General features: G+C 37.5%; 10 protein-coding genes, 1 long non-coding RNA gene and 1 pseudogene across 20 annotated transcripts; 6 read left to right on the top strand and 6 right to left on the bottom strand.

Annotated features, from left to right (window-relative positions):
• Nucleotides 1–6787: 6787 nt before the first annotated feature.
• Nucleotides 6788–16896, top strand: LOC113695752 (uncharacterized). 3 transcript variants are annotated; one of them, XM_072052196.1, is made up of 18 exons: nt 6788–7329; nt 7478–7601; nt 7715–7849; nt 9835–9880; nt 9964–10133; nt 10360–10477; nt 10588–10670; nt 11560–11619; nt 11865–12122; nt 13050–13146; nt 13560–13610; nt 13988–14068; nt 14432–14503; nt 14853–14915; nt 15824–15976; nt 16059–16116; nt 16229–16281; nt 16376–16896. In XM_072052196.1, the coding sequence occupies exons 3-18, from the start codon at nt 7749–7751 to the stop codon at nt 16451–16453; spliced, it is 1542 nt and encodes a 513-aa protein (XP_071908297.1). In that variant the 5' UTR covers nt 6788–7329; nt 7478–7601; nt 7715–7748; the 3' UTR covers nt 16454–16896. The 3 variants fall into 3 exon arrangements, with proteins under 3 accessions (XP_071908297.1, XP_071908301.1, XP_071908298.1); XM_072052200.1 differs by lacking the exon at nt 13988–14068; XM_072052197.1 differs by lacking the exon at nt 7478–7601 and having other exon boundaries at nt 6810–7329.
• Nucleotides 16897–18380: 1484 nt separating this feature from the next.
• Nucleotides 18381–20373, top strand: LOC113694761 (thioredoxin-like 3-3). Its single transcript, XM_027213626.2, has 3 exons — nt 18381–18647; nt 18745–18770; nt 19873–20373. The coding sequence occupies exons 1-3, from the start codon at nt 18519–18521 to the stop codon at nt 20090–20092; spliced, it is 375 nt and encodes a 124-aa protein (XP_027069427.2). The 5' UTR covers nt 18381–18518; the 3' UTR covers nt 20093–20373.
• Nucleotides 20374–20930: 557 nt separating this feature from the next.
• On the bottom strand, nt 20931–23967 carry LOC113694926 (S-adenosylmethionine synthase 3-like). The gene is made up of 2 exons (XM_027213846.2): nt 23499–23967; nt 20931–22492 (listed from the first exon to the last, which is right to left on the bottom strand). The coding sequence occupies exon 2, from the start codon at nt 22483–22485 to the stop codon at nt 21313–21315; it is 1173 nt and encodes a 390-aa protein (XP_027069647.1). The 5' UTR covers nt 22486–22492; nt 23499–23967; the 3' UTR covers nt 20931–21312.
• A 1781-nt stretch (nt 23968–25748) lies between these two features.
• LOC113695518 (uncharacterized) lies at nt 25749–26767 on the bottom strand (annotated as a pseudogene).
• A 1266-nt stretch (nt 26768–28033) lies between these two features.
• On the bottom strand, nt 28034–37378 carry LOC113696175 (protein PTST homolog 3, chloroplastic). 7 transcript variants are annotated; one of them, XR_003449696.2, is made up of 14 exons: nt 36938–37378; nt 36696–36815; nt 35529–35671; nt 35209–35430; nt 34672–34876; nt 34156–34219; nt 33997–34047; nt 33822–33875; nt 33386–33505; nt 32212–32336; nt 31775–31826; nt 30777–30911; nt 29868–30081; nt 28034–29657 (listed from the first exon to the last, which is right to left on the bottom strand). XR_003449696.2 is itself a non-coding variant. In XM_027215550.2 (13 exons), exons 1-12 carry the CDS (start codon nt 37090–37092, stop codon nt 30813–30815), a joined length of 1410 nt encoding a protein of 469 aa, XP_027071351.2. In that variant the 5' UTR covers nt 37093–37378; the 3' UTR covers nt 29710–30081; nt 30777–30812. The 7 variants fall into 7 exon arrangements, 3 of the variants coding, with proteins under 3 accessions (XP_027071351.2, XP_071908295.1, XP_071908296.1); XR_011815676.1 differs by having other exon boundaries at nt 29868–30071; XR_011815677.1 differs by having other exon boundaries at nt 33822–33869.
• An 8169-nt stretch (nt 37379–45547) lies between these two features.
• Nucleotides 45548–47422, top strand: LOC113695279 (transcription factor RAX1). Its single transcript, XM_027214311.2, has 3 exons — nt 45548–46017; nt 46126–46255; nt 46507–47422. The coding sequence occupies exons 1-3, from the start codon at nt 45882–45884 to the stop codon at nt 47192–47194; spliced, it is 954 nt and encodes a 317-aa protein (XP_027070112.2). The 5' UTR covers nt 45548–45881; the 3' UTR covers nt 47195–47422.
• A 2826-nt stretch (nt 47423–50248) lies between these two features.
• Nucleotides 50249–54037, bottom strand: LOC113694811 (uncharacterized). 2 transcript variants are annotated; one of them, XM_027213691.2, is made up of 5 exons: nt 53568–54035; nt 52527–52627; nt 51909–52025; nt 51720–51821; nt 50249–50530 (listed from the first exon to the last, which is right to left on the bottom strand). In XM_027213691.2, exons 1-5 carry the CDS (start codon nt 53794–53796, stop codon nt 50360–50362), a joined length of 720 nt encoding a protein of 239 aa, XP_027069492.2. In that variant the 5' UTR covers nt 53797–54035; the 3' UTR covers nt 50249–50359. The 2 variants fall into 2 exon arrangements, with proteins under 2 accessions (XP_027069492.2, XP_027069494.2); XM_027213693.2 differs by lacking the exon at nt 51909–52025 and having other exon boundaries at nt 53568–54037.
• A 947-nt stretch (nt 54038–54984) lies between these two features.
• Nucleotides 54985–58681, top strand: LOC140008297 (probable CoA ligase CCL7). Its single transcript, XM_072052192.1, has 6 exons — nt 54985–56305; nt 56566–56755; nt 57587–57732; nt 58068–58135; nt 58215–58317; nt 58445–58681. Exons 1-6 carry the CDS (start codon nt 55286–55288, stop codon nt 58556–58558), a joined length of 1641 nt encoding a protein of 546 aa, XP_071908293.1. The 5' UTR covers nt 54985–55285; the 3' UTR covers nt 58559–58681.
• Nucleotides 58682–74629: 15948 nt separating this feature from the next.
• LOC113695559 (ABC transporter B family member 1) lies at nt 74630–81570 on the top strand. Its single transcript, XM_027214690.2, has 10 exons — nt 74630–75438; nt 75565–75619; nt 75734–75909; nt 76015–76215; nt 76322–76581; nt 76666–76982; nt 77200–77423; nt 78699–79072; nt 79195–79909; nt 80041–81570. Exons 1-10 carry the CDS (start codon nt 74815–74817, stop codon nt 81322–81324), a joined length of 4230 nt encoding a protein of 1409 aa, XP_027070491.2. The 5' UTR covers nt 74630–74814; the 3' UTR covers nt 81325–81570.
• A 2079-nt stretch (nt 81571–83649) lies between these two features.
• On the bottom strand, nt 83650–86265 carry LOC140008296 (uncharacterized). The gene is made up of 4 exons (XM_072052191.1): nt 86086–86265; nt 85864–85972; nt 85691–85753; nt 83650–84043 (listed from the first exon to the last, which is right to left on the bottom strand). The coding sequence occupies exons 1-4, from the start codon at nt 86168–86170 to the stop codon at nt 83941–83943; spliced, it is 360 nt and encodes a 119-aa protein (XP_071908292.1). The 5' UTR covers nt 86171–86265; the 3' UTR covers nt 83650–83940.
• A 3702-nt stretch (nt 86266–89967) lies between these two features.
• On the bottom strand, nt 89968–97670 carry LOC113696008 (uncharacterized). Its single transcript, XR_003449651.2, has 3 exons — nt 97243–97670; nt 92264–92655; nt 89968–90294 (listed from the first exon to the last, which is right to left on the bottom strand). It is a non-coding gene; the product is annotated as an uncharacterized lncRNA (long non-coding RNA).
• LOC140008295 (glucomannan 4-beta-mannosyltransferase 1-like) lies at nt 92651–96972 on the top strand. Its single transcript, XM_072052189.1, has 9 exons — nt 92651–92984; nt 94468–94566; nt 94661–94913; nt 95300–95410; nt 95515–95651; nt 95734–95847; nt 95954–96153; nt 96248–96445; nt 96587–96972. Exons 1-9 carry the CDS (start codon nt 92664–92666, stop codon nt 96744–96746), a joined length of 1593 nt encoding a protein of 530 aa, XP_071908290.1. The 5' UTR covers nt 92651–92663; the 3' UTR covers nt 96747–96972.
• Nucleotides 97671–102739: the final 5069 nt, after the last annotated feature.

Raw genomic sequence — 102739 nt, 5'->3', positions numbered from 1 at the left:
TTCTAGTATACTGAAGAACTGGGAGCATAAACAAAGGGACGTGATAATCAGACAGTACAATGATTTTCATCGCAAGTCACAACCACCTTTCCTTTCCTCCATTATGGAAGAATAGTTTAGCTTTGGTTGCAAGACGGGATAGATATAGCTTAGAAAACAAGACGAGATCCAAACATCTAAGAGAGGGGGCTGGAATGGAAGGGGAGAGGGGGGGCGCATGGGATCATGGATGACTTGAGAGGCAGGCAGATCCAATTATAAATGTGCCTTCTTCCTATGCATTCTTGTTCGTGCGTGACCCTACAGGATCTTGGCCTCCTCCTCAACTCCTCTTGCCTTTATCTGCAGTGAAAGCAACCTGCACAACTAGTATTTATTTTTTGTCTGAATATATCTTTTCATTTTTTTTGGTTTCAGATTCTTTTAGGATTGAGTAGCTGAAACTTTAAAGCTACGAATTTTAGCTTTCACCCCACTCCGCTGTAATATTTCACTCCACCCTTACCCTTCTTTAATGTGATCCGGGCCAGTCACCGCTGCGAGGGACGAATTGTCGGTCAGCTCCTGTTTTTAAGTTTTAACCCAACCCTGCCGGGTATTATGAGATTTCCTGCGCATTCAATTTTTTAAAGTTTGGTGGACCACCCATTGAAATAACTCTTTCAATAATTCCCCCGACGATCATTATTTTTTAATCTTTTCTTATATCTACGTATAGTATCTTTCTTTTTTTTTTTTTTTAATTGAAGAGCACCAATTTCTTTGAAAGTCAGGAATCGTCTTTTTTTTTTGGCTCACAAAAAGAAAAAGAGATATAGATGCTTGCCATTGATATCCGTATATACACACACACACCTATTGTCTTGGGCTTGTGAAATGGACATCCACAGTGATGATAAGAATTCTGTAGCAGGCGCGGGCGAATTGGTTGCTGTATATATAAGCAAGCAGTGGCTAGTAGTATATTAGACGATATTGATGTCAAATTTCCAAATTAAAATTAATTAGGATCCCCTCATGTTGGCCGTTGCGGTATCAATTTAAGTAAATAGTCTGTTCCACTATTCAAGTTTAACAGCAACGTCTATCTCTATCTATCTATCGTGTGGTTAAAATCAATTTTTCAATTTGATTGTACGACGGATTATCTTGAGACACATATTATTGGTGTGCATGTAAACGGGGTACTCTGCCAACTGAGTTGTAACCCTATACTTGAATGACTTAAATGTCTCCTGTTTCTTGAAAAAGTGATTTGATTGATGGGATTTGGTATGAGATTGATATGCAAGTATTTCTTTTGTGTATTTTGTGCACATCATACTAACAAATTGACCCTTAATTACGTCTCAAATTTAACATCCAATGCTAATACATGATTCCCGAAAGCTAGCGTTGGGTTTCATTTCAAGAAATCAGTTCTTGCCGTCAGGATCAAATGCATGTGTCTGTTTATCTTCTGAATAGCAAGTTGGGGAGAAGCTATTATAGAGAAACGATTTCACGATGCAGGTACATCTAACTTTGATGCGGTTGGACGAAAAAGTTTAGAAAACTATATTTCAAGAGGTGAGGACTGAGGAGTCGAAGGTGGGTATATCTCCGTGGGATCAGATGGCATATTGCCCTGATATTATCCTGAATTCTCTGCGTGAAAACGAACAATACCGTTTTCTGTCGGACTGGGGGCGCCGAATCAATCTTTTAGTATCTTGCTTTAACCATCATATTGGAGTACAAGGAAAGCCTGGCTATACATGGGTATCAGATTAAAGAGGTAAAGCCAGTAATTAGACCTAGTAAATAACCTGGTACACTGTCTCTTGTGGGTGGCCGTGAAATTTGATTGCTGCTTAGCAATGTGATAGTACTACTCTTGTTCAAATTCCTTCTTCTTTCTAAAACTGAAAAAGGTGACAAGAATCGTGTTGAAATGCTTTGAATCGAATCTTCGACCTCCGCTGAGTTGTTCGGGGATCGTATCCGTTTTAGTTTGGGTCTCGATTTTTGGGCCTAATGGTCCAGTCCGTTTTGATTATTTGATTGTATATATATACCTTATATCCATTCTGTACAAAATATATTTGATACATTCCGAACCCTAATAAAAATTTGATTTCCCCTGAAATTTATTCTTGCTTGTTCTTGTTTGTTCTTTCGTTCCGCTGCATCTGTTTTAACAAATTGCTGCAAAAACAAGCCTGCTATAAGTATAGTTCCTGATCGATAAATTGGAGGTCTATTGGCAACTACAGCGTTGATTGGACCCTGAAATTTGACGTTGAGGGTACCTCCCTAATTGGTTGGTTCTTTTGGCAGCCATGTGTGTCAAACTTTCTTTTTCTTTTAACTTTCAAACTTGAATGAATGTGTTAATTGATGGATTAACGTGTTGTCTGATTTAATAATTAAAATTTCGTATTTGGATCCGAATATGGCAGAATTGCACCATGCCTGCTAATCTTTTAAGTTTCCTCGTCTGGTTGCAAACATGATACGGGAACCAAACTTTGTGCCTACACCCAGAAACAAAAATTGTACTTAGAAGAAGTAACTGTATAAGCTCAATTATGAAAGTAGCGGTTGCAATCAATTGGAGCCAAAAAATGAATCATTGAATCCGAATACATATGCGCTAGCATGTCTTTTGACTGTCAGATATGATTAATTAAAACTGTTGAAATCCAGAGAAAATTTTAAATTTGACAATAATGAAAAAATTGTGAATACGAGAAACTAGAAATGTCCCATACAAAATCTCTTCAAACCGAACAACATTTAAAAGACATATTATTAATTATTTCTCAATAATCTGTGATGCCAGTAGTGTTTATATGCAGACAAACACTACCAGCAATCAATCTCATTCATATAAAATGGAAATGAATAACATGCCAACCAAAATCACTGTCAGTTGAACTGATAATAACAAGCCAACCTTAATTAATTCGTTCATTGGTTTAGCATAAGCTGTAATCTGTAGAGAGACCCCGAATCAAACAATAATATTATGTCGGCATCGGAAATTTCTCCCGTCTGCCTACTGTTTTTCAATTTTCTCGGGCTGGGCTAGGTTAGGCTAGGCTAGGCTATGCTGCCTCTCCCTCTCGTACTCACTCTACGAAGACTCCTCAAAGACATTGCAAAAGGGTAAGGCGGGCCCATCTACCGACAAATCAAGAAGCCGGGAGCACGCATTAATAATGCACCTCCTCCCTGTCTCTTACTGCTAAGTTTGTTTTTTTTTTTTTTAAAGCTTGGATGCTTGTGATGGCATAGTATAATAAAACGCCATGGCGTCCAAATCAGCGAGGACTAGGAGCAGGGGCGGATTTAAGGTGTGCCCCCGCTGTCCCTTAAATTCTTATAATATTTACATAATTTTAATATAATTTTAAGTGTGTTTCCAAAATTTTCTTAGAAAGGATGTAAAATAATTACATAATTTTTTAAGTTAGTTCATAAACTAAAATTCTAAAAATATACGTGGGTCACAAATTCTATTTGAAATAAAATAAAAAAAAGTCTTTTTATTTCAACTAACAAGTACGAATCATATCATTCACTTTTTTTGGACTTCACTCCCCAATTTCACTTTCCTTCTTTGGTCCCCCATTTTCCCCCCACAACTGAGAACTACTACCTTCCACAACCAAAGAGTTAGCTGCTCTTTCTCTTGATCAGTTCATCCAATCATATCATCAACTTCCCAATTTTCCTTCCCTCCACGGGTCCCCCATTTTTCCTCTACAACCGAGAGCCATTATTACTTCCACAACCAAGTTAGTTATCAAAATATAAAAACTCGCAGTGAGCATTGTAAATAGTTTAGTTTTTTTTTGAAATAAAATTATTATTACATTAATAATTTTGAACTTATCTTTTTATATTTTTCATGGAATATATGCATCATTTGTACTTGTTGGTGAATTTTTTAAAAAAAATTAGAAAAAGAGTAAGTAAAAAATTTTAATGTTACTTTTACCCCATTGAAAATTTTTTCTGACTCCGCCGGAGAACACAACAGCGACTTCCATTTTCAAAGCATTTAATAATAATAATAACTACGAAAAGAAGAAGATAGCGAGCGGGTCAGGTGTAAGGATGTTTTTGACGGTCTCCTCAGTTTTTCCTGAGCCAAATTCAATTGAGATTTTGGTGTCAACAGTAATTCTTTGGTGATCTCGTTGTCAAAGGCCTAAGACCTGCCTTGGAAATAGAGTCGAACTTTTGTTCACCACATTGTTGGAATTCAGGGTGGTATCCAAGAAGTGTGTCAGGGAAACGGTAAAATTACATGCTTGTGCGAATTTTAACCCAACAAAAGAGGGAAAAAAAAAAGAATTGGGTAATAAAATTGTTTCTTCAAAATTTCTTTTCTAGAGGGAGAGAAGTGACCTTTCAAAAGCGGGGCGGAAAATGAGAGGATTTGAAGTTAAAATCTCTAATAATTTGGGACTCAACTTTAGCTAAGGTAATAAAATTGTTGGTGTTGTATGATTTCAATTATAAGTCCCAAATATTTTACACTCAGACCCTCATAACCCAGTTTATCGTATAAATTTAATAAATAAAAATCTTAACATATTTAGACTGTTTAATAATGAAAAATTAAACATTAGAATTAATTAAATGATACTGAATTTCCTAAACAAAAATTGTTGCCAAAATTAAGTGAATTTCCTATTCACTTATTACTGAATATGAATACATGATATGAATTCAAATGTATTAAATTTAATATGTAATAATTCAATAACTTAATAAATTTAAATTTCAGATTTCAAATATCAATTTTATCAAATCCAGCCTTAGTTTAAAGGCTCAGTCACCTCCTCCCCCGGGCGACCTCCAATCAATGGTTTTATACTTTTATATTCACTTTGTCGAAAATGCTTTGTTGAGTCTCGAAATCGGGCAGTGATCTGTTGTGTCTTCGGACGGCATGGATCTATCAGACTATCACATTGCGCAATGGAGAAGGAACGACGGACTCTATTAACCCAAGCGTGGCCTCTGTCCAATTACCTCCAAATCTCCAAAGCAAAGGGCATAGTAGTCCGAATTTCTGGAAGTTTAATCGCAGGGACTCGCTTGCTCAGAGAGAAGAAGGGAAAAAAAATGGAAACAAAAAGACAATAAATTCAGCGTCCTTCATCAGACAGGTGAATAGTAGCTGTCGGAATTGGATGTGAAATTACTCCTTGGGCCCCTACTTGACTCAAACAAATTTAGATGGGCTATTCAGCTTTACCAGCCCAATCAGTTGTTTTGTCCAAGGATGTTTGTTTTGAGAGCGCGGGCAAAGGCTATGCAACAGGAAGGCCCATTGACATTGGATGTGAGATTCAGAGGAGAAGTATTCGTTTAATTCCCCTCATTTTAAAAAAACAAATTGTAATTTCATACACGAGATTTGCATTGGTGCCATGGTAGAAAATACGTGATAAAAATGTCACAAAACAATAGATCTAAAGTATATACAAATTTGAGAAAATAACATACATTATCACATTATGAATTTTCTAGTCGATTCTCCCGAGTGATATTAATCTCTTTGATTATCGACTAAATCTAAATTTCAAAACATTGCATGCTGCTCTCTCAAAATTTCCTTTTCTTTTCCCTTCGAACTCCTCTGATACTTACACAAGTTGAAATTGGCGAATCACGTTCCCACACTTGCACTTTAATGTCACGGTAATTTTGGTACAGTTAATAAATTTATTTTTTCCCGCTAATCAATATGATCCTGGATTAAAATTGACATGGGAGAATAGGCATTTTGCTCAAAAAAATGATGAAATTGTTGCTATAGTAATATGCCGAGTTCTGAAATTCTTTTTTGTTGAGATGGCACACATTGTTCAATACCAAATCCATGGAATCCGATGCTTGTAATGAAGTTCTCGCGTTTCGTCTTGAAAGAAAATCTTAGTTCTGATGAATAAAATTCTAAAGGAACTTCGGCCTTTGTTTTTGACAAGGGAAAAAAGAAAAAAGAAAATCTTCCTTTTACCTAATTACCATGACCAATAATCTTCCAAAGCCAGAGGGACTCTAGTCACAAACAGTCTTTATGCATTAATGATTGTTGAAGTTTCCATGACCAATTTATTTACCTAGAAAGAGGCTTCACATTCTTTTGCCTCATTGATGTTTCGTATACACACCTGTAAATATAATAGGTTGATGATCTATTAAAAATGTGTTCACATTGTGCCTTGCTGTAGCTGCATTGCAGTACTTAATAGCCATTCAATTCATCCAATCTTTTTACTAGCATAATACTGGTTATAATTAGAACATGCAAAGGATCAGCGAAGACGGTCATTATCTAGTCATCTTGCAATTCTTGCTGCATTTCTGGTTGTTTCTTGGTTAGTCACAATTCACGAGGTTGCACATTTTTTTCCTTTTTTTTTTTGTTGGCGCAAAATTTGAACGAGTTCAATATCGACCATCATTATAAGTCAGGGTACGACGATATGCCTTCAAGGATCGATCATAAGTTGCTTATACAAGTTTTTACGAATTGTCTATCATTACATTAGCAACAATATTCAAACACGCGTTGATAGGTCGCACGTTTTCAAAGTGCTGAAAGATTGATCCTCAATTATTACCATTAGAACAGTACTTTTCCCCTTTCTCCTTGTTTCCAGTTGGAATTGCTTTTGCATTCAAATGTGAGTCAGGTTTTGGGCTATAGAGCTTAATGGGCCAGCGTCAAAACACCAGATCTCAAGTACAAATTAGTAATATAAGCGGAGATCCAAGCGGGGTGGAATTTTTTTTTGTGATACAAAGATTTCAGCATCTACGGTCTAACTGGGGACTTTTCTTTTTTGCGTCTAATAAACGCTAGGCACAGTGGATGGGCGCAGCCGACCGAAGGAAGCAAGAAATCCTCAAATTTTGTTTTGGCTTTGAATTCAAAGCTGGGGACTGTTACCTCCTCTTTGTATTAGCATTGGGAGTTTGGGACTTGTTTTCTGCTACCATCCCATTGTTTGATGATTTGATAGAGAAAATACTAGCAGTGTTAAATGATAGTCATATATTTACTATAAAAGATATGCATAGATATACAACCTGTGGTAGTACTTAGAAAAGCACAAAAAAGAGCGCACCTTTTTTTTGTATTCTCATTTGTCCACCCCAAAATATTTGTATTTTCCCAGAAAGAACAAAATTCAATTTATCATTCATCGGCAAGAAGTTCTAACGTTTCCGGGAAACAAAAAACGCATCCGAAAGAACTACGTCGTAGCCGCCTTCTACTTGGGAGCCCTGCAGCCTCTCTGTTCTCGAGCTCTTCAATATCAGGTGATTTCCTGGGTTCAATCCTTCCATGCTACTGACTTTTCTTGAAATTGCATTTTGAGCCATTTTCTTCTTCGATGTTTCCAATTTGTCTTCATCTTCACGTGTGCTGGTTCTTCTTTTTCCTATCTTATTTTTTTCTTATTGACAGAGGTTCACGAATGTGCTGCGGTGTATATAATACAACGGTTTTCTTCAATTATTGGAAGCCCTTTTGCATGTCATCAATTAACATCTGAATTCTTGATTTTTAGGCAGACCCTTTAAGTTGTTGGGTAATCCCTTTTGTTTTTCTAAGTAGAATTTTATGCATATATGTTGCAAGTGGTTTTCTACACTTGTTAAAACATTATCTGATGAGCTTTGATTGATTGTTTCTTTCTCACAGAAGGGTTAAATACGAGAATATATAAGGAAACAAAATGGAGATCGATATAGCAGTCAGAGAAAGTGATGATCGAAGATTGAAGACCAAGTACAAAAACGCCATCTATGTCATCCAAAGAGCTTTTGCTCTCTATTCGTAAGCTCCATTTCTCTCTTTCTAGACTCAAGTATCCTCACACATTTTTTCCTTTTCGGTTAACACATGCTCATTTGTCGTCACATGAGGTTGTTTGTCAATTAGAGTCTTTCTTGAATCACATCCTTTATTGCCTTATTTCTTATGCTTTATAATGACATTTTTGGTTTTCTTAATGTGTTCTACACTGACAATGAATACATGTATGTCCTCTTTACACTTAACTTTTTTTCTTAACTGTTTCTTCCTCTGAGTAAACAGTTATTTTAGCTGTCATTGTATTCTTAATGAACTACTCGATGAATTTTATCAAAAATGATTAATGAAGATTTTCTGCACATTAATCTGATTTTAAATGCGTGCATGCCAACTCAATGACAGCTAGTATTCTGACGTGTGGTTGCCTTAGGATTTCTTAACCTTTTTAAGTGATTGACAATTGTCTTATTGTGTTATCCACGAGAGTGGGCAATTTAAAACATGCGATTTCAGGTTGTATTGTTTGTAAGACCGGTTTTTTTGTTGTCTCAACTTTTTCGGAAAAATTGAAGGTGGAAATTTCTTTGTCTAATTTTACCTAGCCAGCCTGTGTACTTTCTGTCATTGGAGGTGAAACTCATGGAATGTAGACTGGCAAAATTACCCAACATCTCAAGTTGATCGCTAGCTGACCTTACTTGATGCTAATCTCCTGTTCCTCACTCTCTTCAAAATTTAAAATTACTTCCATGTGTCATCCCGATATTATGGAAGGTGTAAAATTCAATCGCAGCCCTTCATTCCTCTTATGGGGTGGTCACACTTTGACAATGGATATCACACTTGTTATAGAGAAAGTCACTATATATTTTTTTCCAAAAAATTTTCAGCTATCTACATATTTTTTACCCTGTGACTTGCATTTAATATTCCTAATAAACAGACAAACTCTATCCTGATAAAAGGCTTTACCACATACACCTGGAAGTTATTCTTTCTATCTGCAGTAATGGTCAAATTTAGAAAACAGTATCTATCTTGGGTGCTAAAGAGTATATTTGTCTTCCACAGTTCGTGGTGCCACAGTTACAGTCTGAGGAATAGCTTCACTCCATGTAGCACAGTAGTGATATATTATTTGTGTCTTGTCCCAACTATATCTTATATATGCAGTAGCAAAAAAGTTGAGAGACCCCCCTCAACTATCTTCTACTGCATAATTTTGATAAAAGAAAACTTCAATAGCCAGAAGTTTTGGTGCATGAGGAAAATGAGTTTCTCCAGAATAAAGAGAGCATGCAAAGAATTTTATTTTTGTTTCTTTTACCCTGTCTATTAGCTCTTCTCCATATAAGATCTGATCCAACTTTTACTACCGGGAGCTGAGATGCAGGTATAGTTGTTTTGAGTTCTCTTAATTCGAGATGATGAATAAGGTTAACACTTACTGCCTTCTGCAATTAAGTGGAACATTTTATTGTTGGTGTCTTTGCTATTGAATGAAGCACCATTGAAGCACCATTGACCATGGATTGGTAGTACATACATGCACTTTTTTCTGTGAAATGCGGTTATTGAACACTGAAGTATAAGTGGTTGAATTAATTTCTTCCTGGGACCTTCTCCAATTGATAACAATTAAGAAACATATGGAAGATAGTTGTTAAAGGATGGAAGTTGGACATTTTTAATGGAATTACTCAGGGAAAATGCGTTTTGTGCTACAGGAAGGAAATTAATTGTAAAACAGTTATCATTGTTCTAATTTAATGTGTTTTATTGTTTGCTAGTGTTCCTCTTTATTCATTCTTATTAACTAACTAAAATCAACTATGGAATTGGCCACATATACTTGTATATCATGATAGTTTAATCTGTGTGGGTTGTAAGGAACTGCACATGGTTAAATGTTTACTAGAATTTTCTTGACCAGAATGCACATGATTCTGATTTTTTTGCCTTCAGATTAAAAAAATACTAAGCACTGACATTAATTTCCTGAACAGTGTTGATGAGGTTGCCTTCAGCTTCAATGGAGGGAAAGATTCAACTGTGAGTATCTAATATGTTCATCTTTCCTGTTTGAGCTCTCCATACTGTTAAAACTGGGCATATGATGGACTTGCTTTGTGTAGGTGTTGTTACACCTTCTTAGGGCAGGATATTATTTACATAAAGCAGAAAAAATTGGTTGCAATGGGGACCTTATGGATGGTGAAATTGCATATCCAATTCGAACCATATATTTTGAGAGTGCATCTGCATTCCCTGAGATCAACTCATTCACCTATGAAACTGCAAAAAGGTCTGGGATAAAGCTTTTCCCTTTCCATTTTATCTTTTTTCCTTTCTTTGTACATACTGCTGTTCTTGATTTTTCTTTTAAGGAGCATAGTATGAAGTTACCAAAATTGAGATACAGAATAACCTAGCTGATATGTTAATTGGTGTTGGTTGTGCACATTTTGCTTTTTGTTATGTTAATATTGAAGGGGAATTTTATATATTTTTTTCTGTTTCTCTCTATGCAGCTATGGCTTGCAAATGGAAATTATTCGCCTTGATTTCAAGGCTGGTTTGGAGGCGCTCCTAAAGGCAAAACCAATCAGAGCTATTTTCCTTGGTGTCCGAATCGGTGATCCCACAGCGGTATTCCGATGCCTTTCGAGTTTTTCTCTGACACCTAATACTTATTGGAAATTTGAAAAGAATTTAGTTCAGGGTTGATAGCTACATGCATATATACGGTTTTCTTGCAGGTAGGCCAGGAACAGTTCTCTCCTAGTTCACCTGGGTGGCCTCCTTTCATGAGAGTGAATCCAATTTTGGATTGGTCTTACAGGTTTGTTCAAGCATGTTAAATTCTGGACTTTTGTGTGATAAGCCACTAATTTGTTCATGCAATTGAAGTGGTGCTGTTCAGATGTTGTTGCATCGCTTAAAGTTGCTTATATTCTTTTTGATAATTGCAACATAATGTCAGAGTGAAGAAATGTACTATATGAACCTTAAAAATGACTTATATCGATGCATGCTGCATAAAATAGTGATTTGGTATATCCATTATAAGGAACCAATTTGAAACAATGTTCTATTTTTGCAAGATTTTGAAGTGCATATTTTTTGTGGGTTTGGTATTTCCTTCTCCGTGGAGATAGATATGGTCTTTTCAATCTCTCAAGTCATTTAACCTTTTCTTCGAGTGTAACTTCATATATTTGATTCCTACTTTCCATGATCGCGATACAATTGAAAGTATACTGTCAACACTTATTTTTACTTATTGCAAATTTATGGGTGTCAAGTTTCAACTGTCTGTTAAATGATTACCGTGAAAAACATCTTTGATACCAAGATCCAGAGTGTATGCTTATGATTTCTGCTAAAGTTGCTGCAGAAACTCCTCTCAGGTGATCTGGATTCTTTTTAGTTGTCTTTTAGGGATTTATCATTGTTGTTGCTGTTGATTACCTACTTCTTGGCACTCCCTTTATGTTCACCACCTTTTAGCTGTCTTTGACAATAAAAGCTTAGAAGAAATAACTGCTAGTTTGTCTCTTTCTATAAGCAAAAGAAGTGAGTCTAGTGCATTTGACAATTTTATTGCAAAAGCTACTTAATGAATATGTGTAAACTTTATTAATTTTTACTCTGTGCTTTCTCTGGATATGATGATGCTCAGAACTTTTTTCTTCTATTTACATACAAGGTTGACTTGTGTTATTTGGCAGAGATGTATGGTCATTCCTTTTGACTTGCAAGGTTCGCTACTGCAGCCTTTACGATGAAGGGTAACTCTTCACCTTTGTAGCTTGAGAATGTGTTGAAGATTTGTTATAATGCATGGTGCTTGGGATATATATTTCTTGATCCAGTTTTGTATGAAACCTTACATTCCCACTTTAATAGCCCAGAACACTTTCTATTGGTTCTTTTGTGATGTAACAAACCTCTATGAGATGATTCTTTCCAGCATGTTCAGTTATATTTTATTTTACTTATTCTTAGCTAACTTATAACTTCCATGCAACTGCAGCTATACTTCAATTGGGAGTGTTCATGACACAGTTCCAAATGGTTTATTGTGCATTAGAGACTCCAGCAACTCTGAAGGGAAATTCAGACCTGCGTATCTTCTTGCTGATGGAAGACTGGAAAGAGCAGGGAGGGTAAAGAAGAACTCTTCCCCACCTTGTGGGCAACTGGCTTCTGTTAGTAATGGTTTGAAAAGTAGAGATTTGAGCTGGCACAGCATGCTCACAGCCTCAATAATTGCTGTTGGTGATGAGATTCTGTAAGTTTGTTGTGGCTGCTGTATTTATTCCAGATAATGTTGTCATTAGCATTTAGGCCTTGTTCTTGTTTGCTTTACATTTTGCACAAGCTGATCAGAATCAGCAAAAGCTACTCTTTGGTAGATTATTGATTTTAGCTTTTTTTTACTATTAAAAAAATCTATAATCTAAGTGCAAAAGTTAACGAGAAAAAAGAAAAAAAAAAACTATCTAAAATCAGAATCTTTAATCAGCTAAAATATCAACCAAGAACAAGGCCTTACTAATAGATGGCTTTTAATAGAAACCATTGCAATTTGTCACTTCTGGACCCTCGTATTCTATGTCCTGAACTTCCTTTATCTGTGTGTTTGTTGTATCTTATGTTTCTCTATTAAATTTTTTTCTTTGCCTATGTTGTAGCTGTCCTTGAACACTTCATGCTCATGAGATGATATTCTGTCAATATTTCAGTATTATGAATCTAGTTATCTCTGCAGGAACCTGTTTCTTCACTATCATTTATTTTTACATTCATAACCTGATTTTGTACCGACGTACTTGTATAAAATAAAGGATGTTGCAAGCAATCTTACCATTTCACACGGAAATATGAATGGTTGCATGGAGTTTGGCTTTTCATCTCCAAAAATAGGATTTTGTTTTCTAGTACAGTTTTTGTGGAGCACAGTGCTGTTTGAATTGTGAACTTATACCTTCTTTAAGGATCTGTTTGGGGATTGCAGCTGTTTTGTTTGCTGGTTCTTAGAGATAGTGAAGCGCCTTCTGGTTTTGTAAGATGTTTAGCACACTTTCATTAAACATTTGTTTGAAATTGATAGTTATGTTTGTTAGTACTGTGTTTCTGTCTGACTATGAAACATAAAGTTTCTTCTGCATGTAATTACTTGTTAATCTCATATTTCTATGTTAATTCCATAGCTCAGATTTGGCACTGTTGAGGACAAGTTGGGATCTTCTCTATGCAGAAGGCTTCATTCTATAGGTTGGACAGTCTCACAGCTTGCTGTAACTCGAAATGATGTAAGTTATGACTGAAGCTGACTTCTGATATTTGTGGTACAAGAGAGGTGAAAACTTAGTGCTGTAAAGGCTGCTATGCCTTAATTGTTTACTTCAGTTTAGTCAGCACAAAGAGCATGAATCTATTTTTGGATTCAAGCCTGTTCCTAGTTGCTTATATGTATCTTATTTAAATTTGTTTTTGACATGGGGGGGAATGTGGAGGGATTAGGGAAGGGGAGGGGGAGGAAAGGCTGCTGAACATGGTCTCTTGATGATGTCCAGGTGGAGCACCTCTGCCCATCTGAAGTTGCATTGTTCAGCTGTCAATTAATGTAAATGGGTTTTTCTTGCTTCTAGCTTTTGCCAACCTGCCTGCTATTTCCTATGGCATGCTTTTGTTCAGATTCCTTATCGTATTCTTTTAAATCCAGATAGATTCTGTAGCTGATGAAGTCGTGAAACGGAAATCTACAAATGACATGGTAAATATTTGCAATCATTAATTTAGATTCTCTGCTTGTTACTTCTCTAGTAAGTGCAAAGAGTACGAACCTCTTCTGCATTCAAGCCTGTTTCCTGTTGCTTGGTGTCTTATTTTACTTTTGTTTCGACATGAAGTCTTCATTTATTTTTTTTGTATTTTTATTTATATTGGGTTGAATTCCATGAATAAGAGGAGCAAAGTTACACAAAGCAAACACAAGGAGGGAGTGAGATCTACTAATTCATGCACATTGGGCCTTACACTTTGTTACTATACCTAGTGAGAGCCTATAGTAATCAACTAATCATGGGGTGTTGATGGGTCATGCCTAACCTTTAGTTTCTCATTGCATGTTGTTGCCACTGGTTATTTCAGGTGTTCATATATGGAGGTATAGGTCCATTGCACTCAGATGTCACTTTAGCAGGAGTTGCAAAAGCATTTGGTGTTCGTACTGTGAGTTCTTGTCTCACTCTAATAATTATGGGTCTCTTGGCATTCTCAGCCTCATGAAAGCTTATCCAGCTCCACCTTTGATTATTTAAAAGTAATGTGGAGTCATACTTTCTATCAAGGGTCATTTCGCTTGTGTGATTCAGCCTGTTAATAACTAGGCCAAAGTTCAAGGATTCTGGATGATGTCAATTCTACTTAGTCCCATCTCTATAGCAGCCTTATTCACTTATACTGATATGGATTTTTTATAAAATGAGTAACTTCGTGATCTTTGCAGAGTTAGTGATAAAACGCCCTTTATTGCTGTTTGTTTTCTTAGCAGTTTGATACCACTGATTGTTTTGGCCTATGTTGTTAAATCAGGCTCCAGATGAAGAGTTTGAAGAGTATTTAAGGCATCTTATTGGTGAAAAATGCACCGGGGACAGAAATGAGGTAATGCTGTTACAAACATTGATGGGTGCAAGTATCCATTTCTTACTATAATTTTTTCTTTGAAGTATAGAAAGCCAATCTATGCTTGTGCTTGATTAACATGATAAGTTTTTTTTTTAAAGAGGATCAAGATAAGGATTTATTATCTGTATAGACTGTAATTAAAATGTATATGGACAAGAATAAAAGAACATTTGGGGTCAACTAAAAACACTAGGGCAAACGTACATTACAGGTACCAATAGTTCATCAATAAAAATTTTAATGGCAAGATCCTTGGATACTCCTATTTGAAGCATACTTCTTTGGTATCTGATCTTGTTTTATAACCTCTTCATTTTGGATACAGATGGCTCAACTGCCTGAGGGTATCACAGAATTACTGCATCATGAACAGCTGCCTGTGCCTTTGGTACGTGTATATGGTTGAGGATGCAATAATTTGGTTATTTGATTTCAGTGCAAGCTGGATGATGCCATTCCTTGTTGATATCCATAAGCTGCTGAAAGCTATTACACTCTTTCTAGGCAAGGTTTTTTTTACGTTGATAATCATATTATACATGTAAATGGAAAATCATGTAAGAGTATGATGGATGACTTATGGTATAACCCTTCTGTTCATCGCACTTGTGAACTTGGCACTCTGAAGTCCAGCATGTGATGAGTTTGCCTACTAAAGCTATATATTGTGGTATTAATCTGACTCAATTGATGGTAACCCTTATATGTTAAGCATCACAGTATTGTCACAGTGTTGTATTTAGGGGATAAGCGTCACAAACATAGCATTATTAGCAATTTTGAAGAGCATGACAACTCGAAGTTTTCTGTCTCTCTCTTTTCACAAAAAACACAATTGCTGTCCAGTACTTATCCATGTTTGTAAATGCCTCAGCGATCTGAACTGGACTCAGTTTCGTGTAGTCTAAACATACTGTTGATTGTAAGACAGAAATGCCTTATAAACAAGTCTATTGCGTTCAATAAGATGCACCTATTTTAACATGTCAAACCATTGTAATAGGGTTAGTGTTGTGTATGTTCTGCTTCACAGTCTCATCGATTATGAATTGTCAATATCCCATGATTTCTGAAGACAGATGTTTACCACTCTCAATGCTATTATCCGTCTTGTCCCTTCACCATTTCTCAATGTGCATGTGCCTTTTACTGTGTTCTTTATTATTTTTTTCCTGTCAATTTTGTATACTACTAGATAGCAGATACATAGCTTTTACATTTCCTTTTGACCAGTTTGTTATACTTATGTGCTAACTAGTACAGTAACTTGTGCTTGCTTTTTGGTTTGGTTGTTAGATCAAGTGCCACAATGTGATAATCCTATCTGCAACAAATGTTGCGGAGCTGGATCTCCAGTGGGACTGTCTACTTGATTTATCAAGTTCTAATGGGCTTCTTGTGCTGATGGAACCATTGCAATCAAAAAGATTGTGCACCAATACCTCAGATGTAAGTGTTCTGCGGTATTCATGAGTTTTGGAACCAGAATTAGATGACAATTTATAGTGTTTCGCGTCTCATGGGGTTGCAGGTGGAAGCTGCTCAACCTTTGTCAAAACTGTGTCTGGAATTTCCAGATCTTTACATTGGTAGGAGTTGAGAGTTTTTGAATTATGGTTTTATCTGGTTTACAAACAATTTTTAGTTTTTTTTTTTTTTTTTTTTTTGGTTGTAAATCTGCTTTGCTTTGGTTAAAAAAAGGGGCTTATCGGGCATCAAGAAATGGGCCACTCATAATTACTTTCCAAGGAAAGGTAAGCAATGGTTTTCTACGGATGTCAAATCTTTTGTTGACTATAGCGAGATCTAACTTACAATTTAAAACAAACCTTTGGCTATTGATGCCAGGATCAAGGGAGAATAGCAGCAGCAACTGCTGCTTTGAGCGAGAAGTTGCATACAGGACAATTCTGTGAGGTCGACTGACTGCTGAAACAGAAGAGTTACTCCTCTGGTGTTATCAAATGCCAAGAGAAGAGATACATTAAGGAGCACTTTGGTATCTGCGACTGCAAGTTTTCTCCAGTCAAGTGGCTGAAAGTCACACACTGCAAGACATAAAGAAAACTAAGAAAGTGCCGCCAGAAGAGGAAATGAACGCATAGTAGGGGTTGGCGTGAAATAGCTGTGGCGCAACCATAGTGCTCAAGTTGAAATTTTTTTTTTTTTTTTTTTTGGCTTTTGGGTAGAAAGTGAAGGTAAGATCTCATTGATTTGTCATAACATTCTGGGGCCTAGCGACTATGGCCACATGACAAACTACATTGACCTGCAATCTCGATGTTCAATGTTGCATTCAACCTATGAAGGCACAGAAATGTTTAATTTTTCCCATTAGTTCAAAAAGAAAGAAATCCTTTACATTGACAGGGTACTGGTGGCCAATTTAGGGCTATAAATTCTCATTGGCATTTGTATTTATTGTTGCCGTTATCTAAACGGTGACTGCTGCCTGATATAAACAATTAACAAGAAACCGCATCTCCCTTCCCTTGTTGGCATTGCTTTAAGCACAAAGTCATATGAGCTGCCTCAATGAGCACCACATTCCAAGTTGGCGTGACTGTGTCTTTCGTTGGCATCTCATTGATTAGTTTTGAGCACCACCGCGTTCAAGGAAGCAAATACTCGGAAACGGGCTGCTTGATGGTAGTTATAATGTATGCTAGAGGTGGCAATTTGGATTGAAATCCATTTATCCATCCATATAATCCATAATTAAATGGATTTGGATTATTCATTTATAATGTTGGTTTTAAATGGTTGATCAAAATAAAACCATTAAATTAAATGGATTTATATGGATTATCCACAAAAATCACATATATCCATTTACTTAAAAACCAAATAAAAGAAACGGACAGCAAATGACTAAAAAAGGAGCTATCCTAAAATTGAACGTTGGAATGTGAAAGAGCCGTCCCCGTGCTCCCTCTTTTTCACCGGTTTCAGTCCCTCCTTCGCCGCCACCGCCGTCACCTCCCATTCCCCTCTGTTCTAATCGCTACTTAACTAAATTCATCCTTTCTGTGGAAAATGCATTTGCTGAAGTCCTGACACAAATATACCGCATTGTGAGTAGGAAGGCAGTCGAGGCCAGTGATGAAGGTGCTCCTTCATCTGTTCCTCCTAAAGGAGAGACAATCAATATCAAAGATGAGGGATCTTCTTGGAAGAGATAGGATGCTGTTCAAGCTAGAGCTTGCATGGAAATCTTCAAGGACAATGGCTCTTGCTGCATAAGTCTTGTACATTACTTCGTTCAACCAGCAATATTGTTCATTTGATTGTTCTCTTTGTCTGGGATCATATAAGATGACAGTTACATGGAAATACTTTAGTATTCTCATGAAATTCTTACTTGGTAGGATCAGGAATGGGTATAGTTACTTGGTAATATCAAAAAAAAAAAAAAAATTAACCAAAATATATAATGGATTATAAATGGATAATTAGTTTTTATATAATCCATTTAGATCCATCCATTTAGATCCATTTATTAAATGGATCTAAATGGATTGGATAAATTTCATCCACCATCCATTAAGTCAAAATCAATTATAAACCATTTATCCATATTGCCACCTCTAATGTATGCTATGTTTAGAGAGATGGCATGCGATTGCCTCAATGAATGTTTTGACAACACTGTCCTAGATTGTTTCATCGACTAATAAATTCCCATGTATATATAGTTATATATATATATATACGTGTGTGTGTGTGTGAGCGCGCGCGCTTAATAATGTAAAATTTTACATTTGGACAAATCAAACTACGAGCTTTTAACGGATTTTTTACGTTGTGAGATTGGCTTGACTGGTGCGCTAAAAACACCTCTTTATACCACTATGAATCAAACTCGTTTACACCACTATGAATAAGGGATGGAAAGGCCCGTTTTAACAGACGATTAAGAATGGCCCTGCTTGGATACAGAGAGTAACAGACAATTACGAAAGAAACCGGGTGGGGGCTGCGCATCAAAAGAATGGAGAACGAAGGCGATAAGGAAGAGAGGCCAAATCTGGGGAGCCATTCCCATGGTAACCTAGTGGCAGCCTCCGGTGACGAAAATCTTAAGGAAATCTTTCATCATATCAGGACCTCCAGAGCCCCTGTACGTGTTAAACCTACTATTAATTGTTATTCGTGTATACCCTGCTCGACTACTACTCCTATTTTCCCTTTCACCTAACCTTGTCATGTGTTTGCAGGCAGTTATCAACTACGGTGCATCTTGGTGAGTCGTACGTGTGACTCGAGTTGCTTCCCCATTTCTTCGTTTTCACTTTTATTTTTTATTTTTGTTTCTTGAGTTGTGATTTTGGGGCGTCTCCAACTGATAATAACTATTCTGGAGTTCAAGTTTGTTTTGATTGTGAATTTGTCTGTGTTTGGATTGAGTATTTGGAGATTTTGGTAGCTGAAAGAAAAAGATGGTAACATCAGTCAGCTGTTTGATTTAAGGACCGTGTGAAAAACTAAGTATCCTTCGGTGGTAGTATTAGGCTATGGATCAGACAAGTACTTCTGGGCGATTGGTGTCTGGATACAAGAGGAGCTGATTCTGGAGTTTAACTCCATCGAGCAATCTTAATGGGAGCGAGGAACGTGCACATTTTTTCATTTCATTTGCACTATTTTCAAATCGTCAATGTGGGTTCCTTTGGAAACTGATTGATGAAGAGGAAGCACTTTGATTGACGAAGAGGGAACACTGGGAACTCATACCTACTGACTTAAGATTAACCATCTGTTTTTAACATCCATTAGCTTTGGATCTCTATTTCTGTTCGTTTGGTTCTTTTGGTCCTATTTTGGCGGAGTTCAACCCTGAGTTCCAAAACTTTAATGAAACTATCTGCCAGGAAGATATACTTTATGTTTGGTTTCGATTCCACGTAGACCATAAACAAGTCGGTCTGTTTAGAAAGTTGAATACAGCGTTTAAGCATGTGCTTCTTGTTCCTTTGGTGGAATAGAGCTAGATTTAGGAAGTGGATTTAGAAGTATGACCATAATGGTTTAGGGATTTATTATTATTTTTTATCATGGTGAACATGACTATGGAGAGCTGAGCTTGTTAGCAACAGAAAACAATGTAAGAAACACTTCAAAATGATTACCATTATGCTTATCTGTAATCCTACCGGTCATAGCACATTGTCGTTAAGCACTTGTCATTCCATATACAATGTTCGTTTTACAATTTGAAGGTATACAACGTTTTGGCTGCTCCTCCAGCAGTTTTGATATGAAAGGTGATGATGTGAGATTTGAAGATAACCTAGTTGCCTTTCTACTGGATCAGTTGCTAAGGCTTATTGATCTTTCATTTCCAGGTGTCATGTTTGCAGCCAGATATTTCCTGCATTCTGCCAGTTGAGTAACAAGTTTAACAAGCTTTCCTTTGTGTATGCTGATATTGATGAATGTCCAGATACAACAAAGCATATTCGGTATACGCCAACTTTTCATTTTTATAGAGATGGTGAAAGGGTTGATGAAATGTTTGGTGCTGGTGAAGAGCGATTGCATGACCGCCTGTGGTTGCACTCTTGAAAAACAATTCACCTTTTGCAGTAACTGAGCATGATGAAGAATATTTCATCCATCATAAGATGTGCCACCTGTCAATATCTTCATCCTGCTATGCCATCACTGCTATGCCATCACTGTAAATTATTCTGCTACACATGATCTTGTGGCTTTCACAGCTACCATCTGATTCGTCGTGTATGTAAAGATAAATTGGACGTTTACAGAGATCCTTTTCCCCCCGTCTGTGTTTAAGTAGATAAGGGCAGCCCCCCCTTGAATAAAAATCCAAATCTCTCTGCGTAGCCTGATTGTAGTTTCAAGTTTTTGATTGTTTGACAAATATTTACTGGGAATTCAAAATTTTGAAAGTTTACGAGTTACTCCGTGACTAATTTGTCAAAACATGATTGAAGAGCTCAAACTGCGACTTGAATCTTCTATATTATCAAAATCTCTATAATTTTAAGTTGTCTGGCCTCTTAAACTTTCCGTATAATTAAAATCCCTATAATTTTGAGTTGTTTGGCCTCTTAAACTTTCCCAAGTGTAGCTTAATATGGCTTAGCTTCCTGGACAATTCTCAGATGCTTGATCTGAGAGTTTACAATAATGGAAAAGACAACTTGGTTTGAGAGTTGATAATGAAAAAAGTTATGAGATATGGGTTTCGGAATAATTTTGCAACAGTCGAGTATTAATCACTTGGGTACATCGGAGAGAGCTTTTTATTTAATCCATCCAATCCTTTTCTTCTCACCTACCACTCCCATAGCAGAAAAAACATTCTTTTATACTCCAACCAAGTGCTACATAGCTAGAAAATGCAAGCCAGAAAGTTGCTAACAAGTATGAACTAAGATGGTCAATCAAATGCACGTCATGTAAAAATTTCATTACCAATAGAAGATACACTTTCACGAGGACGTGTGAATAATCAAAAATTGATCAACAACATGAATGGAGAAAGAGTGTCGCTAACGAGCAGTCAACTGAAACAATGATTATAACAAAAAAAAAAAAAAGAAACTAACTTCAAAATGAACGAATAACTAGAAGACAAGGTGACAACTCGCTCCGAGCTCATTCAATCCTCTAAAGTACATAATGCAGAGTCCCTTTTCCCGTCTCTTAGTGGAGCCCTGGAAATATGAATTCGGGTCAAGTGTATGCCAGATAGCTTTGTTTATTTGCTTGCAGCTAGAATCATTGCTACTGAAAGTAATTTGCAGACAGTTGTCAACTCAAGCTTTGGGCTTGAGAATCTTAACAGTCTCCCAAGAGAAATCAGGGTCGTCACGGCCAAAATGACCATAAGCAGCAGTCTTTTGGTACCTAAAATTGCCTCCCCTCTTCAAGTCAAGATTGATTGCGATCATCCCAGGCCTAAAATCAAAGTTCTCCTTGATCAGAGCGAGAATATCCTTGTCTGGAATCTTCCCAGTCTTGTATGTTTCAACAAACACTGAAAGAGGCTCTGCGACGCCAATGGCATAAGAAACCTGCACAAGGCAGCGACGAGCAAGCCCCGAAGCAACAACGCTCTTAGCAGCTTGCCTAACAATGTAAGCACCACTTCTGTCCACCTTAGTGGGGTCCTTGCCAGAAAAGGCACCTCCACCATGAGCACCCCATCCACCATAAGTATCGATAATAATTTTACGCCCAGTAAGTCCTGCATCACCATGTGGACCACCAATGACAAAGCGACCTGATGGGTTGAGGTGGAAGATGGTTTTCTCATCAAGGTACTGAGCTGGGATGACAGGCTTGATAACATGCTCCTTCAAATCCTGGGCAATCTGATCATTTGTAACAGTTTCATCGTGTTGGGTTGAGATGAGAACAGTGTGGACCCTAATAGGGACCATAGCACCACCCTCATTTTTGTACTCAACAGTTACTTGGGTTTTACCATCGGGTCTCAGCCATGGGCATGTCTTGTTCTTCCTAACTTCAGTAAGCTTGGCGCCGAGCTTTGTAGCAAGGACATGAGTCAGAGGCATAAGCTCTGGTGTTTCATCAGTTGCATAACCAAACATGTGTCCTTGGTCACCAGCTCCTATTTCCTCAGGTTTCTTGGTCAAATGACCATGAACTCCCTGGGCAATGTCAGGGCTCTGTTGTTCAATGTTGACAAGAACCTTGCAATTGTCAGCATCAAGGCCAACATCAGCTGATGTAAACCCGATGCCCCTGCAAGTATCACGCACAATCTTCTCATAGTTGACTGTAGCCTTGGTAGTTATTTCACCAAAGACCATAACCATGTTAGTCTTTGTGCAGGTTTCGCAGGCAACTTTGCTCTCCGGGTCTTGTTCCAGGCAAGCATCAAGAATGGCATCCGAGACTTGATCACAGAGCTTGTCAGGGTGGCCTTCATTGACGGACTCTGAGGTGAAGAGGAAGGTATCCATGTCTAGCCTGATAAGGAACAGAAGAAAAGACTGCCTCAGTTATGGTTTGTATTAAAACTTAAAGCAAATTTTCAATCCATTGACAAAGTTACTGAATCATAAGCTCCTTTTATGCACCATGATTTGACTGGTAGCAGCATTAGTAGCAGTGAGTTTCTTAGGATACTATAGCAGGCTCATTATGATATAAATGACTCATTATCCACATTACCATGCTTTCAATCTATGGCACTTTTACATGGCAAATTAAGGAATAAGTAAATAAAAGAAGGGCAAATTCGTAACAAATGGGTTATTTTTAGTATCACCAGGTAACATATACAAGTATAAAAATCCTCTAAATTTTCCACCGATCCGAGCGTCCAGCCTCAGATTTCATGGTGACCCTTGAAATACGGAGAGAGATCCCTTAGTACATTGTAGTTGTTACCGACATTAATATCAACGTGATATCTACTGCTGTTGCCACATAATTGGATAGCCCATCTTAAATAAAGGTCTATCCTTTCAACAACATTAACGATTCAATGGCGCTTAGATCCAAATGTGAAAATGAAAAGAGCGGGGGTGGGGGATGGTGCTGGATCGTCGTAACGAGAATATTCAAGTACAAAAAGCATTTGTATGACAGAACATCCAGATGGGCAACGAGATCTGCAGTAAGATCTACATACTAAATATCAGAATACAATAGCATAGAATGAAGTCATCAACAGTGGCAAGATCCGATAATTAACTGATTCATTGTAATCCCCGACGGCATAACTAATCATCAAAAATAGAACGTCAGGACCCAAATCCAGCATAGAAATTAGTCGAAACGATGAAAAGAGAAGCACGACACATAGAACGGGGCAAGGAATATTACCACTGCATTCGAGAGAAAACGCTCATGAATGGAAAAACAGAATTCATCACAATGGCAGAGATCCAGATCTCATTCAATCAAATGATAGAGTTGCCAGATCTAAACAAAATAATAAAGTAGAGAGAGTTGCAGGAGGGAAAAGAACCTGTAGATCTGCAAGCAACAAAGGAGCGGAGCGGAGCGGGCGAAGGGAGGAGGAGTGTACAGGGAAGACGAGAAGAGAGGTATTTTCGCCTTCGGTGAAGAGTAGTGAAAGAAGAGCAATGGCTGTGTATATATATAGTAGTGCGAGGAGATCCCGGTGGACTCGCTCTTTCTTTCCAGTTTCCTCTTCTCTCTTTATCCAAGCGAGGGAAAGGAAAACGAGGGAATGCTTCCAATCCAGCCAGATACCAACTACTACTACTACTACTACTTTACAATTTTACCCACACAGCTTACCTAACGCGCACGCGGGACGGGAGACACCCCCGGTCGAAATATAATATCCTCCTTCCTCTCCGATTTCTTTTTTTTTTTTTTTTTTTTCCACAAACGGAAACGGTATGGGCAAAATGGGGTTTTTGGATACCTCACCCACCAGGCACCAACCAACTCTTTCTGATAGGTCTAAATATAATAAATAAATAAATGTGCGACTATTCGGATCTTCCTCCATTTCTGTTCTGTGTACCGAATCTCGGACAATTATCATCGCCGCTATCAGTCTCAACTCCGCCTTCTAGTATTTCTTTTCTCTGCTGTCATCATAGTTTTGACCTTTTTCGTTTTCAAAATTTTCACCATACCCATGTTTTGCTTCTTTACAAGGGTCTAAATTTATGGGATTTTTCATAGCGATGGCTGATGATAATGGTAGATTGTTATTAATCTTGTTAGGTAGGATGAGTTTTACCTACCAAAAAAAGGTACTAGTATATTATTGTTATTAGTTTTGTCGTGTAGGACGAGTTTTTTCCTTTAAAAGAAATTATTTTTTTTTAAAGATAAGTTAATTAATTTGATGCGCCCACAAATTTCTTAAAACTTCACGTCATCTACCTATTAAAAACACTTTGATCTTAAGTTCATTTGTCGACGGCTTCAATATGATCTTGGTGGATTTAAAATGTTTTGATTTTGTCCCAAGATCCGGTTTAAAGTAGATTACTGGGAAAATAATTCTGGGACCCATGAGTCGACTGTCAAATTCTTTGCTTTTCCTTCCCTTTGTGCAATCTAGTGATTGGACTACATGCAGTAATGACTGTACCCGAGTTGCCATTTCATGGTTGACAATTCTGTCACTACCCCTTCGAGCATTCTTGGTAGGTTACCTCGCCTGTTTACCACCCCTTCTTCCCAAGAAAGTCGATCACAATTGTCACTCTTTTTGACTTTTCTGTGCCATCAATAGTCAATAGTGGAGTCGAGCGCATGCAAATTGCAAATTTGGCACTTGCAGCGGAATCTGGTGTGGAAGTCAAATCGGATCAGACGCGTTAATCTTAAAGGGAAGAAGAAGATAATTACAGCTAGTGGATGATATTTACGGTGTCCATCAGAGTTAGGACTGTTAATGAGTCGGGTCGGGCCAGTCCAAACTCACCCTGCTCGCCTGGAAAAAAAATCGGTTTGGAGTTACATTGAACTTGGGCCTAAATATTAGGTGTGGTTCAACCTTTAGAGTAGTTGAACATGAGGCTAGGTATTAGGTGTGAACTGAGTTTGGATTTTATTAAATTCAAATCCGATATAGGTCCAATCCTTAATATACATCTATATATATAGTTTTTTTATAATATATTTATATTTTGATATATATATATATATATATATATATATAAAGTTAATGTGTTATACTTATGAGTTATGTGTCAAATTGAGGATGTTTGAAAATGTATTGAGTGTTGATCATATTTTATTAGTATTATTTTTCATGAACTTTGAACTTATTCGATTCATTATTGTTAGAAAACTTTTAATTTATATACTTTTTAATGAATTGTTACTTATTTGTATACAGTCTTAATGATCACAACAAATACACGCAATGCAAAAGAGTATGAGCATTTGATTGGAGACCACGTGAACTAACGAGGATGTGAATATGCTTGTCAGTTTTTGATGAATGATAATTATGCAAAATTTGAATTTGAAATTTAATTTGTGTACATGAATCCAACGACAATAGTGTATACATTGTCAGTATATATCAGATTTACACATTTTAATATGTAATATACAAAGATGTGAATATGTTTGGTTGAGACTTAAACCTAACACATTAGGCAGGATTACGGATTAATTTAAAACTTTTTTTTTTTTTTTTTTTGCATCTGTGGCTTACCGGCCACGAGTTATTTTGATAGCATTGGAATATTTAGGTATTAATCCTTTTCACTGATGACATTGCTTAGGTGGAATCGCGTAATAATTTATTTCAAAAGATAAGTAGTTCCAAGATGGTCAGCATCATAGAGATCATCTCCTTATTAAGTATCACTAACCCGATTAAAGACTTGCGTATTCAGCCTAAATAGACCCACGTCACGTGTAATTCATGTTTCAAGTGATTAACTATGAATATTCATTGTACGCACACAGAAATCACATTTAACATTTTTGTCACATGAATCACAGCCCAGCTGAAGTCCAAGTGCAGCATGGACAAGAAACAATATGTCATGATTCCACTACCCAGGATTCCATGAGGATTCCTTAATCCAGGATTTCCCTGTTGATGAGAAGTTGCTGACAGTGTAAGAAAATCAAAATTTTTCCCGTGACCAAAAAGCTATAAAGCTTTTATAGAGTAGCTACCTCAAATAATGCCGGCAATATACTCTGCAGAGTCAAAAGCGCAAGCCCGATGGTACCTGTGACAGCATGAGGACTGCCAGAAACACACGTACATCGACTATAATACACTACTGTTTTAGAAAGAAAATCATACAAGATACTGGCTGTCCGGGAGAAGGTTGTGCTATTCAAATCCAAGCATACCTTTCAAAGATAGGTTTATCTGAAGTGAGTAGAGATGTTATTCCACCTGCGGCATCGAGAGCAAAGAAGATAAACATCCCTCCAAGAAGTTTAGGATGCAAGTCTTTGGTTTTGGCCTTCTCCTCCTGATAAATTTTCGAGGTGATCTTAGACTTGTCCAAACATTACAGTTGGAAGAAAAAATTTACTAGCACAAATAAGTAAGGCAGTAATTTCCTGTTCTTGCCACATCATCAGACACTCGGATTCGGAAACCAAGGTAAGTTCCATACCCACCCATAGCAAAAAGCACAACAGCCTACAAAATGGCAGGAAAAATTTCGGGACAGATGTTCATTCATCTTTAGTTACTGTTGTTGGATTCTCTGCTGGTCTAATAGATGATAAAACAATGCAGGGACGAAGCAGGAGAAAAAAGTAATGTGCCATATTACCAGGGTGACCCCAGTGCACGAGCTAGTCTGGAAGGTTCCAAGACTTAACGAGCTCAACAGAAGGTTCAAAAAGAGACCTCACGGTTGCAGCTGAGAAGAGTGAAATGAAAGAAACTTGAAAGAAAGAGTGAAATGAAAGACCACAGGGAAGGAGCTCAGAAGTGTTTTCTTTAAACCGACGGTTGTCGGGAAATTGTTATTTCACAAAATAAAAGGAAAATCGTTCAAAACGTCCCTCACATTTTACAAGATGATTTTTTTCGTCTCTCACTTTTAAAAATATAATTTTACGTCCCTTACGAATTCACATTAACCAAATTTGATCTCTACCTAGGTTTCCGACTAGGTTTTTACCGGAATTCACCACGTGACTTGTACGTGATCATTTTTTAAAGGCAAAATTGTCAAATCAAATTTTTACATAATCTGATTAATAGTCCCTCACATTTCACAAAATGAACTTTTTCATCCCTAACATTTTATAAAATGAATTGTTTTGTTCCTCACATTTCAAAAATTGAATTTTTACATTCCTCACATTTTTCAAAATGAATTTTTTCATTCCTCACATTTTTTCAAAAAATAAGGATTTAAAACTAATAATTTTGTTTGAAACCCATGTATATATTTATATGATTTCACCATTTGAACTTATTCAATATTTGTGATCTTTCTTTTTTAGTAATAATTTATTTATTGAGTTGTATAATAAGATCATCTAATTAATGGATCCTAACTCAAATTCTATAATTATGCTAATAAATTTCAGTTTAAATCTGAAATTTCTACTCGACACTTTTAAGACCAACAGTTGAATTACTTGCCTTGTGATTGTTTTAAAATTTAAAAGTGCCAAAGAAGATCACAACTTCTATTCCGTCGGATTAGTCCCATTAAACATTGATGGGATGCAGTTTTGGTTTTGCGACTATCCTAGAACACAAGAACCATAAACATTGTACACGATCACTTCCAGGCATTTTACTCAACCCTGCTGCCATTAGTCCTTGATTCGGATAAGTGTAACTGACCCTCTTGGCAAACTGTACCCCAAAGTGTTTCAGTTCTTTTGAGCAGTATTCTCTAATCTAAAACCACCTTTCCCGGCAATTGTTTGATTTATGACATAAAGAATAAACCAATCATCCGATCCTTAACCATGGGAATGATTCTTGAGAAAAGCTTACTCTATAATTTCAGATTAGAGACCTAGAGTCTCATCAACCACATCCATTTTAGGAGAAATTCAACATACCGGGGAAAAAACAAAACCACCAAAAAGGAGGTTAATCTGTATTCCAACTTTGATTTCTCAAGGACAATGTGTAATACAGTGATAACGAGAAAATTTTCAGTTCAATTAGCATTATGAGAAGAGTATAGAGCAAATTGGTGAATCAAGAAAGAAGAGAACAGCCGAGTGCCAACTACCAAGATAGTTTAGTAGCTAAAGTTGAGGATTCAGGAAGTCCTGGGTTCAAATCTCCTCTCTTAAATCTCACCCTTGCCCTGCTGGGGAAAAAAAAAATACCAAGATAGTTCTTCTACCTCTTCACAGCAGCTAGCGCATACACAGATTCAAAATGTGGAATGCCTGATCTCAGGAAGGGTAGGTAACAAAAGCATACCTCCAGGAAGAGCAGCTACAAATAGCAAAGGCAAAGGAGAAAAGGAGTAAACGACAGTCTCGGTATTGGCCTCCTCCATTTCGTAATCTTCTGTATCTTCAACTGAATCATCACTAGTTTCAGAAATCTGGTTATTGGCGGCCACATGGAGGCCAGAGAGGACCCTTTTCCTAGAAGTTACAAACGAGGAATATCTCCTTGATTCAGAGGGATATAGACAGGAAGTGGAAGATAAGGGGAAGAGGGAAAATGGAACAGAAGGCAGAAACGAAGCGGGAGATTGTGAAGATAAAGCAAGAGAAGAGGCAGCAGCATTCACCGCAGCCACTGCCATTGTGGAAAAACGAAGCACAGTTCTGAATACTATCCTAAGAGAAGGTAAAACGTGACTTATCGCTACGGGCCTACGGCATACGGGAAACTTCTATGCTGCCGGCTGGTGCTGGGTTAGTAAAAGAGCGAGGGATTGGAAAGCCATCGATGGGTTGGAGGGGGGAAAAGGGAAAATGGGTTTTGAGGAATCCGAAGGAGGAAGAAGAAGAAGAAGAAGAAGAAGAAGAAGAAGAATCAGTGAAGCAGAGGCTGAAACAACCGTAATTATGTTTTTATTTTTCTTGGTTTTGATTATATTGGTTAAAAAGATTAAGTTTCTTTGTCCGGTTAATCGATTAATTAATTTAATGTGATCCGAGTTGAATTGTCTGAGAATTTGATTTATTAAGGGACACTTGGCGAGATTCTATAGAGTGGGACAGAATGTGAGACAGGATGTGGTACAGAAAAACCGTTGCGGTTCTCAAACCATTGGCCTTTGATCCAATAGTCAAGGAAAGCTTCTTTCTCTCCCGTGTATTGTATTAGATCAAAGGTTGTGATTCCCTTTTCTTGTTTTTTAAAAATTCAGAGAGTACAGTAATGTACTTATCTCGTCTAATGATTCAGACCCAACCTTACACAAGCTTCTTTAGTCTCCTCATCTCCAATGACATCTTTAAACTCTCCTTCCCTTGTAACATTTAGCATGAAATTTAATTATCATCGAAATTTCAATCCCTACATAAGCCACTTTAGACTCCCTCTCCTCCATAACATTTAGCATGAAGTTTAATTATAATAGAAATTTCGATATCTTATTTCTCCAGCCTGCTAAGTTTAAAAATGATCCTTTGGGCATAACCTGTTCTCACGTAGTTTACAACCGATTCTTCTTTCAGGATTTCCCCAAACTTTACGGTTGATCTCCGGTCGTGTTTGCACCTACACCAGGAATATTTAGAAGCAGGACAAAAATCAAATGCTGCACAGGAAATCATACTGGCACAAGGGCCACGAAGCAAAATTTTATTCGTGCTATACAATCTCAGCCACAGAGTACCAAGAAACAGAAATTTATTCACAGAAGTTTTTTTTTTAATTTCGTGTTTAAAAAGAATAATCTCATCAGCTAGTTCTAATCCGTCTACAAACCTTAATTATAAATGTACTCTTCAGCAGCAGCAGCAGCACTAACGTAATTCAGAGCTACAGAGACATCTGAACCCCCTTCCTACGATGCAAAATCTGAATCCATCCAGTTCAGAAGTGCATCGATTTCGCATGATTACTACACGTTTAGCGGAAATCCGCTGCAGGGCAGCAGAATCTGGGTGGCAAGCGGGGGCAAAATGATACCTGACATTCTCTGAAGGTCAAAACAAACAAACAAACAAACGTTTCACCAGTAGTGCCATGCTGCATGAATTTAAAGCAACTACAGATAACAAAGTGGTAACAAGAAAAAGGAGACAAACAACTGCAACAGTTCATTCCAAATTGAAAATTACAACAAATTCCCTTTGCATTCTGAACATAGTGGTTTGACAAACAAAACCAAAACGATGATTGGCTTGGAACAACTATTTTGCAGTATCTCTTTTTCATCATATAACCAAAAAAATGAATCTAAAACAAGTTTCAAAATGTACATAATTTCAGAGAACATGAATTTCCTATACAGGTGCATGTCCTGGTGTATGATATGTACTGGTAAGTCCCAAAATTTCAGGTTGGCAGATCATGGGTCAGTTTTTCTTTCTTTCTTTCTTTTTTTTGACCTTTTTCTTCTGTTTTAGAAAAGGTTTTTGGGGATATTATTGAAAGGATCAGTCTCACAACCACCACCTTCATGCCTGCTCCCTGTGCATAATTACATATGCATACACACTTGTAAAACCCGTATGTGTGCAGGTATATTATCGTACGCCTGTCAGGCCTCATTGACGTAATGATTTGCATCTTGTAAGTAGATGCCATAAGTATGAGCTCCCAGACACATGGTCTTAATGACATTAGCCATAACACAAATCATATGCAAATTAATAACTGAAGTGATAATACCTTAGGTATGTACATCAAAAAAGTATATTGCTTTTATCATCTAACAACTCGAAGTATGTTGTTATGCAAGGTGTCCCTGGTAACTGAGTCCCTCTGAGGATCAACTGTCCAATGGCCATCCACAATGAACTTTATCTGCATGAATACTACATCATAAATAAAAGAAGAAACAAAAACGAAATCTATTACATCAAAAGAGAACTATTCGAAACAGTGTAACACACAAAACATATATCATTCAGTTAAGAAAAATTAAGCACCAATATAAACAGGAAATCTCAGTACACAAATTTAACAGCACCAAAATCCTAGAGGAACTGGAATAAGGTTTACGAAGTTGGCTGAATTTTTAGGATGTTGTTTCCGTCTTGTTTCCTCAGTGTAAAATGGCATGCACTAATTGAGTTTACCTGTCAGGAAGGACACTACAGAGTCTGGGGTAGATTAAAACTTCAGTATCACTTAGAACAGAAGATTTAATATGTTGAGTACATCATCTAAAACAACAAAAGGAAGATCTTAGGGAAGTTTTATTAGCTAATCCACCTGCGGTGCTATTCACTTTTTCTGAATTTCAAAAATTTCTCTTACTGTATTCACCCACACTGATACCATAACCACAACTACAAAAATATCTCTGAGGCAATTCCTCTCAAAGTGCTTTTTAATTGATTGCACTTATTACAGAATTGTACAACATACAGTTTGATCTACATGAAAATCAAATGTTGGAAGACAAGACAAAACCATTTAAACAACATGCCAAAGTTCAATTATGTAACAGCATTCCAAGAGGACTAAAAGAGCATTATAGCAGCAAAAAGTTCAATTAAAAATAATTAATCATTTGATCTTTCTGGGCCAAATTTTGAACGCATAGCCATTGATGGACTAGATTTCACTTCTAAATTTCAATTTAAATGCAACATTTATCCAATTTTTCACAAATGAAAAAGAAGAGAAATCTCCATTGGATACTGGAGGATATAAATCCAAACCTCATAAACCCCAGGATAAAGCCACAATACTGATCTCCAAAGTCGAGATTTCCTGCAAAATTCATTTTTATCACTTATTCTTGTTTCTGACACTACTTCAAGCAAAAAGGATATTCAAGAAGAAACCACTGTCAACCATCCATTAAGAAGATAAGAGATTCTCTTAATGCACCATGTCAGAAAGGATGTGCAAAATGTTAGAGGGCACAACACATGAAAACTTGCTAGTACTTTTTTCCCTTAATTTTTTTCTTTAAATCACAACATCTTATCACTCATTAACACATTCAGCTTTTCCTTCCATTGCCACGGTATACTCCCATAAAATGAAGTGATAGAGCAACTTTAGCATTGCATCAAATCTAGCACATAACATGATAAAAAAGTAAACATAAAACATCCAAAACCAGGTTTAGAAGCAGAAAAACTAAGTCAACCGTGATCCATTTGGGTCTGAGAGGCTGGAAGATGGCTGTGAATCCATTTTAATCTTCTGATGCCAACCATTGAAGCTACCGGCCACCTCAACAACTTCACCCTCTCCCCAGTACTGAATTTCAACCTACCAGATAAAGAAATAAAAGAATTGCACTTGATGGCAGACGAAGACTAGAAAGGGAAAAGCTTCAATGTTTAAGCTACTGCACTTTATAGGATGCTAAACGAAGCATGCACAGAAGTCAAAGTATGTCAAATTGCATAGGCCTTCACTAGCTTAAGAGAAAAAGAAGACACTGGAATTGCACTAGCAGTGAAATCAAAAAACTGCAAGCACCTTTTTTCCCATTAAAGTTCAAGTCTTTCAAATACAATGTGAAAACATACTAAAGCTTTGCAGTTCAGTCAACCAAACAAGAATGATGTAGGCAGGCAGACTGTTGTTTGAAAGTTAACATGGTTTCATTCACCCAAGATGAAATTTTGTACATTTTTCAGCTGTAAGACATAATAATAGTTATGAAAGGTGATCCTTTCCACAAACAACTCAAGCCCTTCTAGTCACCCAAACCAGACAACCCAAACTGTTCGTGCACAGCAGAAATCAGCTATAAAATGTTTTCTGCAGTCCACCATGTGTTCCACTGTCCCACCAACAAGCAGATTAATCACAAAATACCACTCTCTCAATTGAAATTGCGTGTCCTACTTTTCTTTTCTTGGCAAACCAATCATGCCCTAACTTGCCTTGATTGAAAAGTTACCACTAAACTTAAGGGCCCGCATGTATTCACTTCTCTCTTTGAACTATTATATTGCCTGAAGTCTTTCTTAATGTCCTTGACACCAATATATATTATCCATTTTGAAATGGACTATATTATAAATGCCACTAACTTTCAAAAATAGTATGACCATGTAAAACTGATGTAACCTGATACACAGCAGTAGTTTTGGGGTAAAAAAAGTGCAAATCTAGAACACAAAAATGAAGACAAGTTCCAACAACCTTCTTAATTTCAAAAAATAAATATAGTATAAAGTACCAATTGTGAAAGCCCCACCTATATCTGGGCTTCAATGTAGAGTTCATACCGGACTTCACAAACCACCAAATGACAATGACCTTAAGTATTGGGAAGACAAGCACAAGACAGGGAAAAGTGAACTTGCCTCCTTCAGTTCTGAAAGGCTCTCTTCAGCAGCCTGCAGTTCGGCATCTTTTTCCAGGATAAGTTTTTGGGCTTTAATAATCTCTTTGTCTGCCTTAGTCTGCAAAATAGACAGAGCAACCTGACAGCAAACATGAAAAGAAATTAGACCAGACAAACGTTCAGTGGATAAATTAACTCTCTAAACCACACATAATATTCATCTTTTGCAAGGCAGAAAACTCGTATTAAAGTGACCAATAATCATTCTAATTAACTTGCTTTCTCCTACCATCAACCTCTGAGTACAACCAACATTTGGTGTATCAAGAAAGAAGGTTTAGTAGTTAATCCCTTGCCAAGCAAGCAACAGAATATCAACAATTTAGACTTTTTCATCAACGAGATGCCACACTAGATTTTTTACGGAGTGATTAATTAATAGGTAAAAACATCACCTTTTCTTTCTCAATCTCTTCCTTCAACTGGGTCAGTTCCAACTCCTTCTGATGCTAACAGCAGAAAAAAATCACGCTCTACTCATTCAATTATATATACACAAGGAAAATGAAAAGGTGGAAAGCAAAGTTCAGAACTAGATAGGCAAAAACAAGGTGCAAAATAAAGTATTACCAGAATGAACTTTAGATGATTAATTTCAGCTTGATTCCCCAAGTTTTGGGCCTGGTTGAACATGAAACAAAAAGTCCAGGGAGTAAAATTAAGTAATTGCAGATATTTCACTTTTGCTATGTTAGAAAGAACTAATTTCAAGAAAAAGATAATAATGACCTCAATTTCTTGATCCTCTTTAAAGTCAATAATATTCGCCTCTTCACTTGAATGACTATCAATCCTGCTCAACAACCCAATTTCCAGGCAGTATATTATGGGCCAAAAAGAAAGAGGAAATAACAGTTTTCAAGACAACTTTTGCATTTCATTTAGCCAGCAGTTAAAGAATAAAGTTATGAAGAGTAAGCATCAAGAGTAACATGACTAAGGAAGAAACCCTAAAAGTCATGTAGAAAAAGGAAAGTAAAAGAGAGCGAGAAGAAGGTTATACATTATTTTTTCTGTATCTCTCTTATTTATGCTCAACTTTCCAGATCATGGGATTGGAGCAATTTGATGAATGGGAAAACTTAGTGCTAGAATTTTGTTACTGAAAAATATACCTAACGAACATTCATCATAAATCGTTCAAAGATAAATAACAGCAAGAACCACCAAAGATAAAATAAATTCAGCATTGAAAGAAAATAAAATGTCTATTTTTCAATTTCAAGCATCATACAAAATGCAAACCTTGAGGAACTAGTTTCCAATACTCTGTGTTCAACCTGATGAGAGGATGATGCCATGTTTCCATTCACTGTATCAGCACTATTGAGCACAGGATCATTCTGCTGCCCAAGAACTGAAATCGAGTTCGATTCAATAGCATATGGTGATTGAGCAATTGCTGTGGAATCTTGTGAAGTTCTTTCATTCAGAATGTCAAATCCACTGTCTGTCAATCAAAGTGCAAAATTACTCGAATATTCTGCTAGGCAGGATAAACAACAGTTTAGAGAACCCTCCTTCATAAGCAGAACTCAGAATGAAACTTTATCCAAGAATTTTCATATTTTGAAGATTACATTTTAATTATGTGTTGAAAAAATTACTGGGAGCAGTCACATTGGACTTAGCCTGCAACATGTACATCCACATCACCAGCACACTTTATTATTCAGCCCACATGTTTTAGTATCAAAAGAGGAATTAAGAGTTAAGAATCTCAAAAAGCAGTATATTTTTTCATGCCTTTTGGTCATTAGTCATTTGAAAGAAAAGTTTTACCTTCAACGTCATCCAATTCTCCATCCTGGATAAATTTGGCCACCTTGTCCTGCATCGATGGATAAATTGAAGATTCTGGACTACAAGAATCATCTTTGTCTGAATCGAGCCCTGTATTAGTTTGAGCATCTTCAACTAAGCTTTTTTCATGCTCTTTTATTTCGTTAGCTTCACTCAACAAGGAAGTATCCTCACATGAGTCTTTGACTTTCTCATGATGACCTTTTGAAACAGTTTCAATGTATGAGTTTGCATATCAGAACTTCGATTAGTTGACAGAATTCAATATCGAGACTATCAATATATTCCCATTGACATACCTTCACCGCCACTAGGGATATGCTGCCCTCCTGTCAATTTTTCCTCTGTGATAGAAATGTTGATTTGCATTTCTGCTGATCTTGTTAGGAGCTCTCTTATAAATTTATATCCTCTTCGTCTAACAATATTTGCAAGGTCCTGCCTAGAAAAAAAAGGGATAATGAAAGGACAAAAGCCAACATAGTCAGAAAAATCTCTTTATTTTGAAAATATATGCACTGACAATATGTTGCATACACAAAGTTTTCTCCATATTAAGCTGCTCCTGAATATCTAATTTCTGTTTATCATCAGCGAAAACATGACTTGTTCCAAACATTCTAAGCTCAGAAGACCACATCACATGATGATTCTATCATTCAAAATTCATTCATTTCTTGTCCGATTCAACTTCAAAAGAGAATATCCGGCACCCTTCTCAAATTCACAATCAGTTCAATTTTTGTGAAGACCAAGCTGAGAACTTGAAAGCAAAAACAGATTGTTATCTTGCCTTTGCTATCTAGCAGCTGTATTTCTGATATGCCACCTGTTGAAGAAGTGGAAAGAAAATTTTGTTTTAAAAAATGCAACTCTCTTGCATTCATGTCTTGCAGTTGTAAAATAGATGGTATTGTGTGGTAGCCGCTACTTTGTGTCAAATTCATTAATAACCAACGTGAAGAATTCAACCTCTTTATCACAGCTTCAATGATTTTCTAAGATCCACTCCTTAATAATAACCAACATAGCCTAAAGCTCATAATCAGCCTGACTTCAATTCCCATTTCTCCATTTTTTTTTATATAGATATTGTTGGGGCGGGGAAGGGTGCCAGGCCTGGAAGTGGATTTGCAATCCCTCAATGTTGACAGGTCTTCTTGCCATCCTTTCTTAGCAGAATCATATACAGAAATTAAAAAAATTATTCAATTGACTGTATGTGAGAACTCTATCCCAATAACATACAATAATAAGACACCCCAGAAAATGAAAATGGTAGTATGACAGCTGCCAATAAAAGAGAATCTTTAAAGAAATACACGTTAATCGCCAATGCCACGAACATGGAATGATCGAGACTTGTCTAGTAGGAAATGCTACCACGAAAAACGAAAGCAAAACTGAAGCAACTAAATATTAATAACCAAGAAAAAAGAATAGTAGTGATACAGAGAAGCATATACCTTCCATGCTCTGAGAGCTGTTTCATGGAGGGAACATGATCGTGAGGGAGGCCAACAGCGGATAAGAATTCTCTAATATCGTTGTAAAGATCCTCATTGCTTTTCACCCTTCTGCTGCCCCTAATTCACCACCAAAAAAGATTCAGATTTTTCCACACAAATAACCAATCCCAAGCACCAAAATCTGAGCAAGCACAAGAGTTCAAAAGGGTTAAATCACGGATAAAGGAAGAAAATGAAACCTGGGTTTCTTGGATACAGAGGCCCAAGTTCTCAAGCGGTTCCGGTGGGGGTAAGCGGGGAGGTAGTTGTGGTTGGGAAGGGATGAAAGTTTATAGGAAGTGAGGGAATGGAAGACTGGGGGAAAGCGGCTACACAGTGCAGACATTGCTAGCATAGAGAACCGGCAAGTGAATCCCGAAAAACGGATTTTTGCAGCATTGGAAATTGAAGCCTTTTGGGTTACCACTACTAGCACTAGTTAGGAATTAGTAGTAACATTTAAGGAATCAAGGACCCCTCTTGTCTCGTAGTAAGCTGTAGTAGGAACCAAAAGGCTATCTTTCTGCCCCTCTGGATGAATAAGCGCTACACTGGTAGAAAGCTGTAGCAGGCGGACGGGAGGGCGCTCTGCTCCCTAATCCTCGTCATGTCATGGAATCAAATCAGCTCTCTGCCTGCTTGCAAAGCCAGACTCAAATCGGTTTCTTTTCTTGATTGCATTTATTTTTTGGACCATGGGCTGAAGGGTGGAAAGGTCAGGGCCCATAATAGTTTGAAGGAGATGATGGAGCCCAGAAGCTCTCTCACCTATTTAGACCAACACTAATTTTCTTTACTTATCTGGGGTTTGGGCTATAGTGCCGTCTGCAGCAGCCTTATATCTTCAGGGTTGGCCCTTATCAGAGAGATTTGGATTTGCAGCTCATTAACTGTAGCAGTTGAGTAGCCACTAGGCCCACTACTCATTCGGCAATCGGCATTCTTAGTGGTGGTCCGATCATTTTATTTTTTTACTATTTTTTATTTTTTTTGGCAGAAAAATCACAGAAAAACGTTTAGAAGAAAATCAAAGGAAATATTACCAAAATCAACCTGATATTCGTTCCTTGCGTGCAACAAATATTCTTGACCTCGATGATATCTCTCACCGCAGCTGAACAAATGGCATCTCTTGCTTGTGCAAGTAAAATTTGCCTAAATGTATGGTTACACAAGAAAAACGGAAACTTCACCGAGCTATTTTAGTATAGTGCCATTGACCTCTTTCCCTGTTGTCGTCGTTTACATGTCATCCAAGAATTGCCCAACACCCATTTGGCTGCACTTAATTAATTGCACTAGAGCTTAAAATTTTCTCCGTTAAACTCCGTTTGGATTTCCCATATTTTGAACAACAAATTTTTCACATACAATACTACAGTAATATATAAATAAAAAATAACTCTAAAAACACTACATCTATGCAGTATATAAAAACCAACTCTAACTATATAAAATAAATTAAAAAATTAAACGTACATCATTTTCTTCTTCTATCTATTACTCCCACCAACCACCCCTTCCCTCCTCCTCTGTCTTCTCTCACTCTCTTTTTCCGCCTCTTCTCCTCTCCTCCTTCTCCTTTCCCTTCCCTTTCTCTCCACAACCTCCCGACACTTCCCCCTTCCGCTCCCCGAATTGTCCACAACTAGATCAGGGAAGGGAGGGGCGGGGTTGTGGCGGAAAAAGGAAGGAAAAGAGGAAAAGAGAGGATGAAGGAGAAGGAGGGGAGGTCCGGAGGTGGCGGTGGTGAGTGCTAATGTTAAATTTTAAAAAATATACTAAAAAGTTTTTAAATTTAAAAATATCTCAAAATATATTTCAAAAATATCGCGAAAAAATATACAGTAAAATTTTTTTATATACATTACTATAATAAAATATTTTAAAAAGATAAAAAAATATCTAATTCAAACGGAGTCCACAAACCCAACCTCCCTCCCCCCAAAAAAAAAACAAAAGCTGACAGGACCCCACAAAAGCGGGTGAGGGAATAAAAGTCAACCGAGGAAGCATTTGTAGTTGCAGATCAATTTGAAAAACATGCATAATCAAGAAATGTCGGAAAATCAAGCAAGAAGACAATTTATTAATATGGAGGAAATTGCAGTACTCAAGTCAAAGTATCATCAATAAGTAAACTACTTTTAATATATCTAGGCTTAGCCAATATGGAGTTTACGTATGTGCACACGCATTAACTGCATTGATACCGTAGAACTCGTCTGCTTCTGGAATTACATCAGGGGCTAATGCTCACTTTCAACATTCAGAAATGAGAGTGCTGAGTATGTATACGTACGAGATCGTAGTGATCTGGAATAAATTGGTAACTCTGGATCAGTATTGTAAACTGCAAATTAAGCGTTACTTTTTTTTTTTTTTTTTCAAAACGGCAACATTTCATTCATGAACTAAACCAGATTACAACTTTTGGAGCAACTGCCCCTATTATCCGCCTGAACCAATTCAAGCAACCACGCTGGGAAGTCTGACTTCCATTCAGCAGTTTCTTCCAGATTTATAGCAAACGCAAATTAAGCGTTACTTAAAAATGAAAATTTTAAGGTGCAATTTGACAATAACATTTATCAATGACTTTAGGATGTAAAATATCCCAAATAAAAGTTCAAGCCCTAGTTTGGGATTTAGGAGATTTGGGCAGAAAAGAAAGCCAGTCTTTCTTTGTTTGGCAGTTTTCGGTAGCGTAGAAAAGAAAAGAAATGGAATGGCTGGAGGGATGGATGGTACCGCCGCAGTGGGCAAAATTTTTCCGCCCAAATTAGGTGGGAAAGAAATCAGGAAAGCTGCAGGAAGCTGGCTGACTCTTTTGAAAATACCCTTCATGTTATTAATAAGCCCTTGAAGAAAAATCACAAATATCCATTCTCTTCTCCAGGCAAGAGGAGGAGGAGTAAATGTGACATATGAGGAGCTTGCACAGTGAGCGTGGGCTGTTTTCGTGTGGAATCTTCTTTCTAGGCTTTTATAATTTAGAAAGGCTGGATCTGGTTCAGTTTTCCTCATAGTTTTGCTACCTACATCTTTGAAAAGTGACTGCCCCCAGTCAAGGCACACACTTAACCATGGACTTTAATCCCTAGCTATACCTAATTGCCTATATGAAGTAAATTTGGACGGTCATCAAAGATGTATAATTGGGTAGGGACGCTCACTGTTCTGAATTACTTCCAGTTGGATAACGCAATCATATATACCCAATTAACGTAGAACTAATATATGAATAGAGCGAATAAAAATTAGGCATGCATTTTGCACGTATACGTATGAGGTGCTTGGCTGACTAAAGATCATGATTTGCATGCATGCAGGCATCCCCATCTCATCTCTTTACTATAGCTTTCACTTTGCTTGCTTGTTCACTCAATTTATGGAGGATTTGGGACACCGCCATGCACCCACCTCACTGCTCAGTATGAGCATGCAAAAGGGAGGTTTTCCTTTTCCTTCCTAACCTCTTAATTAATACCCAAGTTGTTTCCGTATATTATTACATCATTCAACAACCATGTGGTCTTGGACCAGTCCATTTCATAAATATGTTGTTTCTTCTCCTTTCTCCCCACGTGGAGCAATATCTATCTATGTGTAGGTCCTTCAAATTATTGGAATTGAGTAACAAGTTTCCTTTTCAGCTAGAACAGTTCTTTGGACCCTGATCAGTTACGCACATTTAGGGATCACACACACAGAAATTTGGACATAACAAGAATGACAATACAATTTCATCATATAGCGATAGTCCATGCAACTTTCTTTCTTTCTTTTTTTAACATATTATAGGAACCAACATCTCATGGGATAATTAAGAGGGTCCTAAGTGCTCACTTCATATGCTTAAGTATAGCCCTAGCCAGTTTGTGTGTGTGTGGTTGACTTGCAGGAAAGATTATCCGTTCCATGCAGCTGGCACAGCTATCGTGTATACCCAATTATTGAATTATATATTGATCCCACTTGGTCCCGTCTTGCTGTGAACGAGCAGATTGATGTATTGCTACACCTAAGAATATGCCAGGCTAATCGGTCTAGAGATGCTATCGAGCTCGAGTAGCACCATACTCGAGCTCGAGCTCGATCAAAATTTGTGCTACTCGAGCTCGAGCTCGAGTTCGATCGAGTAAAAAAATTTGGACTCGAGCTCGACTCGATGAAATAAAACTAAACTCGAACTCGACTCGTTTGAACTCGAGTAAGCTCGAGTAAATATCAAGCCCGAGCTACTCGAGCTCGAGCTCGAGTTTTGAAATAAATCTATAATTTTTTTAAAAATATATAATATATAGTATAATATAAATATATAATATAAATAAAATATGAAAGCTCGATCAAGCTCGACGAACACTCGAGTATTTATTTCTTGAGCTCGAATTCGACTCGTTAAATTTAATGTTGTGGATTTGAAAGAATTGGATTCTTATGCATGCACAAGGATAGAGGGTTCGACTCGTTTGTCAAAAGTTGTGCTATGTAGAAATACTTTTTCAAAAATTAAAAAATAAAAAAAGAGAGAAATCAAACTATCACTATACCAATCCGTTATCAACAAAGTTTGGTACACAATTAAACTCAAAAGGACGAATAATGTTAAGAGTAACACGCAATATAGTAGTTAGGTAAGGCAACATTAGTATGCGTGTGTCAATCGCATACCGTATTAAAATGAAGCCATGGCCATCTTAATCATTGGCAACGACTACTACATGGTGGTTAGGGAAATTCAACCACCCTATGGTAGCCTCTTCTCCTTATTCTTCTTTTTCTTGAAAAAATAAAACACTTTCTCAACGTTGATCTTTCATAAACTTCTGTTGATTGGACACGAGGAGGGGTACAGTTTGAAATGCCAATGAATTTTGGTTGGTGGTTGTTCTCCTTAAATAGAGTAATGAAAGGTCTAATTCTTTTTTCTTCTTCTTCTAAATGTCGTAATGAAGTACACGCTACAGAGCCCATCATCGTCTATCTGTAGCTCATCAATGTAGATTTGACGCAGTTGATGATCATTTATTTATGTTCAAACGTTTTAGACAAAATCAAATTGGACACCTAATTGTTCGTCGTCAAGTTAATGGAGTTTTTACAGTTTCTTGGATCAGGGCTTCAAAATCTACAATTCTTTGTGTTCGCCATCATACAAGCAGTTGATACTGCTGATCACAGCATTATCTCCCAGGTGTTAGAGTGAAAGGACAACTAACCTTGCGCACAAGACTTCAATGATCACCTACGTATACCCCGTTTTAATTAAAATATCATTACGAAGGAAAAATAATTAATAAATGTTTCTTCTTCCCGAAGCATCTTGACTGCAATTGAATCCGGTGAACTGAATTGAGTCATTGACGACAAGAGAGATTGATAACAAAACAACGTAGTACTCCCGTTTGTTGAGTCTACGCATGGACGGACGAGAAATTTTATTTGGGGCTTCCTACCAATTGCTATCAATTACTACTTGGAACGGTCGGTTCAAAACTAGTAAGAGAACTCCATTTGAGCACACAGAGTAGAATTCAATTGGATAAGTGAATCTTTGTATGTCTAAATGACATTGGATGTTCAAATAAAACTTTTTCACTGATTTTGAATTGACTACTAAACATGTCCAATAGTTTATTCGGATGGAAATAAAATTTTCTTATAAGACGTGACGTTTTAGTGCGGATGAGCTCTCTCTCTGGTTACCCAAAAAAAAAAAATAATAATATCGGGGAACCATTTTCCTCTCCTTCAAGGTTCCAAATTAAAGGTTCGCCTTTGGTGTGGTCGCAGGAAACAAGTCGAGGTCAATGGCAAACAGGAAAAGGAAGGAAAATAGTGCGCACAAGGGACCAATTCACAACCATAATGACCTTAACAAAAATATATATATGAGTATTAATTACAACAATGACCGTAGATGGGGTCTTTCTTTTGTCTTAAGTTTGCATTATCCGGGTCGTACTTTGTTAGGAATAGATGTAGACGATGACAATTGATAAAAAAAAAGGAAAGAATCGTACTTTGCTCGTAACCTATAAATGGTTTAAGATTAGTGTAGGATCACGGTCGACTTCAGAGTTTATCTAAAAGTGATTTATGCAGGCAATTATTGAGTTCTTTTGCATATAGATAAATTCTCGATTCCAAATTACCTTCTATTTCTTTACCTATTAGTCTTGTTTTATGTAAAGGTATAGAAAAATGATGGTCCATTTAAGCCTGTGAATTGGTCCTATGTCCTTTATTTTTTTTGGTAACTAATTGGTCCAGTCCATTTGTCTAGTTTGTCTGTCTACCTAATAGTTTCTTACAACTTCCTTAAAAGAAATGGAGGAAACGCTGGTGTCCCATATACAGATGACTTGCTACTTACTACACAAATATTCACTTCGTCTACATACGCTTCGTCTATTCCCATATCAAGCGCCAACCATTTCAAATATAGTGAAGTCAGATACTTACAGCTTCCAGAATTAAATTTAAAGGCATATGATTCATGCTTTTATCCAATTGGGTTGATGCTTAGCCATGAAATAGGTTGACCCATTTTAACCATTGGAATTGCCCGATTGACAAGAAAGGGATCTTAAAGTCTTCTTTGCCGTCGGGTTCAGGGTTTTAATTTTGTGTCCAACAGATGGGGTGGGAAAGGTGTAGGAAGGGGTGGAAAGGTTAAAAAATTTGACCCATTTTAATTTGAATAATTACGATTCAACTTTATTGGTTAAGTTTCTTTAGTTATGTCTTTGACCAAGAAAGGCAAATTAAGTGTGAATGTTTTTTACTACACGCTACGCGCAAAATTAGTAGCTAATGTGTTTGGCCAGTAGATTATTATTTAGAATAATTACTGTGGCCCTTTTTTTTTTTTTTTTTTGTTGCTTCTGCAGCCCAAATCTGAGCAGCGGTGGGTTCAAATACGATCTTTTTGAACCAAAATGACGTGCAAAATGTTCCAAGTCAGCTGTTTTTCCGACCAATTAAGTCATTGAGTAGAACGAACGAATATTACACTAGAACCGTTCTCTGTGGCCAACATTTCACTTTGAAACCAGAACTCGCGATCATTTCAGTTTAACACATAAAGCTCTCGAATTCTTCCCCTTTTATCAGTGCAGCACGAAAATAATAAATCAACTACATTTAACACATGCCAGGTGAAAATTTTTCTCATCAAGTTCTTCGGAGTTGGAAAAGTTTCCGGAAGCAAAAAAAAGGCAAGTGAAGCGATCAAGTTGTGAATCAAAATTTTGAGAAACATGTGATTAAATATAAGTAGGAACTTAGTTGAAACCAATTCTTTTAGCAGATTAGTGGCCGAAACCAGGTGGCTGGGTCAGATACATCACCATTTAGCAGCTAGCTGTATGCCTGTATCTGGACCTGGACGTACAAAATCCAACTTACACGAATCCTGCGATGGGAGAAAAAAGGATGGTTTGATCACCCGACTCTACCAGTGCATTAATAAGATGCAGCTACTGATGATAGCCCGAATTCTAATACTTACAAAGTACAAAAAATTTGAAAAATTTTTAGGTTTTTCTTCAACCTCGAGAGCTTCCTCATATTGTGTGATTTGATTTTTTGGGGTTGCGCCAGGCACAAAGATTTGATTACAACCTTGACACGTTATCTGGTTAATGTTCAGCTGGAATCAAATACTACTAGCATAGCAGTCAAACAATAGTATAATATTCAGGGATGTGGACGAGTTTCACAATTGTTGTGCATGAAGAGTGGAAGCATGCATATAATAAAATAGAAGGTAGGAATTGACAATTTAATTGCATCTCTTGTTTACCGGTCATTGGTCTTGGTCTGCACAGTACATCCGGTCCTCCTAATAAATATATTAATGCTACAATACGCATGTCAAATACACCAAATTATTTATAGGGCTAAATCTTCTTGAATTTAATCTTTGGTTGCGCTTTGGCCCGCCTGAAGTCGTTAAATAAGCACTTTGCCTCCTTGTTTGATATTTTAAGACAACAGTATCCTTGCTATTTTATTTTGTTTATTCATTTCTTTGTTTTTTCTTTTTTATTACTTTCTTTAATTTTTTTTCTTTTTTTTTTCTTTGTCACTGTTTTGTTTCACTTTCCTATTAGTTGTACCGCATAAACAACTAGTATATATGCCTGTCATGATCAAATAGTGTATATTACTAGCTATCTGATTGTTTAAAAGGATATTGGCAAACTAGAACTTTAAATTACTTAAAGTATCTCTCAAAAAATAAAGTAACTAATATAATGTATAGTTGATTAACCACCATGTTATTATGATTTATATTTGCTACTGTTGTTAGATCGCATGGATTTTATGATCATTATTATTACTTCTAATAACAAAAGGTCAAAAAAGATAGAAATAGATAAAGAAAAAGACAAGCACAAAAAGGGCAAAAAAAGGAGGAAAAAAAAAGAAATAAAATAATAATTAATATGGAAGGGTACTCTTGTCCTAAAACATAAAGCCGGGGCAATGTGTCTTTTAATTAAGTTATCGAGGTAAAGTGAAATTGAGAGTAAAGTTTTAAGATTTAACGCTTTTAACCTTTATTTATATTCACGCATATCTCGAAAATGTGGTAATTTCTTTATGAACCCTCTTACTAGTACTAATTGATATACATCGATCCTCTTACTTGAAGGTTTAATTTTATGAAGGCGAGCTTCTGACTTGGCCAATATACAGCCAAGTAAAACATGACGGTTGGACCAATCATTTGCGGCCGGGGGCAATTTTCGTGAATTGGGTGGCATAATAAATTGAGAAAGCAGGCCTTGGATTCTTTGGGATATAGAAATCGACGGGGGGCTTCAGTCGCTGCTGGGTGGCGTTTGTTAAATGATAGAAAGTTTTGTCCCGGCTGATGACGGAATAGCGAGCTATTATACAAAGTGATAATTGAAATCTCGAGTCTGTTGTTTGACTTCAGTATCTCCCCCCCGGGTAAATATACTAATATATATGCTGGCTGTCCAAATAAGGACATGACATCCAAAGCAAAGAAATTAATCCACACACACACACTCACACACTCAAGCATTTCAAAAGCACTCTATATCTCGAAAGAAGCCTGGATAGAGAGAAGCAGAAACAGGCACAGAGTGTAACCACCAGAGAGAGATGGGAAGAGCTCCTTGCTGTGACAAGGCGAATGTGAAGAAAGGACCTTGGTCCCCTGAAGAAGATGCAAAGCTGAAGGAGTACATAGAAAAGTCAGGGACTGGAGGGAATTGGATAGCTCTTCCACAGAAGGCTGGTAAGCCCACTTACGAATTTCCGTGTAATTACAACACTGGTATTTGTTATGGTTTGCCAGCAGTTGGTGCCAATGAATGAGTCTTCTTCTTGGCATAATTATGATCAGGGCTTAGAAGATGCGGAAAGAGTTGCAGATTGAGATGGCTTAACTACCTCAGGCCCAACATTAAACATGGAGACTTCACAGATGATGAGGATAGCATAATTTGCAGCCTCTTTGCGAGCATTGGTAGCAGGTACAATCACCAGCCTTTGCCTTGTTTTTTACTATTTTTCCTCCAGATCTTGCCCATATTCATATGTTCTGTATGATTTTAATTATTTGCCACTACCACCCAACCCCCCCCCCCCCCCCCCCAAAAATTTTTTTTTTCCCCTTTTCCTTGAACCTATGTTGTATCAATAAAAGAAGTGAAGAAGTAGGTTAAAGTTCCTGCTCGGACGGTCCTTTCCAATTTGATCCCATATTGCAAATACAATGGTGCAGGTGGTCAATAATAGCAGCTCAATTACCAGGCAGGACGGACAATGACATCAAGAACTACTGGAACACCAAGCTGAAAAAGAAAATAATGGGATCTCACAAAAAATGCCATCAACCCAGCCCCTACGCATCACCATATTCGGGGTTTGAGCCTGCATCTTTAACATCATCACCATTTTCAGCTCCATCACCATCAATATCATCGGCGTATCACAATTATCACACCACCACCCAATTTAGGTCCCTCTCACGCTATGAAACTTTTTCATCAACCCCGCCAAGTCTGTTGAACGCTAATTGTTCTTCAATAAGTACCGGTTTTCAAGAAGGTCAACATATGGGTGGTTCCATGCACAGTTACCTAGTTCAAGACAGTAGTCTCCTAAGGTTCGGAGGTGAAGCTAGCTGTAGTTCTTCAGATGGCAGCTCCACAAATCAGAACAGCTACGGCAAAGAGGTAGAGCATGATTTACAAAACTACCTCTGCAGCACTGGTGTTGATCATGAAGATCAGAAGATTATATTCAACAGTGACGTCACTATTGAATACGCTGATCATCAGAAGCCATATAGTGAAAATCCACTGGATTATAGTCTTGAAGAGATTAAACAACTGATTAGCACCAATCTCTGCAACAACTTCTTCGTTGATGAAAACAAGACAGATGAAAAGGTGGCATACTACAACTGATGCCGACTGTTGCAGGTACAGTCAGAAGGTTTTGAAGGGAAGGATCATGAATCACGGATGGTGTTGATTCGAGGTAGTCATTATTAGGCTTCTCCATTCGTGGGGGTTAGGACTTTTGTGTATTTCGATGAAAACGTACACCTTTTTTGACAGTACATAGTTAGTGATGAAAGTCCCCATGTCCATTTTGTTTTCCGGGAAATGATCGATCGACGTGTTATTGCTGTCTTTAGCTGATCCAAAGTTATTTAATTTCATGAAAACTGGAAATGGCATCATTCTTCAAGAATCAAACTACTTCGATGCTCAACATGCACAATGAATCCTTCACCGAGAGAATAATTTAATTATTGGTTTAACTTCTTTTTTTCCCCCTATAAAACTGGTCAAGCTCAGTGCGGGACTTTTTCTGGGCTTTTAGAGTTATTAATTCCAGAATCTTGTGACTAATCTCACCCCTGTCGGAAATCCTTAGTATACCTCAAAGAATCAGTTATGAGGTGATTAACAAGTCTGAGATGAATTATTGACATCCCAAGCCAACCTCGGTCAATTCACGTACCATTTTTCAAAACTAGAATTGAGAGGTTTCCCAAGAAACTCTTTTCATTGCTGTTTTTTCCTTTTTCTATGCGTACATGAAGTATACTTGTTGCCACTGATTAAGATGCCTGTTTTGTGAATGGATTAAACATGAACTAATGTAACTGGACTGCGAGGGGAAGTCGTGTAACATTAGAATTAACCAAAAGTTACAAATATTATACATGTGAGCCATGTTTCCATCATCTATTACTGTATGATTAGGACTTGTGGGGTTTAGGCTTTTTAGTGGCAACATGAAAAATCAATACGTGATAAACAAGTCCAACTTGGGCTGCCTACAAAAATGTACGATCTCCATGCATGATGGTTGATGCCTCCTGCAAAATCAATGCATTGACCTCTTCACCATATTTGTTTGCTTCTACACAGGACAAGAGTAAATTATTGGGACTGCCAGCTATAAGATATGCTTGGCTCGGCTTTGGCCACTGGGGAAAGTGGTTCTCTAGGCATGTCTTTTCTAGTGGAGTGCAAAAGGTCAAAAGGTACTACTAATAGATAAAGAAGATGATCGTGTCCTTTTGCTTGGTAATTATATGCCTTTTGCCATGTTTAACATACTCAAAGATAGAAAAAGTGATTGCAAGAACTACTGTACTTTCGATGCCTGTTTAAAAGCGGACAGCAAAACTTGAAAATGCATTGGCATGATCTTTCTCTTAGAGGGGGAAAAAGTACGAAAGTTCGGATGTTGATCAAGATACAGAGAACAGGTGAGCGACATGCTAATCCGAAAAGCAATAGTGATCACAGTACTAATTTATAATATTGTTTTGTACTGGTCACAGAAACTTCAAGTTTCCTGAAGCTACTTCCTCTGCCTTTCTGAAAACTTGAAACTGAAAAGTAAAAACATGCTATAACTTGTTATAGCTCGTTTGATTTTTATGTTTTTTTTGAACTACATGTCACAAGAAAATGCTCACTCTGTGAGTGGTGAAGCAGTGATCAATCTGATGTAGGTACGGGTGCAGAATAATCACATCACAGTTATATAATTTCTGAGGTAAGAGTGACGAAGTTTTTTCCATCGACTTTGCATGCTAGAACAAGTCAATCTTCAATACAGGGCTCCTTTTCTTTCCCCCCCCCCCCCCCCTTTTTTTTTTCCTAATTTTTAGAAGAATTCAGTACATGGCTTTGACTACTTAAAAAGAATTTGATTTCTAGAACAAGAATAAATGTTTAATAGAGTTTAACATGTCCAAGCAAGGGAAGTAAAGAATCCTCGCAAGTTCCACTCTCCCTGCCCTTTTACTGCCAAGTACCATATTTTTTTTAACTATTATGGGCTTGTTGTGTATTAGGAGGAGCAACATTAATTGATTCGTGAGATTTAGATGATATACAGCAGAATCAGACTACTAAACAAGTTGTGATATTTCCTTTTTTTATTATTGCGGGTCCTTAAATGTTCTATCCCCATCCACTGATCCAGATGACATAAAGTAATCCCGTGAAAGCAAGAGAATTTGCATGCTACGACAGGTGAAGTACGAGGGTGCAAAATTGTTTTTTTTTTTTCTAATCATTTAAATATTTTACCATGCAAGTAAATAGTACGATTTTGGGTCCAAAATCGCCTTTTTGATCAATCAATATCTCAAGACCCGAATAAAATATTCGTTTTTTTTCTGTTAGTTGTCTTGCACAAATCAAACAAAAGATAGTTAACAATACGTGTGGGTCAGTTTGATTGTTGAATCTGGATAAGGGTGAAAAAAAAAAAGCAACCCGGGGGCCAGGGACAGATGACTACTACAACACCCGTTACAGATGGTAACACCCCAAAAACACTTGGAATCCTCGGTGACATGTTTTTCTATGCCAATTCAATGCCACTTATAGTATTATGCCAAATGTTCTGTTATTATTTACACTTTAATTTTCTAATAATTCAACTTGGTTTGGTTTAACATAAGTGTAAATAATAACAGGACACTTGACACAATATTATAGGTGGTATTAGATTGGCATAGAAAACATGTCACCGAGGATCCCAAGCGAAAAACCAACAAGTTCTTGTTTGTGCAGCGCTGGTAGTAGATGCTGTTCTACATTCTGTTCCTGAGGTCGTGACTAGTTGGTACCCAAAAGAATTGGGCTTCCGCAGTGGATCAGGACTTCCCACTTTCCTGTTTTCTACAGATAGCTATTACTCTTTAGTTGGGTAGGCTGGCTGATGTACTTGGTCTTTTGACCCTGTACAACAATTTATCAGCTGATCAATTAATTTTTTTTTTTTTTACGACAAAAAACACGAGGAGGAAGAACACAAGGACTCAAGCCCTTCGCTTCATTTGCTTCCAGTTGATTTTCTTTCTTCATTTTATCTATACATGTAAATTCTTCACTAGATTAGCAATTTTCAGTTGAGCAATAAGAGTAACTTAATCATCAAGATGTGCATTGAGAAGGATTGTGGAGAAGCGCTGACAAACATAAAAATATCACTGCAAACAATGAGGGGAATCATATTGACATCAAATGTACATCTTGAATTGTCCTATACACAGAAGCAGATGATATTATGTACAACTACAAACAATGGTAATTCATCTACACAAAGTCCCACTGCCAATATACCTTCTCCACAATCCCTCCACCACTCCGAACTGCAAGGTGGAGTGTTTCTGAGGCAGGGGGAACACCCCAAAGTAGGGGTACAGCAACAGTCATGGTTAGCTTTTCATGCAGACCGCCTTTGCTTGCTTTTTCTGCGGCAACAACCTGGATGTCGCATTCGACACTATTAGAATGCGTAGAAGATGAAACTGTATTTCCATTTCAACATGTATAAAACAGACACATTTCAAAAAGATTCAAAAAAAAATTTTTTTTTTTCCATAGACATCTGGGCTTATTCCAAATATGCTAAAAAATGTGAAGTAATAGTGCTCACAGCTTATTAATGTCTAAATAATTTCCCTTGTCACTTTTTATATTCACGAGGGCACACAGAACCAAAGTGTGAAAACTACAGAAAATACAGATCTAGCATTGAGTAGGTAAAAGTAGAGCAAACAGCAAACACTATAGATCGCTTACTACACCGGACCAGTATAAGGAACCTCTGCTACATACCTTCCTTGCAGTTCTTAGAGAGGCCGATTCTAAGATACCTATTATCCCATAAGAGTGCAAACCATGGCTCAACTTACATCATCTAAGTCTCCACAAAACGTCAAAAGCACCAGTTATTATAGCTAGCAATGCCTTTTCACTATCAGATCAGATAAATGTCAACAATTAGCTTCCGTGCATCTTCAGGGATAACTCTCTCAAACATTCGTCTCACTTTGTTCACATTCAAAACCCTTAGCTTGAATAATGATGTCTAAAATCCAAGTAAATTGTCTCAAGTGCCATACTTCAGTGACTTCCATTGCTTATTTTCTCTAGGAAGTGGCTGGTCAGTGCAAAAGAACCAAACTTGCCAGAGTCTGGTGTACATTAACTTTACCCATCCAAACCCCCCCCCCCCCCCCCCCAAAATTCTTCCTTTACCCAAAAAAAAAAAAAAAAAAGGCAACCAGACAGAGCCAACAACAATCTGGGAAACCAAAAGAATAGATCAAATATTCCTGTAACCATTCCTATCCAAAGGAAACCTGGAAAAGTCACAAGACAGCTAAATATATGCACCAATCAAGTAGCTCATATTCCCATGACATATTCCACAAAAGCACAGAATTAAAATTTTAACTCATAAAATGACATATTTGTGCATACATAAGGATTGTGTGAAGTTTTCTCATCTCAAACAGAATTTTATTAGATACACAAGATAATAAAATTAAAGCTAAAATTTTTTATTTAAATGCAAAACATACAAACTTAGACTCAAGAGAGCTCCTTAAACAATATGTCACTAAAGATTGCAAACATTATGAGATATTGCAGGTGAAAAGAAAAGTACCTCTCCACCATGCTCCAACACAGTGTCTTCAACGACATCACTGAGCATCTCAACGGAACGACAGAAGCCAAAAATACAAAGCCTTCTACCCGTGTCAAGTCCCTATTATCAGCCAAATTTCAATTCCCTTAAATTCGATAACAAAAGTACCAGACAGTTGTCAAGTCAAATGTCAGGAGGACTGCATACATTTGTTGCTGCAATATCAAAGAGAGCACCCAAGCACAAGCCTTGACTAGGATCCATATAATCACTTTCTTGAAACCGTTGGATTCTTTGTAATGTTTTAATCTTTTCATACTTCTTCTGCATAGAGATAAATGTGATTAGCAAAATAATTCGATTTTCAAAAAGATTTTTTTCTCAAGCATGCATACTTGTGCTGCACAAGCACAGAGAAAGAGAGAGAGATTCCACGAACTGACTTGAAAAAAGGAGTCCAAAGTGTAATCAGTTTCTTATTAAATTTTCCATGCTTGATTTGAGTTTCCCACGTCAACATTCATGCCACAGTAGTATGCACTGTGGCATAAACCCAAATCGGCTAACAAATAAATTTAAAAAAAAAAAAAGGGGCTGCAGTTTTTTCTCAGCAGTGAGCTGATAGCCAGTACAAAGAGGCAGCTTTAGTATAATGCAACACATTCCAGAAACAGATACATCACACCAGAAAAGGAATTTCTGACAACACATTCCAGAAAAAAATACATTACACCAGAAAAGGTATTAACATGGTTTCTGACAATACCATGCACTTATTAACCAAGAAAAAAAATTAAGCAGGAAAGGCAGAAAGCATTGACATACGTCACTGGAAGTAATTCGCCGTGGCACCAGATTTCCTCCTATTTGAATAAGCCCATCAGCAGTGAATAATGTGACTCTCTCTTCGGGAACCCATTGAATGGCTGCAAATCCACAGCAAGAGCTTTACAAAATCCACAACAATTAGAAGAAACAAATCTCCCACAATTGTAACAAAATTCACAACAATCAGAAGGAACAAATGCTCCGACAGCAAATCCACAACAATCAGAAGAACAAATGTCCCCTGCAAATCCAGAATAAGAAAAGCTCCCCCCTAATGCCAAATGTCCCATAAAAATCAGAAACAAATCATGATAGAAAAGTACCTATCTACGTGCTTTGCATTATAAAAATGTAACTCCACCTAATTTGTAATATTTGTCTCTCCAATTTGCCACTGTCAAAAGTTTCTTTTTTGTCCCTCCCTGTAACTTAGTTTTTCATCTCCCATTCCTCGTATTCAAGAGCTGATAACAAGAATCCAAACAAACTAAAGAATTTATTTTTTAAAGAGTTCCATTCAACAAAGTTTACCAGAAATTGGACCTGTCCCATACCATCAAAGGGCATCAGAGCGCTGGGCCACAGAGATAACATAGTACAGTTTTCATGGTCGATGTGTTCGAGTTCTGGAGCGTAGATTGGGCACATAACCTAAATCTGATCTTACTCCAGGCACAGCAACTAGCCAAACAAATGATTCTACTTCCAACTAACTCATATGATAGATGTTACAGGCACAAAAAAATTTCACCTTTTGCCTTCATTTCTGACCAAGAAGAAACTAATTAATTGATGTATTGATAAAATCAAGAACACGCATAAAAGAAAAGAAATGGCTAATAAAAATAGATTCGAGAAATCACATTTATATTATTGCGACGACCCGCTAAGGACAACGGAACTAGCAGAAAGTGGGTTTTTATGATCCGATAAAGAATCAAACTATTCCATAATTCAAGATGAAAAGTTGCAGGGGTACAACACATTACAAAATAACAGACCGGTGGAAAAAAAATTATATATAAAAAAAGAACGTACATGAGTCGCCAGAATCAGAGGAGGATTCCCAGGGATAGTGTCCAAAGGCGTCATCGCCTAGAAAGTGGCCCGAACCTGAGGCTTTTGGGACGAAGCGGAACGACCGAAGAGGTAATTGTTTACTACTAAAAGATGGGAATTTAGAAAGAGGGGCAAGAATAGTTGTATCTTTGGGGAGACAAATTGAGGAAAGCGCGGAAAAGTAGATGACTGATGTCTCGCCGGGCATTCTGCACACTAACAAAAAACCGAGAGAGGGAAAGGAAGAGGAATCTGAGGGAAGGATTCTCCCGTCGGGAATTGAGAGATACAGAAAAACTGGGAATTTCTTGTCTGGAGGGGGAAGAAAGAGAGGGAGACGGATGAAGAATGGGAAAGGTGGGGAATTTGACGCCACATCCCATACGAGAAGCGAGGTTGCCACGTGGACCAGAAGACGGTTTTCTTTCCTCCCTTACATTGGGTGGATGTGGGAACAATTTAGAGAGCCCGGTTTAAGACGGTTGGTCCCCGTATAAGACTAAAGGGTTAATTCTAATAAACCACCGCAAAAAGTGTCTCTTTCTCACATAACCTTTTTGGAATCAATAGATCTACCGTACTATTACGAATTTCTCAATCATGCATAATTGGGTCGATAGCTCAAGTTTAGGCTGAATTTAGCGCACATGAATTGGTTAACTAACCAAATTATCCTTCCCATCATATATATATATATATATATATCCGTTTAGATTGACCTATTTTTCAAAAACAAGTTTTTTAAACACAATGTTACATTAATACACAAACAAAAACAACTAAAAAAAAAGTACTTAACCATACACCATATCAAATATTTCAAAAAACATCTATAGTAAAAATTTTTCATATATAGTAAAATATTTCATCAAAAATACTTCCAAAAATAGCTAATCTAAACGAAGCGTATAAAGGGCCAAAAGCCTTTCACATGCTATGTAAAATTTCACAATATATAGTTTTGAACAAGCTTTTAAACTAATAAAATAAATCAAAATGAATTGTGAAAATTACAGTTATAAAATTATATTATACAGTGTCCTCAAAAATTATATATGTTTTCGATACATTTTGCAATTATAAGGAAAACACCGAAAAATGTAGCCATAAGATAATATATAATAAAATAAACTTCAATTGTGATTAACGAAATTGGCCATCTCAAGTCTAAACTAATTGGGAGTCGAAGTTTGCATGATTAATTGAAGGCTGCAACGTGAAATACTTCAGCCCTCGTTATTATAATTCCTGAACAAAGAACTTCACAATTTCCTTCCCCTCTCACTGATTTAAATTCGTCCTTACGAAATGTAATAATTAGTAATGCCACCAAATTTTCTAATCCAATTTCGGATTCACATTCTCTTGTCTTTCTTTAAGTTGGAATTACTTGAATAGTTTCTTCTCCCTCGTCTTTTGTTGTTGGATCCTCTTTTACAGTTTCCAGGATCAGTCAAAGCTTGATCGGCGAAAACTAGGCAGATCATTACTATTGTTATTATTCATTTTCATCAAATCTTCTTAGTGGATACGTTGCTTGTCTTTTTAACTAAATAATTTATAACAAGAACAAAGCCGTGAAGCATTACCGATCATCATCTTCCTCTAAAGATTCAAGAATCCCAAATCACTGCCGCAATGACAACGCCATTCTACGGCAAAGATGGGATCTACAGGAATCCCAAATCACTGCCGCAATGACAACGCCATTCTACGGCAAAGATGGGATCTACAGGTCCCAAAAGCCACCCGTTGTCCTTCCAGAAGACCCCAACCTCTCTATGGTCCCATTTCTCTTCAGGAACTTCCCATCCCTTTCTCAAAGCACTGCACTAATTGATGCCGGCACTGCTGAATCCTTCACCTTCTTTGATCTCCTAACCCAAGTTTCCAAGCTCTCGCATGCCCTCCTTAAGCTCAACATCAACAAGAACGATGTTGTTCTCATTTTCTCCCCAAATTCAGTTCTTTTCCCCATATCATTCCTTGCTGTTGTCGCCATTGGTGCCATCGCCACCACTGTCAACCCACTGTATACCATCAATGAGCTATCAAACCAAGTCAATGACTCCAATCCAAAACTTATCATCACTGTCAATGAACTGCATCACAAGATCAAACACTTCAATCTACCTTGTATTCTACTAAGTCCTAAGGGATCATTTGATGCGGCTGATTCTTACAATACTCTGTTTTGTCATTACTCAGATTTGATTAATTCAACATCCCCTGCATCGTCCGATTCACTGTGGTCATCAGCTGTACAAACTGATGTTGCAGCTCTTCTGTATTCATCCGGGACAACGGGTAAAAGTAAGGGAGTTGTTTTGACACACAGAAACTTCATTGCCACAGCATCAATGGTGACACGAGATCAAGAATGTTATGGTAACTCCAAGAACGTATATTTATGCTTCCTTCCCATGTTTCATATATTTGGATTGTCTGTGGCTGTATATGCACAGCTGCAGAAAGGGAATACGGTGGTAGTGATGGAAAGGTATGAGATGGAGAAAGCATTGCATGCTGTTGAGAAGTATAAAGTGACGCACATGTATGCTGTGCCACCAGTGGTGGTAGCTCTGGGGAAGCAGAAAAAGGTGGTGAGTAAGTATGACTGCTCATCATTGAGGGAAATTGCATGTGGGGCTGCACCTTTGGGGAAAGATGTGATTGAGGAATGTGCCAAGAATTTCCCTCAAGCTGTGATTGTTCAGGTGATTTTTTAGGAGTTCGGTTCAAAGACCTTTCTAACTTGGACTCTTTTATGGGATGATCCTAAATATGAGTCACTCTGCTAACGTTTTGAACTGGCATTGAATTACTACTTACTACTCATAAGAACCAGAAATTCTAATTTCTTTGTCTCGACTCTCGAGCAATAGGTAATGATTAGTAATTCGCATGCCAAGATTCAGCAAACTTACGTATTAAGTAAGTGGACCTGAAACACGCTAGAAATGTTAACGTCTGGCAGGGCTATGGGATGACGGAAACATGTGGAATTATTTCAAGAGAGGATGTAAAGACAGGACCTCCCCATTCTGGTTCAACTGGAGTTCTCGTTCCTGGAGTGGAATGCAAAATACTGGATGTGGATACTGCAGAACCTCTTCCACCTTTCCAAAAGGGGCAGATTTTGGTTCGTGGACAGAATATGATGCAAGGTAGACTTTACATTCAAAGGTGAAACTCTGGTCACAGCAGATTATAAAAAGAATGTGTAACTCCGTTTTTGTTGTCCAGTTTGGGTATTATATTTTTGCTTGCTTAAACCATTGCAGATATTAGTTAGTGTTCTTGAACTATATGGTGTTTTTGCAAAATGGTCTTTTAACTGAGTTGTATAATGGATTTGGCATTAGATATAGCGCTTATGGCTGTCCTCCAGATATTCCTTGTTTCTGGAATGACATGCTAGTGATTGAGAATTCAGAACTGCTTTACGACAATATATAGCCTCCAGTTCACCAGATCAGACTTGCTGCAGCTATCCTCAAATTTGTAGCTTTTGTGCTCAATCTGCTGGGATTTTGTCCGTGGAACTTGTCGTTATAAGCAGAAATTAATGCTAACGATAAACAGGAAATGTTACGTATTGCTGCTCACAGATCTTCCGGATCAGTGAAATTGCTTTAACTTATTATCCAGAAAGCTAGAGGTAAAACTTGAACCAATAAGCAGTAGAACCATAAGAAAGAAGATGAAGTCCCCAAGCACTTGAAAGGTCCCAATATCCCACTCTATCAGGTCTCAGACTAAATTATTAATGGGCTAATTCTCGACAGCACTCAAACCTCACAGAAAACGATTTTAACCTATAGTATCCGCTTCTTGATTTTGCATTTGATTATAACTCCAAAAAGATTGCTGGTAGTGTAAGTGCATAACCTCGACTAAATTTAAAACATGCTTTGGGTATTTATCTCCATTTGGATTTCTTACTCCTTGTCCATGGACAGTTCAATTACTAAAGTTATTAACTTGTCTTTGCATAGGTTATTTCAAAAATCAAATAGCCACAAATGAAACCATAGATAAGCAGGGCTGGGTGCACACTGGAGATCTTGGCTATTTTGATGACAAAGGACTATTATATGTCGTGGACAGGATCAAAGAGCTTATCAAGTATAAAGGCTTCCAGGTTTATTATTTAACTCGTGTCATTAATTGGACCCATGTTTGTGTTATACTCAACTTACAATCGCCAAGGAGTATTGCTGTTAGATCATGTTTTTAGTAGTTATGAATGATGTTCTACATATAAAGCTTCAACAAAATCGGCCCAGTTCACTGACTGAAACCTTGAAATCGGCCCTCTTGAATGAATGAGTTTTTACATGCATTCTTGCAAGATCCGGAAGAAGCCTAGCAGTGGTTAATACTCAGTTGAATTCTTTGTTTCTCATTGAGACCGTTATACCGTAATTTCATCAGATTTTCCTTATAAATAATGTCCATTTGCTACGTTTTACTCAGGTGGCACCAGCAGAACTTGAAGAGCTTCTGCTAACTCACCCTGAGATATCAGATGCTGCCGTTATACCGTGAGTCTCTTCATTAAGATATATAACTTCTGAAAGATAAATGTGTTCTCTTGAGCTTACAGGCAATTCTCCTTTGCAGGCTCCCAGATGCCGAAGCTGGGGAAATCCCTGTAGCATTTGTTGTTCGTTCATCTAATAGCTCTCTAACCGAAAGGGAAGTTCAAAATTTCGTTGCAAAACAGGCAAGGCAGCTCTAGAGCATTATTAAGCTGATAACATGCCACTTTAATTTGCTCACTGGTTTGTTGCTGCATTGTAATTAAACACACCTCTAGATATTGATCAGTTACACTCTTAACACTCTTGCAGGTTACACCATATAAGAGATTGCATAGAGTGATTTTCTCTCGAAGCATTCCCAAGTCAGCCTCAGGGAAGATTCTGAGAAGAAAGCTCAGACAGAGAGCTCAGTCAAACTTGTAGATGTTTGACTGAAGGCTATATGGTTTTGTTATAAATGCTTTCTGGTATGTTGTGGTTGAATAATTGTGACTTTCTTCCCTCTTCACCAGTCTTGATGACTTAACTGCTGTTTAATTTATGTAATTTCTCTTTCTTTCTTATCATCCCCCTCCCAAAACCACGAAAAAAAAAAACAGTCTTGGTGACAAATTAGCAGAACATCCACTATAAATGCCTGTCTATCTATCTATATATATATGCAACTTTAGTTACATCATCGTGCTTCTTGTCAAGTAAATTCCACGAGAACATAATATTCAATAGCAATAACAATGCCGAAATTAAACCACTAATCCAGACTTAAGCATGATTAGGAAGAAGTTTTCGGGCAATGAGGATGCAATGCAATGCTGTCTTTTGCTTTGAAATATTCTTTTAAACATCAAGCGCAGCAGAGTCCGAGTTGGAACATGTATGTAACTTTTTAACTCTAGTCCATAAGAGACAACTACTGGAATAGAAGCCTGAGATTGTCGGGGAACTGAGACTGAAATGTTCCATGAATGAATGCCGGGGCTCCAAAGTCCAATCCTGGTAGGTAACCAAGCAGCAAGGGCGGACTAATTAGCAGAGTGTTTTTGAGTACTGAGTCTACTTGTTATTTGAATGTCTCCCCCTTTACTTAGCAACTGACACAATCAGAAGAAAATGCTTCTGCTTCTGCTCCTGCTATTCTGCAACCTTGGCCCCTCCCAACCACCACGCGCACTGGTCCGTGATGACCAAAATCTGTATCCATGAAGGCACTTTATGAAGCCCGGATCATTGACGAGTTCTTTTCCAGTACCGACCCTTTCTGCAAAGCGTAATATCATTGCCTTTCTGCCCTCATTTTGCACTTGTAGCCCACTGCTACCTCAGAAACGCATGCATCGAACCCTCGAAGTGTGGATACTGCACCTGCTCTTTGTTGATTGGGAATATTTAACTTAAAAGGGGAAAAAAAAAAAAAACTTTAAGATGGATGGTTGAAAATTGAAATGCATGACTAGTAAGTAGTAGATGAATGTTTTCGGATGACTCTGGCTGCTCCTGCTCCTGTTGATAATGTTTTGTTTATCCGAAAGTTTTTTGGGCCTTTCTTCTTCGTTTGGTTTTCACTTGATTCATGTCACATTCGAGAGTGAGAATATTTGTACATAGGTTATCTCCCTTTTTTTTTTTTTTTGTGGGTTCAAAAGAAAAAAGAAAAATCTGAGAGGAGGCAGGCAGCTAGTGGTGTGGTACAAAAGATATTTACTTTTGGGAGTTGATATAATTGATATTCGGAGGAGGAGAAAAGCGAAAAGAAACAAAGTGGTTTCGGCCCTTTTTGTTGGGATTGATTCTCGAGTCCTTCCTTTACTGGGCCCAATAGGTGTACAATTTTAGTGGAAGATTTTGACAGCAGATGCGATGCTATTTAGAGAGGGAGGCAGCTGCCAGATTCAAACACCCCAATAATGCATTTGCACATGCTGAGCCCCACCCTTACCAACCATTCAGGGAAAATAACCTCAAAATCTATCATCTATTATGTTTTCCTTATCAATCCCCCAGTCCACTCTCCCATCTCACTCCACTGTACTGTACTACTAGCTATTTTAGTCACGAGTCATATGGCTATGAAAACGAAGCCCGCCAGCCTTTTCGACTTTTACGCCTTTGGTCCCATCATTATTTGATCTTACATTTTAACTAACCCGATAATCATCATCATCATCATCCTTCTTTTTTTTTTTTTTCTTTTTTTTCGGTGGTGATTGTTACCAATGGATATGACCAATGGATACCAGATGTGATTTTGTTACATTGACAGTGAACTAATAATAAAAATGAACTAATATATTATTATACGACTGCTTGCTTGATAGTTGATACTAGTGGAGAGGTTGACGTTAGAAGTGTGATTGTTTATTGGTGGAGCACCGGCAGCGCTTTTAGACGCGGATTTCTCCTTTGAAAAGCAAAGTGGTGGTGGCGGCGGCGATCAACATCTTGAGCTACAAATACAGGGTGGTGGAGTGGTGGGTCTTCGGCTTTTAATAATATTTCATCATCGGGATTTTGAATCACCTTTTACTAGCTTGTTTTACCACTCGAGTCAATTCAATTCATATGACATAGCTGAAGAACTCGACTCGTTCTCGAGCGCCAGCAGCCATTGTACTCCATGCCTCCGATTATACGTTTGATGTAATCCGTGCCTGTGTATGTGTGAATGATTGAATATATTGGTTCAGATTAATAAAATAAAATTTTTTTTTAAAAAAAAAAAAGAAGGGGGAGGGAGAGAGAGAGAGAGAGAGAATAGATTAATTATTACTCCCTTCTCCGTCCCACTTTGACAGTCCTGTTTCTTTTTCCACACAGTTTAAGAAAAAGTAGTTAATTTTGTTGGAAAAGTAAATTTAATTTGCTATTTTCCTAAAATACCTTCACATTAAATAGAGTACAATTTTATGGGAACTTGAATTGATGGTAAAAAAACAATCAATTCTCATTAAATGGGATAAATGTATAGTGACAACAACTTACATTAAATAAGGGTATTTTAGAAAAATTAAAATATAACTGCATTCTTGAATTGGAAAGTGGATTACAATTTGGGACAGACGAAAAAGAAAAACAGGACAGGACTGTCAAAGTGGTGGTACGACAGAGGGAGTATTTGAGTTTCTCGTGTCAATCGTCAAATTTACCTTCATTGTCGCATCTTACTCGCATAATTCTGATCATTAGTCTAAAGGCAAACCACAACGATGCCAATATTTGGACAAACATATGATTCCCAGTCTCGCATCAACAAACCGCTACTTCTGTGCATGTTATGTTTTCTTGAAGAAAATCTAAAGGTCTACGAAATTGAGTAAAAACTTTAGAGCGTTATTATGCTTTTGCACATAGGATGGTAATCTGATAGTCGTAGTGATGAACTGGCGCATTATCATGCCACAAACTTTTGATTGTTGAGACTAAGATCATGCTAACGTATCTGCCCACAAAAGCAGAAATGAAAAACTTTTAGTCGTGCGACAGCAGAAACACGTAATAATTGTCCTTTCAATCTATTCGGTAATTCTGTCTGCTATATAATAATAATAATTGACGCACTGTTTTTCCACATTTAATTTTGTTCGGACAGTAGCAACTTCTTATTTCACACATCAACAAAAAAAAAAAGTGCTAATGTACTCTTTTTCATAAAATTATCCCGAATAATCTACCATCAAAACAAGCTAAATCTACTGCAACAACATGTCCACGTGAATTCCTATGTTCCAACATAAAAGGTAAATTTTGATTAAAAAAAAACCGCCAGGACTCCAAATTTGGATCTGACGTCCCAGAAAGTTTGATCGCTGGGTATGCAAGAGACACAGTGGAGAAGATGCATAGACAAACATACATGACACACGAGCAGAGCAGGCTGGCCCAACCTAAGACCAAAAAAGGCAGGAAGCAGCGCCCTACTCTCTGTTCCGTACAGGTACAATCAATCCAACTCAGAGTAATTTGACAAAAAGGAAAAGTGATTTGTACCCCCCCCCCCCCCGCGTCCCCCAAAAAAAGTAAACAAGTAAAACAAGAAGGAAAAGTGACTAATAAACCGAAACATTTTCCGTTTGTTCTTCTGAAATACTACTACTAAATGAGAAAAATGAAGGAGAGTAAAAATACAAAAGAGTAAAAGCTCAAAAAAAAGGAGCAGGGGGGGGGGGGGGGGATGGTAATACTAAAAAGAAATTATTGAAGGGGACTCGAAAAGAAAGAAAGAGCCAACGAAAAGGACAAAAAGGAAAGGGGCCAGCGAACCGAACCTAATGACCAAAAAAGGAGAGAAGGATGCGAAGCGGTCATCCACCGAAAAAAAAAAAGAAAAAGAAAAAGCCAAGGAGAACATGAACACAGGGAAACCCCACTTACTAAAACCCTCTCCCTCTCCCGTATCCCAAAAATCATCCTTCATGCCTTCAATCATCATTAATCCTCCTACACGCATGCCCACTCATTACTCACTTACTCTCCCCGTTCCCTCTTTTTGTCATTTGCCTGAAAACAAAAAAAAAATCCTCAATTTTCTTCATAGTTTATCCAACATAAATAATTAAATAGGAGTACCATCATCCATTGATTCGCGTCTACGATTACCCGATTTGATGAGGAGTGGTGGTGGGTGCCTGGCTGGGGGCCCTTGAAATATATATATATATATCAAGCTAGTTAGGCATTTGAAATACATATATATATATATATTGCTCTGTTTGAATTGATCATTTTTAGAAAAATAAATTTTTCATATACAATATTACAGTGATATACAGACAAAAACAATTTAAAAAACACAAAAAAAGGCAACCTCCAAAACACAAAAAAACAATTTCAAAAATATCAAAAACATAAAAAAAAAAAAAAAACCACCTCAAAACACAAAAAAAATTACTTAAAAAATAACCTCATCTACAGTAAAAGTCTTTCACATATATTAATTACTACAGTAAAATATTTCAAAAACATCCCAATCCAAACCGGCTATACTAGACCAAGTCTACGCAGGCTAGGCATTAGGCATTGATTGGTTATACACATTATTTATTTTGTATGAAGTAAAACATTTAAATATCTTAATATTGGTATATGACCACAATAATAATATTAGAGTAATCGAAGCTTCTTGCGGAAGATGCCTGGAGCACGTGCCCTGTTTACACTAAGTAGTAGTAGTTCCCTTGTTAATGGTCACAAGCTCCAGCTAAGAAAATCCCCCTACAAGATATGGTGGAAGCCACCGAATGAAAGGAAATAGACTTAGCAGTATCCCCATGCATTTCACTTATTGGGTGCAGGTTTGCTACCTTTAAGGATACCCATCAAGCATTTTTTTTTTTTTTTAGTGGAACTTTTTTGTTGATTCTTACTTAATTGGATTCCCACTACAACAACCGGAGTATCAACTCCATATTTTCTTTTTAAATTTTTCAAGCAAGGAAAGGGTGAGCATCAAATCAATTACTACTACACAGTAATATCCTGTTTATGTAGTACTCGCCAGTCACTCCTCTAGGTCCTTCAAACACAAGGGAAATAACCGGTTCAGTAATATGGCAAATGTCAACGTTGTTTATACTTTTTACCAGCCCAAAAAAAAATCTTTCATATTTGGAAACTTGGGATGTTGATCGGCAAGAAATTCAAACAAATCCTACCTAATATGATTGGCATATGATTGCGGTGCATTACTGGAAATTCCAGATTAGCATCTCATCTCCTTAAAGCAAAAAAAGTCTTAACTCCGGATTCTCTTGAAACAGCGAACGAACCATTTTAACTGTCTAAGAAAGAAAAGCTTGGAAAACCTGCAACATCTGGAATTGCCTGTTGATGTTGGTAACATCTCTTTCAATATGGGCTACTGCTCCATTATAGGGCCGAGCAGAACTTTAATTCCACTACCGGTTGTGCCCGATGCTAAATTGCTATTTTATATCTTTTCTTTTTCTTGATAAAAAAAAATGTAATATCTTCTATTAGAACTCCCAAAAAAAAAAAAAAAGGAAATCTTTATACTATTCTATTCTTAGGAGAAATTACTAAAATTTTCTGTCATAATTGTAGGAAACCTCCGTTCTTGTTATCCATGGGCAAAGCTAAGCACTTTGGTAACTACGGTTTTAAGAATTTAAATTTCACAAAAAAATGTCCCAATATCGCTTGAACTTCTCAATAAGAGAAAAGAAATGCAAGGTACCGAGTATGTTTGGATTGCTTCCCTGTTATCTTTTTTCTTTACATACATCAAATCGCTACGATAATTTTTTTTTTTTGCGTCTCGTTGGATGTCTGTCAATGTGCTGTAGGAAAATTCTTCTGGAAGGATTTGGCACTTCAATTTGTTCCTCAATTATTCCAGGCCAAGCCCGCATCAATTCGCTTGCTATTATGTTAGATATCCCACGACGACATCATAATATCCATACAACTTCTTTTAGTTAGCTTATCCAAAAGCAAAAGTTTAGGCAATCTCGGCTTTATTTGGATTGCATTTTTTCTGAATTTTTTGTAGAAAAATTATTATAGCGATCTGCTATATGTGAGATAAAAAAAATGATTAAAAAATATGTTCACGAAAAACGTAGCATTTTTTTTTTTTTTTTTTTGAAAATCTGCAATCCATCTTTCCATCCCAATCTCTCTTGCCAAACGGGAAAAAAAAATTTATAATTTGGCTCAAAGAAAATGAGAATGATTTATTTTGCAAGAGGAGCTAGCCAACAAAGCAGAAATAATTTTTAACTGGGCTTTATCCAATAATTGCTTGCTTTTTTGGAGAGGGAGAGGGAGAGAGACGATGGATGGTGGGAAAGCCTATAAGTAGGGAAGACAAGCCTCCTACGCTGTTAATCCTATTAGGGACATCACTTCACTTTGATTAGCGCGGTGTTTTTTGGTTAACGCTAATCAGCAGGCAACAAGTACCAACTGGGAGTGAGTCAAGTAGTCAAAGATTGAAGGAAAAAAAAAAAGAAAAAAGAAGAGTAACAGTAACGATACCTCGTTCCCATTGATGCCCAGCACACTCTACTATTAAATTAATTTGTCGTTTAGGCATTGCTTGGTTGGTTGACACGACTGCCTCCGAAAATTGTTTGATGCTTGCAAAGCGGTTGGATGGTCACCCCTTAACCCCTCTTCCGCATACTCCATCTTAATCGGCTGTGTAAAGCCATATTATAGCTTCGAGATCAAGATTACATTTCCTGATTATTTCCAAAACATAAAAAATAAAAAGGAAAAATAAAAGCACATTTATAGCCACAAGCAAGACAATGGACGGGCATAATGAGCGCCACATGCCTCACTTTTGGTGGGTATTATTAGCGGGCATTCTAGGTTTTGTTTTGTTTAATGGAATAAATTTAGAAATCAATTAAAGGGCGGGGGGGGGGGGGGGGGGGGGGGGGGGGGGGGGGTCATCCCTTTTAATAATGCTCATCATGACCACTCAATGAGAGTGAGAGAGTGTGGCCAGGCGGATGCACTCTTTTTGACTTCTCTGAGTCCTAAATCTCCATGTATGCTGCTACTAGGTTAGTAGCTGTGGCCAACCCCACCGAATTCAGCTGTTATAATCTGTGTTTACTGTAAATTAATGCGACTTCCGCTCTTTGACGGTAGGTATGTGAAGTGATAGAATGTTGGACCCACCGACTCCCATTTTTATGTTTACGCCCAAATTCAATAAGAAAAATGTATTATTGTAATTTGAACTCTAATTTTTTATCATTTCCGGTATCACTAGTTTTTTTTATCGAATAATTTAATAAATAAAATTATATGATTAAAATAATAAAGAGAGTGTGATTAACAAAAATAAAAGTACAAATAACATTTCTATTTCGGTGTTGATGATTCGCTCCTAACTACATAGTAATTACTATTATTTTTACTTTTTTTTATTCCCTTGTATGGTTGAATTCCATGCCTTACGTCATATGCCTCTGTAACAGAGGCGCATCTTGCTTTAGCTTTTAACCTAGTGAAAACCATGATTAATTCAACAAAATTTCTGAGAGATTTTAGGATCCTCCCCCCCCCCCCCCTTCCTTTATTTATTTAATTTTTTTTTCTTCTTCTCTTTTTTTTTTATTTATAACTTTTACTTTTATCCTCCGTCTTATTATGCTGAATCTGAGCCGTAAGCATGCAAGATCAATTGTAGCGGGCTAGAACAAGATGGTACCACGTTTCCAAATATATTGCTTTTAGAATTTTGTGAACGTGGATTTTGGAAGAAAAAAGAAAAACAATTTCATGGTGTTGTTCAAAAATTATTTTCAGAATACTTGACTAAAATGAGGATTAGGTCTACATCCTACAATGGCTTTGTTTGGATTGTGAATTATTTATCAAATTATATCTGCTTACATCATCATTACAATTTCCAACGTACCTTTTTATCTTTTCAATTATCTTTTTATTTCACATACATCACATCACAAAAAGTGTTACAGTAAAAATATCTCAAATAATTCACAATCCAAACAAGCCCAGTATTAAAAAGATGGACCTTTACCTTATACTCAAAGATAATGAGTTTGTTTGGATAGAGAGAATTTGGAAAAAAAAATTTTGCCTCACAAATCTCAATCATTTTTTTATCTTTCCAATCACCTTTTTATCTCACACACATCACATCACAAAAAATACTATAGTAAATATCTCAAATAAATCATCCAAATAAACTTTATCCAAACAAACTCAATGGTAGACCAATATTCCCTTTTGGCTGCCCATTATCCAATCTTAACTCTTAGCATTACCCATGTGGGTCAATGGGATGGAATATTTTGTGGTGATTAAAACAAAAAGGGCGAGGGGGGGGGGGGGGGGGGGGGGGGGGGGGGGGATCAAAGCAGGTTTTCAGTGAAGTATTGATGAGGTGGTGGTGGCAGATTTTTGGTTACTTTCCGCGACTTCGCTCTGCCTCTGCAACAGAAGATTTCCATTGTTTACGCTACTCAGGTCAGGCGTGGGTGTCTTTGACCCACAGCCACAGACCCTTCTTCTTCACAGTTGTCAGTTGATACTTGCCCTGAACCCGAGAGCCCTCCATGGCACCATCCACATTTTCTTTTCATGTAATTTTGAGCCAATTCTTCACGTCACGTATATTATTGTGTACCATTTCATTTTCAGAAATTTAAAAAAAAAAAAAAAGAATCAAATGATGCTGTTCAGTTTTGCCGAGAATAAAGTTTAGGTTATGATGATATAAAAAGGTGACATACTATGTGGGGTAAAATCAGACTCAAATTTGGTGGATTTGTCGAGAAGTAATCGAAATGTACATCGCGTGTGTGTGTGTGTTTATTTTTTTTTTATTAATAAAAGTGAGGTTGGTTAAGTAAAGAAGTGTCAGATTGCAATGTGAGATAATAAATATATAATTATGTACATTTAAATGGTTAATTGAATTTAAATTTTGTTTACTAGCTTCTGTGCCTACCGAACATCTAATAAACATATATATTTGATTAACATTTATTATTGTTTCCGAATTATTTCTCCTCCCTTTCTTGCTTCTGCATCTTCAATAATAACAATAGCCTACCAATACACTCTCTCTTTTTTTTTTTTCTCCCCTTTCTTCTGGGGGAGCCATTGCACCATTCCATACGGACAATTTAAGAGTTACCAACGAGCATTAAAGGATTTACGAGAATCAATTGCTAGTGCAGACGTAAGAATACTTGATAACTTGGTGTGGAAGTTGAAATGGTTTGAAGTAAGTCCTTTGACAAAGTCCAACATGCAACAAATAGTCACAAGGCCGTTCTTACCCTTGTTTGGATTGCTATTTTTTTAAAAAAAAAAAACTGTAACAATTTGATAGACATATAAGATAAAAAGATAATCAAAAAATATGTTCACGAAAAATATAAAAAATTTTTTTTTACAGAAAATTACAATCCAAGCAAGGTTAAGTAACTCAAATTATCCATTTAGCTATAACCATACCCACACTCTAGAGTCATGGGAACAGTTCACTATTTTATTATCAGGCCTGATTGATAAACAAGTTTTTGGTCAAGTTTATCTGTTACAAGTTTTTTAATAACTTTAGTTACAATAATCTGAGAAAACTTCTCAATGCACTTCAAAAATTTGTTCTACAACTTTTATAGTAAATTATAGTAAAATTTGAGACACACATCTAAAAACAAAAATTCATTTGTCAAAGGGACCGATTTGGAAGTTTCATAGAATGTCCTGTGTCCTTTTTTTCATCTGAAAAGGTTTTCTGGGTTGGAGTCTCGATAAAGGATTGAGGTTTTCTGTATTTCATCTGGGAAATGGGAAGGTGCTAGACTGAGGTTAAAGTAAAGTGAGTACGTTTGTACGATAGCAATCATGCTGCTGACTGATTAATTATGTGTAAAACACATGCGTAAGGTTTTGATATGTCAAAAGTATTTACCGTAATTACCCTTGTATACACATTGAGCTCTAGCAGTGGAGTATTTCTCTTTTTTTTTGGTTCCTCACTTTTGGTATTTGGAGTATGGAAAAGGGTGGATGAGAATTTTACGTAGCGACTAACCTAGGGGCTAGGAAGAATAAGCATTATCACTAATCGTTGAAAAATAAGTAAAAAATACGTGTGTATAGACAGTTTATATGTAGTTTTAGTCAGAAATACTTGAATGATTAAATGAATTGGAGTGATGAACATCACGTGATTGATCATATCAATGCTAAAACAGTTGTGTTCATTAATGCAACTTGTGTTTATATATCTAGTTTTGTAACTAGAAGATAAATTAACAATAAAAAAAAAAAACTGAAGAGAGATGAATAAGAAAAAAAAAAAGAACAATTTTGGAAGAATATGTGAAAAAAAAAAATCATTTATTGGCATACGCCATGGTTTCTGGAAGAAGAAAAAAAATATGAGCAAAAACAAAAGGAAAGTTGAAAACGAATGCATGATAAAAACTTTAAAAGAATCTTTTTAATAGTTGTTTGTGAGAACTCATTAATATAGTTAAGTTAAATCTAATTTATTATGCGCATACACACAGTTATATTAATTTATTCCACTCGATGCATTTAGACACTTTTCTAACTCAACTTCAAACCTATTTAGTGCACCAGAAAAGTGGAAACCTATTTGATCACATAAAAGTCACGGGATTCACTTTTTTTTTTTTTTTTATCTTGTGCGTAAAATCACATAGTAAATGGATCCAATTATAAACTATAATGCATACTTGTTCATTGGTGGTAATCTAGTATTTAGATAGACCCAGTCTATCACGTGTCATAAAACAATATAGCACGCATTTATCTAGAATAGAGCTGCAAACGAATCGAGTCGCTTGCGAGCGGCTCGAGTCGAAATCGAGCGCGAATTATTTTTTAAAAATAAAATTTTTATTTTTATTTTTTTCAAACTCGAACTCGAGCTCGGCCTTGGCTCGAATTGATTCGAGTCGAGCTCGAGCTTTAAATTGCCGGTTTTAACTAAATTTTATCAAGTTCGAGCTCGAGATTTAAATTGCCGACTCGTCGAGTTCGAGTTTGGTAAAATTTAGTCGAGACTCGACTCGATTAGTCCAAATCTCGACTCGACTCGTTTGTAACTCTAATCTAAAGCTAATATAACAGAAAATTCTTTACCACCTTGTGTTTCAATTGTCACCATATAATAAATCCAGTATTCCTACATAATTTCCTATTTTGAGTATAACTAAAGAACGTATGAATGTTCGAAGAAGACAAGGCTTGACATAATCCGTTATGTTCATTTTTTTCACCTTATTCTTTATTGATCTTTGGTCCTTTTTTCTATGCTCAATTTATTTTAAAGAGCTCTTCGTCTTGAATGTTTGGATAGTAGATAATTTGGGATTATTTTTTAAAAAATATTTTATAATAATTTTTTAATGTGATGTATATAAAATAAAAAGATAATTTTAAAAATATGTTGATGATATAAACAAATAAAACTTTGCAAATAATTGACAATTCAAACAAAACCACTAGGCTCTATATAAAGTTATCCTAGTTAGTAAAAAATGGGGACCCCAGCCGTGACTAAGAACCGTTAATTTTCCCACGTCTCGTTGGTATGTTTTGGAGTACAAAAACACGTTCAGTAAAAATAGCAGCAAAAAACGTGGTGGTGTCCATTAATTTTAAATGGGTGTAAATGACTGTCTAATTCAATCCATTTAATTGATGGGTAATGAGTTAATTTAGCTCACCCCATCTATATCGATTTAAAAATAATTATACATTTAAACTCAATTTTTAGTAAATATTAAACAAATAAATTTAAAATTGTTTACTAATTTAATAACAATAAAATACTGTCATTTCTCAAATAACATGCAAAAAATAAATAAAATTTTAAGTGACTCATAAATGAATAATTAAATATACTTATATCTATTTATTAAATAAATATTTATTTATTTAAATAAATATCTATTCATACTCATTTATTAAATAAATAAATATAAATAAATTGATCAAATTATATCTATTATTCAATTAAGATCCGTTCAAATTCCTCAAAGTCACTCATCTTAGTAACCCGCTGTTTGTCGTACTGTGCAGGTGGATTATGGAAACGGGAGGGTAAAATCCTAGGACGAAAGTTACTTTTGACCCGCTGTTTGTCGTACTGTGCAGGTGGATTATGGAAACGGGAGGGTAAAATCCTAGGACGAAAGTTACTTTTGACTAGTACTACTGGTCTCTTTATCGGTCGGTCTTTTTCCCCTTTCGGGTTGATAGTATGCCGCATGGTCGGTCATTCATCTCCATAGCACAGTAGTACTAGTAGCTTATTGTTTGAGCTCTGCCGGAGTCTGGACCATTGTCAGTCTGTTTTCTTTTCTTCTGTTCTGTGTACCCATTTTCAATTTCTGTACAAATTCTGCTGAAGTGATCTTGTTGCGTTGCCGGTTGCTCCGCTATTTCTGTGATCCCGCTCCACCAACAACTGATGGTGGTAATTCCGGAAAAATATATTTTGGCTCTGTTTGGATTTCTTATTTTTTGAATAACAAATTTTTTATATACAATGTTATAATAACATACAAAAAAAAAAAAAAAAAACTCCAAAAACACTACATCCTTACAATATATAAAAAATAATTTCAAATAAACAAAAAAATAAAAATAAAAATAAAATATACACCATTTTTTTCTTCCATCTATCACCATTACTCACCACTACCGTCCTTACCCACTATCGCCACTATTTCCTTCTTTTTTTTTCTCTTTCCTCTCCCTCCTCTTTCCTCTGCCTTCCCCTTCCCCTTCCCTTTTCTAGCACACCCCATCTCTCTCTTTCTCTTCTTATAATTTGGCCATAATGTCGTTACCAAAGGCCTTGATATTGCTTCGACTAGATCGGGAAGGGGGGAAAGGGGAAGGGCAAGGTGTAGCAGGGAAAGGGATGGGAAGGAGAAGGAAGGAGGGGAGGAAAGAAAAAAAGGAGGAAGATGAGAGGAGAAAAGAGATGGAGGAGGAAGAAAGAGAGAGAGAGAGTAGGAATAGGAATGGGGAGGAGTAAAAGGAATGAGAGGGAGGGGACGGTGGTGGTGGTGGTGGGTTAAAAAAATAATACAAAAATTTTTAAACTTTAAAAATATTTTAAAATATATTCCAAAATACCTCCAAAAACTTCACAAAAAACATCAACAATAAAAAATTTTTCATATACACTGTTATAATAAAATATTTCAAAAACAGCTAATTCAAACGAAAATCGATTTATTTTATCACACTAATCTTTGAAAGAAGAGGTGCCCTTTAAACTTGTTCTTACTTCTATAAATTCCATGAAAACATGCCCCCCCCCCATGTCCCAAATGTGCAAAGGAATCCTTTGTGTTTGGATTGTATTTTTTATCATTTTTTGTTGAAAAATTGCTGTAGTGATTTAATGTATGTGAGGGAAAAAGGTAATAGGGAAATATGATCACGGAAAATGACGTAATTTTCCGGCGAAAAAGGGCAATCCAAACAAGGTTAAATGAACAAAAAAAAGTATTATGAAAACGTGCTAATCTGTGTTCCAGCTATGTGATTCAACCCTCTCTCCAACTTTGGTCAAGCACAAAGTTCTACCAAAAAGCTTCATGTAAGTTGTTTGAAGAAGAAAGGAGGTGATTGAAATTAACAAAAGCATAGATGGGCATAGAGTGCAGTAGTAATATGTGGTTTTTTCCGGAACGGAAGTCAGAAAAACAACCTTAGGGATGCCAAAGAATTAGCAGGCCAGGTCAGATGCCAGCCTAGTTTACCCCAGGTTTAGATTAAATAAAGGGCTGACTCACTCAATTATTTCTTTTGAAAACTGCCATATGCCAGATTAAAGTAATTACTCCTTTTGTACGATGCCTGAATTCTCAAATTAAGTAATCCACCACCCACTGATCACCTAAGTTATTTTGCTTGACCTCACCCTGATTGAGATTGAGAAAAAACTATTTAATACTGATCTTTCTTAAACATGCTTAGAGAAAAGTATTATTGAAAGAAGCTGAAGCCAATAATGAATTTCTGTCAGTTTTCTTCCTCTTTTACGAAGAATCATTTCAGTGGGAATCTACAGAGTTTGCTTTGATCTTCAGACATGAAAAGGTAAAGAGTGTCAAAATAGTAGACTTTCTTGTAGTTGGGGGGGTGTTGTCTGACGAATTAGGAGCTTGAGGATAAAGGATTACGGACAAAATGTAGTGGACATTTGATTAGATCCAAGCTGTTTTCTCCCACAAAATTATCACCAATACCTATTATTTGTCTATTACTTCCGCGATGGAATGCTGGAGACGGCTTAAGTAGTTATGACTTTTTTTTTTAAGAAATACTCCCTCCCTTTTTTTTATAACTGACGTTTAAGGTTTTGCACACTAATTAAGAAAAGTTTTTCATTGTTTAAATCTATACACTACTTTCCTTTTGTACGCTCATTAATTGTCCAATTCACTTATATTTTCTCTCACTAGAGTATTAAATGGTACTGTTTTACTAGGCCAAAAGCAAAGAGAGAAGTAATAATTACTAGGAGTAGTAATTAAGAGCCCTGTATTGGTAAAGAGAGATAAAAGGGTAAAATTATGAAAAAATAGTTAATGCTGCATGGGATAATACAACGACAGATAAAAGTACTTAAGAGCAAATTTCTTAAACGTCAGTTATAAAAAAAGGGAGGGAGTATTATTCTATTATGAGGAGGCGTTTTGAGGAATGAGATGTTGCCGGGAGGGGGGAAGGATGCCTATTGCTGTTGTTCTTGTGGTGCCTGCCTGCTTCTCCTTGAGGACCTTGACGGACATGATGTTGGTAGAGTTCGAGATCTGATCAACACCCTAGGAGGAACTTAAAAAGGGTGTGTGTGGATTGCAGATTTTCAAAGAAAAATTGACGTGTTTTGCGTGAATATATTTTTTAACTACTTTTTTACTTTACATACATCAAATCGCTATAGTAATAGTTTTTCTATAAAAAAAAATGCAATCAAAACACACCCTAATTAACGATTTGTTGCTTTGAGGTTAAGTGGAAGGGGAAAAAAAAATCAAAGAATTGATCAAAAAAAAGTAGAAAGAGCCAAGATTAAAAAGCATATACACAAAAAATAAGGACAAGGACGTGGTCAACATTCTGTGTGATACAATAAATTGCGGTTCGTAGATTGGAGTATTAATTAATAATGACTAGAGGAATCGTATGCTGCTGGCTGGAGAGGATGAACCAATATGAACGGGCAGGGGAATTACAATGTCGTAGTCCTATGCACAAAATGCGGGTTTCCAGGAGATAGACAATACACGCTAGGTAACTGGTTGCTTCCAGTCACAGAAACCAACTAAAAATGGCTATGGTCTGAAGTCTGAATACGAATTAATTTCAGAGGACTTTCTGAAATTTGACTTGCAGTACGAGAAGCCAGAATCTGCGAGTAAACTCTCAATAATAATTGCAAGGTCAGAAAAGAGGGGAAAAAAGAAAGAAAGAGAGTGAAGTGAAGCTGTGAAGGAAGAAAAAAAAAATATACACTCCTGCGTCAGTAGTGTTTAATTAATGCAAGTACATGGACTACAAGGTGGTAACAAACAGTCTGTAGTAGTATACGGTATACTAGTATTTGAAGTAGCAAAGGCTACCGCAGGCAATTAGGCAAAGGCTTCAGATGCTGTTTTGGTCAAAAAACCCCCAATCTCAAGCTTACACACAGTATTCTTTGTCGGGTGCCGAAGACTTTCTTTCCTCTCCTTTTCTCTCTCTCTCTCTCATCACTCATATGATCTCATCTTATCAAACTGTCAATTTGCGCGGAGTCTTTTTTACAGGAGAAGCAACCGAAGAAACCACCTCCTCAACTGCCAAAAAAAAAAAAAAAAAAAATTTTTTTTTGAATGAATATACTACTAAACCACAGGGACGGACGGACGGACGTACAAGAAATTCACCAGCTCGAAAGAATTTACTTCTACTTACTACTAATATTAAACTTCTCTTATCGAGTTTTAGACTTTTAGTTGGGGGGTGAAAAACAGGAGGGAGAAATTAGATAGGAGTAATAAGAAATTCAAAAATGGAGTCTTGGAGACGAAGACAGATAGGTGTGTACTTGCAATAAAATCAAGAGAGAGTGTGTGAAAGAAAGAAACGAGTGGTGGGTTGGGTCAGTGTTGTAAAATTAAAGCAAAATCAAAATGTCACAAGAATGCGAGGAGATAAAGACGATAGAGCAGTGGAGATGGTCTGAAATGCAAGGCCTTGAACTCTTTGTCTCAGCTCCTCACCCCTCCTTTGAAACCACCAGCACCACCTCAGACCTACACAACACCACCACCTCCTCCTTTAAAGCCCCCAACGACCTTAGCTCCCTCGCTACTGCTACTGCTACTGCTACTGCTACTCCTACTACTACTACTACTACTACAATCACTTGTACTAATTCTACTTCTCATCAACCAGCAGTAACATCAACGCCGATAGTAGAAGACCCTGATTCTCAAGTAGTTTTAAGGCAACATACTCTAAATTTTGTCCAGAGTGGTATAGAGCAGGCAAGGAAGAAGAAGATGGATGGCTGTGACGGAAAGAAAGATGGTGGTGATGCAGAGAAGCCTACTTCACCACCACCCTCATCCGGGTTCGGTGAACTTTTTAGATTTGCGGATGGTTTGGATTATGTTTTGATGGGAATTGGGACGCTTGGTGCCTTTGTCCATGGCTGTTCATTGCCTCTGTTTCTTAGATTCTTTGCTGATCTTGTTAATTCTTTTGGCTCTAATGCCAGCAATGTTGATAAGATGACTCAAGAAGTCGTAAAGGTAATGATAATCCCGCTAATGCAATTTCTTGAAAACCCATAGGCTTATGCAAATTAAACTGGTCATTATTGTATCCCAAAAAGGAGAGAAAGCTGAGTGATTCTTTTCTTTGGTGGTCGTTTGCAGTATGCATTTTACTTTCTTGTAGTAGGAGCGGCAATATGGGCATCTTCCTGGGCAGGTAAAAGCCAAAAATGAACAACTTGTTCAAACCAACCTTTTTGCTACCTGGATGAATTCAACGTTTCTTGATTGAAATCAGGCTACTTATTGACGCAATGGTGGGTGGTTGCAGAGATATCGTGTTGGATGTGGACCGGAGAGAGACAATCCACTAAAATGAGAATCAAGTACCTAGAGGCTGCTTTGAATCAAGACATTCAATTCTTTGATACAGAAGTTCGGACCTCGGATGTAGTTTATGCCATTAACACTGACGCCGTCATGATCCAAGATGCCATTAGTGAGAAGGTGAAAAGGAACAGCCAGGGGAACTGATCAATTTCCTTCCAAAAAAAAAAAAAAACTTTTTTCTCTTCTATGTCTTAATTCTTTTTAGCCGTTCTCTCTGTGCAGCTGGGAAATTTCATACATTACATGGCAACATTTGTATCTGGTTTTGTGGTGGGATTTACAGCAGTTTGGCAGTTAGCTCTGGTTACTCTGGCTGTGGTTCCTCTTATAGCTATAATTGGAGGGATCCATACGACCACATTAGCCAAGCTTTCCGCCAAGAGTCAAGAAGCTCTTTCACAAGCGGGAAACATTGCAGAACAGGTGAAACTGAAATTTTACCCAACAAAAGAAAATTTTTTGTAGTTAGTGTAAGCAAAATTGCACGAGATTGTGGGAATATTACTTGCTGATTCTAGTCAAATTGCAGACAATAGTTCAAATACGGACAGTGTTGGCATATGTCGGCGAGTCAAGAGCATTGCAAGCATACTCTGCTGCTCTCAGAATTTCTCAGAGGCTGGGTTACAAGAGTGGGTTTGCAAAGGGAATGGGCTTGGGAGCTACATACTTCACAGTTTTCTGCTGTTATGCTCTTCTTCTCTGGTACGGAGGTTACTTGGTTAGGCATCACTTTACCAACGGAGGGCTTGCAATAGCCACAATGTTTGCTGTTATGATAGGTGGACTGTAAGTACTGAAAAATTACTTTGCCAGGCTTTATTGTCACGTTTTCTGGATCAAAGAAGTTAATCTGTTGTTTTAAATTGATAGAGCATTGGGACAATCTGCACCTAGCATGGCTGCATTTGCAAAGGCCAGAGTTGCTGCTGCTAAGATTTTCCGAATAATCGATCAGAAGCCGAGTGTTGACAGAAACAACGATCGGGGTTTGGAGTTGGAATCTGTTACAGGCCAGGTGGAGCTAAAAAATGTCGATTTCTGCTATCCTTCAAGGCCTGACGTTCAGATACTCAATGGTTTCTCCCTCACTGTTCCGGCCGGAAAGACCATAGCATTGGTGGGAAGCAGTGGCTCTGGCAAAAGTACTGTGGTCTCTCTCATTGAGAGATTTTATGATCCCAATTCCGGTAAGTTTACTGAAATGCAGCAACCTCTTGACGGGGCCTGGCCTAATATTATGCTTCTGTGCTTGAGATGTATTCTTGATCTAGCCAAGTGTCAACTAAAGTAAATTTTTGCATCAGAGGTCATGTCGTCCTTGTCTCTCAGTAATAATAATAATAGTAGTAAAATGTCTGGGAATGAAAATCTCTGTTAGTGAATAGTAGTAGTGTTGTTGTGCAGGACAAGTTCTTCTAGACGGGCATGACATAAAGACATTAAAGCTTAGATGGCTGAGGCAGCAGATCGGGCTGGTGAGTCAGGAGCCTGCACTGTTTGCCACTTCCATCAAAGAAAACATACTGTTGGGTAGGCCTGAGGCTAGCGTGGTTGAGATTGAAGAAGCTGCCAGAGTTGCCAATGCGCATTCATTCATCGTGAAGCTTCCTGACGGCTATGATACTCAGGTTAGTTTCAATAATGCCCTATTATTTGTCATAATTGTATAATTTTGGCAAACTTTCAATCCCTAATTGTGATGACATTAGGGATGATCGAGTAGGGTTTAGCAGGATTCATTAGCAACAACACTGCATTAATTATGTTAATTGAGTCATTATGGGAGCTACGTAATTGATGACCCCCAAAACAAAACGCATGCCTAAGAAAAATGCAATTGGATCTAAACCAGCGTAGTGCGATGGACAAAAAGCTATTGGAGCTTTATCAATGTGATGATGATAGATACTAGATAGGTCGGATGTACATTGGTCCACCACCAGTACGTCGTGGACCAGCCGTGACAGAAGGTGCCAAAAATTTGCCCCGTGCCTCTCTCCACGGTCGGAATTCCATTTCTTTCAAGAAGCAAAGCAACGGCCCGGCTCCTTATTAATAGTAAAGAGTAAAGAGTTCGGAGGGTATTATTAAATGTAACTTCAGGCTGAGGGTTAGGATGTCAATTTGTGTCCTTTCCTGTGGCTGGCTAAAGGATCTCAACATAATAATTTAGACGGTGGGCTGCATGGGTTTTGGTACTCATGTCTGCGCCAACAACGGAGGAGGTGAATGGTTCGTGGATTTGACCGTAATGGATCGAGGGCCCGTATTCAACTGCTTCATTATAATATATACAAGCCAGACGGACTTATTTTGGTCAACAAACCGACCGACCTAACTTCCGTTAAAAAGTCAAAATCAGTGTAGGTGATTGGTCCCGTCAATTTAAAAATTGTAACATGGGTTTGGTCAAACATTGCATGTGCATGTGTAAATTGAGTGTTCTTTCTTTATTCATGGCAAAACGGAGAGACTTCTAGTTTCGGAACCTTTTATACTTTTCGAGAGGCAAGAAGGAGGAAATGAGAGGTGCCCTGCACATAAGCAAAATTTCATCCTACCCTCTTAAGCTAAATGTAAATGGGCCAAATTGGATACGTTGGTGTTTTTTTTTTTTTTTTTTTTTTGTGAATAATGAAGTAAAATTTATTTCTTAATTTTTATTTTAACATTAAATATACTCAAGGATTCATATGTCTAATTGTGAAACATTACCTCATGGTTATTCATTCCACAAGAAACAATAGACAGAATGCCCTTTCCTGATTCTTTTTATTAAGATTTTTTCATGCTGCTTGATATGCATCTTCACCTAATGAAAATATTCACAACTCTATTAGAGAAATTACTGGCACTGCTCAAAATGGATCATCTGAAAATGCTGTATTGCTTCAAAATGTCAGGTAGGGGAGAGGGGATTGCAACTATCAGGAGGACAGAAGCAGAGAATTGCTATAGCAAGGGCAATGCTTAAGAATCCAGCAATTTTGCTTTTGGATGAGGCAACCAGTGCTCTGGATTCCGAATCTGAAAAGCTGGTGCAAGAGGCACTAGATAGATTCATGATTGGAAGGACAACACTTGTAATTGCTCATCGCCTCTCCACCATCCGCAAAGCTGATCTTGTTGTCGTGCTTCAGCAAGGCAGTGTGTCCGAGATCGGAACACATGATGAGCTCATTTCTAAGGGAGAAAATGGTGTCTACGCCAAGCTCATCAGAATGCAGGAAGCGGCTCATGAAGCAGCTATCAACAGTGCAAGGAAAAGTAGTGCAAGGTAATCTCTGCCCTGCTTAGTCCCTGTCAAAATTTCAAGAAAATACACTCCTAAACTTAATGTGCCTGCATGAAATGAAGCAAACAGGCAGATAAAATGTATTTGACTTGCTTCTATTGCAGGCCATCTAGTGCAAGAAACTCTGTGAGCTCACCGATTATAGCCAGAAACTCCTCTTATGGACGATCCCCATACTCGCGCCGGCTATCAGACTTCTCTACTTCTGACTTTAGCCTCTCCCTTGATGCTTCTTATCCCAATTATCGTCTTGAAAAGCTACCATTTAAAGAGCAAGCAAGTTCCTTCTGGCGTCTCGCAAAGATGAATTCTCCCGAGTGGCCTTATGCTCTAGTTGGTTCAATCGGCTCTGTAATTTGTGGATCTCTTAGTGCATTCTTTGCGTATGTCTTGAGTGCAGTTCTAAGTGTCTACTACAATCCAAACCATGCTCTCATGATCAGAGAAATTGCAAAATACTGCTATCTTTTAATTGGTCTCTCATCTGCTGCACTTATCTTCAACACACTGCAGCATTTCTTCTGGGATGTTGTGGGGGAGAACCTAACAAAGCGAGTTAGAGAAAAAATGCTGGCTGCTGTTCTGAAAAATGAAATGGCCTGGTTCGACCAAGAAGAGAATGAAAGTTCTAGAGTTGCAGCGAGGTTGGCTTTAGATGCCAACAATGTTAGGTCAGCCATTGGAGACAGGATTTCAGTGATCATGCAAAACTCAGCTCTTATGCTCGTTGCTTGTACTGCTGGATTCGTATTGCAATGGCGCCTGGCCCTAGTTCTCATTGCTGTCTTTCCTGTGGTTGTTGCAGCGACAGTATTGCAGGTTTGTCCACGGCAACTGAATCTAGGAAATAATATGTTAACGAGATATCATTAGGAGGCTTGCTTTACTACATCATCTTTTTCTTGTGCTCGAGTCACTTGTTTTGACTGTTTTTTGTGGCACTTTGACAGAAAATGTTCATGAAAGGATTCTCAGGGGACCTAGAAGCTGCACATGCCAAAGGTACACAACTAGCTGGGGAAGCTGTGGCTAATCTAAGAACCGTTGCTGCCTTCAATTCTGAGTTGAAAATTGTGAGCCTCTTTACCTCCAACCTTGAAACTCCACTGAAGCGCTGCTTCTGGAAGGGACAAATTGCTGGAAGCGGATATGGGATTGCTCAGTTCTCGCTCTATGCTTCCTATGCCCTTGGTCTTTGGTATGCCTCCTGGCTTGTCAAGCACGGGATCTCCGACTTCTCAAAGACCATCCGCGTATTCATGGTCCTCATGGTCTCAGCCAATGGCGCCGCTGAAACTCTAACTCTAGCCCCTGACTTCATCAAAGGTGGTCGAGCAATGCGTTCAGTGTTTGATCTCCTAGATCGGAAAACAGAAATCGAGCCTGATGATCCTGAAGCTACCCTAGTACCTGACAGACTTCGTGGGGAAGTAGAATTCAAGCATGTGGATTTCTCTTATCCTTCTAGGCCAGATATAGCAATCTTCCGTGATTTCAATCTCCGAGCTCGAGCTGGCAAGACTCTTGCTCTTGTAGGGCCAAGTGGTTGTGGAAAGAGCTCTGTCATTGCTCTTACAGAACGATTCTACGAGCCGTCTTCTGGGCGTATTATGATTGACGGAAAAGACATACGCAAGTATAATCTCAAGTCATTTAGACGCCACATTGCATTGGTGCCACAAGAACCATGTCTCTTTGCCACCACCATATATGAAAATATTGCGTATGGACACGAGTCAGCAACTGAAGCTGAGATAACTGAAGCAGCAACATTGGCAAATGCACACAAGTTCATAGCATCGTTGCCCGACGGCTATAAAACGTTTGTGGGAGAGAGGGGAGTTCAATTGTCAGGAGGACAAAAACAGAGGATTGCCATAGCTCGAGCATTTTTGAGGAAGGCAGACATAATGCTGCTGGATGAAGCCACAAGCGCTCTAGATGCAGAATCAGAAAGGTGCGTGCAAGAAGCCCTGGAGCGTGTTTGCTCTGGAAAAACCACAATTGTAGTGGCACACAGACTATCAACGATCAGAAATGCGCATGTCATTGCCGTCGTAGACGATGGGAAGGTAGCGGAACAAGGTTCTCACTCCCATCTGCTGAAGAACTACCCTGAGGGGATTTACGCCCGTATGATTCATTTACAAAGATTTTCGCACGGACAAGCAATTAACATTGCATCTGGCTCAAGTTCCTCTGCACGTCATAAGGAAGACCAAGATGGACAATGAGGGAAAAGGCTCTGACCCCTAGAAAGTCCATTAAAAAGAAATTACAGGAAAAGGAAAATAGATAAAGGAAAAGAAAATGGCACTGGAAACAAGAAAGGAATTACTCCTCATACCCACCGTGGTGATTTTTTTTTTTGGGTTTTTGTCCAGTTTTTGTTTCTGTTTTGGTATAGGCCATAGCATGTGTATCTCCTTATTCTAGCCTTATATATAGTGGTATAATCTGGATATTGGTCCGTGAGGTAATTTCTCCCTGTTATCTTCCCAATGTTCTACGGCGTGTCTTTTAACTTGGAACGCTAAAACAAGGAGGCAACCGGAACATTAATTAGAAAAGGGTAAGGGTGATAACAACAGCACTCGTCAGTTTGATATTGTGTAAAAGATGAGTAAATAAATTGATTTTCCATTCAATAAACATCATCATGACTTGATTTGAGGAGGGAAGTTTTTTTTTTTTTTTTTCTGGTTTTTTTCGCATTTAAATGATGAGGGACAAAAGGAAAAGGACATGAAAGCAACATCTTGATTAAGCGTGTGTTAGAATTCCATCACTTTCTGCTTTTTCACGCGGTTTGCGGAGGAGTGAGTGGCATTTGGTTAAGCAAAAGAAGAGGCTGTAGCGTACACTGAGCAGTACATCCCCGGACCATTTGTTCTGGATTTCCGACAAGATATTACATCGCAATCCTACGTAATTGACCGAAGAGTGACCAGTTTCCAGTCCGTGGGATGGATGGGTAATGGTGCTCTCGTCTTCATGTTCACGTTCCATCCCTCCGACAACGTATCTTTCTTGAAACCGAATTATTGACAAAGAGTTCACGTGGCGTTGCACATGCGATTGAGAGCGAGCCTTCTTCTGTCCAAACAATACATATATATATATATATATATATATATATATATATATCTCTATATGCATGTGTGTGTGTGTGTGTATACATGTATGTAGCAACGCCTCCCCCATGCAGCTGTTGCTATCATTTAAAATCTTAAAACAAGAAATAAATAAACTGAAAATGAACAAACCTAGAAAACCATCCTCCTCCCAACCCCATAATATTGATCTGATATACGGTGCATGATGAGCGTATAGGGCTATGGTGGCTGTACATGAACAGTTGGTGGTTGCGGCAGCGTACCTTCTAAATACACGAGGATTTGGTGGTGGTTGTGGCAGCGTACCTTCTCTTCAGTTGGTGGTGGTTGTGGTTGCATTATTTCATTGTTTTTGTTTCTTTTTCTCGCACGGAGGATGGGAACTGATCAACGAAATATACTATGGAGGCCAGTTTGAGCAGTGGCCTCGATATTGTCTGGGTTCGGGAGGGGCTCCAGATGGAGGCCGCGTCCTGCTCCGGAATGCTACGAGACACCCGCATATAAACACATCAACCCCACGGATTTGTGATGATTTAACCCGTGCATGGGTATTCAAGTCGGAAATTCAAAACTGACGAGACAAAATAGACAGGTTTTAACAACTGACAAGGAATGCTCGAAAACGTCCAGACGAAGACAGGTCTTTCATCTTCACTTCTTGCTGGCACAGTATCATAGTAAACAAAGGAAAGTCATTTTGAGTACGTTCTTAGTTAACAGGCTGTGCTGTTTGCACTTTGCACTTTGCAACCCCTCCCGCCTCCCTTCCCCCGGGGCGGATGTCTTTAATTTTACAAAATGCAGATTTTGTTTCAATTCCATTTGACAAGATCTGGAAACCGATGGATGTTTGGTGGCGTCGTAAATCATGCCAAGATCTGAAAAGGAATATGATGCAAACATCCGCCATGATTTCTGAAATCACTGTAAAGACCTGCAAAATTTTTCTGTGGTTTTTACAAACTTGAATCACAGGAACAGATGCAGTCAACAACATAGAAGAAACTCTCTGTATCTCTGCAATTTGAACTTTTTGTGCGAGTTCAAAACGCCTTTTATTTACAAATTCGAAACAAGCCATACCATATGGTTGGCCAGCGCGCGGACCAACAGATGCTAAGCTTGAGCACCACGGAGCCATCTAACGCCTTTTTCTAAAGCGAAGATAACAACGGTTTATAAGTGGCAAGTTCTCATAAATAGATTTCGTGCAAAATTTAATTTCGACTAGTCCCCTTTGGCTCAGAAATTGATATCAAGACACAAGATTCTGTATGATCTCTTGCATGCAAGCTGGCCCACGACGGTTTCCACTCACCTATACTCCAAACTACTACTTATTTGTTTTCTCCGGCTCCTTTTATTAGCTTGTATAACTGGGAATATCAGGACAGATGTCCTTTATCCACGAGAAAGCACAGAACATTTAAGAAAAAATGCTAAGCACAAGGACGAGATTAAATGAGCATTACTTACCAATGTTCATACAAATATTTGAGGGTGGTAAATGAACTAACTGCACTAAATAACAGCATATAAAATCGGGAAAAAAAAAAGTGTAAGCAAATCGATTTACAACCAGCTCAGTTGATGTAAGAGACAAGGGATACGCTTCAGGATCCAGCCTGAACCAACTTCGACCACAATGATACATCCAAACTTTGTTTCCAGCAGTGAAGACTACCCATCAGTCTAATTAACACACGTAAAGCACCAATGAAGGGGAATAGCTCAAGTTGACATAAGCTTTGGACCATTATCTGGCATGCCCATTCCAGCAGCTAGGTCAGCATCAAGTTGTGTATGTGGCGCAGGTCCCATCATCAGCTTCATACTGCATAAACAAAGGTGTCAATTTCGAGCTTCTATTACCACCACCAGAATGTCCATCAGTTCAAGCTCTATTCGGCAATATAGCTGATGACTTTTGAACTTTGCCTGCCATTTTGAATGCATTGCAAGAGACTACAAAGCCTTGAAGAACTTAAAAGCAAACAAGAAAACCTACTAAAATCTGGTTAGGTATGTAAAATGGAACGAGTAACATGAGAAAGATGCTGAATCAAGAAAGCAAAAAATGCACGAGAAAGTACATGGAACTAGACGACGAGGGAGAGACTGCAGGGGATGCTTGCCAAGCAGTTAAAATACAGGGCAAACATCTAACATCATCTTGTAGTAATAGTGCAGAAAAATATAACAGAAACTTCCAAAATTAATACTGCTCTATAGCTGCTGTTATCATAATCTTAAGGGATAAAGGCTAGATTTACAGCACTAAGCACAGCTTTCTTGAGGCCATTTTGTTCATTAAACCCACAAATTGCAACACACGAGGAGACAAGCTAATTACGGTGCTGAGGCATACATTTTGTCCAACAATATATGTGTCATTTTCTCAACCAAAAAAAAAGTGAGGCGTAAAAAGCAATTAGTGATGAGCTTTGATAACCCATTCAATCACCCATTACCCCATCTTGTTTGGTATAGGCTAAACTGTCAGTCCAAAGAAGAACAGGGATGCACTCACTCCAGATCAAGTCACAGCAAATTCCACTTTTCAGACCAATAGATCAACCCTTTCACAAAATGGTGAAAACTGGACTATCCTCCAATATCTCCTTTCCAGAGAACCTTCCATACTCTTACTCAAAGATTACTTCCACTCAAACTGCCTAGCGTGCATTTAAGAACATTACAACTTCTAAAGGACCAAATTAAACAAGTTGCTGATAACCAAGAAGACTCAAATGCCCCTGCACTTGACTTAGCTAGGTTCTGTCAGCAATGCAATATCTATGTATCATTGCTTACTCTAACTAGGGTTATGATAGGAGTCCACTATGAAATACTTGTTGGAGCCTATGACTCAAAATTGCATTGGAATTCTTTTAAACACCCCCTGCAGTATAGATTGCCTTCAGGTTCATGGAACAATTCTATTAGATGGGCTGTCAAAATAGTAGCTCGCAGATCCTCATTACATGAAATATTGAGCATTGCAGCTAACAAGTTTGTTATCCTGGGGCTTCACAAGTAGGCAAGCCAAGGGAATGGGGAGAAAACAACTTCAAGGACAAACTTTTGGCTAGGTGAATTTGAAAAAATTGCATTTGAAGAATAAGTAGGGAAAAGCTCAGCCAATTTCCTATTTATGAAAAATCAGATAAAAGAAAATAATAAGTGAAATTTCAAACTCCGTCTAGTATTCAACAGCCTCAAAGCAAGTCTCCAAGGTGACAAACCTTTGTGCCAGAACCTCAACAACTAAGTTAAATGTATGAACTGTGCTCTCGAAAGACCTTATTCTACCCCACTATTGTCCAAACTAAGGCTATTTCTAAAACTAACACCTCCGATTCCTTATTTCAGCAGTTTAGCACCAATGCTAATAACACTTGAGCACATATTCCTGCGAAAGATAAATACCAAGGCCATGTAATTGATCAAATGAACGAGGCAATTCAAGTAGAGAAATTACCGTTTCCTGTGTCGTTTGGTCTTGAAATGCTCATCCCTAACCGCTACATTCGCGAAATACCGACTAGAATGATAAACCCGACAAAATCAATTCCATGAAGGTCTTCATCGACTAGAATGATAAACAAAAATTGAAACAAAAGAATTTCGGAAAATAAAAAAGAAAATGATTACTCGCAGTGCAGGCAGTAATATTGGCCCATTCCAGGAAGGTCTTCGTCGACGGGCAAGGATTTGTTCTCGCCCACCATACAATGAAGCTCCTCGTAAACCGCATCATCACGTGGAAAAAGAAAACCCTAGTCAAGGAAGTAAATTTCTGACATTGAAGTGCAAGAATAATTCAGCTCAAATTAGAGAATCCAAAACGAAAAAAAAAGTTAAAAAAAAGGATATCTTTGACGAGAAATTTAGTGCGGCGAGCTGTTTTGTGAGAGTAGCGTCGCTTCTTGACGCTTCTATGAGGACACTTGCCTCCCATTTTTACTTTAGAATGCGAAAGCGAAATTAGGGTTCTTCGATCCGCAGGACGCTACAAAACCCTTTGCCGCAGAGAAAGAGGGTTCTATTTTGTCCAACTTGTCCCAGGGTGCCTTTATACGACAACGTTTATGAGGCGGCATGACTCGTCTGGGCCTAGCCTCTCAGGACAATTTCTACTGTATCCGTATTTTAGCTCCATCGCTGCGTTATTGAAGTGGACTTTGGCCCGGTAATTTATTGTAAAGTATTTTTTTAATAAAGTTTTGAATAAAAATATATTTAAATGTTTTTAAATATATTATTTGAATAACGTGTGACTTGAATATTTTTTAAATGTATTTTTTAATTAAATTTATAATATATGATAAAATAATTAAATTTATATTTTATTTTTTAAATCATGAAAATTATTCCAAAAGTATCAATTTGAGTTTTTATTAAAAGTATTTCTAACACTCAAATCACCATTTTTAATTTTATAGAATTAATATTCACGGGATTCCTTAAAAGTAAAATATATTTTTTATCAAAAGCACCGTAATCTTAAAATAAACCTATATATTTTACCTCCAAAACACAGTAAAAAAAAAAAAACAGAGAAAACGAGTGGACTGTATTTAACTTTTCAGGCCGTACCGGGCCCGTGAGTGGTATAATATTAAAATAAGGTTTTATTACAGCAGCAGTCAAAATGCAGTTGCTGACATATAAACATGACTTTTTTGTCTGCATGAACTCAAAAATAAATAATTTTTTATTGTGTTACGGAAAAAATATGAGTAAATATTATATATACTGACAGTGCGTACGTTATCACCGTTGGATCGATGATACATATGCAAAAATTGAATTAAAATTCAATTTTACATAGTTATCAATTATCCAATGCTGACACTGTGAGTGTAGGAAATATTAATCAAAAAATATATGATACTAGTAAATATCTTTGTCGAAAAAAATTGATTTTTTACTTATATCTCGCACCTAAACATGACAAATACGTTGTAATCGTCCTAGAAGGAAAGGATAAAAATGGCAGTACCTGCCTTCGATGATAAAAAAAACCGGGCTACTTCAATTGAGAAATTTGCAGTTTGCCAAGCTCTTCTTTTTTTGTTTTCCTTTCCACAATTATATGTCGGTTGCGGCAAAAGTAAACTAGTCAGGAAATCTTGGAGTGCTCCCAAAAGGGCTAAAAACTATTTGATGCTGTAAATTATGGTTAGGACATTTTTTCAAGCAGCTGCACTTTTGCACTCAAGCAATAACATAACCATTTCTTTAATCACGTTCCCTTCTAACTTTTAGAAAATCAATTCAACGTGAAGAAAACAAGATGATACACGGTGCTTTACAAAACGTTTGATTCACTTTGCCTGACCAAAAGAAGAAGAAGAAGAAAAAAAAATCACTACTACGAGTCCTGCAGTTACAGTGGTTATGAATTCTCATATCCTCTCACTACTAATCCAACTCAAAACAAACACATAAACAAGAGGTCTTTTCTTTTTTGAAGAAGAAAAAAACATGAATGTAAACCTACGTACGAGCAAATTAAAGCAAACACTCCAGATGAACAAAACCCCAGAATAATCAAGATGTCGTTTTGTCTGCATCAGCATCTGCACCTCAGCTGCTCTACCTTCCAATTCTACTTCTTTTTTTTTTTTTTTCCTAAAATTGTTTTTCTTTTCAAGAAAAGGAAAAAAGAGGCTGTGGAATGGAATCGGACAAGTAATATTGCATGCGAGAGAGCATGGCGCAGTGAAGAGACATCAAGTGCCAGGGTACGTAGCGATCCAGGTGCAGGTGCAAATGCAGAAAAACAATGAACACCTTGGCTTGGAGACGAAGAAGACTAGTAAAAAGGAAAGCTTGACCACGAAATAAACTGATGTCGATCCCCAACAATAATTTGTTCAGGAGTAAGCTGAAAAATGCACTTGCACTCTATAATAATGGAAGTCTAAAATGGGTAAGAAAGACGCTGCTCGCTTAGCTCAGTCAGTCCCTCCCTCAAAATTTATAACCCATGAATGAACCAATGAATGAAAGAACAAAATCCCAAGTCAAGAGCCAAATTAATTTGTGGCTTCCGAACTTGATGGTGATCTGATCCCTGTGGAAGGCCGGAAAGCAGCTCTAATGAGCAGCCACGTGATGAATGAGTCTGAAGCACGTGGGGAATATCGTCCCCTGCCTATCGTAGCCTGACATCTAATACCCTTACAAATGGATTCCCACATGAGCTGAGCTGAGCTGAGCGGAGCAGCCCGTGGGAAGCGAATCACATCAAACCATCTTTACCGTAAAAAGGCTGTAGCAAATAGTAATCTCTTATTCTGCTGCTGTGTTTTTGTTACCCCTGAAAAATGGCCAATGTCAAACGATCTTTTGCCACTTTTAAGCTGCTGCTATTAGGCATGCATGCGGTCCTACGTCACCACTGAGGCACTGATACATATTAATTAAGGTCAAAAGAAAGAAAAGGAACGCATAGGAATGACCTGAAAAACAAGACGTATCAAGAAAAATACTCTAAACAGTAGATTCTCTCCCATATTAACCTTTTTTTTTTGGTTTATTGAAAATCATAAGGTCAAGTTAAGAATCCTCTAGATCCGGTTACATCATGACGAAATCGAAAATCAAATCATCTTCTTGCTTTCACTTAGAAATCGACCCCCATGTCGATGACACACCCAATACCAACCGCCCATTTTTCTTCCCAACCAGAGTTTCTTGTCTGCATGCCTAATTGATCCTGAATTTGATGCATTTTACCTCAAATTTCTTCTTCTCAACAAACTTCTTGGAAGACCCCATTCACTACAACGTAATCCACAGCAACTGGCGACTTCATGCTTCAAATTGAAATACGTTTGGGATTTGGCATCCAAGTGTCAACCTTTCTACGGGTTGACCATCCTAGAAATCTGCCCCCACCCCACGCACTGGACTTAACCTCACTTTTTGCAAATTCTTGTTCTGGTTTGACGTGGCCTGTATATTCTTATTGGGCTTTCACAGCTTGGCCCATTGCAGAGTTCGCGTCCCAAATCTTATGGATGGGCTATTGGAAGAAAACAAAAGTCCTCAGAAAATACATGATACCGTTTGTCAAGCATATGCAGGTAACAAGTCTTGAATGCGCGGGGTCCCAAATCCTCAAATAGATTTTCACCACCAAACATGAAAAAGAAAAGCATACCCTGACCCTACAACCGCCATAAAACCGACATCATTTCTAGCTGACATACAGGAGTCAAGCAGACTCATCAGGCATTCTCAACTCTCAAGTGGCCAGGTCCGGTTTTATTTGCAACATAACATTGATCAGAAACGCGTACAGAAAAACAGAGCGATTACTGAGTACAGTATCTTTCTACCCCCTACCATCAATCACCTATCTCGGCTAGGAGTTAAAGAAGATGGCAACCGAAGCACCAAACAGTAGGCTTTGATCAAGGATGCACACTATTGAAGCTCATTGGCGTGCATTGTTACCTATCCAGACCCAATCTGAAGTTCATTTAGGAATTTGCTTGGAGTGGTCATGCTGCATTGCTGTGGTTAGTTTTACCAAGAAAATCCAAATAATGCATCAAACGGCAGCAAAGTATTCAACTACTTATAAAAATGACAAGAGGAAACTGTGAAAGGAAGAAAAACAATCTCTACTGTCGTGGCAAATCTAAGGGGTAAATGATTAGCTAAATAATTTCAGATGACCATATTGCAGAAAGACACCTTTACTGGAATTAACACATTGTACGACATAAAAGGCAAAAAGAATTTAGAGGATATCAGATTTCTTTATTGCTGCTCAACTCAAACTTACAGGAAACAAGCGAGCTTAGTTCTTTGTAGGTTAACAATTACCAACTGAAAACCTACTTGGTCTCCAAGAACATCAGCAGAATCCTCCAGACAGAATTTCTTGAAAGCAATTGGAAAGCCAAGCAAATAGAGAAATCCTCGAGACCCAATCAGCATCATTGCAGTTACATCATTAGCATCTGGCAATGCAAGTTCTTGATTCTCATAGAGGAGATCATTTGGAAATAATAAGATTCATTCATTGGTAGAAGAGACTTGGCCATTCTGAAAGTCTAGAAGGACCTGGGAATACACGCTAACTAAACAATCTCACAGCTGAATGAATTACAGACAAGCATTACACTAGATAAATATTTTGGTTTAGTATCAAAACAGTTAACCTATGATTGAACCATTGATAATTGATGGAGGCATTAAAATCTTAAGTAGTCATTTCACTATTATTTCTAAGGGAAGTCAGCATCTTTATACCTCAAATTCTTGGTTCACATACAGAAGACTGGTTTCTGAATAAGCACCGTCTACCCGTTATCAACAAAAAACCAACCATATAGCTAAATGAATTTCATAAATTGCAACATAAGTCATTATCATTAAATTCATAATCAATCAGATCAAAATAGGCCCACCAAATTAAATCATTTATAATCCTCTGAATGTTAAAAAAGGAATGGACAAGAACTTTCCCCTAAACCAAAAGTAGGGTAAGACAACCTGTAGACCGCTCAAATAAATATACATGTGTACGTGGAGTGAGTCCCAGGGGTACACATTATTAAAGCTGTAGAACTTTTTGAGGCATTTGTGTTTTGCAGATATTATTTATACATAAAAAGATTATGCAACTGTTACTTTCCATTTTCCATAATCAAGCTTAGTTCACACAGTTAATGGTCATAATTTCTCCAGTTAAATCACCGTTTCTAAAGATACTGTCCATGGTCTATATGTATGCTCGTGTGTAATAATTTTTTTTTTATATAAATAACTTAATTTTGCATGTTTTTCACTTATTTATTTAGTTTGTTATGTTATATTTTGAAGAAGTTATCGAGAGCTCTATAAGATGTTTACCGTCTTGTAATCATAAGGCAATTATAACAAGTTCCCACGCAAATCAAGAATTATGGAAGTTTAATTAGGGACATGTTTAAAGATGTTTGGAACAGACGTCCAAGAGCTTCAAAACATTATCTGCCTGATCAATGTCCAAGTTGAACACAGGCATCTTGAGAGTTTTTCAGCTTCATGGCCAAGTCTTCCAAAGCATTAATAGCAAAAACTAAATCACACAAGTGCAGCCAAGCCTACCACCTAATTTTCTGTAAATCACAATTATTAGCAATAAATCAAACCTTGCACATTTGACACTTTAGATGAGGCTGCAAAGATACAACATCAAGTTTGCATTCATGCAAAAATGTAGCTTTTCCATGTTTACATGATTCCAAAAAAGCTTATGCCCATTCTCAAGATCATGATGTGTGTGCCTATGTTTATCCAGCTTTACCAGAGTAAACCATGGTTACGCCAACTGTCTCCATTTACAACTTTTAATGGTAAAAAAATTTAAGGAAACAAAGCCTTGCTTTGGAAAATCTCTAACAGATAAGTGCCATCAGAGTAGATTCAAATTAACAGAACAATATTGCCAAATTAAACCACTCATTCTTAAGGTGAGACATTTCAAACAGAAAAGTAGTAAATGCCATGAGAAGGAAAGAAGCACAGTGTTCTTATACTGTGCCTAATGTGTGTCATGAAGAAGCTACAACTGATTGACAACTTCCTAGAGTGAGTGTAAGTTTAAGACCTTCCAAGAGTGACTATAAGATTAAGCACTCCCAAAAATGAATATTTAAGAACTTCCAAGACTGAACATCAGATTAACAACTTCCACACCCTCTCTTACAAAAATCAAAGAAAAGAAATTTAAGAGCCCCTCTTTACTAATGTTGTTGCCCCAATCAAAGTTTAGCATCATAAACTTTTCCAATCAATTTTGAAACGGCATGGACCCAATTAACTCTGTTAAAAAGTTATAGGAAAATTGTGCAAACTTCATACTTGCAAATAATGTGTAAACTTATAAAGTTAAAAATCTAAAAGCTAGATTGACTAAAGTATCCAGGGAAATAAAACAGAAAATGTAGCAACTCAACCCAAATTTGCAGAAACCATCAGTGGGTAAAAGTAAAATTGAAGTAAACCACAAGTCTTGTTGAAAAACTTAGAAGGGAAACATTAATACCTCATCTCAATTATTTGGCTTTAAACTCTCCAACTGCAATGTCGGCAGGAAAAGCCAGAATTCCAGCTAGCAAGTATATACGTTGCAGCACCTCCACCTGCATGTACACCGTGTGTCTACTATCCCAGTGAAGAATTTTGTTTTTATGGATTACTTATAAGGATAACATTCTTCCACCGAAGTCGCATCCATGTCCTCATCTTCACCTCCTCTTGGCCTTATTGCTATTTAAAGCAAACACTTGGATGAATAAACAAATTGCAGATGCAGATGAACTCTCTGTGTCTGCTCATTGCCCTCAGCTCCTAAGGGCTCTATCATTTTGGCTTCAAGTTCAAGTTCTTCTTCACCTTCAAAAAAGCATTTCGTTGCTTCACTTCCACAATCATAGCCTGATAAAATGAGAAACTCAGTTTTTCTAGAGCCCGAGCCAGAGGTAAATTTATATGATGATACTGGCAGAAGTCTCAGCCAAGCATGGGACCGTATACGAGTTCCTATAATTGTGCCAATTCTGCGGTTTGCTTTATATGTATGCATAGCAATGTCTGTTATGCTTTTCATTGAACGGGTGTACATGGCGATTGTGATTGGATGTGTCAAGTGCTTGGGAAGGAAACGATATACCAAGTATAATCTTGATGCCATAAAAGAAGACCTAGAGCAAAACAGAAACTATCCTATGGTGCTGGTCCAAATACCCATGTTTAACGAAAAAGAGGTACAATGTGCTTTTTCTGTTTTTTTATTTTTGGAACAATTGAACCATCTAGATGGTTTAAATATGCATAACTCTCTTTAGGATGATATAAATGCCAGTAGTACTGGGAAAACCATTTGCATTAATTACACCTTAATCTTAAAACCGAAATGTTTCAGACAAATTAGTAAAATATGTATTAAGTTCCCAACTTGCCCATGGTCTTTACTTGAATCAACACTACAGTAAAGGTCCATCTTGTGCACAAACATATATGCATGTATGCATAGAACACACTGAAAATACAATCAGTAACATTTCTAATCAGGATGGCATCCTTGAAGGTTTGAATGGCTTTTTCAGCTGTGCATCAAAACATCTTCCAGTTCACCCCAACACACAAGCAGTGTAAACTGGAAATAAAGTCATATAATAACAATTAAAGACCAAACATCTTCCAATTCTGATCTGATTTTAACTGCCGTTAGAATCTCAATACTAATACAAGTGGCTTGTGGTAAACTCCAAAGCTAAACACCAACAATATTAGAGTTATTGATAACATGTTCACCTAACTTGATGCAACTCCTACTCCTTTAAGTTCTATTCTTTTTTTGTTCTAGATATTTTGTCATAGGTAACTTTTGCCTCCTCAATTACCAATTTTAACTGCAGTGAAGACATATTGGTTGTTAAAAGAATCATAAGGGCAGACTTATTGAGCTTTAAAGAAAAGAAATTAGAAAAATTTTCCTTCTTTTGCTAAGCATAATATTCAAAATATGAGCTAATCTTTCAAACTTGAGGAAAAAAATGCATTCTAGATACTGTAGCTCATGTCGTTTGGTAAGTTGTGCATATGATTTTAAACACTCAATACAAAGGATATTTTGCGGGTCCATTATAACCACAAAAGAAAGTTAAGAGGAAATTGGATAATATAGGAGAACAATTAGGCAGATAAAGTGGATAAAGTCCATGAAATGTAACTATCATTTTAAAAAAAAATTAGCATTACTAATACTGTTAAAAAACTAATAGGAAAAGGAGCACTAAAAGTGTACGTGTCACGTTTTCATCCATAACAGTCTAAAATTCTTTATCCAGGCTAGCAGACAAAAAGCAGTATGTGTGCTGTCGGTGTATTTGCGTCAATATCGTCCATTTATTATGCAATGCATGTGTAAGCTTCGGTGCATCATTATCCAGCACAATTTCAACTTAGGCGAACCTGTGTACTAAAGTAGGAGAGCGTCTCAAAGGCATAAAAGGATGTCTAAATCTGGCAGACACATATGCATACACATACACAGTCATAGTAAGAAACACATTACTTCAGTGTACTAGTCCAAGTAAGACATATACCATTAATGTCATCTAGTAAAGACCAAATACGCTGCTACCTCAAGAATTCAGAAATCAGCACTAGACCTAAGTTATTGTTGCTATTCAAGAAAAGCAAGGTAGACATACAAGGAAATAATCCACTATCTCTGTTGTTCAGGTCTATAAACTCTCAATTGGAGCTGCATGTGGGCTTTCATGGCCATCAGATAGATTAATAGTTCAGGTTCTTGATGACTCCACGAATGAAGTCCTGCGGGTATTTCTTTTAACCCTCAATATAGTCTCAGAAAACAACACTTGTAACAAGATGGAATTTTGCCTTGCTGACACGAAAACATGTATATATGCAGGCATTGGTGGAGTTGGAGTGTCAAAGATGGATAGAGAAAGGGGTGAATGTGAAGTATGAAACAAGGAACAACAGGAATGGTTATAAAGCAGGTGCACTTCGGGATGGTCTAAAAAAGCCATATGTTGAAGATTGTGAGTTTGTCGTCATTTTTGATGCAGACTTCCAGCCTGAGGAGGACTTTCTGTGGAGAACAGTGCCTTATCTTCTTGAAAACCCAGAGCTGGCTTTGGTTCAAGCCCGATGGAAATTTGGTAAGGCTATTACAGTATTTTGTTCATGGAAAAACTGATAAAACCCAGTAAATCCTATGAACCACAAAGAACAATAGTATGGAGAATATTACCAGGGAAGGATACAATACACAACTGGAATTCAACAAAACTTATAGGAAATTTTGGTCCATAAATGTGTTCATGATGCCAAGGGACTAAATTACATTATACAGAAAACATAAAAACATTCAGTTGTATACATTTCAGCAAAAGATTGAATTTTGAATGACTTTTGTAACATTGGTTTAACACATCTTTATCAAAATTACAAATATCCACCTCTTTCTCTTCCCCCTGAGGATGTACAAAAGCATTATTTGTACAATTGACCTTAATCTAATGAATTCAACATTCAATTTCTACAGTAAATGCAAATGAATGTTTAATGACGCGGCTTCAGGAGATGTCACTAGACTATCACTTCAGTGTGGAGCAAGAAGTAGGCTCGTCAACATGTTCATTCTTTGGGTTTAATGGTAACTTCATAGACATTTCTGCTACATGTTAATTAGTTTGCTATAGCAACTTCCATGAAGACACTTTCAGCCAATATCATCAACACTTTTCGCTTGCATCAAAGGAACTGCCGGTGTATGGAGGATCCAAGCAGTAAGTGATGCTGGTGGATGGAAAGATAGGACCACGGTTGAGGATATGGACCTTGCAGTAAGGGCTAGCCTTAAGGGTTGGAAATTCATCTTTGTGGGAGATTTATCTGTGAGTCTTTGCATTAATGACTGATTATACTTGTTATAGGCATTTCTAAAAGTTACACCAGGCTAACGAACATTTGCTTTAGGTCAAAAATGAACTTCCAAGCACTTTCAAGGCTTATAGATTTCAGCAGCATCGATGGTCGTGTGGCCCAGCCAATCTCTTCAGAAAAATGTTCAAAGAAATTCTCCTTTGTGAGGTCAGGACTTTAATTTCCTCTTAATAAAGACCATAGCCTAGTACTCTGGCATCGGAATAATCAGTGCATAGAGGAAACTAAAAAAGAAGCTCTCTATCTAATGCAGCGTGTGTCCATCTGGAAGAAATTCCATGTCATCTATGCCTTCTTCTTTGTGAGGAAGATAGTTGCACACTGGGTTACTTTTTTCTTCTACTGCATTGTGATCCCAGCAACTATCTTAGTTCCTGAAGTGCATCTTCCAAAGCCAATAGCAGTTTATCTGCCAGCAACCATTACACTTCTTAATGCAGCTAGCACTCCAAGGTATGCAAACCGACAGATAATTCTTTGGTTTCATTTCTAACGGCTCTTAGAACTGAATGACCAAAGACTGGCTCTCACTAAACTAAATACACAGGTCCTTGCATCTACTCGTGTTCTGGATACTGTTTGAGAATGTCATGTCCCTCCATCGATCCAAAGCAGCAATTATAGGACTTTTAGAAGCCAGCCGAGTTAACGAGTGGATTGTGACGGAAAAGCTTGGAAACGCATTGAAGCAAAAGTACAGCATCCCCAAAGTATCTAAGAGACCAAGATCACGAATTGCAGAAAGGTAGTGTTTCCTAAGCTAATAAATTTTTCCATGTTCGAATCAGGACACGTAAAGTCCAGAATCACACTTTTGTTATTGTACATAGCAGCATCTTAGCAGAATACGTAACCAGTACCTAACCAAATACATTTTTACTAGCAGGATCCACTTTTTGGAGCTGATAATGGGAATGTATATGCTGCACTGTGCTTTCTACAACATGATCTTTGCAAACGATCATTTCTTCATATACCTGTTACTTCAAGCAGGGGCTTTCTTCACAATAGGGCTTGGTTACATTGGAACAATTGTCCCTACTTAAGAAGCTAGGCATACCGAAAATAAAGCCTCCAAAAGGACAAGCAGGCTGCTGGAAGCTACTGTCATTTGGTATATCCATCTAGTAGCATACTACTAAGTCATGGTATTATTTTTCAATGTTCTTTATACTGTGTGTCCTCAAGGGTCTCTGCACTTCGGGCCCCCCTTAATATAGACGAGTACAGCAAGTCAACTTGGTTCTTGAATAAAAATGTAATTCACTGGTACCATGTTTTAAATTTGATGTAGATGGCTTTCTTCTACTTTTGGATCCAACAACTGCTTTGATTATTACTCAATCAGAACCACATTCTTAAACATCCTCAGGCATATTTTTATTAACATAAGCACATCGGGTCCATCCAAGATTCCCGATATATTTTGCGCAAAATTAACAAGGGAATCAACACAGGCAGCAATAAAAGAAAAAAAAAATAACAGAACCATCAGAAGGATCAAATGCCAAGTAAGTGCTGAAACAGAGGTGAAACTCTTACCTTTGGGATAGCGACGCTGTCGTCATCGCCGACCAACGCGTGGCTGAACAGTACCTCGACACCCTTGAGGCGTATGGGATTCCTATATCAGAACAGAAATACTGATCTCATAGCACCTATCGGCGCGGCGGAGTTTGCTGAACGCTTTCTTTGCCCAGTATTGCCGAAGAAGTCACGGAATTTCTCACAACCTCGACAGCTTTCATTATCATCTACCTCCAACTTCCAAATTTACGGATTCTCCGAAACAGGACCCGTTTATAGATTTATTATTTGTTCTGGTCGCAGGGGACTAAACAAGGAATGTGATGAATTTGTTTAGCAATGCTTCTTCTTTAATTGCCGTTTTCACTTTCTACAATCAGAGAGGAAGGACCCGGCAAGAGAAACTAAAAGTCGCCCGAGTGCAAGCAACGCCTTGTAGTAATATTTTCGGGTCAGGTAAAGAAACAGCGCCTTCTACCGTCAAAAGAAGGAATAGCGGATCCTGCTGTACGAGGTTCGACTTACCTACGGACAGCCCAATGTTGACAACTTCTGTGCACTGGCCCAGGTGATTAGTCCAAATCTTCAATTCTTCCTATTTATTACGAGTGGACGGAGTCCAACAACCATCCCTGAGTTTCAGGTAATCCGTGCACAATAACTAATGCTCCGGTTCGATTGCCCTAATTTTCACAAATAAATTTTTCAAATATAATATCACAGTAATATATATATATATAAATAAAAATAACTTAAAAAATATCACATCCATATAATATATCAAAAACAACTCATAAATATACACAAAAAATTTAAAAAATAAATTCTACAATATTTTTCATCCATCACCGTCACTACCACCACCCTCATCTGTTACCGCCATCACCCACCACCGTCACCACCCCCTTCCTCCTCCCTTTTTCCCCTTCTCTATACTTCCTCCACTCTCCTCCCCCGCCACCCTCTGGTCCTCACCTCCCTCTCTCGATTTAGTCGCGACTAGAGGCTATGATCTAGTCATGGCTAGATCGCGCGACCAGAAGGTTTGATACTTTTTGGTCGCGATTTAACCGCGACTAGATCAAGGGGGAGGAGGAAGAGGGGAATAGTTTGCGGTAGGGGTGGTTATGAATGGTAATATTAATTTTTAAAAAATATTTTAAAAAGTATTACAAGATATATTATAAAAATCTCTTTAAAAATATATGTAAGAAAATTTTTTTATATACGTGACTGCAGTAAAATATTTTAAAAAGATCTCAGAAAGCTACTAATTCAACGGAGCCGGAGTTTTAAAGTATCTTGTCACTATGATGAAGGTTCAGACCCAGTGTATTTCTACTTTTCTTTTTCACAATGATGCACCCGGTGCACTTACACAGGGAGAGGGGCTCATGACCGCAAAAAGGGGAAAGCAAATATCAAATCAAGGTGGGTGGATAGTTAGTATCGGGATACCAGTCGACAGTTGAGATAAGTAACATATGGATCAAACAAATGCTAAATAGTAGTGGTAGTCTTCTGTTGATTTAGGAGCGGAAATTTTGGCTGATTTCATTTTCATGCGCACGGATTGCTCGGAGTCACAACAGCAGAGGAGACACCTCAGGAACTCCGTTTTAGACACGTTAAATTAAATTGAATTAAATTTAGTAGGGTGGAAGTTAGCCCTACTTCTCACTCACTGAAGAAGGCCGGCCCGGCCATTGCACGAACAACATCCACATCATCCTGCACCGCACCTCTTTAGTTTACTGCTTTGATTTCCCAATTTTTAAGACGAAAACAATCAGTATAATGCAATGCGACGACAGTGTGTGTGTGTGTGTGTGTGTGTGTGTGGTAGTGAAATCGGAAAGAGCTGTTTCAAGCTCGGACAGGGGCCTCACCATCACCGCTGATCTCATCTCAAATTATTATTATTATTATTTATTTAATAAAGGAAGGTTCTTGACGGGATCGCCGTCGTCGTCGACGCTTCTACTCAATTAGAAAAATCTAAGACGCCAAAGGAAAAGTTCTTTCGTCTTGCTAATTAATTGCACTTAGAAAATTTAAGACGCCAGAGGAAAAGTTCCTAATTAATTGCACTTAGTGGGGGTGGGTCCTCCTCTCTAGTCTTTACTCTTTGCCTCTGGAGTGCACAGGCGGGCAGTAACTAATTACGCCCAATAATCAAACCATGTACCACCAATATGCTATAACTCCCGGACGGACCAAACTAGAGATCCCCATGGCATATCATGTCCCACACCTACTGCTTCTTTCTTCCGGTTATTACCAACTAAACTTACCACGTAATTAGGCCGCTGCCATAATTTTCTTTGCTTTTTTCCCAAGTCATGATCTCTCGCCATTGAGTGCATGTATGCTTAATCAGTTCTTGTCACTCACTAATGATAATGGACTTTTCATGATTCATATTCTGACCAAAGTGGATCCTCGCTCGCTTGGCCTCGTACCACCACCGGTTGTGTAATCAGTGAGCTAATATCCAAGTATCGCTCGCGTTTCGCGATCATCTCACAGTGTGAGAAACTAAAGACTTTTTTTCCTTCTTCTTCTTTTTTGAGGGGTACCATTATATTCACCGCCACAACTATGTACTATCAAACATGACATGCACATGTAACTTGGCCGGTGATGTGTCTGGTCTCCCGACCATGACCTGCCGAAAATTTCCATCTTATTAATTTTTTTTTTTTGGAATTTACTTTGGATAGTTAATAATGGTGATGCTGATGCGTACTAATTCATTTGCGGCAAAAGAAAAAAAAAAAAAAATTGACGGAGATTTTGACAGGCAGCTCACCAGGTGCAAATAATCAACTGAAAATGTAATTATGCCCAGCTATACGTGATTAGCGCTAATTTGTCCGGCGCCAGGCGGCTGCAATTGATTAAACTTAAAGACGAGAGACAAATTATGCACTTAACGCTTAGTTCAGTTTACATTACGAAAAGTGCTAAAATCTTGGAGGGGTAAACACCCGATCCGAAGGCAAGGGTGCTGATGATGGTTGACGGAAGGGGAATGCAGCTGCGTGCTCATCTGGGGCCAAGTTTGAATTCTAGAGTAGTCCGGCGGCATAATTTAATCCACAGGCTGCCGTTTCTGTTGATGTCATTTCACAAAGAAGTCTATTCTCTTTATAATTATGCAAACAGTCAAATATATAAGAAAATGTTTTGTTTCCGCTCGATTTTTTTTTATTTGTATTTTCACAATCTTTTTTATCATGTAATTTAATAAATAGAAATTGTTTGATTAACAAAAAATAAGGAGGGCGAATAACATTTTTTAATATTGAATGAAAGAAAGAAGTACAATCATGCAAACAGTCCGTTGAGTCTTGTTGACCTGTAATCAGAATTTTCCCAAGTGTTGTTCTTTTTCTTTTTTTTTTTTTATCGGAAACGATAAATCTAATCTATCATACACTAAGGGGAAAAGGGCAGGCCTAAAGAGGTCCAGGGATAAATCGGAAGGAACTGAATCACCATCGAATCATACGGGTGTACAGTACACTCGCCTGAATTTTTTTTGAAATAAGCCACAGAAAGAAATGTGGCATTTTTGGTTCCCCAAGTGTTGTTCGATAAGCCAGATATCCCCGTAAACAAATTATCCTGTAGTGTAGGGTGGATCAAGGATCTACCTACAGTTACGTAAAACAAGAATAAATTACTGCTCCGTTTGTTAGTGCATGTAATGTGCATTTTTCACCACTTAAAATCGAGAGGGGACTGCAGTCGTTCCTCCGATCCGTCCGCTGAATTGAACTTTTCACGGCGGCATCCGTCGCTTCAATTATTGTTGCTTCTTTGGGAGCATTCCAACTCTACAAACACTACTACTATCTCTCTGTTCCTTTTTTTTAAAAAAATTTTGGCGAAACCTATAAGTGCTTAAGACTTTTTTCTTTCTACTTTCTTTTTTTTTTTGGGGCGGTTGTCCGGGCTAACTTTCTGATTCAAGATTTGGTGAATTTCAGGGGGAGCACCAAACGGATTTACTCTATGAAGGCAGAGTACAACAAACAACTGTGGCAGTACACTTTTGACTTCGTGCACAGCGCAAGTACATGAATTCCTTATTGTATAAGAAAACTGTGTAGCACACTGCAGGTCTCTCTTTTCCCAATTCTTCCACGGCGGAAAAATCAACCATGGCTTAAAGTATCATAGACCAATTTGGTGGAATAGATCATCGTACGAATTAAGACTTTTTGAGGCTACCAGCAACTATTTTCACGCCATACAATACAATGGCTTCTTGTCAGTTGTCAGGGGATCATTACAAAAAAAAAAAAAAAATCAAACGCATATTCCACCTTATCTGCTTTCTTGCTTGTATCCCACTAAAGAAAAGTAGGACCATAATATTAGCACATCGTGTTGTTAGAAGTTAGAACATCTGCTAAACTTGTTAGGAAGAAAAATAACCTCTGCTAACCCAATTTACGGTGACAGGAAATAGACTAAGGCCATGCTTGGATTGCTTGTTTTCGTCGAAAAATATTATCGTTTTCCGTGATCACATTTTCCTATCATCTTTTTCCTTCACATATATCAAATCGTTACAGTAATTTTTCCATGAAAAATGACAAAAAATGCAATCCAAACACAACCTAACTCTTCCTTTGATTGATCCAAAAAAAAAAAAAAAAAAAAAGCCTTGCTCTCTCATGCAGTGGAATCAACCCTTCAATATTGCAAACAATTTCTACTACCTACCTCCTATAATATTTCTTTTGCAAACTTTTTTTCTGTTTGTGATGGAAAATATGTGTTAATTTTTTAACCGTGGACGTCCTCCATTATTGACATATAGTGGGAATTGCAGACGCTAGCTAATTTGGTGTTTAACTTACAAGACTGCGATGCAAGTGACCAGAACGGACGCATATTATACATGAATTGAAACCCAAAAAATCCAGCTTCCAATTATGTATGTGCCTTATTCCGCAACGTAAGACGCCACTCCTTAAATTAATGCAACCGCGTAGTAATGTAACATAAACCTCACAAGCCATCATTAATAATTGCACAAACGTTGAGCAATCAATCTCCACATCCGAGACTCTCATCGATCAATGATAAGGAGTGTCAAAAATTTGTTGTTATTACTTTATCTGTAATGTCTATATGATCTGTTGTATTAGTATTATTTACGCTACACTGTACAATTGAAACCATTGAATTTGTTGGATACGAAGATTTGCAAAAAAAAAAATTCAATATTTTTTCTACTTACATGATAAACACAATTTCTAATCATCTTTTTATCTCACATACATCATATCACAAAAAGTTGCATAGTAATTATTTCAAATAACCTCCCATCCAAACAAACTCATTAATTGATATTAGTGCCTAGATGACCTGTTGCGTTACTATTCACACTATGCTATACAATTGAAACCGATGATGATTACAGAAGCTCTTGAAACAAGAGGAGTAGGCAAAGGGCAATGCGGTAATTTGATGCGGTCAAGGGTGAGGCAATTGT

The sequence above is a fragment of the Coffea arabica genome, chromosome 6c, assembly GCF_036785885.1.
Source record: "Coffea arabica cultivar ET-39 chromosome 6c, Coffea Arabica ET-39 HiFi, whole genome shotgun sequence".
NCBI lineage: Eukaryota > Viridiplantae > Streptophyta > Magnoliopsida > Gentianales > Rubiaceae > Coffea > Coffea arabica.
This window is presented reverse-complemented; position numbering and strand designations above follow the sequence as displayed.

Excerpts from the sequence above, each read along its gene's own strand:
- LOC113695559 (XM_027214690.2), top strand. The coding sequence starts at position 74,815 with ATGTCACAAGAATGCGAGGAGATAAAGACGATAGAGCAGTGGAGATGG. Across the intron at positions 75,620-75,733 it reads ATGGGCATCTTCCTGGGCAG|AGATATCGTGTTGGATGTGG; the intron begins GTAAAAGCCAAA and ends GGGTGGTTGCAG. Across the intron at positions 79,910-80,040 it reads TTGCAGCGACAGTATTGCAG|AAAATGTTCATGAAAGGATT; the intron begins GTTTGTCCACGG and ends GCACTTTGACAG.
- LOC113695752 (XM_072052196.1), top strand. The coding sequence starts at position 7,749 with ATGGAGATCGATATAGCAGTCAGAGAAAGTGATGATCGAAGATTGAAG. Across the intron at positions 10,134-10,359 it reads ACCTATGAAACTGCAAAAAG|CTATGGCTTGCAAATGGAAA; the intron begins GTCTGGGATAAA and ends CTCTCTATGCAG. Across the intron at positions 10,671-11,559 it reads ATTTTGGATTGGTCTTACAG|AGATGTATGGTCATTCCTTT; the intron begins GTTTGTTCAAGC and ends GTTATTTGGCAG.
- LOC140008296 (XM_072052191.1), bottom strand. The coding sequence starts at position 86,170 with ATGGGAGGCAAGTGTCCTCATAGAAGCGTCAAGAAGCGACGCTACTCT. Across the intron at positions 85,754-85,863 it reads TATTACTGCCTGCACTGCGA|TCGGTATTTCGCGAATGTAG; the intron begins GTAATCATTTTC and ends TTATCATTCTAG. Across the intron at positions 84,044-85,690 it reads ACCAAACGACACAGGAAACG|TATGAAGCTGATGATGGGAC; the intron begins GTAATTTCTCTA and ends TTGTTTATGCAG.
- LOC113695279 (XM_027214311.2), top strand. The coding sequence starts at position 45,882 with ATGGGAAGAGCTCCTTGCTGTGACAAGGCGAATGTGAAGAAAGGACCT. Across the intron at positions 46,018-46,125 it reads AGCTCTTCCACAGAAGGCTG|GGCTTAGAAGATGCGGAAAG; the intron begins GTAAGCCCACTT and ends AATTATGATCAG. Across the intron at positions 46,256-46,506 it reads TTTGCGAGCATTGGTAGCAG|GTGGTCAATAATAGCAGCTC; the intron begins GTACAATCACCA and ends ACAATGGTGCAG.
- LOC113694926 (XM_027213846.2), bottom strand. The coding sequence starts at position 22,485 with ATGGATACCTTCCTCTTCACCTCAGAGTCCGTCAATGAAGGCCACCCT.
- LOC113694811 (XM_027213691.2), bottom strand. The coding sequence starts at position 53,796 with ATGCCCGGCGAGACATCAGTCATCTACTTTTCCGCGCTTTCCTCAATT. Across the intron at positions 52,628-53,567 it reads CTCTGATTCTGGCGACTCAT|CCATTCAATGGGTTCCCGAA; the intron begins GTACGTTCTTTT and ends GTGGATTTGCAG. Across the intron at positions 51,822-51,908 it reads TTGATATTGCAGCAACAAAT|GGACTTGACACGGGTAGAAG; the intron begins GTATGCAGTCCT and ends GGCTGATAATAG.
- LOC140008295 (XM_072052189.1), top strand. The coding sequence starts at position 92,664 with ATGAGAAACTCAGTTTTTCTAGAGCCCGAGCCAGAGGTAAATTTATAT. Across the intron at positions 92,985-94,467 it reads CCATGTTTAACGAAAAAGAG|GTCTATAAACTCTCAATTGG; the intron begins GTACAATGTGCT and ends TCTGTTGTTCAG. Across the intron at positions 96,446-96,586 it reads AGATCACGAATTGCAGAAAG|GATCCACTTTTTGGAGCTGA; the intron begins GTAGTGTTTCCT and ends TTTTACTAGCAG.
- LOC113694761 (XM_027213626.2), top strand. The coding sequence starts at position 18,519 with ATGGAGAACGAAGGCGATAAGGAAGAGAGGCCAAATCTGGGGAGCCAT. Across the intron at positions 18,648-18,744 it reads TCAGGACCTCCAGAGCCCCT|GCAGTTATCAACTACGGTGC; the intron begins GTACGTGTTAAA and ends ATGTGTTTGCAG. Across the intron at positions 18,771-19,872 it reads ATCAACTACGGTGCATCTTG|GTGTCATGTTTGCAGCCAGA; the intron begins GTGAGTCGTACG and ends TTTCATTTCCAG.
- LOC140008297 (XM_072052192.1), top strand. The coding sequence starts at position 55,286 with ATGACAACGCCATTCTACGGCAAAGATGGGATCTACAGGTCCCAAAAG. Across the intron at positions 56,756-57,586 it reads TGGACAGAATATGATGCAAG|GTTATTTCAAAAATCAAATA; the intron begins GTAGACTTTACA and ends GTCTTTGCATAG. Across the intron at positions 58,136-58,214 it reads TCAGATGCTGCCGTTATACC|GCTCCCAGATGCCGAAGCTG; the intron begins GTGAGTCTCTTC and ends TCTCCTTTGCAG.
- LOC113696175 (XM_027215550.2), bottom strand. The coding sequence starts at position 37,092 with ATGCTAGCAATGTCTGCACTGTGTAGCCGCTTTCCCCCAGTCTTCCAT. Across the intron at positions 34,048-34,155 it reads AAGAGGATCAAGAAATTGAG|GCCCAAAACTTGGGGAATCA; the intron begins GTCATTATTATC and ends ATGTTCAACCAG. Across the intron at positions 33,876-33,996 it reads ATCATCTAAAGTTCATTCTG|CATCAGAAGGAGTTGGAACT; the intron begins GTAATACTTTAT and ends TTCTGCTGTTAG.